Source organism: Pinus tabuliformis, chromosome X (genome assembly GCF_031772625.1).
Source record: "Pinus tabuliformis cultivar Carrire ecotype Pingquan chromosome X, CPIR1, whole genome shotgun sequence".
Lineage (NCBI taxonomy): Eukaryota > Viridiplantae > Streptophyta > Pinopsida > Pinales > Pinaceae > Pinus > Pinus tabuliformis.
In genome coordinates, this window is record NC_142308.1 from 134,407,970 (window position 1) to 134,552,148 (window position 144,179).

Here is a 144,179-nt window from a genome sequence, read left to right on the forward strand (position 1 = left end):
ATCCTTGAATCTGGAGCATATTACCATGTAACCCCATGCAAAGATAATTTTTTCATATAATCCTGATGATTATGGTAGAGTGGATTTGGGGAATAATCATTTTTGCAGTATTGTTGAAGTGCGAGATGTCCAAATCAAGATGAAAGATGGACAAGATATATTTTTGAAACAAGTGAGGCATGTACCATAAATGTACATGAGTTTAATCTATATGGGATAACTAGATGATGAAGGCTATTCCAGAAGATTTGGAAAATGAGGCTATAAAATTAGCAAAGGAGCATTAGTCATGGCCAAAGGACCCAAGACAGGAACATTATACACATTGAAGACACTGATAGGAAAATTAGATTTGGCTATTGTCACAAAAGAAGGAAATTCAACAGATCTGTGGCATAAGCCTTTGGGTAACATGAGCGAGATAGGATTAAAAATCCTTGTTGGTAAAAATTTATTGCGAGATTTGAAATCCTACAATCTTGATCTTTGTGAGCATTGTATATATGGTAGACAAAGAAGGGTTTCATTCCTTAGAGGTGGCCATGACAGAAAGAAAAATGTGTTAGAATTGATACACTCAGACATGTTTGGGCCTGTTAACATCAAATCATTAGGAGGAGCATCATATTCTGTAACATTTATAGATGATGCATCGAGGAAGGTTTGGGATTATCCTATGAAAAGTAAAAGTTAAGTGTTTGGAATATTTCAAAAATTCCATGTTGTTGCTGAAAGAGAGACTAACAATTTGATGACGTGTTTAAGAATAGTTAATGGTGGAGAATATTGCTCAAATGCATTTAAGGAATATTGTAACAGGTTTGGCATAAAGCATGAGAAGACTGTCTCTGATACTCCTCAACAGAATGGTGTCACATAAAGGATGAATCGCACCATAATGAAAAGGTGCGAAGTATGTTGTCCAATTCTGGTTTGGAGAAGAATTTTTGGACTGAAGCAGTTAGGACCACTTGCTACCTCATAAATAGATCTCCAACTATAGCCTTGGATGGCAGTATCACTGAATAAGTTTGGACTCGTATGAATTTGAATCATTCTCATTGGAAGATCTTTCGATGTGAAGCATTTGTACATATTCCCAAAGAAAATAGAACTAAGCTAGATGATAAATCTATGAAATGCATTTTTTTGGGATATGCGGATGAAGATTTTAATTATCGTCTATGAGGTCTAGTCAAACATAAAATTATTAGAAGCAGGGACGTTATATTTAATGAGTCAAAAATGTTCTAGAGGACTGTAGGTAAATTGGAGGCCAAGAAGGTTATTGACAGGTTTGAAGAGCAGCAGGAAAACATACCTCTAATACAAGAAAATAAACAACAAATTCAAGAACATGAAGAACAACAAGTGGAAAATGATGAACAACAAGAAGGAACCTTGCAGGAACCTTTACAACATATTCAATCTGATAATGCACCACCAAAATTGGTTCGCAGATATTCTAAGCCTCATAAGCCTTCAGAGAGGTATCCTCCTTCAAACTATATTTTGTTGACTGATGAAGGTGAGCCTAATTGTTTTCAAGAAGCCTGTAAAGCTGAGCACAGTGAAGAATGGAAGAAAGAAATGGAAGAAGAAATGAACTCTTTGCTGGAAAATAAAACTTGGGAGTTGGTAAACCTCCCAAAAGGTATAGAGGCTGTACAAAACAAATGGGCTTACATGATTAAGCATGAAGACGACGAAAAGAAGTAGAGGTAAAGCAAGGCTACTGGTGAAAGGTTTTCCCCAAAAGGAATGTATTGACTTCATTGAAATTTTCTCACCTATTGCTAAAATGTCATCCATTAGAGTCATTCTTGGTCTAGTTTTGCCCAAAAGGAAGGTATTGACTTCATTGAAATTTTCTCACCTATTGCTAAAATGTCATCCATTAGAGTCATTCTTGGTCTAGTTGCTACTTTAGACTTAGAATGTGAACAGTTAGATGTAAAAACTGCATTCCTTCATGTGAATTGGAAGAAGAAATTTATATGGAGCAGTGAGAAGACTTCATAGAAAAAGGAAAATAAGACCTTGTTTGTAGGTTGAACAAGAGTCTCTATGGGTTGAAAGAGACACCTCGACAATGGTATAAGAAATTTGATTCATTCATGTTGGAACATGGTTTTAAGAGGTTGGAAGCTCACCATTATGTCTATATCAAGAGATATCATTAAGGAAAGTATATCATATTATTATTATATGTGGATGACATGTTGATTGTTGGGCATGATAAGAATAATATCAATAAGTTGAAGAAAGATTTGGGTAGCAAATTTGCAATGAAGGATTTGAGACCAGCACAACATATATTAGGCACATATTATGCGTGACAGGAAAAAAAAGGTTGTGGTGTCACAAGAAGGTGCTTGACATGTTTAATATGAAGGATTCCAAGCGAGTTGGTACACCCCTTGAAGCCGAGTTCAAGCTGAGTCTTGAATTATGTCCTAGTGATGATAAGAAGAAAGAAGAAATGAGCAAAATTCCTTATGCTTCAGCAGTTGCGACCTTGAGTATGCCATGGTATGCACACGAAAAGACATTGCATATTCAGTGGGAGTAGTGAGCAGGTTGATTGCCAATCGACCGGAAACATTTGCAAGTAGTAAAATGGATTTTGAGGTATATCAAGGGTAGTCATTATTGTTTATGTTTTGGTCATAATAAAATTGTGGTTGAAGGATTTATAGATGCATATATGGTTGTATATATGGACACCAGAAAGTACGCTACAGGTTATTTGTATACATTTGTAGGTGTAGCACTATTTTGGGTGTCAAGACTACAAAGAATAGTAGCTCTCTCTACAACAAAGCAGAGTACATAGCTGTAACAAAAGCTTGTAAAGAGGTACAAGTATGTGTTATATTGTGATAATGAGAATCTATTGATAAACAATTTATATTGTTGTTTAGAGAGATGGACCTCAAGTTGTTTAATGGAAGAATGTCGTATGATAATAAACTAACATAATCCGCAAGAAAATTGAGGTCTCAAATTCTATGAGCTCGGGGATGGTGCATCCTCATTTCGACTGCGCTTTTCGAGATATTTGTAACAAAGAAGAAAATAAAAAATCTTATGAAAGGAGGAAAGGCTATTGTAATCTCGCTCCTCGTAGAGATTATAAACTTTAATTTTCTTGCAAATAATCGAGTAACCAGAAACAAAGTCATACTGCTAATTAAAAAAAGGGAGCAAGGATAGAATACCAAAAGAACTCATTATTTGTAATTGAAAACATTGTAATTTATTAAAAGAAAATTCACTTGAGCATTCACCGACGTAGAAGTCTATATGTCTCAAAAATGTTGTGCAAAAGGTTTAATTTGCAGTAGTCTCTGATACAAGGAAAAATATACATAACAGCCACCCTCGAGAGGGGCTAGCGATTGGATGGACAAGATTACTAAAGAGAAACTCTTAAACAATGCAGTGCGACCATGAAAAAGTCGCAAGTGTACTCTGCTAAAATGGCCAAGAGCAAAAACTCAGGAACCGAAATTAGAGTTATTACTGTTGGGTATTTTTGAATGGGAAAATACCAAAACCAAACAAATAAATACAACAGAGTCGATGCTCTGTTTCCTTTGTTCCAGGAGCTTTGCACAGGGAAACTATTAAAAACAAAATGACTCATAACAGTCCATTACACAGCATAAAACATTTTCTATTGCTTAAAAACAAAAATTGTTACCACTTTCATCCTCTACGCAGAGAGGGATTCACTCGAGAGACTCTGTCTCTCTCTCACTTCTGGTCTTCCACTGCTGTGGATATTACAAAACCAATCTCATGCTATCTCTTTCTTTTGCGATGAGCAAGCAATACAATACATCCCTATTTTCAAATTCTTTTCGCACTGCGGTGCGTTCTATTCATTCCAATGATATCTCGCACTGCTGTGCGTTTAAAACAAACAAAACAAAAAAAAACTAACCCACACCACTGTGCGCTGCCGCTGTCACAATATACAACAAAAAAAAACTACATAACCATTACCACACACGGGCTTACATAGCCATATATAAAAACATATAAAAAAAATGTGGCCCATAACCATATCAAATGGCCTCACCAAATTCTACGTAAAAACATATATAAAAAATAGCATATGGGACGTATGCCCATTACCACATTAAAAGCCGCCACCTAATTCTACGTAGAAGCATTAAAACCATGTCGTTTCCTCCACGGCGGTCAAACTGAAATCCTCACACGCCACGCAAACCATTGATTTGCCGCAGGCCGTATGCAGCTTCGGAGATCAACGGCAGGGGTAGATGGAGTAGATCGGACGGCTGACAAGAATATCGAAAGCCAGTTTGCAGCCGAACTTTAGCCTCTGATAAATTATGTTGGCTTACGTCAGGCGAGTGACACGCGTCTGCACCAAGTTTTATCGGAGTTGCTCGCCGGAAGATTCCATCGTCGGAAAGTTGGTGCGATAAATTTCAGGCGGGTTCGCAGAACGGTTTTGGTTTGCCGTCGTTCGTGCTTGCTGAGTCGGCTGCCCACGTCCGCTTGCAGCCTGCAATTGGAATTAACATTCCAACACTCCCCTTTAATTTCAACTGTTGGGCATTCAAACTTACTGAAACACTTCCTCACATGGAGGGATTCACCAACTGTTGTTACAAAGACATCTTCCTCACATAGAGGGATTCATCAATCTTCCTTGCATAGAGGGATTCACCAACTGCTTCTGATGCAGTTCCACAAACAATCAAAGTTGTCTTCCTCTTAACAGAGGGATTAATCTAAAATTGTGCTTAAGAGCACCTTCCTCATGACAGAGGGATTCACCATAACAATGTGCTGAAGAGCACCTTCCTCTTGACAGAGGGATTCACCTGTGACTATGCTGAAAAGCATCATCCTCTTGATAGAGGGATTTACCATGTGTATGCGAAAAAGCATCTTCCTCTTGATAGAGGGATTTACCATGTGTATGCTAAAAAGCATATTCCTCTTGACAGAGGGATTTACCATGACACTGTGCTGAAAAGCACCTTCCTCTTTAATAGAGGGTTTCACCAAATGACTGTGCTGAAAAGCACCATCCTCATTAACAGAGGGATTACAAACAGACACTGCTTTACATGCAGTTTCAAAAACAAACAATCATTGCACTGTTCTTTTATGCTGCTGCATATTCTCTGCTGCACTGTTGTGCCATCTTCTTTGCTGCGTCTACCCCACACTGCTGTGTCTACACTTGTTGTTCTGTTGCTGCACTTCACTTACATTTCTTTGCAAACTCTGCATTGTTGTGCATTCTTCAAAGACATAATACTCTATCTTTTCTGTAACAATTACTCTGTCCCACCTTACAAATTTACACTGCTATGTGTAAACATTTCTTACATTCACTGTTGTTGTATATGTTGCATTTCAATTCAATGAACAACACATTCACTATACTTACATTTATTGCTGTAAAGAAAAAAAAAATTCTTTTACATCTGCTGCTGTCCATTACCTTTCATTTTTTCAACAAAAAACTTCATGCTCCTGCATTTTCTTATTTGCATTGCTGTGTGCTTCTCCTTCTTGCCATGATGCTGCTGTCCATAACTTCTTGCTGCTGCATTTTTCATATTCACTGCTGTCCATACCCATAACCATAGACTGTCATCCCTGGGTTTTTATTTGTTGCTGCGTTGCCTCTGCAATTTGCACTGTGGCTGCCTTTTGTTTCATCATACTGCTGTGTGCCCATACACTAACTCTTTACTCTCCATTACTTGCACATAGAGAGAAATCATCCTCATGCTGTTTTGCGCTGCATTCTCCACACAACAAAAAAAAATAAACACGGGCTACTGCCTTTCCTTTTTACACCCTTGCTTCACACAATCTTAGTCTCCATTCATTTTTTTTACACAATGCACTGCTGTGCAGTTCCTTTCATTTTTCTGCTGCCACACATTATCATTCATCCCATGTGCATTAAAAATATACGTTGCCCCTGTTTTTCTTTAGGCATTTCTGTGCATGTTGCATTGCATACAAAAAAAAATTACATTTTTCACTGCTGTGTGAAAAATTTCATTGCATTCTCAGCCACTGGGCATTTACGCTCTGCTGCGTTTTGCCTTCTTCTCATTTTCTTCTCACTGCTTTGCATTTTCATTCCCAATACAAAACATTTCCATCTGCTGTGTATTATACTCACTTTGCTGTGAGTATATTCTCTCATATTTCATAAAAGGAAACTACCTTCCATTGCTATGCATTTCAATGCATGTGCTCCATAACAAAAAAAATTCAAAACTGCTGTTTTATGTTCTATCTTCCCACTGCTGTGAGAGTCTCGATGCTTTGCACACTTCTTATTGCACTGCTGCACTTCACATTTGAGCGTTGCCCCTTTTTCTTCTGTGCTTTTATGGCAGATTTAACTTCATATTTTTCCCTTATAAAAGGTCTTCATCAAAGAGTGACTGTTAAGACAGTTCAACAACAAAAAAAAAATTACAAGCTCCCCTTTAATGTGTGCTTGTCTTCTTTTGGCAGACTCTTCTCAAAACAAATTTAGATCCACTGGGGAGTTCAAGGGGTTTTCAGATTGCCTTTCCTTCGTTCTCCATACTTGTGTAACTTTCTTCTTTTGCATGGGTCTAGCTTGTGTAAGAGCCCATGTTAAGCTACAATCACGTGTCATATGCCCAATGTTATGACACTTGAAACATTCAACATCGTTCATGAATAAGAATTCATGATTTCTTTTTGTAAAATTATTTCTTGGAGGTTGTCTCACACCATAACATCTATCTCCATGAAATGCTCTACAGTCTTTTGCCATATGACCAAAGTTTGAGCAAGCATAACAATAACCATAAAATGAACTTTGGTACCTGGGAGATGGAGGTTTCCTTGATTTACTTCTGAAGCCTTGCTGCCTTGAGATTCTTTGTTGATAACCATCGCCTCTTGCCTCTTTGACATCAGCTACATTTCTTCTTGGAGCTGGTTTTGTGCTTGGAGTATGATTTCTTCTATTGTACCCATGATCTTTATCCTTGCCTTTGCTGGAACTAGGAGCATCACAATTTCTTTCTGGCTTCTTCACATCTCCTTTGCTTAAAGCATCTTCATCCTTATTTGAGGGTTCACCTACATACCCAAGTCCTGATTTATCAGATGGAGATCTATGATAGCTGAGCATGTCATCCAAAGCTTGAGAGCTCTTCATGATCTTGTGCATCCCTTCAACTTTTTTCTTGAGGAGAACAATCTCTTCTTCCAATCTTTCACACTCATTATTCTTCTTTGTATGTTGTTCCTCAGTTTCTTCTTTGCTACGAGTAGCTTCAGCTGCTACTATTTTAAGAGAGATGATTTCTGACTTCATTTTGGAGATTTCTGCTTGACTGCTCTCCATTTTCTTCTCAGCTTCTTGTGCCTGATTCCTGGCTTCTTGCAGTTCAAACTTAAGGGAGGAGACCTCTACCTTGTACTATCCAATCTCTTCTACAAGTTTGTTCACTCTCTTGTGTCTTTGTTCAGGTTGACTTGACAAGACATCTGCCTGCTTCTTTGCTTCATTCAGCTGATTTGTCATGGATATGACTTCTTCATGATGTTTCCTCTTGCATTGATCAAGCTCCTTCTTAAGCTTGACGAGCTCTTCATCCCTTTCTTTTACTTGAAGCTTGATGAGGTCAACCTTCTCACATTCAGCTTCTATGATGGGTTCAGGATTTTCTTCTTCACTGATGGTCATGGTCAGTGCTCCCTTTGCATGAAGATCATGCAGTCTGTCCCATATCTCCTTTGCTAATGAATATTTTCCTAATTTCTTCTTTATAGAATCAGACAGTCCATCCAAGATAGTCTTTGTTGCTTGTGCATCATACTCCATGGATTCTTTATCCTTCTTGCTATCATCAATCACTCATTCCCAAATTTCACTCCCTTGAAACTCTAAGAAAACCCTCTTTTTTATTTCCCATATATCAAGGTTCCCATCGAACCTTGGAACCTCAAATACAATGCTTTCAAATAGATTTCCTTCTAGTTCAGTAGAGGAGGGAGACACATTTTTAGCAGGCTTGGAGGCTTTCTTCTTTGACCTTGCCATTCTTATCTAGGCTTTAAATACTTGACTGTTTTTTTTAAATCACTCACTGTTTCTTCAATAATAACTCAAAAACTTGAGAAATACCTGAATCCCTTTGGCTGAAACTTCACAGTGCTGGAGAGGTTTGACTGCTGCAACAACACCTTCCTTCAGCGTCTTTGAGCCTTCAAAGAGCTTGGACTAGCTCTCATACCACTGTCGGGTATTTTTGAATGGGAAAATACCAAAACCAAACAAATAAATACAACAGAGCCAATGCCCTGTTTCCTTTGTTCCAGGACCTTTGCACATCGAAACTATTAAAAACAAAATGACTCATAACACTCCATTACACAACATAAAACATTTTCTATTGCTTAAAAACAAAAACTGTTACAACTTTCATCCTCTACGCAGAGAGGGATTCACTGGAGAGACTCTGTCTCTCTCTCACTTCTGGTCTTCCACTGCTGTGGGTATTACAAAACCAATCTCATGCTATCTCTTGCTTTTGCGATGAGCAAGCAATACAATACATCCCTATTTTCAAATTCTTTTCGCACTGCGGTGCGTTCTATTCATTCCAATGATATCTCGCACTGCTGTGCGTTCATTACAAATCCATGAGCTCTCGCACTGTTGTGCGTTTAAAACAAACAAAACAAAAAAAAACTAACCCACACCGGGGCTTACATAGCCATATATAAAAACATATAAAAAAAATGTGGCCCATAACCATATCAAATGGCGTCACCACCAAATTCTACGTAAAAAAATATATAAAAAATAGCATATGGGAAGTATGCCCATTACCACATTTAAAGCCGCCACCTAATTCTACGTAGAAGCATTAAAACCATGTCGTTTCCTCCACGGCGGTCAAAGTGAAATCCTCACACGCCACGCAAACCATTGATTTGCCGCAGGCCGTATGCAGCTTCGGAGATCCACCTGGATGGCTGACAAGAATATCGGAAGCCAGTTTGCAGCCGAACTTTAGCCTCTGATAAATTACGTTGGCTTACGTCACGTGCGTCTGCACCAAGTTTTATCGGAGGTGGGAAGATTCCATCGTCGGAAAGTTGGTGCGATAAATTTCAGGGGGTTCTTGATGTTGTTCGTGCTGAGTCGGCTGCCCACCTCTGCCTGCACCGTGCAGTTGGAATTAACATTCCAACAATTACAGCCAAAAAATTTACCATGGACTTCAGAGAGTAACCTGAAAAAAATAAAATTACACAGCATTTTCTCTTAAAAAGAAGGATAACCGATTAACACATTTCCTTGCTAGAAACCCTAGCAGTTAAATTAAAGAATGAGACCCTACTGTTCAGGGAAGCTAATCTTCACCTGTGCACCCAGAGAGGAGAAGCTATTCCACAAATGCATTTACATTTTACAAAGAAAATATTATACATTTCATAAGGAAATGAATAACCAGAAAAACGATATAAAAAATAAAAAAATGTCGTGCCCAATCATTAGGTGACAAAGTTGCTCCAGAAGGATGAGATCTTACTAAGCGAATTCCTACCGGCAAAATTACAACTCAACGCTTAGTGAAAAGAAAAAAATATTATATCATAGCAAGCCTATTTAGTTACAAAAATACGAAAAACCTAACTGAAACAAATATATAACTTGGAGAGTGTTTGTATTTGCATCGTTTCTACAAAAGGACAGTATATTTTCAGTGCGGCATTGAGGAGCGCATAGAATTTATAAAAGCACATTCGTGTAGTAGAAGACAAAGACCAGGAGGCCAAAAAATGAAGAGCTGTTTCTTAATTAAAGAGAAAAAAACATGCAACCATGAACAAACACAGGCCATGCTCTTAACTAGAATTGCGTGACCTTGACATTTGTCTCCCTTGCATTAGGTTTTGCACATAAGCCATAGGAGATTGTGGCCGTTGCACATAGCGTCATGGAGTTACTGGTTTCCCAACAGTAACTCCATGAGGAGAAGAGTGCGGGGAATTCATAAAAAGCACCGTCATGTATTAGAAGACACAGAGTTGGAGGCAGAAAAATGAAGAGATATTTTTTAATTAAGGATACATAATTAGCAGGATGCATGGGTTTCCCAACAATCACACCATGACGCACATAGTGCAGGGCAGGTTGGGAGGATAATAACAACGGAAAGAATTAGCAACACTGCTTTTAGAATTGCTGCTTGGAATTGAGAGAGAGAAGACTAATTAGGGGTTCTAATAACAACGGAAAGAATTAGCAACACTGGTTTTAGAATTGCTGCTTCGAATTGGGAGAGAAGGCTTGGGGGTTCCAATATTAATAACCCGATTCTCCTTCAAAACATCCCTAGGCAGAATATCGATCAAAAAATTGAATACATCAATTCCGGTAATTGCCGTAGCTATATCATTTTTCTGCACGGTTGCTTCAGTGTGATGCGAGGCCCGAAGAGTAGGTTCATTGATGAACATCTAACACGTCTTGGCAAACAAAACCAAAGCCTTTGCAGATATCACCCTCACATGCTAGTCTGACCTCATTATTTTTTGATTATATATATATTATTGTTATTTTATTTATATTTTAGAAATAGCATAAAATTTAAAACTGATTACAAAATATATATCTTTGTATATTATTAAAATCAAAGATACATTTGATTAATCATTTAAGTATGAATTATTTATAATTATTCATATGCTATATAATAAAAAAAATACCACATTAAGATGTGGACTAAAATTGATTATTTATCAACTTTCAATCATAACATTACTCAATAGTTATGTTTATAACATTATCTCTTAAGTATTGATTTCAAAAGATCAAAAACAAAAAAAATAAACTAGGTGCTAAACACGGTCGCAAATTGAAAAAACACTTATGCTACCAAACGTTGTAGTTGTGAGGTAAAGCTATCAGGGATGTGCGTGTCCAATGATACAAGGAAAAACAATGTTCTACCATCACTTATATCATGATCCTCTTCTGTTTTTGACTCTTGTTGAACTTTTGTTTCCACCTTGATCATCTAATGAAATTAACTAACACCGCCTAATTTTGATGAAGCTTTCAAATTTATGCCTCAAAATTTGATAGAAAAAGATTAGCATACTTGATCAATGAGTGAAAGGTATATTTTTGTTAAGTCAATGATAAATAATTTCTATAATCAACACCATCAATAAGGTTTGTTTCTCTTGATTAAATTTCAATAGCATAACTTGATACAATTCAATGAAAATGTTGCAATCCCATTAGTATTGAAATCCTAAAAATAATTAAGTTTTCTGAATTTTGAATGGGATATGATATTCGACTTTCCTATATGAAGATTGATGAGGTTGGAGCTATTGGATTTTAAGTACAATTACACGATCTAAGGGTGAAAAATGCTAGACTAGCTACATGCAAAACAAAAAATAAGACAAAATAAAATTGCTAAAAAATGAACTAATAAACGAGGAGATCATCCGAAATACTCATAAAATATAATGATGTGTTATTTTTGAATTTGAGTACAATATATAGACTATCTAGGAATTAAATTTGGGGTTCCATGTTCTTTCACTTAATATAACACAAAAAACACTTTCCCTAGGTAGAAAGTGAGTTATGAGTAGCAAGGGTTAGATGTCTAGAGGAAAAATTGTGTCTCAATCAGATGTCTAAATTTGGTCCCTAATGAATCTCAAGGTTGACAAATAGATATAACAATGCTCCACTTCGCATTTCCCAAAAGGTTTTTCATATGACTTTATCCACAAGTTCCTTATGCTTATTATGTTCAAAATTTTAAAATTGTGATAAATACAAGCATAACATATAAAGCAAATAGGCTGTAAATGTAGATATGTAGTAACAAGTTTACCTCATGGTATATCTCACATTAGAAATATTAAATAACATAAAAATAAACTAAATTATATATATTTTTTAAATTACTATTATTAAATATTAAAATAAAATTATGATTTAAACATATGTACATTTAAAAAAACATGTAGCCACCACTTTACCATAGAGATTATTAACATATAAATAGGCTTTGTTACAATACAATCGTGGCTTATTAATACCAAATTTATAAAAAAACTTAAATAATGCTCATATGACATTTTTTGATTGATTAGTTTAATTAAAACAATATAAATTGGTGTACACAGTCAACTAGTACTCATTTTTCTTCTTGGTCTCAATTTTTACAGGTGTGTTGAAGTCTAACAATTACTAGTGATCTTTGACCACCTCCATTTTAGGATGGAATGAAGCTGAGGTCAAGAAACTGTAAACACTGTGTTTTTCTTCGTATTGATAGGAATTTAACTTGATATCCACGACTCAAGTGGGACTATGTCCGTGATCGTAGACCTAGACTTTAAGGTATGAACTAAAACTTCTCCAGTTACGGGGCATGAAGGGTCCTTTTATATCGCATATGATGGGGGAAACGGGAACGTCCATGAGATATTGAGAGGGGAAGTTTCATTCGGCTGTGGAAAATCGACTAGACTGGTAGCTGCAGGAATGTGGGGTTCTTCCTCGCCTCATTATGGGTTCCTCTCCTAATATTATTTCCCCCTCCCTTTTATCTTCTCACTTCCCCCTCATGGTACTTGTCCACATAAGTTCTTTCCCTTTCCTTTAGAGTATAAAGAAGCACTTGCTCTTTCTTATTATGCAATTCATTCTATATGCATTATGAATTCAGGAAATGGACACACAAATTGACTAATAATGAAATATTGATTCATTTCGATGAAAATTACCATCAATTCAATAGGTAAATATGCATATATCTCTATATACTTAGAATTCTCGTTTATTTGGATGTTCGTAACCCATAGTGAAAAGCTGACTAACCGGACCCAAGGCTGAGGTAGCATTCTCCAAGTATGGAATAAGGAGATTAGAGTACACAATCTGATGTTCAAATGTGTTCATCGAGACCTGATAAGTTGAATCTATAGATTTTATTTTGACTGTAGGGAATTCCTCATCTGATCCTGTAATTGACGTAGCTTTACTGCAAAATTTTTCATTACAAGGAAATCCCACAACCTCTAATGAAACATTTGTAGTATCATCAAAGTTAGCCTTCATTTTATATCTTCCTATTGAAATATCTTCAAATTTTCATGGCAGCTGTAAAACAAATTTCACAGCTTCCTGCCACTCCTCTAACACTGCATGTTTTCACTAGATATAACTTCCATGAAAATAAAACCCTACATAGTATTATTGATGTCTCTAATGGAGAAAACCCTAGTATTATTGATGTCTCTAATGGAGAAAACCCTTGTGCTAGGTCAAAGAAATATATACTTGAATATTTTCAACTCGGAGCAAATATTTGAGAATTGAAATCAGAGAATTCATGTCTTTATTGTTGTCTTTAACTCATTTTGTGCTTCCTTTTGTTAGACGAGACCAAACCTCAAAACTGACCATCATTTGCACGACTAGAACTAGTGAATGTGGCCTCTAAAACAAGATTTGAAAAACCAGAATGATTGGCTCTGGTTGGAGAGTTACAACCATCGACAAAATTACATATGGAAGGGTAATGGGTACCCATGACACCACATTTCCCACTCGCTTGTTGTCAATGGCAGGTAAACATCCGTTGCAAGCCTTATATTGTTTGAACTTTTCATCCTACTGCTACGCTTCCTGAGCCAATCGAAGACTCAGAGAAGCCGCCGCAGTTAGAGCTACTGGAAACTCGACTGAACTACTCATGATCTATGATCCTAACATACAATCCCATAGTCTCCCTAAACAATCATTTTTAAAAATTAAAAGAATTCAAATTAAACTGGAATTTGATGATGACCGAGATTATGGGAGATGATGGCTTGGATGTGAAAATCCATAACTAATTAATACCAATATTCATAACTAATTAATACCAATATTCAATCCTATGGTACAAAATATTTCAATAGTCTAACACCAAAATCAATGGTGCACTAAAGACACATGTGGCATGGGAGGAGCTGCTTCCAAAGGGGTGTCAATGGTGCACTAAAGACACATGTGGCATGGGAGGAGCTGCTTCCAAAGGGGAATGCCTTACCGGGTAAATATAAAAACATATAGCTCATAATTTGTTTTAAATTCAAAATTTATAATATTTAATGTATTTTCCTATTTTTCTTTTTAACATCTATTTATAATCAATAATATAAATAAATTTTAATAAAAACACATAATAATAAAGCATAATAATATGGAAGCATATAGTCATATATGATTTATTTTTATTTATTAAGTTTTACTTAATATTTAATGTTTTTCTTATAATATTTATTTATCACTATGTTTAATATGTAATTAACAAGTTAAACATTATTTTCATTTCTTAATTATATTTATAATATATATTTCTCAATTCTCAAGGGTAAGCAATGTTCTCATAAACATTAGTCCTCAAGGGAGCCTAAGTGCAATCTCAAAATTCCCTAAGTTACTAAGTATGAGCCAATATGATCTGAAATTAAAAATTGAAGGTTTTATGTAAAGTTTTGCAATCTAGTTTATGTCTTATGGGAAATGAATCATGATTGAAAAAGCTTACAAACGAAGTTCATTTTTGGAGATTTTAATAGTAAAAAATGGACAATAGACACCATCAAAACACAAAAAAATTGATGACAATGTTCACCCTTCGTGGGCTACGTCTCCAAGTTCAGCTTCCAATGGTGGTCCTTTAAATTACATGCTCGAAGGTGGAATTACATTGATAAAGAAATGTCAAATTTCAAAAATAACACTGCCATTGTGTCGAGAACGCCAAAAAAACCCTTGTGTAGGCTCCTTCTCAGCTGAAAAATGACCAAGTTAAGCCTCCTTCTCCATTTCCTATTAGTTATTCTACAAATTCATTGGCCTATGAGAATTGGAAACAAATCGCTCTTTGGCATGAACCAAATCATCTCCAACCAATAAAAACATGTCATTTTACACTGTATAACAAAGTCACATTTCCTGTCCTTATTGGCTCCATATTTCAAATTCATCTTGTTGACATCAACACCATGGCAATGTACGAACTTCCATGTGGAATCTGTACACTACCGAGTCAACCCATTCAAGTTGAATTTTTTACTGTTTGCCAAAAACTTTAGAACATGTTAACCTCCTTATACGATATTGAGGTGGTTCAAGCATCATTGAAATCATAATGAAAAATGTACAAATTCCTATAGATTTTGGCAAAATTTGAGCACTTTTATTTTTGAGCATATTTTTGATCCCTTGGATCATTCTTCCCCATTCGAAGCTTTTGGACCACCAATTTTTTTTTTTTAACTCAACAAGTGAGGGTATAACTCCCTCAATTCCTTATCTCTATCCACCTTTCTTTGCTAGGATTGGTGCCTTTGAGCCCCAAACATATATACTCCACATTGCCTCTACGTAAAGTCCTTATCCTCTTGTCAAGAATTGAGTTTTCCTACAACTCATTTAAATATTCAAGAGAAAAATATTTTTTAGATGGAATCTGAAAATTCTCTTAGTGATCATCATTTATTGGAGGCTCATACATTTTTAAGCTTTCCACATCCACACCAGAATAAATTTTCATGTAAGCTGGAAAATCTAATTGGAAAGCATTCTTACCAATTTTCTCCAAGGTTTTGAAAGGACTCTATCTAATTGGCTTTAGCTTTTTACCTTCACCTTGTAGTCTTTCCTTACTCATGTACAAAAAAACATGATCTCCCACAAGGAAATCATGATCAATCCGATACTTATCATGTCTTGATTTGTACTTGGATTTGCTTTTCTCTAGCTGTTCTTATACCATTTGATGCACTAGTTGAATTTGTTCAATGAAATGTTTGGCTTTGTCCACATCACTATGTCCATCAACTACAATATCTTTACCAAAGATGAAATCCAAAGGAGACTTTGGAAAGTAACCCAAACAAGCTTCAAATGGAGATACTTGTGTAGATGAATGCTTGGCATGATTGTAGGCATGATGGATGTAATGCAAATTCTCATCCAAAATTTTAGAATGTTTACCACAATATCCTCCAAGGAGATGCACTACTTTTATTTTCACTACCTTTGTCTCGTTCTGAGTTTGTGGATGAAATGTAGTGCTCTTCCATAAGCTTGACGAAAGATTCATGACAAATCAAGAATATCAATAAAAAATATTAGAAATGGGTAAGTGAACTGATTCATTTTGAAAGAACATAAAAAATATTAGAAATGGGTAACCAGAAGTGAGGCGATTCATTTTGAAAGAACATCTTTGTAGTCTGTTTAGTTGAAACCCTTTTATTACATGGCATCAACCCACACATTTTGCTGAAACGATCTACAACAAAATATAGATAATCATGAAATATCCTAGACATTAGTAGTCCCCCAATAAAATCCATAGAAATAATTTCCGAAGGATGATAATAAATTGGAAGTGGAGTATATAGACCTAACTTCCTATTATTTGTCGTGTAGTAGCACACATGGAACATCCTTTCACATATCTTGAAACAATTTCATTCATGCAAGGCTAATAACAATACCTCTGAGTTTGAGAATTTGTTTTCCCTATACTAAAGCGACCAACAATAAGAGAAGGGTGGGCTTCCCTTGTGAAATTGACTCTTTCACCATGTGGAACACATAACTTGTCATGATGATACAACAACTTGTTATGAACAAGACAATCCAACTCTTCAACATGATTTCCTTGACTCAAAGTTTCATAAACATCTTTAAAATCTTCATCTTGACCATACTATTCAATATAACTTTCATGTATGATTGATTTATACTTAAGAATAATAATTGCATTAACAATACACCTTGATAACATATGTGCAACTTTGTTGTATATACCTTTTCTATATTTGATTACCAAATGAACTTGTTGTAGGAATCCCCTCCAACTGAAATGTCTAGTTTGTTGTAGGGTGGTTTGCAATTGTAAACATTGCAAAGGTTGATGGTGAGTTTGAAAAATAGCTTCTTTACCCATTTCCATTTCTTCACACTTTGTACAAAAGCATACAACTCGTTATCATAAGTTGGATAGTTAGTTACTCCATTGGTAAATGTTTCAAAATGATAACATATTGGCTTACCATGTTGCACCGAAAATTACTCATGCACTAAGAGACCTTATGAGTGGTTGATTTAGCGACCTTTGCAAGGGTAAACGAGTAGAAAGGTAAGTGTTCTAGGACCAATTTTATTAAATTCATTCTTCCCTCTATAGAGAGCCATCTCTAGCATCCATTATTAACTTTACTTTCAACCCTCTTTATCAACTAGCTCCAATCCTTGACATGTAATTGTTTGGCTTGAGAAAGAAGCCCAAATAAGGGAAACCATGATCAATTGGAGTTAGTCTAAAAGGGAACCACACTTCAATAAAATTAAATACATGTTCATAAATATTGTTATAGTAGAGGGAAAATTTATGCTCATTGATTAGCATACTTTAGGTAGAAAAGAAAGTAAAAAATATGTCGCTATAGGTGTTCTATTCTGACCGTGATCCAACTTCACTAATGAGTATATCATCAACAAAGAGAAGATGGGTCTGTTGTATAAGGTTTGATATTTTTACACCGGGATGCAATTATCATTCTTCTCATGTCTTTTATAACTAGTAAGAATGACAATAGAGACAGAGGGAAGCCCTCCCTTAAGCCCCTCGAGCGGTTTCCATTAATAAGCAGAAAAGAGTTTGCAGATGTGATACACACCATGACTATGAATTCACTAACACAAAATCGAAATTAAGGTGCCCACAAAAAAACATAACTATGGTGTCCTTTACAATCCATGACTAACACGATAAGTCTGCCTGATCCAAGGAATCGATGAATCGATTAGGGTTTTCATTATTTGTACCCATTCTATGATAAACAAATCCTTGCTTATTGTTTCTCTTATCATCATGTGGAATTTTTTGATTAAACAAATTGTTCGGGCCTATCCCTGGTAACGGATACACTGGTAGATTTTCTGTCATCAGTGATACAGGAATTTGATATGATCCCAGATATAACTACTCTCTTGCCAAATTGGATACTCACAAACATCTGACATAAATTGCTCTTCTCGATTATCATGGTGAAACATGTTGGGAGGCAACCCTGCAAAGGAGGATGACGACAGATTTGCAGTAGATTTGAAATTTTGGAATTCGACATTACTGGTGCACTAACGACGCAATTGGTCAGGCCGTGCCCATCTTGTTTAATTTCATAAGCAACTACCATTTGATTGTTTCCATGGCTTCCATTTGCCATCTCCTCTACAGAATAATTACCACTCACCTCTCCAAATATGAGTTGAGTTGTAATTTACTACTCATATAATAAATACATCTCGCTTTTTTCTGGGAAGAGAAAAAAAATTACCACTCACCTCCATCAAAAAATTGAGCAATAAATCTTTTAAATTTAATACTAGTAACGTTGAATACTCTTCAATCACATGAGATTTTGGGTCATTTCAATATATATATATATTTTGAAAAAAAAAAAAAGAATGTTGTATCCTCTGTTGGTGAAAAAAAAAAAAGAATGTTGTATCCTCTGTTGGTGACACAGGTGACCTGAACTAGTTTTTTTCCCTTCTACAAATAAGGCAATGTTTTTAAATGTTTTGAAAATAAAATTTGGAAAACACCAAAATGAAAATAGAGACTTTGTAAAAAGAAATTATAAAATAATTAAAACGGGGCTATTGTGAGAATAGTGCCCATCTATTTCTTATATAGTTACTTCTTTTAAATTATATTATTTGTTTTGCCCATCTATATATATACTTAAAGTAAGAAGTAAAAAATTGTTCTAAATTTTATTTAAAGTAAGAAGTATTTTTTTTTTAATATAATGAAATGTGTTTTCATTTTTTATTTTTATGTTCTTGATAATTGGGAATATGTGGATAGTTTTTTTCTAGTATAGTAAAGAACCGAGGTGTTTGATAGTTTTTTTCTAGTATAGTAAAGAACCGAGGTGTTTGAGGTGTTTTTAGTGAGACTTTTCTGAAAAATTTTCTGGTCTAATTTCTCTAAATTCCGTGAGGAATTTACTGACATCAAAAGCTTGATGGGTAACCCCATGCATACTTGAAGTTCCCTAGGAGTTTTTGAGGGTGTCAAATCCATACATAAAGTAAAAAAACTAGTGTAAATAACAAAAATCAAGATTTCACCTTAAATTTTTCTTTCTAATTCCCACATTGGAAAGTCCAAAAAGTCGCACTAAAGACAACTTCGTAAAAAACAATAAAGATGTTTGTATAGTTGTTGGATGACTTGATGACTCTGCCTAGAGGTGTTCTCCGACCCAATATGGCAACAACGTGTAATGTCAACATAAACATTTTTGCTTGGTTAGAAATAAAATGAAAATCCAAAAAACAAAAAGAGGTAAAATGTCTAACTCTAAAATTTTAAAGTTAAGTTAAACTATTAAATTAATGTGGTTTACAAACCCATTATGTTGCATGCTCCATGGTATTTTCCTATGATGAAACCTATTTAAGGGTGTGAGCAAATTCATCCAAAAGAGTACCACTTCAGATCCATCTTAACCTTGAACTTGATCCCTCTCAATGCTTGATAGATCCATATATAAGAGGAATCTAAGCTAGCCCTTATTGCACTAAAAGGTCCTATATTGTAATTAATGTTTCCTTGATAATTAAAAAGAGGTCAATTGGAGAGGTCATGTCACTAAAGAAATTTGGTCCCTATGAGTGCTTGATACATTTAGGATTAACATGGATAGAAGTATTTAAAACCAAATAATGAATAGTTGATATGGTTAAATAATAAAATATGACTATTTCTCCACACATATATATATTTTTAATGATTATTTTATTTTTAGGGTAAATATAATAGACAAACTTCTAAAAAATATATTTTATGACATTAATTCGTAGTAAATTAATTATCTTTATGAAAACAAATTCAAAAGGTAGTTTTTAGGTTATGGTAACGATAATGAAAATAATAAAAAATGGATCCTCCATTATTTTCATGGAATTATGATGTAAAGTGGGTTTCGACCGGGGTAATGTATAATATAATATTATATTTTTCGAAAAATTACATTTTGACCAACTATTCTGTAATAGAAAAAGATAATAAATAAAACAAGGGTGGTTGTTTAGCAAAAAGTCCCTACCAAACAAGATGTGTATGTTCCCTTTGCATGAAAATCAATAGTGAGCAACAATAATAGAAAAGGTGGATAGCACAATGGTTTCCTCTTGGATGTATCCTAGCCTTGTCGAAAACATAGTCTAATGGATTTTGCGCTTGTTCTTCTCTAGTTGGTTAGATCAACCAAAAAGGTTAAAGCAAACTAAAACACACAACAAAATATTGCATGCTTGTAGCACATGGTTTGCACATTATTTAACATAGGAAAGGGATATCAGTGATCTCATCAAGCTAGTAATTAACTAAGCAACCCAAAATGAAATCCCATACAACCTTTATAGGGTTGTAACCACATTTACAAAGCATAGAGTGTGTTCAAAACACCATTTCATGACAAAATAAGGTATTATGATACCAATCTATTTCACAATGAATAAGAGTTCATTTCGTGACAAATATTCAACATAAGGGTAATAGGTTGATATAAATTTTGGACAATCAATATAAACAATAAATGTATATTTGATAGATTATGATTGGTATATAATAAATGTATATGAGATAAATTATGATTGATATAATGAAATGTGATGGTATACTTATAGTAGCGACTAGTCACAATGGTTGATGTCATAACATGGACATATTCTTGGAGAAGGATAAGAGAAAAAAAACTTCCACATATGCATATGAAAATACTACCATAAATGTGTATTCCTGAAAAATAAACTAGTTACGCAAAGCTTCTAATCTTGGAATATCGAAAGACATCACCTTGGTTATATCAAGTTTGATTATTAATTTCCAACGATTCCATGAGGAAGAAAGGTTTTCTAGCTTCTTCTACAAGCTTGTATCATCTCATTAACATTGAACTTGTAGTTATTTCTCTATTTCTTAAGACTAAGGAAGGTAAGAAAGTATTTACTCCTAGAAAGGTATATCAACATATATAACATGTTGTGTTATCTCCATCTTGGTGGGATGGATTGGTCGATATTACTTCCAGTGTCGTAGGCTTGGCTTATTGCTTCTATTTAATGGCTTAAAAAGGTGAGAGGCTTATGGATCATGGTGATTGTTCAAAGGCTTCTATTGAAAGTTTAAAGTTTTGGCTATAGGGGCCTCTCCTTAGTGCTTCTCTTATCAAGTAAAATGGAAATGCTTATAGGTATATAAATAGGTATACAAAGAACCTTCAATTTAAAACAAACTAAAAGTTATTTGGCTTTATTATAGGTAAAAAAAATGAACGATTTGATGTTGCCATACAAGTGAGGCATTTTTTCTTTAGTATTTTAAATGAAAATTTCCTTGACCATTATATGGAGAAAAAATCTATAAAAAAAACTTGATTTACTAATTTCCAATAAGTCAAGGTGAGAGACTATATTATAGATTTGTGAGCCTATTAGATGTTGTGATCATTGCTAGTAGTAGAATTGGTACGGGGTTCTGAGGCATCAACAATCCAATGGTGAGGTCAATGTCTACAAAGAACAAAGGGAAACATAAAAACCATTAAAAATTGTAAAACGACACTTTTTTCTTAGAGTTCCTAAGAGAAAATTGACTATTGCACAAGGTGTTTTACAAAATTTCTAAGCTAAGGAGCTCCTCCATGAGGAAATATGCATAGATTCCCCTCTGAAGGGGCCTTTATGTCACATAATGCACTACAATGTATCTCCTAGACCATTTGAGTTGGTTATTTTTGCAATGGAAATCTAAGACAAGGATCTATCCATCACAATAAATTGTCACGAGTTTTAGTGAAGGCTTCCTAGCTATTAGGAAGAGAGGCAATCATGTTATTTTGCATTGTAGAAGGTTTACTTTTATTGGACCAAAGAAGGAATGTGAAGGAGGAGTGGTATTTGAAGGTATAATTTGCTGATCATGGAGTGACTTGAAAATTTTCTAGCATGAAGTCAACATCCAAGAGAAAGGAATCATACCTTTGTTTCAGATTAGGACACAAACATGTCATAGCTCAAGATTCAAGCCAAGTTACTTAGGAAGAAAAATACCATCCCCACCACAAACCCTGATTCTCTTACACCCAACACTAACAATGGAATAAGATTTCTCTTACCCCGTGCACTAATAGTGAAGTAAGATTTCTCTTACCCCATGCACTAATAGTGGAGGAAGTGGAGTAAGAAATGAAAGTGTTAGAAATGACAATAAATCTATAGAGTTTGATCTGTTGAAAATATTAGTATTCTACAAACTTCACCTTTTTTCAAAGGGATCTACCAAAAAATAGTAAAATAGAAAAACCATCATGGGTTGGTAATTTCGAGCCAATGATATAAAAGCTTGGTTTATGCTAGAAGAGAAATGCATATATGTGAATCCTCACAAGTCCATTCTCCATCACAAAGTCTATTCGAAAGAGATGGGAAATCACAAAAATGACAAGAGGTATGGCATCATATATTGTCTCAAATGTTCTTATCAGGTGACGAATGTACATTAAACAAATGTGTAGACATGAAGAAACTAGATAACAATAATGAACGAATGAGGAGTAATGTAGAACTGTAACTTTGACGAGAGTAGAGCAAGGAAGGAAAGATTAAGCATATGTTTTGTTTAATAGAGAAGAAGACATTAGGGTGTTAGGAGAATGAATCAAGCATTTCTCTGACGTATGACAATCTCGTGGATCTTGGAGGTAATCGTCTACCTATGACAAATAACACATGATGCCATAGTGTTACAAGCATATAATATAGTCCCACAACTATCAAGGATGCTAGTATAAGTAACATCATTGTAGCCATGCTATACAATAGATGCTAGCCAATTTAGTTGCAAAGTCCTTCGTTCAACAACCTCTCAATATTATTATTTTTGTTTCAAATGTAGAGGGCAATAGAGATTAAGAAATATTGTCAGAGTGGACCATCTCCATTATTAAAATAACTTTAGAGACTAGAAAACGTACAGTAAAACAAGCCACTAAAAATAATAATGAATGAATAATAATAACAGTTGACAAAGCATCAAAACAAGAGTTGGAAATCAAATTGAGATGCTAAGTTTTATACAAACAATGTTTCTTCTTCCTCCTTGTTCCACAACTCTTTGTGTGTAGAAGGAGGGTTGCCTTTTGGGTTCTTATGAGTTCACATAGTTAAATGATGGTGTACAATGTCTTTCATGGATTGAAGAAGGAGATCACGACCATAGTTTTATGATTGAATGAGTTGTTAGAGTTGCGTCCTTCACTTCATGGATATTGACTACAGAAGGATCATTTGTACCTTTTGCAATGTAGAGGATAAGTTATTACTATCCCTAAGAGCTTGTGATAAGGAGAAATATTGAATAAGAACATGATAAATGTTTTCTTAAGTATGGGAGATGACCATATTTTATGTCACATGGATACCCCTGAATGTAAGAACAATTGTTTGAGAAGACCTTTGGTGACAAGTTTTTCTCTCCATCTTACTTGCTGAAGCCTATATGCCCAATCAACTAACATATCTTGAACTCGAGTGTGCATACATAGTAATCCTAAACTAATTTTCTTTACTTTGATATACAAGCAACAAAAGGATCGCTATGTTAGGCCAATTGTAGTGTGCACTCTGAAATGCAGATTTTAAACCAAATACAAAGTGAATGACCAAAAACAATATACTATGTTGTTTTGAATGAATGTGTGGTCACAACAATTACTGTGTTTTTCTTTCCCACATTTGGTCTCATTGAAGTTTTTGTGCTATGCCATCACACAAAAAATCAATGTAGTTTATGTGTTATGCCATCACAGAACAAATCAACAAAGGGAAGTGTGAAATGTAGTTCAAGGAATATAATACCCATTAATTAAACTCAAGAATTACAATAGTGATAGACTATGGGGCACTTGATTGGAAATTCACCAAATCCACCAATGAATTAGTCAAATTGGAAAGGAAAAAGGGTAAGCTTGGAGAAGGCATTGTCAATGCCCATTCTTCTACCTATTCACTGAGCGCTACACGGTCAGTCCAATGACATAGGCCTAAAGCATATTGTTGTAGGTGAGATTACCAAGAATGCCTTCTCTTTTAATAACTCAGATCAACCAAAAATATCAAGGAAAATTAAAACACACAGTAAAATATTGTATGATTGTAGCATGTAGTCTGCACATTATTTATTAGAGGAAAGGAATATCGGTGATCTCATCAAGCTAGTAATTACCCAAGGAACCCAAAAGGAAACCACATACGCTCTTAATAGTGTTATAACCATGTTTACAAAGCACAAAGTGTTTCAAAATATAGTTTCCTCACAGAATATGGTATTATGATGCCAATTTGTTTTGCAATGAATAAGAGCTCATTTCTTGAAAAATACCATACAATCTTCATGGTGTTGTAACCATGTTTACAAAGCACACAGTGTGTTCAAAACATAGTTCCTGACATAATAAGGTATTGTGATGCCAATATATTTTGCAATGAATATGAGTTCATTTTCTCACAAATATTCAACGTAAGGACAATATATTGATATAAATTTTAGACAAATAATGTAAACAATAAATGTATATGAGATAGATTATGAATGATATAATGCAATGTGATGGTGTACTTATACATATTGACTAGTCACAATTGTTGATAAGTCATGGCATGAAAAATTTCATGGAGAAGGATAAGAAAAAAAAACTCCCAAATATGCATATGAAAAGACTACTAGAAATGCATATTCCCAAAATATAAACTAGTTAAGCAAAGCCTCAAATTTTGGAATATTGAAAGCCAAACCTTGGTTATATCAGGTAAGCTCAGGTACATCATACTCCCACTCACAAATTAGTAGCTTCGTTGGACCATCATTTGGTTGCAACGAATGAATCAAATCCGGTAATGTCACAAAGAAGCTCTCCAAATTCTTTGAACATTTCCTACAAGATAATATGCAATCTTGAGACTTTTTCAAGAAGGATTTATTATTGTTGTATGAACAATCCATATATGTGTGAATAATACTTACAACCTGCAGGAGTTTGGTAAGTACACTTATGAGACATTGTTCTTTAAATGACTAAGATAAGTCTTTTCCTACAAATAAGTGAGGCATTTATCTCAGCTAGGTAAACCTACTCTTTATACTCGTGGTAGATATCTCAACATCAACATTGACATTTATCTAATAAGCAAGGGTACCAGTTTCAAAGCCTAAGTAGCTCAACAATGTGATGAAATGAACTCTGAAACATCAATGCTTGCAAGATGTAGCATCAATATAACAATAAAGGTTGCATGGTTGATGACTTAATTGTTTGACAAAGCAAAACAAAATATTAACAGGTGCTTGGACCTAGCAAATTATATACCATAAGAATTTATCTAGATTGTCAAAGTTCTTGGAAATAATGTTTTCCACAAAAAAAACCCCAACAAAATCTATTTGAAAAAGATATAAAATCAAGTTTATCATGCACCTCTAGTATTGTGTAACCAAGTGTGGAGCGATAAAAAGGTGTCTTTTAAACTCCTAATTACCTCACATTAATTGTCAACCCAGGGACGACTTTTTATTTCAAGAGTCTACTCAGTCTGAGGCGGCTATTTACCCAAGAGTAATGTTTAGTAGTACAGCGTTCAGAGAACACAAGAGTAGACGGATGCTAAACTATGACTAAATTACTTCAAAAGGACAAAATCACACAAGACAGCTTATTAGTCAAGGGTGCGGAAGCGATAACCCATCCCTCTAGAAACTGATGGAAAAGAAATTAGAGCATGGACCAAAGTTCTGGGAGCTAGGCAGCGATTGCTGAAGCTCACGACAGCCTTAGACCTTCTCTCACACCAAAACAGCAAATGGAAGTAAATGGAACAGCAGAAAGTAAATGGAACAACAATCCAATAAACTAAATCATTCATTCAAACAACCATCAATTGGGGATACAGTAGCAATAACTCATTCCTCTGGATATTGATGCAATTGAAATCAAACACACAACATTAAATAACCAATTGGAAAGTGCAAGAATTAAATCAATCGTATTACTACAATTCAATGAAAATGAAACAATTATGCTAATTAAAAGAATGCTGAAAGGCAAGCTTAAATAATTGCAGAAAGTAAATACATAACAACGCTAAGTATTAGAACTGAATAGCCAAACTTATATAACTGTAATGAATAGAAAATTGTTAAATTACTGGAGTGATCAGCGCAGCTTTGAAGATGAAATGAACAGCGCAACAACATGCCGACAAAAAGCAGTGAGCTCTGTTAAGAAGGAAATAAACAACAACGCAATTTAAGTACAGTATATAAAACATATCAGTTCATTCAGTCTGGAAATACCAATCAGTAAAATTACATGATTACGATAAGTAGAAATAAAATCAAACCATCACACAATAAAGATCATGAAATAATGGTACAAGAACGGCAAGTGAATCCACTGGGGTTGGGCCTGTAACCACCAGCGATCACTGCTGGTAGTGCTTCAGAAGTTGCGAAGGAATAATAACTCTGCTTATATATTGATCATCAAATTGAACAACATTATATTGAGTGGTGCCTTCTCAACAGTGAGAGTCTGCAAATAAAATTACAGTTCAACATAATACTCGTTCCATCTCTCCCCCTATCCTATCACTCTTGTATCTCTAATTCTACATCCTCAATTCCATCATTCGAATCCCAAAAGTCCTTCTGAAGTCATCCTGAAGCCATCCCTCTCTCTGATCATTGCTTTCATTTAAATAGAGAAAGATCAGAGAGCAGTTACAACATAGATAAGTACAGCATGATTTCTTTTACAAAATTGGGTTGATTCTAACCAGATGATCAACAAGAAAATATATTTCCTTTCATCTCTCAACAAAAGCAAGACGAATTTGGGTTTGCAGCTAAAGTTTGGAGGACGGCCGCAACTGCAAATCTGAGAAAATCGTGCTCAAAGAATCCTACGTTTCTCTCTGTACAAGCCGAATTTGGGCAAACCGTTCTTTAATAAAGTTAATTGGGCCCGTTCTGGACAAAACCCATGTTCCGGATTTCTCAAATTCGTCTTCATTTGCTCAGAATCTTAACCGCAAAACTGTCACTCCTTAAACCAGCGAATTTCTGAGTTGGCAGATTTAAAAATCAAATCTTCAATCTGGAAGTTACCTTGGAGGCTAAAAATGGTGAATAATGTTATAACCAACTTATGAGAACTATCATTGGTAAAATAATGCATAATCATCAATTTATTAGAAATAAAGGAGAATAAATAATGTAAGAGCATAAATCATCATAAAATGGATTTATATAATAAATTATAATAAATGACATGATGAAGAATAGTAGAAATGGGTGGAATAAACGTTCACAAGTGACAATAATAATGGCATATTAACGACCCAACATACCCCCACACTCAATATGTTGCATGTCCTGATACAACGAAAACTGAATATATTGCATGTCCTCATGCAACCCAAAGACAAAAACCATGTGTTAACCAAGCAATAAAAATTTGAGAATAAATGAATGCTTCCTTAATTAATGAATATTCAATTTTAGCAATCTCGATGAAGGCATAACAATTTTTACATTGACATTCAACTATTTGTATGAGGTTGCAGCAAAATATGACATAGATAACAACAAACTTCATTAACTATTTTCCCAAAAACTACAAACCAGATTTTGTTGAAATGTTGCAAGTAGATTTGTAATATATGAAGGCTTCTATGATCCAAAAATCAGATCGTTTTGATGCATGGATCATGAGATATAAACAAAATGGCTGTAGGTGAGAGTGCATGATTTCCGAAATTTTATGAACCAATATTTCTTGAAATTGTGTGGATTTGTATTAATGATACGTATGTGTTTTCCAAAAATTACAAGGATTGAGTTCATAGATTAAAAAAAAAAATGTGGAAATCAATTTCTGCTCTGTGTAAAAATGAAATTGTATGCCTTAAATAAGGAAGAAAGTAGAAAACATCCATCATGCATAGCAATTCCTCCCCCTCTCTGAAAAATTAGCATGTCCTCATGCGATGCTAGAAAACAAATAGAGGTGGTTGCTACCAGCTGTTGAATTCTATGCTTGGTGTAAAACAACATGAAATAAGGGAGGTGTTGAGAGTGAATAAGAATAGCAATGGATGATAAAGAATATGAATGACGTGGTTATAAGAAAGAAATGAAGGAACACTCCCCCATACTCGGACATGATATGCTGCTGAAAAATGGGAAGTGGTAAAAACTATGAAATGAAGGATGGTAAATAATGCTGAAAATGGATGTTCAGTAAATTCTCCTAAATTCGTAATAAACCAGAAAATTATGCTATTTTACCTCCAAAAGAAAAATGTGGAATGACATATATGTATTGACAGTTGTTGAAGCTGATGTAGGCAAAGTTGGTGCTGAAAGTGATGCAAAAGGTGGAATCCAGGTAAGCACATAATGTCTGGAGAGTTGTTCATGTTCGCAAGTTACTCGAGCCGCGTCTTCTAGTTGCAATAGTATGGTCATGCTGTGAATAGAATTTCCCCTGCATACTGGTTGTTCTCCTGTAAAAAAATCATTATTTTGCATACAATGTGCTTGAATCCATAGTGTTAGCTTTGAATAGCAACATATAAGATGCATGCAAAATTGCAATTAGAAAAACTTATGTATACATGCAATACTAATGTGTTGTCAAATCAACAAGGTATGGCAAAGTGCAGTAATCATATCGGATGCAATCCCATAATGCATACATTCCCCCCTCCAATTGGAAAATGGGTTCCATAACCATAAAGCATATGAGAGTGGTGGCGCGGACGACAAGGCAATGGAATGAACAATATATCAGTGAAGCAGAATACACTTATCAATGATAGCACGGTGAAAATTATGGTTATTTTGAGAGCAAAGTGTGTAAAGATAGTTATGAACAAGAGATAGGACGCTTTGGAGTGATGATAGTTTATGCAAAACGAAAAAGGACAACAATATGCTAAAAAGATACTTTGCTGACGGTATTCTAGCTAAAAATGATGTGATTGATCATAAAACAATTTCTCATGCATAAAGGTTCAAAACAGGGAAAAAGTTAAGGAAATAACTTCTCTGATAAACAGAAAACAATAAGAAAAGGGTATTATAATAATAATTGACGATAAGATATAACTTCAATACCATAAGCAGAGCTGCTGCTGCCAGCAGGCGTCCATAGCCTCGGCAGGGTTGCTTTTTAACCCATATGAGCCAGAATCCTCAATTTATAACTAGAGAGTTTCAGTGTTGTTCTACAGAAGAGATCAATGTGCTAGCATGGTAACCAGATAACCACACTTCCATTCACTAGGATGTAGCAAAAGTGATTAGGCCGGCTCGTGATGAGACCTCCTGTTCCAAGGATAATTTGGCTATCCAATGGATCATAACCCTAGTGTGGTGGCCATAATGGAAATGTCACTTTGTTACAGCCTTATGAACATTGTAGGCTGGCTCGTAATGAGACCCCCTATCCTCCATCTGGGAACAAAATTTTGTTATATTTACACATTTTTATGATAAAAAGAGGGAGGCTCAGTACTCCTTAAGAGCAGGGATGGTGGAAGAAGTTGAAGATGTCAATAGAAAAAAATATACCCATAATCTCATTTGTTACAGACAGAGAAGATTATAAGCTGGAAGGGTGGAACCAGCATGGTATTAGGATGATCAATCAGTATCATGTACAGCAGAAAACAATGTAGTAAAGTAATATATAAATAATTGTGTCCCTTTTTTGAAAAGAATCTAACATCAAGGAGCTGTCCTGTTAAAGATCATAACGTAAATGATAATAACTCGCTTCAAAAGAATCCATAATTCTTGTCCTCATAAAAATAGTGTACTTCATGCCATGAAAGAGAATCAGGAGAATGTGGTTGAGCTGAACTATGAATAATCCCACAAGAGAAAGGAAAGGGTTGCCCTCAAAAATACTTTCAAAGTGTTGCTTTTTTGAAGGAACAGCAAAAACACTCAAAAGGAAAGTGGTGTTCTGTGTAGGGAACAACAAAGAAAATGCACAAAAAAAAGCAAAAATACACAAAAAAAACGCGAAAATGCAAATGTCGTTCCTTTGAAAGAGAAGAATCCATGCAAGCAAATAGTTGGGATGCCGTTTTCCTATGATCATGAGTGCTTGTAAAAAAAAATGGCCAAATTGTTGTTCTTTTTGAAAAAGGAACAGCAAAAACACCAAGTGTTGTTCCTTTTGAAAAAGGAACAGCAAAAACTCGAACTGTTGTTCCTTTTGAAAAAGGAACAGCAAAAACACGCACTGCTGTTCCTTTTGAAAAAGGAACAGCAAAAACTCGAACTGATGTTCCTTTTAAAACGGAACAGCAAAAAAACGCACTGTTGTTCCTTTTGAAAAAGGAACAGCAAAAACTCGAACTGCTGTTCCTTTTAAAAAGGAACAGTAAAAAACACGCACTGCTGTTCCTTTTGAAAAAGGAATAGCAAAAACTCAAACTGCTGTTCCTTTTGAAAAATGAACAGCAAAAACACGCACTGTTGTTCCTTTTGAAAAAGGAACACGAAAAACTCGAACTGCTGTTCCTTTTAAAAAGGAACAGCAAAAACACGCACTGTTGTTCCTTTTGAAAAAGGAACAATAAAAACTCAAACTGCTGTTCCTTTTGAAAAAGGAACAGCAAAAACTCGAACTGTTGTTCCTTTTAAAAAGGAACAACAAAAACACGCACTGCTGTTCCTTTTGAAAAAGGAGCAGCAAAAACTCAAACTGATGTTACTTTTGAAAGAGGAACAACAAAAACACGCACTGATGTTCCTTTTAAAAAAGGAACAACAAAAACTCAAATTGTTGTTCCTTTTGAAAAAGGAACAACAAAAACACGAATTGCTATTCTTTTTGAAAAAGGAACAACAAAAACACACCAAATGCTATTCCTTTTGAAAAAGGAACAGCAAAAACACACCCAACGTGAAAGTGCAGAAGTGTTGTTTCATTTCAAAAAGGAACAGCAACTGTTCCATTTCGAAAAGGAACAACAATTGTTCCATTTCGAAAAGGAACAACAAAATGAACTGTGAAAAAGGAACAACAAATGAATGGCTGAACCAAACAGTGCTATTCCTTTCGAAAATAGATAGCAAAATGAAAATGATATCCCTTTGAAAAAGGAACAGCAGGAACGACAAAAATGCACACAAATGTTGTCCCTTCAGAAAAGGAACAGCAAAATACACAACCAAAAAATGCAAACACGCAAAGAATGAGTTAGTTGTTCACTGTATTGAAGCTGAGGATGGGTCACAGTTTGAATGAAGCAACACCTGAAACACAAAATATAAAAGAAATTAGAAAAGAAACAACATTTTATTTAAAAACAATATGTAAATTAAGTTACAACAGCTATGATATTATGTAAAAAAATGATATTTTTTAAAAAATGTTTTGGCAGCAAAGAGATGACATGAATCTTCAAATGGAAATCAATTCTTTGTTTCTTCTATTATGAATCCGTTGGGTAATAAGTTGGATGAAATTCCTTTGTTTCATTAAAAAATTTCTTTCAAGAATCACTCGTCCATAAATTGACCTTCTTTATTTTCCCAAGACCTGCAAAAAACGAGTATCTACCTGCAATAAAACATTAAATCATGAAGAAAGAGAGGTGTACAGGCTCCCCTAATCCAAGAATTATGTAAAAAACTAACAAGTAGTTACTCTGTAGAACAAATCCACAGAGATAATAACAAAGTAAAATTTATTTGTTACCTGCGGGAGAGCAGTGGCCAATCATACTAACCTGCAGTGTTTTAATCACAACTTCTTTGTTTTTTGTCGAAATTGAGTGATTCCAAAGCCAAATGAGAGCTAATTCAAAGTTTTATCTCCATTATAAACAGGTTTTAGAAATTCAATGATATGATATGTCAATTTTAGTTAGAACAACCTGCATAATAGAGTCATTGTTGATTACCCGACTTAGACCAACAGTTGATATTTCAAGCATAACTTTTTCGTTTGATGTCGGATTCGAATGATTCAAATTGGAAATGAAAGTAGATTCATTTATTTATCTCCAATAGAAACATTTTTTGAAGACAAGAAGAATTGATAGGTCAAATACTGTAAGAAACAGCCAGAAAGACATAGTTTTAAGAGTGCTGATTTACAATAGACAGTCAGCGTTTTGATCATAACGTCCCCATACTATATCGAAAATGAGTGATTCCAATTGAATTGTAAACTAGATTCATAGGTGAATCTACCATAGAAACAGGTTTTAAAAATTCATTCATTTAGGCCTCCAAAAACTGACTGTCCCAACTATGTTCCTGAGCTGCCCGCTAGACATCTGGTTAATGTTTTGACTCTAACTTTTTCGTTTCAAATCCAAATTGAATGGTTCAAATTGGATTAGAAATTAGACATCAAGGGCTACATGGGGTAGAAACAGGTTTTAAAAATATTCACTTTTGGTCTCTCAAAACATGATTGTCCCGACTGTTTTTCCAGAAAGTTCATCAAGCCCGCAAGCCAAAAAAATGAAATTCAAGCATTTTTTTAAATTGGTGATAAAAATGAAAATGAGTGTTTCTAGAACTTATTATTTCCATTATGATTCATCTACATGCAAAAATTATTAAAAAAAATTATCACCGATGTTGATTTGGATAGCTGTTGCAACAAAAACAACTAGTTTTACAAAAGAACAAAATGCACTTATTTATGTCCTTATTTTATTTTATTTTATTTTTTCGCTAACTTACTTTGATTGAAGGATGAATATGACTACGTATATGAGTACTTCCAGTGAAGCCATTTTCGAATTACGGCTTCATGTATACACATACCCAAATTTGAAAAATGCATATTAATGAAAATTAGGGTATGAGAAGCCAACTTCCCTTGAAAAAATGATATCAAAAATTGTTGAAGCATAGAGTGATGTTGCAAACAAATGATGGAGTGAAACCAATCTTCAATGTATGCGTTACTTTCTTGATTTCTCATATCCATCAGATCATGAAGTTCTTGAGCTTTTAAAATAGCTTGTTGATACATACTATAAGAAAGCTCATTTTCTTCCATAGCTTTTACAATTTTTGAATTTGAAACATTCTGAATCTCATTGTAAGTTTTCTCTAATGGTGCATGTGAGATAGAATGGGTGGGAAGGGTGGGTAAATTTGCCAGTTCAACATTGTAAGCATGTTGTACTGGTTTATTGTGGTGAGGGTGTGGAATTAGTTGAGGAGGAAAATGTGTAAGGAATGGAGCATTGTGATGATGTGGTTGATTGGGTTGAGTGAGTGGATTTGGTATGCAAGTAGGATGTTGTGGAAGAGCTGGTGAAAAATATGGAGAATATGTTTGTGCTACAAGATGAGGAAGAGTAGTCATGCCATCATAAGATGAACCATGCCCAACTTGTAAACAAGTTCGGTGGTTATACTGAAATTGACATGGCTGCCCTAACACATTAGTATTGCATAATGGATTATGCAAGTAAGAGAATGGAGAAAAAATGTTTTGAACCATACCTATAGGCCTTGTTGCAGCTTTCCCATCTCTTTGATATGGCACTTCCATCCTAGATAAGGAAGAGTGAGTATCTATGAGATGCTCCTTTCGGTCATGAGGGCAAAACACTTCATCAAATTCTTGATTTTTCTGAACCTGCAAAACGTCCAATTTTTCATTTGGAGAGCTAATAAAATCAACTTTAAAATGTTCAAGTAAAACATTGATTTCAGCTCTTATGTCTCCTATTCTTGTAGCAGATTTGGAAAAGAAAGAACAAACATCTCTAGAATTCTTACGAGCCTTGGAGATTCCTCTTGAATACCTTATGCACAACTCACAAACATCATCATATGATAACTGAAAAACATCACCTTTTCCTATCAGATTTAAGAGTTCTAAAAATATATCTTTGATTCCTTTAAGAAGGCGTGTTTTTAAGATCTCTTTTTCCAAATGCTTATATTTTGATTTTTGAAGGTTGTATTGAAATCGATCTACATAATTCTCCAAGCTTTCATCTTCCCCTTGTATCATACTAAAAATATCTTCATTGGATTTGCAATAGTCTTGGTACTTCTTCAAGAATATGTTCTTCATGTCCTCCCATGTTTGAATGCAATTCCCACCTAGGCTCCTGAACCATCGGAGAGTTGCTCCTTTTAGAGTAAGAGGAAACACTTTCAATCTTTGATCATTAGTACAATAATCATATCCTCTACAAAGTATTTCGAACTCAAATAAAAATGTATCTGGATCTTCATTTGCTAAACCATGAAAATTTGGTAAAGATGGGGGAATTATGTGCATTTGTGTCACTCCTAGATCTTTGATAGGAAATTCAAAAGTAGAAACGTGAGCCATTTCTTACCATAATAGAAGATGTTCTTCATGTGTTTCTTCGAGGCTCCTTCTTCAAATGTTCATGTCAATTAGTTAGTGAAATGGGTGGTGCTTACATCACCACTTGCATGAGATCATGTGATTCATTTTTTTAAAAATTTCTATCTTTTTCCTAATCATTCACACAAAAATTCAAACATCTATTTCTACCCTAGGTTCTTTAACAGTCCTGCTGGAAAGCGGACGGGGGAGCAGGGCTTTTACATGCTCCGTACGCAGGTTCTTACCTTCCGTTTTTAAGATCCAACTCTTCCCTAGCAGGCACTCATCAGATTCACACTACTCTTTAGAAATGGCTACACTCTCCCCCGCAACGGCGCCAAAATGTGGAGCGATAAAAAGGTGTCTTTTAAACTCCTAATTACCTCACATTAATTGTCAAACCAGGGACGACTTTTTATTTCAAGAGTGTACTCAGTCTGAGGTGGCTATTTACTCAAGAGTAATGTTTAGTAGTACAGCGTTCAGAGAACACAAGAGTAGACGGATGCTAAACTATGACTAAATTACTTCAAAAGGACAAAATCACACAAGACAACTTATCAGTCAAGGGTGCGGAAGCGATAACCCATCCCTCTAGAAACTGATGGAAAAGAAATTAGAGCATGGACCAAAGTTCTGGGAGCTAGGCAGCGATTGTTGAGGCTCACGACAGCCTTAGACCTTCTCTCACACCAAAACAACAAATGGAAGTAAATGGAACAGCAGAAAGTAAATGGAACAGCAATCCAATAAGCTAAATCATTCATTCAAACAACCATCAATTGGGGATACATTAGCAATAACTCATTTCTCTGGATATTGATGCAATTGAAATCAAACACACAACATTAAATAACCAATTGGAAAGTGCAAAGAATCAAATCAATCGTATTACTACAATTCAATGAAAATGAAACAATTGTGCTAATTAAAAGAATGTTGAAAGGCAAGCTTAAATAATTGCAGAAAGTAAATAAATAACAATGCTAAGTATTAGAACTGAATAGCCAAACTTATATAACTGTAATGAACAGAAAATTGTTAAATTACTGGAGTGATCAGCGCAGCTTTGAAGATGAAATGAACAGCGCAACAACATGCTGACAAAAAGCAGTGAGCTCTGTTAAGAAGGAAATAAACAACAATGCAATTTAAGTACAGTATATAAAACATATCAGTTCATTCAGTGTGGAAATACCAATCAGTAAAATTACATGATTACGATAAGTAGAAATAAAATCAAACCATCACACAATAAAGATCATGAAATAATGGTACAAGAACGGCAAGTGAATCCACTGGGGTTGGGCCTGTAACCACCAGCGATCATTGCCGGTAGTGCTTCAGAAGATGCGAAGGAATAATAACTCTGCTTATATATTGATCATCAAATTGAACAGCATTATATTGAGTGCTGCCTTCTCAGCAGTGAGAGTTTGCAAATAAAATTACAGTTCAACATAATACTCGCTCCATCTCTCCCCCTATCCTATCACTCTTGTATCTATAATTCTACATCCTCAATTCCATCATTCGAATCCCAAAAGTCCTTCTGAAGTCATCGTGAAGCCATCCCTCTCTCTGATCTTTGTTTTCATTTAAATAGAGAAAGATTAGAGAGCAGTTACAACATAGATAAGTACAACATGATTTCTTTTACAAAATTGGGTTGATTCTAACCAGATGATCAACAAGAAAATATATTTCCTTTCATCTCTCAACAAAAGCAAGACGAATTTGGGTTTGCAGCTAAAGTTTGGAGGACGGCCGCAACTGCAAATCTGAGAAAATCGTGCTCAAAGAATCCTACGTTTCTCTCTATACAAGCCGAATTTGGGCAAACCGTTTTTAACAAAGTTAATTGGGCCCGTTCTGGACAAAACCCATGTTCCGGATTTCTCAAATTCGTCTTCATTTGCTCAGAATCTCAACCGCAAAACTGTCACTCCTTAAACCAACGAATTCCTGAGTTGGCAGATTTAAAAATCAAATCTTCAATCTGGAAGTTACCTTGGAGGCTAAAAATGGTGAATAATGTTATAACCAACTTATTAAAACTATCATTGGTAAAATAATGCATAATCATCAATTTATTAGAAATAAAGGAGAATAAATAATGTAAGAGCATAAATCATCATAAAATGGATTTATATAATAAATTATAATAAATGACATGATGAAGAATGGTAGAAATGGGTGGAATAAACGTTCACAAGTGACAATAATAATGGCATATTAACGACCCAACACCAAGAGGTAGGATCACTACGACTACTCATTATATTAAAATATAATTATGATGTTTATAAATTTAATCACTTAAAAAGACATGATATACAATACTACTACAAGTGTATCATATAGAAGATTGAAAATTAATGGGCATTTAAACACGAAAACGATATCCATTACTTTTTGTGTCTCATGTGTAGTGACTGTACCATGTGTTGGTCATTCATAAAAATGACAACTACATCCTAGGCTTCTCGAAACAATGTGTTGGTCATTAACAGAAATGACAACTGCATCCCAAGCTTCTTGAAACAACCAGATAGGCACTTGCAGGTAACAAAGAACCATATGTTGGCAACAATGGCAATATGTGGGCATTCATTTTGAGAGATATTTCTTTTTTAATTCTTATTAATTGGTGCGTTCTTGAACAATGATGGAGAGTGGGTTCTCCCATGGTTAGGGTGTTCTGGATCATTATATGTATTAGACTCAGTCCCAAATCTCACCGAGAAGTTTACCAAGTTTTATAAGTACCTCGCAATTCTCACCTTCCAAATTGAAATCTTGACCCGACATCCTCACTCATTTAAGAGCAAAAATTTATTGATCCAAAACTAGCAATACAGGTAGCACCCTGCTTCACCATCAAATGCAAAGGCGAGTGTAGCACCATCTTATTTACGAAGCTAAGTTACATGTGCAACTGATCCATCATTTGCAATAGAAATAGATGCATCAAGGCATATATTAAACAATTATAAAACCAATTTCTCGTTCTCCATCGCTTCGAGGTCTCGACACTTAGCTTGCTTTAGGATGACTAGCATATGACAAAGAGATTCCCAATCCTTGTTTTGAAGCACATCATGCATTGAAAGCTTGATGGAAGCTGAATTGTGAGCAAATAACATCTAGGTTGAATCTAATATGGCCATTCCCTAGGGCTAGCAAGCTTGATGGGAGTTGAATTGTAAATAATATCTTAAAAGTATCACATGTGTGTAAGAGGTTGAGCGAGCCATTGGAGGAATAAGGGATCCTGCAACAAGGTAGGAACTTGATAGCTCTTCTCTTCTTGCCAACTGAACCCAAGAAAGAATGGTAGTGACATAGGTATGAGTAACACACAGAGTTATGGGATGTCAACAACATTAAGAGGAGCATTGAGATAAGATGAGCATCGAACAATGAAGGGGAATCTGCCGAGTAAGTCAACTAACCTATATTTGTTCTCTTCTATCTTTACAGCCTTTGATGAGCCAATGAGTGTGTTTTGGAAGCTCACGAAACCCTTGCTATCAAAGGGCCATAATAGCTTTCTTCGAGATGGGAAGAGAATCATAAAGATACTAGAGCTATTCAGGCAAATAAATTAAAATTATTGGTGGCCTACTTACCATCTTGAAGGTGAGGGAATCTGCAACACCGAGAGGGCTTCAAGGCTCCATTGCAGCACGCTTGAGGAATAAGTGTCACTTTGAGAAATAAAGGCATCTACAACACCAAGAGCCGTCCAAGGGGCCATTGCAACTCGCTTGAGGGGTACTTGTGTACAACCATGAGGAATAGGTGTGTGCCATTGCTATCCTATACTCTTGACATCTCACAACCTAAGAACAAGATGTATGTGACACCTAATGAAGGTGCTCTTGAGAGTTAAAGAGCCAAAATCAAGGAAAAGGAAGCTTATTATGCATTATAGACTATTATCATTCAATTTTCAAAGATTAATTGTACATTATAGACTATTAGCATTAAATGTTTAAGAATTAATTCTAAGATTAATTAATTTGAGTATAACATGCTATCAATTTTCTCAAATTTAAATATTGCTATGAAGCCAAATAAGGTTTCTACTTTTTACATTGAACAAGAGAACAAAACTAAAACAAAACTTTGGTTAAAATAAAGAAGTTTTCATTAATATTTGTGTGCAGCTAATAGTCGAACTAAAAATGATTACTACAGTCCCTAGCGTGAAGGGGAGAAGCAAATAAATTAAAAATTTCAAAATAATAAAATGTATCTAAAATAATAATAGCCGAGACACTTTTGATTTTTTAATTTTTTTTTTTAAGTCTATCTTCTATTTTAACATTTTTCAAATTCTGTTTTGAAAGAAGGCTTGGACCTAACTCCAACTCTTCCAATTTGATTTCCACGCACAATATTTCAAATATTCAAAATATTTCAAATATTCAAATTTTATTTTTTTCTGAAACAAGAAAACACTACTCCACGCCTCTCTCCAACACAGTACAATCTTCCTTTTAGTGTGATTCAAGTGATTGTGTGATTCAACGGTACTCTTATTGTTACTGTTATGATGGACGCGGGTCAATATTATTTTGGAGAGCAGATGGCAAATGGAAGCCATGGTTCCAACTGGAAGGCAGTGGCTTATGCAGCAAACAAAAAGGGCACTGCAGACTGTGGAGGTTTGCCATTACACCAAAACCCTCACGTGTTGGTAGACGTAACAAACAGTAACTAGGATCCCCAGGGTGGAAATTACGGATTTTATAGAGGTGCGGTGATTCTTCCAACACCCCCCTCAAATGCAACTCGGGGGAATCGAACCTGGGTCCAACCTCTAATACCATGTGGAGGTTTGCCGTTACACCAAAACCCTTAGGTGTTTGTAAATGTAACAAATAGTAACTAGGATCCCCAGGGTGGAAATTACGGATTCTATAGAGGTGTTGTGATTCTTCCAACACAGACCAGCTGCATCATCAGTGCGCCAGTTCCGGTCGAATTCCAAAATTTCATGTCGGAAACAAAACACTTGTATGGGGCCATATAGAACTCCTGCATCACTCTCAAATGAAAATCCTACCTCATTCTCTTTTGCAGGGTTGCCTCCCAACATGTTTGACCCAAAGGTCATACACCCATCTCACCATGGTAATAGAGAAGATTCGAACAGCCGGCCGACGGAGCAATTTAGGTCAGCAGCAGCAGGTGGTGCAAAAGAGTATTCAATTTTACAAAAGAGTAATTATATGGAAAAATTTTATACATTTCATAAGCAAATGAATAACAAGGAAAAAAATTCCTCCATCCCTGACGTCAGCAGATCTGGGAGCACACCCGTTTCCAGGTATGGCCTTGTTGAAGCCCCGAAAATCGGGTCGACAACAAGGGGGATACCCACCTGGTCCGGACCTTGGTTGGCAGCTCCTTATCCGTTTGGTATAGCGGGTCCGACTGGGGATAATGGGACCAGTTTCCCAATCTAAGGGGTGTGTGTGTGTGTAGAGTTGGATGATGTTGATCTAGGAGTACATTAATCTAATTTAATTCAAACTTCTAAACTAACTCTATGCTAATGTAATCGAATAAAAAACAAAACATATAATCTACGCTAACCCGGGGTGTATTTCTTCTATTATTCAATCTAAAGATATTTCGAACAATAACTGGTAATAAAGATCATTCAGCTATCATAAGAATAGAAATCAGTTAAGATAAACCATTCTGCATAAGAAGTTAAGCAAAACAGTTGTGAACAACATATCACATAATAAGTTATTCATATATCAAGCACAAATAAATGACTCCACCGTACAGAAGTGCCAAATGGTAACCCACACATTCATGCATTAACATATAAACAACTGAAAACTGCATATCACTTTAAGAATATGAACAGAAACTGGTCAAGAGATAAAAGTACCATTTATCTCTACTTGTTCTAACATAACGATTTATCTCTACTTGTTCTAACATCTACTAAGAGTACAAAAGTGCAACATCAGTAGCAGACATTAAATGCAAGCATTGATAAATCTCAATCCATCCATTCACCAAAACCCCCTCCGAGGGTGCAAAAGTGCATGTTCTGAGGGCAAGTTTTTTGACAAACTTCCCGACCCTTCTCCAAATGCCTGAGAAGGGTTTAAATACTGCTAACTAATTAATCTTAATTACATAAATTTAGGACACGGTTTCAAATGACCGCCCTTCTACTAAAGCAAATTATTTCTAAAAATTGAATCTAATTTCTAACCGTTTTTGTATTTGCTCCTTAGTGTTGTAAGCAATGCAACATTCACTTGGGAAGAGTCGGTTGGTTGTCTTCTCCTTTCGTTTGAGTTACGAAAATAGAAACAACAAGAGCTAGCACCACTTTCTGACAAACTAGAAGATATTTTCCTCTGACTCGGTGTATTCACTATGTGTATACTTGGTAATAACCAAAATTTCTCTCAAACTGATTGTGCTGTTGCTATTTCGCTTTTCGGCCTTGTGAATGACTAAATAATGTAGGGATTTTTCTCTCTGAACAATTTTCTGTATTGAAAACTGTTTCCGTTCTTTGTTCCAAGATTTTCTGGTGCATTTTCCCTCTAGCGTTTTCCTTTTTTGCTTTACCCAGTCTAAGCTTCAGGATCTTTTGTGAACATGCTGCTTTTGTGCGCCTTTGACTCTGAGTCTTTGATAGCCTATTTCCATCAGTATCTGTTGAGTGATACTCTGGAATCTGCGGTCTTGCTGCATGGGGCATCCGTTTGCGAAGGCATTTCTTCTATTTTCTTCGAGTGTTGACGCTTTCCCCTTTTCCTTAGATGTTTCCTGCACATTGATTTATATTAGTTGTTGTCTTACAGTTTACGCAAAGGAAAAGAGTAATGACGAAAAGATTGACATGAAAGCTTTAAGCTCTAATGAATGCATAATCATGACACTCATAACGAACTGACTCTTCAAAAACCACAACACAATCCTTCTCGGATATTTTGGCGTACAATCATTAATTTTTTTTTTTGAGGCGCGCATCCAATTTTGGTCTGCAGACAGTTTTCCTTGAACACCATGTTGTGGAAATTTTGTGATGAGTGATTTCTGCGACTTGCATCCCAGTGTCAAGGATTGCGTCGTTAAGACGTATCATCGCAGGAATTGATGATCGCATATATCACATATTGCAATACCGCAGATCGCAAATCGCAAATTGCAATATCGCAGATCGCACTTAATCATCCAATCATTTTGTGCTGCTTATGCGATGTTGTGATATGCGACGTCGCATATCGGTCGTCGTCGATTCCTTAAGTTTTTTATTTAAGAGCGCTTCACAATATAAGCGATGCGATGAATTTCGCGTCGCTTCTTCGCAGCTTATTATGCGCATAGGAAAACGTCTCACTCTCTTCTTGCGATGTGATACAGCTTTAGGGAGTTAAAATACAAAATTTTGATAAAAAAAATTTGGATTTTTTGTTAAGGGTCCCCATTTGCTTGGTGTTATTGCTAATACCAATCAAAGAGGGGGGGTGTTGGTGACCACAACAATGGCGATTCACTGTGAAGAACTAGTTATCTCTGTTTTTCTATTGAATTTCAACTTCCGAAGCAAAAAAATTTTCATATGCCTAAATTTTGTTATGGACAGATAGAGTATATTACTCCTTATCCTATCACTAATACTTCATCTCAACCTTTTCATATGCCAATCATTTGTTTCCTCAGGCTTAGTTCTTGTATTCACACCAGACATTACTTGGTCTTTTAAAGATAAAATAAGGTCTTCTCTGCGTACTGGCTTTTTAAAGTGTGCTCATTTGTCGTAGGTAGAGCCTCTGCTTCTCGCAAGCGTCCATAGCCCCGACAGGGTTACGTGTTACCCAGCAATGATCCTTTATCCTGCTTGAGGTTATTTACAACATTTCAGAGGAAAACCCTTTTTTGACACATTTTCCTTTTTTATTCTCTAAAGAACAATGTCTTGGTTTGGTGGCCAAATTACGACACAGTCATTCACTTGATTTACACTTTTGCTGAACAAGTTGGCTCGTGATGAGACCCCTTGTCTTTTGATTGCAGCAAACTTGAGTCGTTGCCCTGTTTTGGTAGATAGTATTGGCAAAGTCAGCAAGTTATAATATCTGTGATCATGATAAGACGGCTCGTGATGCGACCTCTTATTCTTTGGGATATAGTGTTTTTAGGATTATTCCTCTGAATGCTGCGATTTCCTTTAGCAGGGAGGAAGTCATTGTTTTTCCTTAAGAAATCTCTGGATGACAATAATAGAGTTTGAAAATAGCAGCTTTACAGAGAATATTTATTTTATTATTGATGCCTTTCATTGTGCTGATATAAAACAATTTTTTACCAAAGGTTGCTTTCATCAAATTTTTGAAGTTGAAACTAGCATCATGTCTAGGCTAAAGTTAACTCTACCTGTCAATAATAAAAATCAGATTTTTCGAAAAATTTGCTACTTGTACAAGCGAAAAGCTCAAAATCTAATAGAGAATTGGTGTCTTTTTCATGAACCCTTTTAGTGACCATCTACAACTAGTTTTATTTATAAGAAAGAGAAAAACAAATAAAAAACAAAACTATCCTACAAAAATAGAAGAGTGATCTTCTATGGAAAATATTTTTTAAGAATCTGTCCATTAACACGCAAAGAATCTCTTCTACCTGCTAAATCCTGCAACACAAACGTCGATGGGCATATGACTTCTACAATCTGAAAAGGACCAAGCCATAGTTTCTGGAATTTCGTATGTTTGCCCTTTTCTTCGTGAGCCTTATCCCATTTCAAAACTAAATCTCCCATCTGAAAAAAAAAATTGGTCACTATGCTTGAGTCAAAAGAGGATTTTATCAGCGCTTGGTGATGAGCATGGGTTTCCTTAGCTTGTTCTCGTCGTTATTCTAATTTAATTATTTCCATTTGTCTTACTTGTATGGAGGAAGTGGATACCTCATCGATGTGTTGCACTAAAGACAAAGAGGGAATGATTAAGTGAGTTGGAAGAACCACTTCTTTCCCATAAACTAAATTAAAGGGAGAAGTGTCGATTGAAGCTTTCTTCGTTATTCTATCTGCCCATAAAGCATTTACCAACGCTTTGTGCCAATTCTTTTTGTTTTGGTCGACTGTTCTTTTAATAATCCTAATCAGGTTTTTGTTTGTTGATTCATCCAATCCATTACCCTGCGGATAGTAGTTGGCAGAATATTTTAGTTTGAACTCTCTTTTAAGTGCAAACTCAGTCATTGTATTTCCAGAAAAATATGAAGCATTATCAAACATTAAGGTCGTTGGCAATCCAAACCTAGTGATTATAAATTGATCTATGAATTCAATAATGTTTTAAGAATTAGCTATCTTGAGAGGAACTGCTTCTACCCATTTAGTAAAATAATCTGTTGCCGTGAGGATGTACCTATGCTGCTTACAAGAGTGAGGAAAGATCTCACCTATTATGTCCAAGCCCCACTGGCTGAATGGTTGCTCAATGTTTACCGGCTGTAGTGGCATGGATGGTTTCTTTTGTTTCCCTGCAGTAGTCTGGCAGACTTGGCATTTCCTCACGTAACTGTGTGAGTCTTTGAACAGCGTGGGCCAATAATATCCTACACGTAAGATTTTATGTGCAGTAGCATCTCCAGCATAGTTTCCGCCTGCTGGTCCATCGTGGAGTTCCTGCAAAACCTTTTCGGCTTCAGTTTTCTCAAGACACCTAAGAAGCACAGAATCATAATTCCTTTTAAACAGAACATCATTTATGAGCTGGTATTGTTTAGCTTTCAACCTCAGAGCTCTTTTCTTGGTGTGATCCAGGTGTGATGGAGCATACCCATTCTTAAGATAATAAATGGTGTCAACGTATAATGATTCTAAATCGTTTAGGCTTACCTCATATGTATGTACCTCTTGAGATGAATTCTCAGGAATTTGCGATGCTCCAGCCAACATTTTGCAGAAGCCTTGACCTCTTACAATGTTTGCTGGTTTGATCTCAAGATCGTATTCTTGTAAAGCGGTGATCCAATTTGCTCTTTTTTCACACACATCCTTCTATATCAGAAGGTTCCTTATCGCTGGAAACAGTACTATGACCTTAGTATGGGCTTTAAGTAAGAAATGTCTGAAATATTTGATCACTTTGAAAACAGCATATGCCTGTTTCTCCACGTCTGAATAGTTGAGTTTAGCACCTTGTAAATTCGAGCTAAAAAATGCGATTGGAGGTTCCGCTTTCTCTTGATTTGTTTGAGTTAGAATCGCGACATAAGATTTATCTGAGGCAAACGTGTATAAGATAAAAGATTCTGAAAAATTCGGGGTTGCTAAAGATGGAGCGTTAATGATGGCTTGTTTCATCAAGTCGAATGCTTCATGCTCATCTTGACCCCATTTAAAATTTAAATTCTTTTTTATCATATTTTGCAAAGGAGAAACAATACGTGAGAAATCTGGGACAAATCTCTTCACAAAATTGATTTGACCAAGGAAAGATTGCATGGCATTTTTGTTATGAGGCATAGATATTTCAGAAATTTCTTTGATTCTATCAGGTTCAATATGAATACCAGATTTTGACACTAGGAATCCTAGAAGTTTTCCTTCACTTAATGCAAAAAAAGATTTCTTCGGGTTAAGTGAAATCCCATACCTTAAACATCGTTGAAAGATTTTTTTCAAGTCTTTGAGATGGTCGCTTCGCTTCTTGGAGTACATTGTTATATCATCCAGGTAAATCACTACAGATTTATTTACTAAACCTTTGAATACGATGTCCATGGCTCTCTGAAATGTAGCGCCGGCATTGATCAAACCAAATGGCATCTTCCAATATGCGTATGTGCCCCATTTAGTTCGGAATGTGGTTTTTAATTGATCATCGGGATGTACCAGCACTTGATTGTATCCTGAAAATCCATCCAAAAAAGACATTAATTATGAGCCTGCTACTGCCTGTAATATCTGCTCCATAGGTGGGAGGGGAAAATTGTCTTTTTGACAGGCTTTGTTGAGATTCCAGAAATCAATACAAATTCGAATATCTCTGTTTTTCTTTCTAACGGCTACCATATTGGAGACCCATTTGGAATGTCTGACGGGGAAGATTATTCTGGCTCTCAACAACTTATTCAGCTCAGTTTTTATCTGATTTTCTAAATTGGGGTGGATTTTTCTGAGTTTGTGTTGGACAGGTTTTTCATTGTCAATCATAGGGATAGTGTGTTGAATGATAGAAGTGTCGTATGTTTTCAGCTCATCGTAGTTCCAGGAAAAAACATGTCTGTATTGTCTCAAAAGACGGATATATGCTAATTTCTCTTCATGGGCTAGGCCGTGGCCTAGATTGACGTTTTGTCATTTCTCATCGGTTCCTAGGTTTACTAAATCGTAGTTTAGAGTCGAACTGTAAAGTTTAAAATTGGTAGACCTTTTAAACCGACTTTTCAAATCATATAAGTCTTCTAACTTAACCACTGACTTAGGTATAGCATTATCAGTGCTATGTTGTTGTATTTGGTGATCATGATGGTCTTCGTCAATTATTTGATTTGAGTAGGATCTTTCAGAAGTGAGGAAATTTACAATGTCTCGATTGTCATTGAATCCTCTCCAGTTTTTAATGTTGTCAAGGATGGACGGTCTAAAAATTAAGTCTATTGAGAATCTATCTGGACTAAAATCTTCGGAGGGAATAAGTCTAGAGGCTACGTTAGCTAATAGGTTTGCGCTCACATTTTGGAGTCTTGGGATTGACGAAATATTGAATGCTATGAAATGTGCAGTCGGATCTTGTACTAAAGATTGATAGTGCTTCAAATGACCTGAGAGGCAATGTATGGTGTTACGTACCTATTTGACGACAATCTCAGAGTCTCCGAAGACTTGAAGGTACTTAACGTTCAACCCGATTGCTTTGTATAGGCCTTGCACCAAGGCCTCGTATTCCGCTGTATTGTTTGTGCAATCAAATTCGAGTCTGCACGTAAGCATGGTCTTATTTCCGTCTGGGCTAATCAGAACGCATCCTGCTCCTCCTCCCTCTTTAGATTTAGAACCATCAAAATATAATTTCCAAGACAAAGATGTATTTACAGGGTTATCTAAAAAATTAACACACTTCGAATTATCAGTTTGGGAAAAATTTTCGACTTGGGACAAAACTGAATTTTCTAAGTAAGGTGAGGTATGAGCATTAAAATTTCTGAGGAAAGAATCTACCGAGTAATTTCCTATGATACTGCTATTGTATGTTATTGCTTCATTTTCTCCCTCCAATTCCGTCACTATGTACTTCTGGTGTAACTCTCGTTCAACCTTTATTTGATTCGGTTTACCATTGTAGGGTAACCACATGTGCGACCAGTCAGTTGAGAAATATCCATGGAATTTTTCGGACCAATCCCTGCTAAGAATTAAGCCATAGAATTTAGGGATATCAGCTACTAGAATGTCAATAACCTGACATACCTTCGGGTTAGATGACAATCTTATGGTCGCTTGATTAAGTTCACCAATCACTTCGACTTGGGATCGATCAAGCTGAACTATGCGTACTGTGTATTTTTGCGGTTGAACATTCAACTTGGCACATATTGATCTGGGTAAAATATTTGTTGAAGCACTAGAATCTCCCAAACAATTGTGCACGTTTTTGTTGAAAATTTCATAAGTAAGAAGAAAAGGGGGAGTGTGAGACCTTGATCTCCCTCCAATCAAGGCGATGTCATTAGGGTCAATCTTATTGATCGTGTTGGTTGGAGGTCTTCCCGTGTTGTGGGAAGCTACAGCTGTAGGCAAAGATGTAGTAGGCACGACATGTAATTCTTTCATCATTATTTTCTGTTGATGTTTCAATTTGCTCAATGCATAAAGAGTGATATTAGCCCTAGTCTTTTTCATGTCATCAATAATATTATACTCCATTTCATCCGACACAATTAGTGTTCTTGATGGAGGTGTTTGATCTGGTTGGACTAGGCTTGATTGAGTCGCTTTAGCAGTTTTTTTCTTTGTTGCGACTTTATCTTTTGTTGCAGGGCTTGCGCCTTTCTGCTTAGGGGTAGTTTGGGGAGGATGAGTTGATTTTTGCTTCCTGTGCTAACCGGAAATGCTTCTTGATCTTCTTCTTGTGGGATGATGAAATCCCACATTCCTTGTAGTTCCACAACTTCTTCGTCATCAGTATGCGCTTCAGTGGTATTCTCTTCTTCCTCTTCTTCCTCAGATTCGACGTTTGAGATAGCATTGGGCAGTTTCACCTCTATTGAAGGATTTCTTTTAAAAGCTCTGTAGGGCTTTCTCGAAGAAGTTTCTCCTATTGTTTTTTTATGTCAATCATCTCATTGGACATGGTTTTTAACACTTTTTGTAATCCTTCCAAATCGAAAGGATCTTTCGATTGTTTCTTCTTGGGGTCTTCCTTGTAGGAGACTTTCTTAGATTTGTGTTCTTCTATTGCAGATCTTTTTTCCACGGCTACTATGCGTTTCTCTACTGCTATCGCCTGTGTCAACTTTTCAACAAAGGTTGTCTTATTTGCCCTATCCACGAAGATTTCCAAGTTCGATGGTAAGGCCGTAATATACCATTCACATCTCACTTCTTCGCTGGGCTGGGAAGCAGTAGGAATTTTGTTGAGGATTTTATTGAACTGTAAATTAAAATCTTTGATGGGCTCTCTAGCCTCGGCTTTAAGATTGGATAGGTCATGTATTAACGTCGGCGTTGATCTTTCATCACCAAATTTGGTAAGGAATTGACTTTGAAAAATGCCCCAACTTGTGATAGACCCGGAAGGTAATGAGAAGTACCACGACCCGGCTGTTCCTTGCATTGTGTAGGGAAAAAGCCGGACAACAGCATCCTCGTTGGTAACTCCGTTGAGATTAACAGAAAGTGTGAAATTATTGATATGCTCTTCAGCTAGCATGCCTGCTTCTGGATGGAATTTGGGTAGCCACTTATCAGGATGGGCCGGTATCGGGCTTAGGGGCGGAGGCATTAAAACTGCCCCAGGATTGTTCCATGGAGACTGGGCCATCTTTGAGCTGCTAGTAATTGAAAGTGCAGAGGATGATCCCTGATGCTGGGAAGATAAAGATATTATGATCTTTGGTGCTTGAAGAGGAAGGGTTGTGGAAGATGGAGGAGTGGTTTGGAATGAAGACGTGGGTGGCTGACTTCGCGGTGAGGGAGTTGAGATGGACGACGTAGATGAAAGAGTCTCACTGTCAGACGGTGGTGGTGTTTTCCTCGCTCTTTTCCTAGTGGGAAGAGGGAATTCAGTTGGTTGGATGCCAAATTTTTCACTCTTTGGTCTGGTCAGAGGATGAGTAGGATTGTACTGCGAAGTCACACTACTTTGAGATTTATCAGACCTTTCAGTAAAAATAGAAAATCCCTGAAGTTTGCGAATCAGAGTTTGAACTTCAGGGGGTTCAATGATAGATTGGTTTGAAATATTAGGGTATGTAGCAGCGGTTGATACTCGAGCGACTTCTGACTCTGGATTTAATCGTACTAGGGAAGTCGGGGGAGTTGGTGAGGGCGATTTACTCTCAGAATGGTACTTAGATTTTGATTTAGATGCCATTCATAGTTGAGGCCCTCCTTCTAGCGCCAAATATGTTAAAGCCTCGAAAATTAGGTCGACAACAAGGGGGATACCCACCCGGTCCGACCCTTGGTTGGCAGCTCCTTATCCGTTTGGTATAGCGGGTCAGACTGGGGATAATGGGATCAATTTCCCAATCTAAGGGGGGTGTGTGTGTAGAGTTGGATGATTTCGATCTAGGAGTACTTTAATCTAATTTAATTCAAACTTCTAAACTAACTCTATGCTAATGTAATCTAATAAAAAACAACACATCTAATCTACGCTAACCCGGGGTGTATTTCTTCTATTATGCGATCTAAAGAAATTTCGAACAATAACTGGTAATAAAGATCATTCAGTTATCATAAGAATAGAAATGAGTTAAGATAAACCATTCTGCATAAGAAGTTAAGCAAAACAGTTGTGAACAACATATCACATAATAAGTTATTCATATATCAAGCACAAATAAATGACTCCACCATACAGAAGTGCCAAATGGTAACCCACACATTCATGCATTAACATATAAACAACTGAAAACTGCATATCACTTTAAGAATATGAACAAAAACTCGTCAAGAGATAAAAGTACCATTTATGAATGGTTCCACTCATAAGCTTCAAGCAATAACGATTTATCTCTACTTGTTCTAACATCTACTAAGAGTACAAAAGTGCAACATCAGTAGCAGATATTAAATGCAAACATTGATAAATCTTGATCCATCCATTCACCAAAAACCCCCTCCGAGGGTGCAAAAGTGCATGTTCTGAGGGCAAGTTTTTTGACAAATTTCCGAACCCTTCTCCAAATGCTTGAGAAGGGTTTAAATAGTGCTAACTAATTAATCTTAATTACATAAATTTAGGACACGGTTTCAAATGACCGCCCTTCTACTAAAGAAAATTATTTCTAAAAATTGAATCTAATTTCTAACCGTTTCTGTATTTGCTTCTTAGTGCTGTAAGCAATGCAACATTCGCGTGGGAAGAGTTGGCTGGTTGTCTTCTCCTTTCGTTTGAGTTACGAAAATAAAAACAACAAGAGCTGGCACCGCTTTCTCACAAACTAGAAGATATTTTCTTTTGACTCGGTGTATTCACTGTGTGTATACTTAGTAATAACCCAAATTTCTCTCAAACTGATTGTGTTGTTGCTATTTCGCTTTCCGGCCTTGCGAATGACTGAGTAAGTCAGGGATTTTGCTCTCTGAACAATTTTCTGTATTGAAAACTGCTTCTGTTCTTTGTTCCAAGTTTTTCTGGTGCGTTTTCCCTCTTTAGTGTTTTTCTTTTTTGCTTTACCCAGTCTAAGCTTCAGGATATTTTGTGAACAGGCTCCTTTTGTGCTCCTTTGACTCTGAGTCTTGGATAGTCTATTTCCATCAGTATCTCTTGAGTGATACTCTGGAATCCGCGGTCCTGCTGTATGCGGCATCCGTTTGCGAAGGAATTTCTTCTTTGTTCTCCGAGTATTGACGCTTTCCCCTTTTCCTTAGATGATTAGTGCACATTGATTTATATTAGTTGTTGTCTTACACTTTACGCAAAGGAAAAGAGTAACGACAAAAAGATTGACATGAAAGATTTAAGCTCTAATGAATGCATAATCATGACACTCATAATGAACTGACTCTAGGAAAAAACAACACAATCCTTCTCGGATATTTTGCCGTATAATCATTAATTTTTTTTTTTTAAGGCGCGCGTCCAATTTTGGTGTGCAGACAACTTTCCTTGAACACTGTGTCGAGGAAATTTTGCGATGAGTGATTTCTGCGACTTGCATCGCAGTGTCAAGGATTGCGTCGTTAAGACTTATCATCGCAGGAATTGATGATTGCATATATCGCAGATCGCAAATCGCAAATCGCAATATCGCAGATCGCACTTAATCATCCAATCATTGTGTGCTCCTTATGTGATGTTGCGATATGCGACATCGCATATCGGGCGTGAGCGATTCCTTAAGTTTTTATTTAAGAACGCTTCACAATATAAGCGATGCGATGAATTTCGCGTCGCTTCTTCGCAACTTATTATGCGCATAGGTAAATGACTCACTCTCTTCTCGCGATGCCATAAAGCTTTAGGGAGTTAAAATACAAAAATTTTGAAAGAATGTTTTTTGGATTTTTTGTTAAGGGTCCCCATTTGCTTAGTGTTATTGCTAATACCAATCAAAGAAGAGCGGTGTTGATGACCACAACAGGCCCCATGAAGCTATTTAATCCAAAAACACCACTGCATCATTAGGATAATGCAAACAATCAGAAAGGATTTGATTATCAAAGATAATGAAAACACTAATTCTTTCGAGGTACAGATGGATCGTGTACCCTAATTTTTTAAGATACAAATGGATGCGTTGGCGCATTCGACATTAGTTATGGATAACAATTATACAGCCATCAAAGTATCTTTGTAAGTGTGTAAGATTTCAAGATGCGTAAATGCTGTTATAAAAAATAATATTTAAAAGTTATGGGTAACTATTTTATTTATATAAATTTGAAATGAAAATATTATGTCATGGCAATTTTTCTATCCCAGTTATGTCCTGGGAATTTTTCTACTAACTGCAAGAAGCATAGCCATTGATTTCATAGAGCTGCGGAAACACTGTATTATTCACTCGTTTGTCCCTGTTACAACATTCTCTGGCATGCTGTCATGCCATATCAAAAACCTGATAATATAGTTTTCTTGTCTGATTGTAGCCTGGAGAAGCTACAATCAGTCTTCTTTTTGGCAGAAGGATGAAAGTGGGTCAGAATCTATTGAAAAGCAATTTACATTGCAGAATCTGCCAGCATATAAGTTTCCAGGGAATCTGGCAGAATCGAACGATGCCGTATCATGATAAGATAACATAATCAACCTGAAGGATGTGGTGATAACATAATCAAATTCTATGAGCTCCGGGATGGGGCATCCTCATTTCGATTGCGCTTTCGGAGACATTCGTAACGAATATGCACAGCCTTGTAATTTCTTAAATAATAATTACTTTATTATACTTTGTAATAGTTAGTTCTGGTCAATTGTTAAATTTTAAGTTGTGCAGAAGTGACGGGTTAGTGCTCCTTATCGGCCAGAAGCCAACAGGGCAGCACAGTTCCTCAGCTGGACAAGAATGACTTATTGAATTGTTCGACCGGAAACCAAACAGGGTTCGCTTTTTTGTGGTAAGGGTAGGGTTATTTTATTTTGTGGTAAAGGTAGGGTTCTTTTATTATAGAGACAAAATGAAAAACATAATTTATTTCCAGTTCATGCTTATGAGATAATATTTAATATCGTGTTAAACACAACTACTAGAACAAAAACGAAAAGAAAAATCTTATGGAAGGAGGAATGACTATTATAATCTCCCTCCACGTAGAGATTATTAACTTTATTTTTTCTTGCGAATAATCCAATAAACAGAAAGAAAGTCATACTGCTAATTAATAAAAAAAGAAAAGGAAAGAGAAAAAATGAATACCATAAGAACCCATTATTTGTAACTGAAAACATTGTACTTTATTAAATGAAAATTCACTTGAGCATTCACCGAAACTGTAAAGCTTATATGTCTCAGAAATGTAGTGCAAATAGTTTGAATTGCAGTCTCTGAGACATGGAAGAATATACATAACAGCCACCCTTGAGAGGGCCTAGCGATGGGATGGACAAGATTACTAAAGAGCAACGCTTAAACAATGCAGCGCTACCATGAAAAAGCAGCAAGTGTACTCTGTTAAAATTGCCAAGAACAAAAACTCACGAAATGAAATTAGGGCTATTACAGCCAAAAAGATCTATGCTGGAAAAGGGGAGAGTGGGCTTCGGAGGGTAACCTGAAAAAATTAAAATAAAACTAGAGTATTTTCTGTTAAAAAGAAGGATAACCGATTACCACATTTCCTTGCTAGAAACCCCAGCAGCGAAATTAAAGAATGAGACCTACTGTCCAAGGAAGCTAATCTTTACCTGTGAACCGACTTCACGTGTAGCCTCCATGCCTGTACCGCTCTGTTCACCAGACCTACAGGAATATGCAGTGACTTAGAATGTTTCCATTACTTAAAGGAGTAGTTTAATTAAAGGAGTAGTTTATGGGAGTGGAGGAATAGTTAGGATCCTCAAAAGTGCAAGAAAGGCAAAAAAAAATTGAAAAAATCTTATAGTGGCACGGTTTGAATATATATTTTTTTTTTGGTGAAAATGGATTCAGCACCATTAAAAATTAAAAATTTATAAGCCACTTAAAATTCTAAAATTATAAAGAAACTTATAGATGCACCATTTGAATCATATTTTTTATATTGGAAATGGATTGAGAACCATAAAAAACTTCTATGGCACCTAAAATTTTAAAGTTTGACAACTTTTACTTGGATTTACAAAAATTTCAAAATATGACCAAAATTTTTGTAACTTTCAAAGCAAAAAACATAATAGTAGTAATATTATGTATTTGGGGTTAAGCAATGCATTATATAATATATCAATTTTTTTGGGGAATTTTTCTTTTGGCATTCTTCATCTATGGCCATTTCCATGACAGGTAGTCACTTACTATGACCATTTCCATAAGAGGTAGTCCTAACTCACTAGTTAGCACTCATTGCATGAGACCATTTCCATGATAGGTAGTCATAACTTACTAGTTAGCATTCATTGCATCAGGTGATGGTCACAGGGTAAAGAAGTGGGATTGAAACTAGTGAAATGAATCACATAATGTCAATCATCACTTCCGGGGCTTGCACTTGGTAACTAAGACTTCGAAGGAGGTAAGCCATCCCATATCGCCTTTGGCTCAAGTGTGCTCAACTGTGGAGTTTTTCCAACACTCAAGCCCACCTAGCTTGATACCCCATTTGCAAAACCTTAGCAAGTATTGTGCCTCAAGAATCATTCAATTAGAGTTCCCATCACTCTTTTAGAATTAAGTATTCGGGGTTTCCATAGTGCATTATATTAGATATCTTTTTTTTTGGGACTCAACTGCATTAAGTAAGTCATTCATCTATCACCATTTCCATGAGAGGTATTCGTAAGTGACTAATTTCTCATGATTTTAGAATACTCCACTTAGCACTTATTACATCCACTCATGCTCATAGGGGTGAAGGAATGGGATTGAAACTAGTGAAATGAATCACATAACGCCAATCATCACTTCTCGGACTTGCACTCAATAACCAGGATTTCTGAGGAGGACACCCATCCGAGATTGCCTCTCACTCAAGCATGCTTAACTGTGGAGTTTTCCCCACAGTCAAGCCCACTTAGCTTGCTACCCAATTTTTAAAACCTTAGCAAATATTGTGCCTCATGAACCATTCAATTAGAGTTCCCATCACTCTTTTTGAATTAAGTATTTAGGGTTTTTGCAGTGCATTATATTAGATGTCATTTTTTTGTGATTTAACTGCGTTAAATAAGTCATTCATCTACGACCATTTCAATGAGAGGTAGTTGTAACTCACTAATTTCTTATGATTTTTGAATAGTCCACTTAGCACTCATTGCATTCGGTGTGACTTAATCTATGAATATTTTCATGAGCGTTAGTTGTAATTGACTAATTTCTTATGATTTTTTAATAGTCCACTTAGCACTCGTTGCATCGGTTGATGCTCACAGGGGTGAAGAAGTGGGATTGAAACTAGTAAAATGAATCACATAATGTCAATCATCACTTCGCGGGCTTGCACCCAATAACGAGGACTTCCCAGGAGGTCACCCATCCGAGATCGTCTCTGGCTCAAGTGCACTTAACTATGGAGTTTTCCCCACAATCAAGCCCACTTAGCTTGCTACCCCATTTGCAAAACCTTACCAAGTATTGTTCCTCATGAACCATTCAATTAGAGTTCCCATCACTCTTTTTGAATTAAGTATTCGGGGTTTCCATAGTGCATTATATTAGATATCATTTTTTTTTTGCATTCAAGTGCGTTAAATAAGTCGTTCATCTATGACCATTTGCATGAGAGGTAGTCATAACTCACTAATTTCTCATGATTTTTGAATAGTCCACTTAGCACTCATTGCATTGGGTGATGCTCATACGGGTGAAGAAGTGGGAGTGAAAGTAGTGAAATGAATCACATAATGTCAATCATCATTTCTGGGGCTTGCACCAGATAACCACGACTTCGAGGGAGGTCACCCAACCTAGATCACCTCTCGCTCAAGTGTGCTTAACTGTGCGGCTTTCGCCACAGTCAAGCCCACTTAGCTTGCTACCCCATTTGCAAAACCTTAGCAAGTATTGTGCCTCATGAACCATTCAATTAGAGTTCCCATCACTCTTTTTTAATTAAGTATTCGGGGTTTCCGCAGTGCATTAGATTAGATATCTTTTTTTATGGGATTAAACTCCGTTAAATAAGTCATTCATCTAGTGCATTATATTAGATATCATTTTTTTTGCGATTCAACTCCTTTAAATAAGTCATTCATCTATGACCATTCTCATGAGTGTTAGTCGTAACTCACTAATTTCTCATGATTTTTTAAGAGTCCGCTTAGCACTCATTACATCGGGTGATGCTCACACGGGTGAAGAATCGAGATTGAAAATGAATCACATAACCTCAATCATCACTTTCGGGCCTTGTACTCGGTAACCAGGACTTCCGAGGAGGTCACCCATCCCAAATCGCCTCTAGTTCAAGAACGCTTAACTATGGAGTTTTCCCGAGAATCAAGCCCACTTACCTTGCTACCCCATTTTCAAAACCTTAGCAAGTATTGTGCCTCATGAACCATTCAGTTAGAGTTCCCATCACTCTTATAGAATTAAGTATTCACGGTTTCGGTAGTGCAATATATTAGATATCATTTTTTTGGGATTCAAATGCGTTAAATAATTCATTCATCTATGACAATTTCCATGAGAGGTAGTAACTCACTAATTTCCCATGATTTTTGAATAGTCCACTTAGCACTCATTGCATGAGGTGATGCTCAAAGGGGTGAAGAAGTGGGAGTAAAAATGAATCACATAACATCAATCATCACTTCGGAGGCTTGCACCCGGTAACCAGGACTTCACGCGAGGTCACCCATCCTAGATTACCACTTGCTCAAAGTCACTTAATATTTTATAAATAAATTAGGTTTTAAATTTTAGCAAAAATTAAAATATAATATGATTGGTTATTAAAAAGTTATGATCAATTTTTTTTTTTAAAGACCTACAAGTGAGTTTAAACTAATTAAATATTGAGATATAAATAAAGGTGTAAGGTTGATGAGGGACAACTCAATACATGTTGCAAAGTGAAAGTGACACATTACATCCGAATTACTTGATACTTTGTGACTTGGGAATATGTTTTGATAATTACATTACACGGCAATAGATTTGGTAGTTTGTGTACAATCAATATTTGATTGACAAGTAAATTGGGACATGGGTAGGTGTTACCGATAAATCATCCAAAACGTCGAACCACTTCCACCACAACTGCCGGATTCCAAAGTCGAAACCGAACCAAACCAACTAGGAAAATAATGAGATTCCTTGTATTTGAATTCTGAATAAATAAATTATAAGTTTAATTGAAAAGACCGTGAAAGTTAATGTATTGGTCACCATTCCTTATTTTATTTAGATTATATAAAAGGTATAAAGTGTAAGTAAACTTAAATTTATCTCGAATATTACTAATTTCTTAATTTAATTAGGGTTTTATTTTTTAAGTTAATTAATTTTAATTTAATAATTATTGAATAAATGATATATATAATCATTTAATTTAATAAGTGTTATAATTTAATTTACTTTAATGTTCAATATAAATTTTTTTATGAATTGAAATGTTAGATTAATACATAAGTATTTTAATTAAAATATTAATTTAATAATAACTAATTTACCATCATAATGCTATTTAATACATAATTCCTATATTAATATGTAATTATTACAGAACATTAATATAAAGTTAATAAATTTACTAAAATATGGAAATAACATTAATGTTTAATTTAACATTAATGACACATTAATAATATATTAATTTAGACATTTATAAAGTTTTAATTATAAATTTATTTATCTATTGATATGTTTTAAGTGTAGTTCATTATTATTAGCACGGTTAATTATAGTCAAAAAGTGTATTATAGTCAAGTATAGGCAACATCACTACTATGGTGAACCATACTTATCTCGCGATCATGGTTTATCTATAAGTGACCTATAGTGGATCATAGTGGAAAGTCATGGTTGACCATGGAAGCTTTTAGTGGATGGCTAGGGTTAACATAGTCAAATTATGGTTAATCATTGTCAACCATAATTGACCCTATAATTGAAATATTAATTGACACATTAATATATTAATCAAAACATTAATATATAAGTATTTTAATTAAAATACTAATTTGTTAACAATTAATTTATCAATATTATAGCCTTCTAAATTAAACATTATACTACTTAATACATAATTATATAATAATATATTATGAATATTTTATATATGAGTATTAATATTACTATATTTCTTAATTTAATTAGGGTTTTAAATTTAATTGTCGTCAACCATGGTTAGCCATATTTTATAAAATCAATCATGGCTAACCATGGATCATTGTTGCATTGTGACAAATATTGTGTCGAGATGAAAATCAATCATGGTCAACCATGGTCGAACGTCACATTGTGACAAGGATTATCTCAATATGTAAATCGACCATGGTCAGCCATGTTTAGTTTAGGCTTTATAATAGTTATCTTAGGGTTCATATATGATGAGCCCCCAAATTGGGTAACCTATTGGGCTCATTTTGCCTAATTATCCTTGTTCAATCCTCCATTTTTCATAGATTATGCATGTTTTCCTAGTATGTTTATGTTATTGGAACGAATAATGGTGGTCACTCTACCTAGGAGGCTAATACGTGGTTATTTCAGGATTTTTGGACAAATTTTGGAGCAAAACCAACCAATCATGAGTCAGCTGACAACCAAGATTAAGGTGAGGATTTGTAGGGAGGTTGTCTCTTGCATTAAATGGATTTCCTCAAAATCTCCACCCTCAACACCGAGCTCCACAGGCCACCAAAATGAGTTTTAAAGGCACCCAAGTAGATTTTGGAGGAGTGATTGTTCACTAGCAGTTGGGACAGCCGTGTCCCTTGAATCTAGGAGCGATGCTAGCCTCCTCATATTGTACAAATAGGAAGGCCTCAGCCTTCATAGTTTACTTGTGGAACTATTGTTATTTTTGCACTATAGTGCTGTCATTTTTCTCAGCCCTTTTTCTTGTAGCTACTACTGTATGACTTTCTCGTGATGGTTATTTTTGAATAATGACAAGCAGCTTTACTTGGTATCAGATTTGAGTCTTTTATAGGAGCCTGCAGCTCTTGGGGTTGGGCCCAATCTGAGTGCTAAGGCCTCCTCTATGTATTGTTAGTTGTTCTTTATGCATTTGCAAAAACATTTCTGTTAAGTAGGTTAAAGTTTTCTCATTAACTAGGTCACTGTAAATGGTTAGATAGACTTTTGAATGCTCAGATTTTGTTGATAGGTTGTTAATAGGAAAAGGTTTCAAGAAAATGGCCATCAAACATCTCTGGTTTCACCTCTCCTTCAGTAGGATCTCGAGCTGGGATCAGGATAACTTTGCTGCCCACAAAAACACTGATTTTTCTTTGCAATGCAATCGCTAGTGTTTGGTTTCCATGTGTAGAAGTTGGTTACAAGTTCAGACTTTCGTTTGCTTAGTTTCATGATCTAAAATACACGGTGTCATTGCAGGTCACACTTCTGATTCATTCTCTTTGCTGGCAGCTAGCAGATTAGGTCATCGTAATTAGGCTTTTTTAATTCCAGTCTTCCATTGATCGGTTGGAAGAAACGCCTTGCAAAGCACCTGTACCACTCCTTCATCTGTTCATTCCCCATCAGCACCATCCACTCCACCCTCAACTTAGAATCCTTGCCTCATGTTCGCCATTTGCTCCCATAACCCTAGTTTTTTGTGTAACATTTCTTTAGTCTTCTTTGAGCCAAATACAGCCATCCACACCTGTCCACAACTCCATCCATTGAGTCGTAGACCATCTCCAACCCTCACCCTACCTCCACACTCACTCCTTCACCTTTCCCTCTCCATTCATCCACCAAAAACCTCATTACTGAACATCCTGTAGAAAATTCGAGACATCGTGTAGAACCCGTGCAGACTTCCTGTAGAGGCTCACGCATGAGGTTTCTTGATAGCCAAACTCAGTGAACATCTAGGGAAGGGTGTTAGGGACCCCTTAGGCCCTCTCTGAAGCTTCTTGACCTCCTCCAAAAATTTCCTCTTGCCCATCCACCTCTGCACAGCCCAAAAACAATCAAATCACATGTATAAAAACTCTGGTAACTTATTGAAAAATACAAAAAGATGTTTCTTTTAGAAGTTACTATAGAAGTAGCTTAGATACATGTATTTACCTTCCTAGAAGTCAATGGCATTTCTTTCAGTAGCTTTCATCCTCTTCCTTGCATCAGTAGGGTTAGCTGGTAGAATTATGGTTTGCTAGGGTTTGTGTTTCCTTTCAGCTTTTCAATGTCTTTCTGCAAGTAGTTCAACCTTCTTCAAATTGGCTTTTGTCCATCAGTTAAAAGATTCTTCTTAGAGCTCATAGAAGTTGGCATGAGCCCCTAGCGGACTTCTGCCAGTTGACTAAGTGACAGCTGCGGCAAGAGCTAGTACTTGTGCATACAACAACGTCCCTTCCATGTTTGTTACGAACTACTGGGTTGATAAAAGTAAAGAAGGGAGTCCTAGGAATTGTAGCATTATTGCTGCAATACTGGGCTCACCACTCTTTTTGGTGCCATTGCCGGGGAAGCGTTAAAGTATTTGTGATTGATGTTTTTCTTCTATTTTCCTACTCTCGCCTTCTGCTAAATAGTTTATTTAATTTTCGTTCTGCAATTTCGTTTCTGCAAAAGTAAATTATACATTTCCTGCTTTCGTAGATTAATCTTTCAACTCTGCAATTGTAAAATAGATTTCAATTTTTCAAATGTAGTCTAGTATTTCCTTCTCACAATTTGACTTCAGCAAAATAGATTAGTCTTTCCCTGCTTTGATTTCAATTCCGCATTTTCATTTCTGCAAGATAGATTTTAGATAGTTGCAATTCCATATGTTTCAGTTTTGCACGTACAAGCAGAGAGAAAAAAAAACAAAACAACCAAAAGTCCTTTCATGCCTCGTAGGAACAGAGATAATACCGGAAAATTCCTAACCAACACCCCCACCACTTCATTGAGTCACCCTTCTCTCTTCTTTGGTGGCAATGATCCAGAGGAACCTATAAGTGAACCTCTTGAGAGATATGAAGATCCTATAATAGAAGAAGAGCAAGAAAGCATTCCTATTGAGATTATGGCTGACAACAGAAATGGTAGAGACGACAATGAGAGAATAGAAGGTACCTTTCCCATCAGAGAGACTAACAAGGACATGAAAATGAAGAACATAAGTCCCTCAGCCTTACCTCATTTCCATGGATTGACCACTGAAGACCCTGATACCTTCCTGTTTGAGTTTGCTGTCCTTTGTCGAACTTATGACTATACCGAAGATGAGCAAAAGTTGAAACTCTTTCCCTCTACCCTCAAGGATGCAGCATTACGCTGGTTCATGGGGTTACCTGGAAACAGTATCACTACTTGGGCTTAGATGCAGCAAGCCTTTAACAACAAATACCAGGATTACTGTAGGTCAAAGGAAACCAAGGGGGAAATCTTTCAGATGACCATGGGAAATGATGAGTCTCTAGAGGACTATGAGGAAAGGTTCCAACTTAGCTATAAACGGGCCAGGTGCACACTTTACCCTGAATCTCTAAAGTTGGTTCTGCTATGAGGAGTCCCTGAAGACCTTCTAGATACGCTTCACATGCTAGCTGGAGGAGATATTTACCAACTACCTTATGAGGACATAAAGACTGTGTTTAGAAACAACTCTAGGGCAACCTGGAAAAGAGGTAGGGGGAATCCACTTTCAGCTAGTACTACCTTCTCCAAGCATGAGTTTACTAATCAGATGGAAGACCTCAAAAGTGAGATGAGACAGACCATTGCCATGTAGCTTGATACTTTTCGAATACAACAAAATCAGGAGGAAGCTGAGAGGGCTTTGGCCATTTTTTGTCCCCGATGTACGAGGAAGCACCCTAAGAATGGGTGTCCATTGCACTCAGTGGAGGTATGTTTCGTTTGTGAGGAGAACCACCCCACAAACCAATGCCCAACCTTGCCCGGATTCAAAGCCATGTACCAAGGGACTGAGGCACCCACTGAACCTCTCTACTTCCTCAACCAAGGGAGACCGCATGGAACCAGACCTTACCAGTAGGGGATATTATAGCCCCAACCAATCTGCTCACATGCCTTCTTGGGGTCCCCCTGCTCATCCTTCCTCATCTGCACCTCCTTCGTGGTCTTATCCACCTCAATACCATTCTCAACCCACCACTGATTCGTTTCACTCACATGGCCAGCCACAGCCTCAGTGGAATGCACCTCAGCCGAGGTGGAGGCCCCAATACAACTCTCCTCCCGGCATTCTGCCTCCACCACCAGCTCAACCACAACCATTTCCTCCTGCTCCTCCAAGACAACCCCATATGCCTACCCAACCGAACCCGAAACCCAACAACCGACAGGCCCAACAGGTATACACTGGGGAAACAACATGTCCTACCTATGCTGTGGAGATCCAAGAGATCAACTTGCGATCCAGAAAGATCCTTCCAGATCGCCAAACTCCTCCACCAGAGGACGAGGAAGAGAAACGGGAAATTGAACCCAAAGCCATTCCACCCTTTCCTGAGCGACTAACAGTAACCACACAACCAAACCCAGATGAGATTGAACTTCTAGGGGAACTAAAATAGTTGTCTGTGAGAATACACCTTCTTCAGGCCATCAAAGATGTATCGATATACAACAAATTGATTAAGGAGAAGTGTTTCAGGCACCCAGGTAGGAGAAAGAGAGATGCCTCGACTATCAATGTCATAGGACAACTGTCTGATCTAATGTTGGGGAAAGTAATCTGTCCAATGTATTTGGACCGTGGGAGTCCTATAGTTGATGTCCACATCAATGGCACCATTATAACCCATACCTTGATTGATCTAGGGTCTGTCATTAATGTGATGACCAGGGACACCATGCTTAAACTCAAGCTTCAGGGTTCCTTAAGGAAGACTTCGACAATCCTGCAGTTGGAAAATCGCTCCACTGTGACTCCCGAAGGGATTGTGGAGGATGTCTTGGTCTCGGTTGACTCTTGGGAGTATCCTGCGGACTTCTTAGTCCTTCAACCAAAGGCAAAGCTTACTGGATACCCCCTCATTTTGGGAAGGCCTTGGTTAGCCACTGCGGACACTTACATCAGTTTCCCAACTGGAAACATGACCATCAAAAATGGTCCTATATCCAAGCAGCTAGTCCTATACCCTCCTGCTCAGCCTCTGCTAGAACATGACTTACCGCTGTGGCTGGAAGAAGGAGATGAGGATGAGGTATACTCTGCACCCTTATGCACCATAGAAACCATTAGGGGAGGTCCTCAAACCGAGGATGATTTGATTGAGACCTTGATTAAGAATCCACCTCCCAGTGCATTGTCCTTAGAGGAATTGGTGGAGGATGCCCAAGCCAACAACTTAGTGGACCTCTGTATGACTGATCCAAACTCTTCTAGAGTTAAGAATGTGGATTTTGGCCCCAAGAGAACTTTGAAGATCAACTCCTCCCTATCTCCTTCCCAGGAGAAGGAGTTGTGTAGGTTACTGAACAATCATTTAGATGCTTTCACATGGAGCTATAAGGAGATGAAAGGTGTCCATCCGTCGGTTTGTACCCATCACATCTACATTAAAGAAGATTGTAAACCAGTCAGGCAAACTCAAAGGAGAATGAATCCAACCCTTAAGGACATTGTCAAAGAAGAATTGCAAAAATTGTTGGATGGAGGATTCATCTATCCTATCTCCGATAGTGACTGGGTTTCCCCCTAGTGCTTGTGCCCAAGAAGAATGGGAAGTGGAGAATCTGTGTAGATTACCTAGAACTTAACAAAGCCACTAAGAAATACCATTTCCCTTTTCCTTTCATAGATCAGGTGTTGGATAGATTGTCAGGGAAGAAGTTCTTCCCTTTCCTAGATGGGTTCAGTGGGTATAACCAGATCCAAATCAGCCCGGAAGACCAAGATAAAACCACCTTCACCTAATCTTGGGGTACCTTTGCCTATCGATTCCTGCCTTTGCGCTATGAAACGCTCCTGCCACTTTCCAGAGGGCAGTATTGAGCATCTTTTCTGAGTTGGTCCATGACTTGGTAGAAATCTACATGGATGACTTCACTCCTTATGGGTCCAACTTCGAAGAAGCATTGACCAATCTGGGAAAGTTATAACCAAGTGCATTGAGATGAACCTATCCCTCAATCCTGAAAAATGTGAATTTCTGATGACTGAAGGGACCGTGATAGGACATACCATTTCCCGCCAAGGATTACAGGTGGATCCTAATAAAATTGTTATCATCGAAAAGGTCCGACCTCCTCAAAAGGTAAGAGATGTTTGGAGTTTCCTAGTCTTAGTAGGATATTATCGAAGATTCATTAAAGACTTCATCAAGCTAGCCTCGCCTTTGTTTGGACTCTTAGGGAAATATGTTGAATTTAAATGGACTGACAACTGTCAAGGGGCACTAGATGAGTTGAAAGAAAAGTTGGTGTCTACCCCAATCTTGAGAGGTCTAAACTAGGCCCTACCTTTCCACATCCACACTGATGCCTCAAACAAAGCCATAGGGGCAGCCTTAGGACAAATTGAGGAGAAACTCCCATATGCCATATACTTCGTTAGCAAAAACCTATCCAAGGTAGAAATGAACTATACTGTAACCGAGAAAGAATTCTTGGTCGTAGTCCATTCCCTAAACAAGTTCAGACACTACATCACCGGTTATCAAACATTTGTGCACATTGATCATGATGCAATTAGATATTTAATGAATAAGCCTGATGTTAATTCTCGTATTATTAGATGGTTAATTTTTTTACAACAATTTGATTTGACGATTGTTGACAAGCCAGGTAGGGAAATGTTGTTGCTGACATCTTGTCTAGATTGGATTTGCCTGCAGGTGAAGAAGGAACAGTGGATGACCAGATGCTAGATGAACATCTATTTGCTATCTCAGTACTCTCTCCATGGTTTGCTGATATAGCAAACTAATTGCTCTCAGCACAGTTCCCTCCGCATCTGTCCTCAAAGGAGAAGAGCAGAATTGTAAGGAAGAGTGCCCCGTTCACCTGGATCGGGGGCAACCTGTTTAAACTTGGCCCAGATCACATCTTGAGGCATTGTGTTAAGGAGGAGGAATTCTTTGACATCCTCCTAACCTGTCATGATGGACCTTGTGGAGGCCACTTTGTAGCCAAAAGGACTGCCTTCAAAATTCTACAGGCAGGCTACTATTGGCCTACTCTTCATCAGGATGTCAGAAGGTACATGACCAGTGTGACCGATGTCAGAGGATGGGGAAACTGACTCCAAGAGATGAAATGCCTCTCCAACCTGAAGTGACCTTCGAGCCATTTGAGAAGTGGGGCATGGCTTTTGTGGGTACTATCAACCCTCCTTCAAAGCAACGGTCTTACATCATTGTGTGGACCGACTATCTAACCAAGTGGGCAGAAACGAAGGCAATCAAAGTAGCAACAGAAGAAAAGGTGGCTGAGTTCCTGAGGGAAAATATGTTCTACAAGTTTGGCTACCCAAGAGAGTTAGTCACAGATTAAGGAAGCTAGTTCACCTCCAACCTGATTGAAGATTTGCTTTCTCATCACAAGATCAAGCACAAGACTTCCACCCCCTATCATCCTCAAGCAAATGGGCAGGTGGAAGTCACTAATTGAGCATTGGAAGGGATTTTGACTGAGGTTGTGAGCAGCAGCAGAAAGGATTGGGCAGATCACCCGGTTGAGGCCACCTGGGCCTACAACACCAATTGGAAGTCCACAACCGGTTTCACACCTTATGAGCTAGTCTACGGGAAGAAAGCTTTGCTGTCCATAGGGTTCGAATACAATACATTGAGGGTGGCAGCTCAGCTGGACCTAGATCTCAGCCATGCTCAACATGAGAGGTTATTGCAGCTAAATGGATTAGATGAACAAAGAATGCATGCCCTCCTCCACTCAGAAGTAGTTCAACTCCAGAGGAAGATATGGCATGACCGGCACCTTAATTTAAAGCAATTCCAGCCAGGAGATTAGGCACTGCTGTATGAATCAAGATACAAGGATTTCAAAGGGAAGCTAAGGAAAAGATGGTTAGGACAATAGACAGTGGAGAAATGTAACGAAAATGGTTTAGTCCTTATCAGGACCATTGATGAAGAGGCAATCCCAATGCTTGTCAATGGACGTCGACTGAAAATCTACAAGAAACTCCTCTTGAGGAAGGAATTCATTGAAACTGTGGAAAAATCAGTGTTGGTAATAGAGCAGGGTTCTGCCTCTATTCTGGCCACACCTTGATCATAAAAAAAAAAGGGAATAAAAAGATCCCTGAACGAAAACTTCTCTGAGGCGGCCAGGGTAGGCAGTGAAGGTGAAAACCTCATGAAGGCACACGTGTTGTCTCTCAAAAAATAAATAAATAAAGAAATAAAGAAATGGAATAAAAAAGATCCTTGGGTGAAAACCTCTTTGAGGCACCCAGGGCAGATAGTGGGGGTGAAAACCTCATAGAGGCACCCCTGTTGTCTCTCAAAAAAAAAAAACAAAAAAAAAACAAGGAGAAAAAGAAGAGAAAAAAGAAAAAACAGGTGTGATCTTTGAAATTATTGCAGGTTGCAGGGATATAATGCAGATAAAGAGGGTCGTGCAAACCAAGGACAGGGGTCCATCCCGAGCTACCAGGCATCCTCACCGACACTCACTCCATGGCCACACACTTTTTCCAGGATTTGGACACATTCGGGTCAAGATTCAACCTCCTACAGGAAGTTTCAGGGCTTTCTATAGGAAGTTCTGCATTTCTACAGGAAACATCATGTAGAACCTTTGGACGAGCCAAAATCAATTCTGGAGGAGGATTTAAGACTTGAAGTTTGTTTGTGAGGCCTGCAGCCACCCCTTTGTCCCATCCATCGCCTGCTTCCTCTCTTTCCACTGCCATTACCACCATTTGGTCATGTACCCCTGCACAGTCATGTAAAAAAGTCATGTTTTCCTCAGATTGCAGTTTTCTTCCAAGGGACAACTAAAATACAAGAAGGCCCGCACACTATACCTGTCAAAAGCTCCAAGAGGACCCTTCATCCGCGAATGTAGCCGTGGTCGTTTCAGCATGCAGCCGAGGAGGAGAAGCAGCTACAAGATGTCCTACAGGAATCCTGTAGCAGCTGATCTGCCTGGAATACACACTATGGAGTCAGGAGCAGTTGAAATCAACACAGGAGGCATGCAACAAGCTCCGTGCAAATCTGAGCACCTCCTCAATAGTTGAGAGTAGACGGGGCCATGCATGCAACGTTCACCACCATAGGACCGGTTCCTGAAAGCCTTGCATCTGGCATCAGCAAATGAACGATGGAATTACCACACCTATGCATGAAGCAGCAGAGAGAAAAACCATTGCTTCACGTCCAAAAACCTGTGAAACACGTCCGCAGTCACCCCAGGTAAGTTCTTAACCTTATTTCATCAAACTAACATGAACTATACTATGAAACTTGCATGTATGTGAATGTGCGGATTGAACAAATGCAATGGTCAGTCAACTGGCCACCCAAAGCGAGTAGAACTGTCTTGTGGGATCCGAACGAGCATGGTTACGCTCGATTCCACCAGGAAGATGTGGAGCCGACACGTGGGAAGTCTCCAGTTGGGGAAATCAGTAGATTTACAGTGAAATCTTTGGACTGACAAGGATGAGGGAAGGTAATGGTGGAGATAGATATTGGTGGTCAGAAACATGTTGAGGAATGATGGCTGTGATGTTGTCTAATGGCTCGACCTCAACACCTCACCCCCCGCGCCATGAATTGCACTATATTTCAAAATCATTTGGCCAAAGCATGCCCCTCAACCACTATCATTTACGCCACAACCAGTTTTTCAGCAACATGAGCATCCTCCTCCTCTGCAGTTCATTAGCCCGAGTTTCTCGGCTTAGTTCAAACTCTTCCCACGTCCCAGACTTGCTCCACAGTGCCGTGACGTCCTCCAGAAGCAGCAGAAGCTCTCTACATGAAAGAGCTCTACAGGAAGCAAAGTGAAAGTTACTGGAGCAGAGAAACCTGTGTCTGTGCATCGGAATTGGAAATCTCGAAGAGAGGTAGGCCCAAACATGCCATCCCCATGCTTAATTTTCGAAAGGTGGTGAATTAGCTTGTTTAAAGTGGGAAAATTGAAACTAGTCTGCCTGTGGGTCAAGAATGGTGGTTTGCTTATGCGATACACTGAATTTTTATCAAATGGTGCTGCATCATATTCTCCTCCATGCTTCCTGTTAACAAACTCTCCCCGTTAGAATGATAAACAACTGAAAGGCTCACCTGTGCACACATAAATTTTTTTTGTGACTGTTATATGATTGGTATTAAAATTTTCTCGGCACTCTGTCTGTGAGAGCTTCATTCCTCTCGACAAGTCGAGTTTTGGGTGGCAGCAATATTTTAACCAAAGCATTGGTGAAAGGGGAGATACAAACAGTGGAGAAACCCTGTCCTGAGAACCAAGGAGGAAAACCATATCCAAATTTCCATTCTAACCAGAGCTCAAGCCGAAAACAGGGTATTTTGACCATGCCAGGAGGGTTTATCCAAAAGGAACCCTCAGATTCGAAGAAGTTGAGAGAAACTCCTTAGGTGGTAGACCTGTTTACCCGTGCAAAGTGGATGACCTTCTGTGATAAAATTTAGGGTCACGATGATGAAATAACAGAGGAGTTCCTAAGGTCCTTGCAGCCCAAATCAAAAACATTAGCAACTGTCAATTTCAGGGGATTGACATTGAGACTCACCCAACAACTCATTATCCAAGTCATTGATTTCCCATTTGGGATGCCTTGGGATAAAGAGGAAAGGAAATTGGGCCAAAAAGCCAAAAAGGAATTCCTCCTACTAGAAGAACAATTTTCAGAGGATAAAAATGGGGTCCGGAGAGCTAGCTTACAACCATTTTGGAGTGATGTCGGCCTTCAAATTATGAAATATATTACCTGCGAGGGGCGATTTAGTATTGTGTATGGTTATCACTTTTGCTTGTTAACTGAGCTCAGGCATACGATGTATCTGCCCTCAGAACAAAAATTTAGCATCCCATACTTCCTCCTGCAGTCATTAAATGAGTGTGGCACAAAGTTGAAGGTGCGGACACCAGACCAGCTGGCTCATCATGGGCTTATCAAGCTCCTCGTAGAAGATGCCCTACATACTTACACCATCCCTATCTCCTTGGAGATTTTCCGCAATTTGACCAAGAATGATGATATCTAGACTCTTGCAGAAGAACTCCCTTCATCCAGCAGTGAGGAGAAGGAGCATATTGAGGCAGAGAAGAAAACTAAGGGTAAGGAAGCTACAGGTAAGAAAACCCAGGACATGCCATCACAGGAAAAGCCACAAGAAAAACAAAAGGAAAAGCAAGAAAAAGGACAAGTTGTTGAGGCCAAAGATGGGAGTAAAGTAAAAACACCAACGCCAAGGGAGAAATGGTTGCAAACTTGGGTAGAGAAGACTGAAAGGGTGCAAAAAACACCCAAGGAAACCACAACATAAGTCAAAGAGAAGGAACCCTTAGCAAAGCAAGCCAAATCAAGGAAAACTAGTTCTACAGGAAGCCAGCAGACTATTTCTATAGGAAGTCAGAAAACTGCTTCTACAGGAAGCTAGAAAATGGCCACTACAGGACTTTCTACAGGAAATCTATGGAAAGGGAAGTAGAAGGAGAAATAGGCCAAGATTTTAGCTAGGGAGGTAGCAGCTATACTGGCCACCCTAAGCACGTCCCCCAAGCAGAAGGGAAAGCGAAAGAGGGAGCCTCCCCTATACTTTAAGGCAAGAAGAAGTGTAAGAATTAAAACCGGTAGACCCCAACCTCCATCCAAAGAACCAATCACCATTGTAGACACCCACACCACACCAAAGGAGAGGTCGCCCTCCAAGGCAGCCATTACTTATGAGTGGGGAAGCCCAAAGACATCCACCTGGAGGGAGAGGATGAAAATGCTAGACACAAAAACCTCTCTACAGGATGCTGAAACCATTCTACAAGAAACATTGGATAGACTGAAGGAGACTGATGAAATGGAAGGTGGGGCAACCAAATAACCATAGAAGGAAGAAGAGGTAGAGCACATTATTGAACCTAGCCCCCAACCCAGCTTGGGCTCCTATTATAACTTCTTGGAGGCCGGAAAGATCATTCCTCAGAAATTCACAGTGCCACTTTTCCTTGCACTAGAGGACGAGAGGGTGAGGACCCACACTTGGATGCAAATCGCTATGTCCAAGGGAGTAGCAGATATAGGTCCTCTGGAGGAGCAGCTCAAAGAGGCCAGAAGAGAATTGGCTATGGTACAACATGTGGAAAGCATCTAGTGGGTCAGGCTACAGGAAGAAAATGAGCAGCTCAAACAACAGCTACAGCCATAGGGGCAGAGGAAGGAAGATAGGCCTCACATCTTGGGGGAACAAGAGCAACAGGAGGTCCCACAACAACCACAGATATCCCTTATGAACAACAAAGAAACGAAGTAACACAGACTAAAATTGAGGCACTGAACCAACAATTATAGGAAAAAGAATTACAGATACATTCTCCAAAATAGTAGCTACAAGAAAAGGAGGCCCAACTGGCCTGCATGGCCAGCTAAGCAATGAAAGCTCTGCAGTGCAGGTAGCCTGCCAAATCCTATGCCCTTTACCTCAAGGACCAATGGTTACAGTTTCAAATCAATACCTTGGCTCAAAGGGGCATCACACCTTTCCAAAATTATCATGAGTTTGCAGCTTTATGTGGAGGAAGTTCATCTAAGGATAGGGCCAAATTGGCAAAGTTATACTTGCAGAACTTTGCCCTTCCAGACATGAATGCATGGAATCCCAACACGGTGATAGGAGATGTCTAGCTTATGGCCATGGCCTCTTGGATGAGCCATGAGGAGAAGAGAGTAGCAGAGGTCCACAGTATCATAAGCAGAGAGCTCAATGAGCCTCTCATGATCAGAGCAGAGCTAGATGATCCATCAACAGTGATAAGCATCCACCAGCACTTGGCCAACAGTCCTTAGGATCTACCGGAATACATTGAGCAACAGGCTCAAGCCATTGCCCATTTTGAAGACATGGAGAGACTATTGGGAGAAAACTGTATGCATGCCTGCACAAGGCGGTGGAACACACTGCCTCATAGCCTGAAGATAAGGGAATACCACTCTCCCACTAGGATGAGGGAGGCCTTGGCAAAGGTGCCTCTCTACAAACAGTTGATCTAGATCTTGCAGGCCACTTGGATTGGCTTGAAATTCAGTCCTCCTTTACTTCTGGGATTTCTAGAAGGAGTGAAGGAAAAGGAGGAAAGTAGACAATGGGAGGAAGTGGAGAGGAAGGCAGGATTCCACGACTGGGAATAGGATATCACATCAGAGGCTTGGGATGTGTGGGAGGCGATCAAATCCATAAAGGCTGATGAGCTGGACTAGTTGCTCAGAGGATGAGCAACCGATTCAGCACGGGGGTGATGATGAGCCCCCAAATTGGGTAACCTATTGGGCTCATTTTTCCTAATTATCCTTGTTCAATCCTCCATTTTTCATAGATTATGCATGTTTTCCTAGTATGTTTATGTTATTTGAACGAATAAGGGTGGTCATTCTACCTAGGAGGCCAATACGTGGTTATTTCAAGATTTTTTGACATTTTTTGGAGCAAAACTAAGTAATCATGGGTCAGCTGACAGCCAAGCTTGAGGTGAAGATTTGTAGGGAGGTTGTCTCTTGCATTAAATGGCCTTCCTCGAAATCTCCACCCTCAACACCGAGCTCCACATGGCACCAAAACGAGTTTTAAAGGCAACCAAGTAGATTTTGGAGGAGTGACTGTTCACTAGCAGTTGGGACAGCTGAGTCCCTTGAATCTAGGAGGGCTGCTAGCCCCCTCGTATTGTACAAATGGGAAGGCCTCAGTCTTTGTAGTTTACTTTTGGAACTATTGTTATTTTTGCACTATAGTGCTGTCATTTTGCTCAGCCTGTTTTATTGTAGCTACTGTTGTACGACTTTCTCATGATGGTTATTTTTTAATAATGATAAGCAGCTTTACTTGGTATCAAATCTGAGTCCTTTATAGGAGCCTGCAGCTCTTGGGGTTGGGCCCAACCCGAGTGCTAAGGCCTCCTCTATGTATTGTTAGTTTTTCTTTATGCATTCGCAAAAACATCTATGTTAAGTAGGTTAAAGTTTGCTGATTAACTAGGTCACTGTAAATGGTTAGATAGACTTTTGAATGCTCAGATTTTGTTGATAGGTTTTTAATAGGAAAAGGTTTCAAGAAAAGGGCCATCAAACATCTCTGGTTTCACCTCTACTTCAGTAGGATCTGGAGCTAGGATCACGAGAACTTTGCTTCCCACAAAAACACTGATTTTGCTTTGCCATGCAATCACTAGTGTTTGGTTTCCATGTGTAGAATTTGGTTACAAGTTCAGACTTTCATTTGCTTAGTTGCATGAGATAAAATACATGGTTTCATTGCAGGTCACACTTCTGATTTATTCTCTTTGCTGGCAGCGAGCAGATTAGGTCATCATAACTAGGTTTTTGAAATTCAAAGTATTCGTTTGATCGGTTGGAAGAAATGCCTTGCAGAGCATCTGTACCACTCCTTCATCTCTTCATTCTCCATCAGCAGCATCCACTCCACCCTCTGCTTAGAATCCTTGCCTCTTGTTCCCCATTTTCTCCCATAACCCTAGTTTTGTGTGTAACATTGCTTTAGGCTTATTTGAACCAAATAAAGCCATCCACACATGTCCGAAGCTCCATCCACTGAGTCCTAGAGCATCTCCAACCCTCACCCTACCTCCACACTCAGTCCTTCACCTTTCCCTCTCCATTCATCCACCAAAAACCTCATTACTGAACATCATGTAGAAAATTCCAGACATCCTATAGAACCCCTGCAGACTTCCTGTAGAGGCTCACTAGTGAGGTTTCTTGATAGCCAAACTCGGTGAAACTATAGGGCAGGGTGTTAGGGATCCCTTAGGCCCTCTCTAAACCTTCTTGACCTCCTCCAAACATTTCCTCTTGCCCATCCACCTTTGCACAACCCAAAAACAATCAAATCATATGTATAAAAACTCTGGTAACTTATTCAAAAATACAAAAAGATGTTTCTTTCTGAAGTTACTATAGAAGTAGCTTAGATACATGTATTTACCTTCCTAGAAGTCAATGGAATTTCTTTCAGTAGCTTGCATCCTCTTCCTTGCATCAGTAGGGTTAGCTGGTAGAATTAGGGTTTGCTAGGGTTTTTGTTTCCTTTTAGCTTTTCACTGTCTTTTTGCAAGTAGGTCAACCTTATTCAAAGTAGCTTTCACCAATTGGTTAAAAGCTTCTTCTCAGAGCTCATAAAAGTTGGCTTGAGCCTCTAGCAGACTTGTGCCAGCTGAACAAGTGACAGTTGCGACAAGAGCTAGTACTTGTGCATACAGCACCGTCGCTTCCATGTTTATTACAAACTACCGGGTTGATAAAAGTAAAGAAGGGAGTCCCAGGAGTTGTAGCATTATTGTTGCAATACTGGAGCTCACCAATATACCTTGGGTTTATAATACTAATAATAATCACGAGAGATTAATATAATATTAAACACGATGGATTAATATTATAAAACCTAAGTTGTGACCTTAAAATTTGATAATAATAATAATTATTATTCCCTTGGGTTTATAATATCAAGCTTTAGGAAGTAACATGTTAGTAAAATATTCGCACCTAAGGAGGTGTATTAAGATGGAATATGGTGCGCTGTAGCTCCCTCTACTCTTACGCTAGCTGTAATACTGATTACGGTTAGATGCAGTCACCGTAACCCCCGAGGCTATCTCTGCAACCTGTTGTCCTCGTCTACATGTTATGAAACCAGCTTAAGAAAAGATAGAAAAGATAGATCAACGCCTTAGAATTCAGCCTCTTCGAGGGGGCAACCTCCTTTACATTACATAAATGAACAATTCTTTGATGATTCAAATGACAAAACCTCCTTTCTATATATAGGAGTCTAAGAAGTCACAATATAATCCAGCCGACCTAACAATAATAATATAAAGCCACAAAAATAACAATAGAGGGATTCTATGGGGCACAGAAATAACAATATGGGGGTAATAGGGACACAACAATATAAATAAGGGGTATAACTATAATAGAAATGGGGTAATCACTAGTATTATAGGGACCCAACATGCCCCTCTCCTTCAAAAAAGTGTTGTCCTCAATTGAGTAATTTTGGATACTTCTGCATAAAATTCTCATCCTCCCATGTGGAATGTTCAGCGGATAAGTTCTTCCACTTGATAAGATACTCTGAAATTCATCGATTCCGTAGCTGTCGAGTTCTTGTTTCTGTGGTTGCTTCCGGTTCCAATATAATTTCTCCTTCCTCGTCAAGTTCTGGAAATATTGTTTGAATTGGGAGTTTTTCGCCTATAACCTTATTTAAACATGAAACGTGGAAAACTGGGTGCAATCGAGAGGCTGCAGGAAGCTCCAATTTGTATGCCATAGTACCAATCTTTTGCAACACCTTGTACAGAGCATAATGCTTTGGTGATAGTTTATTATCATTCTTAGCTTGCTTTAGGGACATTTGCTTATATGGTTGTAGCCGTAGGAATAACCAATCACCTACATCAAAACTTCTTTCACTGCGATGTTGATCTGCCTATTGTTTCATTCTATTTTGTGCCAACACGAGGTTATCCTTTAAGAGTTGGAGGACTTGTTGTTGATGTTCGATGTGATGTTCCACGACCTGGACCTTAGAATTTTCTCTTAAATATGATGTGATGGATGGTGGTTGATACCCATAAAGTGCAATAAATGGGGTCATTTTTGTTGTTGTATGGAAGGAAGTGTTATACCACCATTCAGCCAGAGGCAACCATTTGACCCATTGTGTTTGTTTATCAGATACAAAGCAACGAAGATTTCCTTCCAAACATTTGTTTACTATCTCAGTTTTCCCATCAGATTGAGGATGATAAGATGAGCTATGAGGTAACTCAGTACCAAGACAAGAAAATAATTCTATCCAAAAATTTCCAGTGAAAATGGGATCTCTGTCACTTACAATAATCTTTGGGTTTCCATGTAGCTTTTGAACTGTTTCCATAAATGCAGTAGAAACTGTACTGGCTTTAAATGGGTGTGATAATGTACAAAAGTGTGCATACTTGGTAATTCTATCAACTACCACCATGATGACACTCTTTCCCTCAGACTTGCGTAAACCTATGATAAAATCCATTGAAACCTCCTCCCAACGTTGTCTTGGAATGGATAAAGGTTGTAATAGACTCGGTGTCTTAATTGTTTCAACTTTATTTTGTTGGCAAACCAAACATTCTACCACAAACTTTTGAATATCTATTTTAATGCCATCCCAAAAAATTTCTTTCTTAACCCTGTGGTAAGTTTTTAAAAATCCTGAGTGCCCTCCTAAGGGAGAAGTGTGCAATTCCATAAGAATCTTTTGTTTTAGCTGGGAATCCTTACAGATGTATAAGCGATCTTTGTACCATAACGAATCATTTTGCCAGCTAAATGTATCAAAAGTACTGGAATCTTGTTGTAGCTTTCGAATAAGTGCCCACACTTCTTCGTCATTCTTCCATTCCTCCCTTTCTTCGTCTATCCAATCTGGTTGGATAATAGAAATGGCACACAACAATGCTTCCACATCCTCATCGTTTCTTGAGAGTGCATCTGCCACCACATTTTGCTTCCCTTTTTTGTAGATGATTTCAAAGTCATAACCCAACATCTTTGTGACCCACTTTTGTTGCTCTTCAGAGGATAATCTTTGTTCTAAAAAGTATTTAAGGATATCATGATCTGTTTTTACCTTGGAGTGTCTTCCCATTAGGTAGGGTCGCCATTTCTTAAGTGCATGGAGTATTGCCAACATTTCCTTCTCATAAATAGCTTTGCTTAAAAACTTTCCCTTGATTGGACGACTTTTGAAAGCAATGGGTCTTTCATCTTGCATTAGAACAGCAACAATTCCCTTTCCTGAAGCATCACATTCCACAATAAAGGTTTTTGTGAAGTCCGGTGTAGCTAAGACGGGTGCTTGGCACATTGCCTCTTTAAGATGTTCAAGGGCCTTTGTTGCTTCTGGAGTCCATGAAAATGAATCTTTCTTCAATAATGTTGTTAGAGGTGTTGTTATTCTCCATAATTCTTAACAAACTTGTGATAATACCCTGTCAACCCAAGAAATCCTCGCAGATGCTTTATGGATGTGGAGATTTTCCATTCCTTAATGGCTTTAATTTTGCTAGGGTCTACCTTAACTCCTTCATGAGATACAATATGACCCAAATATTCCACCTCCTGGACTCCAAAGAAACATTTGGATCTTTTTGCATATAATTGTTTCTCCTCCAATAGTTGTAGCACCTTATCAACATGTTCAACATCATCCTTCCAAGACTTGCTGTAGATTAGTATATCATCAAAAAATACTAACACAAATTTTCTAAGGAATGGTTTGAAAATTGAATTCATCAAACCTTGAAATGTTGAAGGTGCATCGGTAAGGCCAAAAGGCATGACCAAAAATTAATAATGACCCTCATGAGATCTAAATGCTGTTTTCAGAATGTCTTCAATCTTCATTCTGATTTGATGATATCCTGAATGAAGATCCAACTTGGTGAAGTAAATTGATCCATGCAATTCATCCAGTAATTCATCAATGACAGGAATGGGGAACTTATCTTTAATAGTGAGCTTGTTGAGCTCCCTATAATCCAAACACATGCGCCATGATCCATCCTTCTTGTGTACCAATACTACTGGAGCTAAGAAAGAACTTTGACTCGGTTGAATTATACCAGCCTCTAGCATTTCTACAACCATACGTTCAATTTCACTTTTTTGGACATAGGGATATCTGTACAGCCTAATGTTTGGAGGAACACATCGTGGAATCAGATGAATAGCATGATCATGATCACGCATAGGTGGGAGACCTTTGGGAGTCTCAAATACCTTGGAATGATTGTCCAGGAATTTTTGGAGATCTGGAGAAATAGATGATTCCAATGTGGAAACATATAGCGAGCATAATTGTGCAATTACACCTCTTTGCTCCTTTTTTAGAAGCTTGGTCATGCCATTAGAGCTGATTATCTTTCCTGGTTTCCCCGCAATACCCCTTAATTCAACTTCCTTTCCTTCCGTAGAAAATTTGATGAAAATTTCTTGAAAATTAAAAGCTATTGTACCCAAGGGTTGTAGCCATTGAACTCCTAGTACAACATCGACACCTCCCATTGGAATGGAAAGAATTGAGCTAGTCAATACATATTCTCCCATGGATAGCTTGATATTATGGCACTCTCAAGAGCAATTTATTGTTCCTCCATTTGCAATCATCACTTGACACTCTGGTGCTGGATATAGGAAGCAATTCAATTCTTTTGCTACCCTACAATGAATAAAATTGTGGGTGCTTCCTGAATCAATCAACACTATTACCTTTTTCTTCTTGATTTGTCCTTCTATCTTGATGGTTTGAGGAGTGGTAATTCCCGCCAATGCATTACAAGATATGGTCTGATTTATTTGTTCTTCATCTAGGCTTTGTTCCTGGAATATATCCTCTTATTTTGACCTTTCTTGCTCCTTTTCTTCTTCCTCTTCACAATCTATGTAGAATAATTTCTTCTCAGCACACTTATGACCTTTTGTGTATTTGCTATCACAATTGTAACAAATCCCTTTTGCTCTTTTTTCTTCCAATTGTTGTGGTGTCAACCTTGTAGGTTGTGGAATACTAGGGGCAGCAACACTTCCGTCTTTATAGTTGTGAGTGTTGGGCTTCCTAGTTGCCATAATTTTGTTTTCTATTTTTCTTGCTAACCTGAATGCCTTCTCTAATGAATCAAGTTCCCAAAGGCGAACATCATGTTGGATATTATCCTTTAAAGACCCTATGAACACATCAATCCTATGCTCCTTTGGAATATCTTTTACCCTTATGTTCAATTTTTGGAACTCCTCAATTTGCTCCATTATTGAACCCTTTTGTTTGAGACTTATCAATTGGCTAAAAAATGTGTTGCTTTTTGTATCCTCATAATGTGCTATAAATTCTTCCGTAAAAATTGCCCAAGTGATAAATTGTTTACGAGAACAAAGCCATTGATACCATACAAACTGATTTGGTTCCAAATATACAGTTGCCATACGTACCTTTTGTGCGTTTTGCACATTATTGAGATGGAAGAATTGCTCCATCTGTAATATCCATGTGGCGGGATCCCTGCCATCAAACTTCCTCATATCAATTTTTGGAATATGGTGATTCTTCGATCCAAAATTAGTGTCTATGGAATCATGATTAAAATTTCTTTTGTTCTCATCATGAGTTTCCTTTACTACCTTTTCACCATTAGTACGTATTTCTTGTAGAAAATTTGTTAGATCTGTCTTCAAATCTGCCACGCATGTCTTCAAATTTGTGTCCAAATCTATCTTCAAATTGTCCATCTTAGCTTCCACGCCATTTATCTTAGCTTCCACGCCATTTATCTTAGCATCTGTTAACTTTTGTGAGCGTGACATTTGTTGCACTTGTTCTTGTAATTTTGATATATCATGTAACATTTCTTCCTCTTCTTCATGAGTCATGCTAGAGCTTTCAGGTTCCTTACTAGGTGTTTTCATTTTCTTTCCTCGAGGCATTAGTTACCGATAATAATGCTCTACTATGCCCTTTGAATTCCTTCAAAATAAATTTTCGAACCAAGCTTAAGCAAAAATTTAAAAAAATCTACACACCTTTTTTCACTTTGTAGGAGCTCGATATTGCCTCTGATGTATCTCTGTATTTTCAAATCATCTAGTTCTGAATTTGTGATCTGTAGTATCTCTCCGTGTCCTCTTTCCAATGCCACCAATCTGATCCAAATTGGATTCTCCAAGAAAGAGTTATGCGAAATCTCCCAAGATGACATGATTATGGACCTTTCCAGAAGAGCGAAGTTGTATGAAGTGCCACGTGTACCATTTTCGATATTTGGTTCTGAAAAAGATATATAAGAAACAAAAGTCTGTCCTCTTTCTATACGTTCTGACGAAATTTCAATCTGATTCCCAGAGAGAACGTTATGGCAATTTTCTCCAGGTCACCTGTTTTGAATGTAATTCAGGAGTCTGCAAAAAGGCCAACTTCCTCAGATCATATCTCCGAAAATATCGCGCAAAAAGTTCTGAAATTAGGACCCAAGGTTCAGCGCGATTTCTTCTCAAACGGGTATTTTTTTTTACTTCTGAAATGTCACAGAAAAAATGTTATAGCGAAAATTCCACGATGACCTGTTTGGAGCAGCGAAACCCTATAATCCAAAGCTCTCATACCAAATGTTATGAAACCAGCTCAAGAAAATATAGAAAAGATAGATCAACGCCTTAGAATTCAGCCTCGTCGAGGGGGAAACCTCCTTTACATTACATAAATGAACAATTCTTTGATGATTCAAATGACAAAACCTCCTTTCTATCTATAGGAGTCTAAGGAGTCACAATATAATCCAGCCGACCTAACAATAATAATATAAAGCCACAAAAATAACAATAGAGGGATTCTATGGGGCACATAAATAACAATATAGGGGTAATAGGGGCACAACAATATAAATAAGGGGTATAACTATAATAGTAGTGGGGTAATCACTAGCATTATAGGGGCCCAACACTGCACCTGCTTCCAACTATGATGGTAACGATCTACCATTCCTAGGTTCAGCATGGAGGTAATGCAACTCGATGCCATGGATTATTTGCTGGATCCTTACCTGGAATAGGCTATCTTCGGTAAGCTTAACCCAAGATCAGTTCTCATTTCCTTTGTGTCATCCAGCTTGAATCTAGTGCCAGTTGTCTACCTTCTCGTGCTTATGGTCTCCACCCTTCGCATCGAGACCCTCTCCATTGACTCAAACGCCGCGGACTCCTCGCCACTGTCTTCTGTAACCCTAGACCTTTTAGGTACAGGCTCGTCCCCTCCTTTCGACCCTACGCCCCCTACAGATCATTATTTTCTGAAAAATCCTTCATCTCGTTTGGGAACTGACCCTGATGCGGCCACAGAGACATAAAAGACCCATGTTACTCCTGGCTGTTGCAAGGCGATGCAAGTCTCAGCTCCTCCTTTTGGCTGTTTCTATACTCCGGTAATCTGAGCTAGCTCGATGGAGCCACACCCAGAAGCAAATAGTCCCTCGAATCCGTTACACGATCACCCTACTGGGTTGCTTATATGGAAGAGGAAAGTAAGGTGCGTCAAGGCGTCTGGCAAGTATTGCACCATAAAATTTTGGGAAGGACTCACCATGCGTGAAGTGGCTGACAAAATAGGGAAAGTCCTCATGGGCAGGGTTCATGGAAGAACCTACACGGCAGAGAGATTGGGGTTGTGGGTTAAAGAGATCTGGGGATGTGTTACACTAAAAAATGTCACCATGACTATTTACAGTTAGTATGGCTCTATCAACAGTCATGCTATCCTCCTGGGCAAGTCTTATGCCTCTCCTCTCCATGTCAAACTCCAAAAAGAGAGAAAGTCTTTATAAATGTATTTATCTTTGGGTACGCAGGTTCTCTCAACCTTACCTGCAGGTACGCACCCAATGTTCACAAAAGCTGCGTCCTTGTACGCTCTGTATGTAAAGGGGTAGGTGCGTCCCCCTGTAAAGGTCAAAATGCGCAAGTTTCATCTTTAAAAAGTTACTTGTGTTCATTTCTAGAGCATTCTAGAAGGTTGTTCGACGTGTATTGAGCGCCTCCAGATGGTTCATGTACCCCTATCAAAGAGGAACTTATCCCATCAATAAGGGAGCTATCCCATCCAAAGAGGGGATTATCCCATTGATGGTGGACCTGAATAACTTCCTCTAGACCAGTATAAATATAGGCATTGGGCCAGAAGGAGGGGAGGTTGGAAGCTAAACATTTCTAAGTGTAGATGCTGCAGGAATTAGGACTCCCATTTAGAAGCTTGTGAGGAGAGATTGCCATCTTTGCTTGTTCTATTTGGAAGTGGGTGAGCTTTGTGAAAGTAAAGGAGAACTCTTGATGGACCCTGGGAGGGACTTGCACAACACCAAGGCTCAGGTTGTAATTGTTCCTTTTGTTTCCTATTAATGCAAATGAGTCCATTCTTCTCAATAACTTGTTATTTATGAGTTGTTTCATGTACTCCTTGGTCTATGTGTTAAATATGTTTTATTCTATGAGATTATCAAGTGCTATTTAATCGTTTGATTGTTAGTGGATGCAGGTTTCAAAGTGAAGGAGGAGCTCATCCGGATCAGCGGGGCTGGACTGCTACAACAGCGTTGGACTACTGGTAGGATCTAAACACTTGATTTCTTATATAGTAAATGCATGTTTAGAGAAGGATTGCTCTTGTTTGTCTTGTTTGTCACTAGAGAGTCTCAGGCTACTAGGGAGGTTGGTTGTGTCCGCACAATCGACTCTTTCCGCCTGACAAATTGGCGACCATACTGGGGACTCCATTGATGTGAAAGTCTTTTCCTTTGTATGCAACTTTGCTCTGAGAAAAGTCATTTCTTTTCTTGTTTTTGGCTCTATGAATTTGCATTTGGGTGGGTTAGCTTAGGGTTAGATTCAATTTAGTTTTTCTTGGTTTTTTCAGTAGGACGCACCCTCTGAGTATTGCACAGTGCGTCCTTGTACGCACTGTTGCTGTGTGCACAGAGCGGGCCCGCACCTGGCTTAACTGGTTGCCTGCGTCCCCTGCTAAAAATTAAGAAATTTCCATTTTTTGCATTTTTTCTCTTAGATTTTGCTTTTTCTTAGTTTTTACTGCCCAGATCCATTAGTCTCTTGTCAAAGATCTTCACCTGAACTTGTTTCGATAGCATTGAGTGTTTTAGTGGATCTCATAGAAGTTTAAGCCCTAGGGTTTGATTTTTGAGTAGGTCTTGTAGTGACTTTGGCGGTAGAAGTTGTAAAGCCTTAGATCTCTCTGGTTTTGTCAGCATTCTTAGAAGTCAGACCTGTCATAAAGTCTACCTGTGAGAGCAACTTACCTTTGAGTTGTCTCTTTGGCAAATTTCGAAGTGCTTGTTGATTAAGTATTGAATTCCATTTTACAAAAAGAACAAAAAGATTTTAGTTTTGTTTTGACTGGTCTTTTGATTCTGCATTAGCTGGTCCTTGACTTGATTTTGGTCAAGTAAAACAACCTAGAATCATCTTTGTAGGCTTTTGCCTCGTTAGGTTTGCTTAGAGTAAATTTCTTTTTGATTTGCTTGTGAGTCAAGTTTTCATAGATTTTATAGTTTTTGAGATTGATTTTCGTTAAGATAGATTTATATGCTTTATTAAATAAGAGAAAATACAAAAACATCTCCTTTGAAAAGTTTTGTTTCAAGTAGCTTTGAAGTGTTTTGAAAGAAAATGAGTTTTTTGTGCACGTAAGGAGTGGTCATGTTTGTATGCTTGAAAAGATAAAGAGAATTGTTTCTTTGATTGTCTTTACTAAGAAAGTTATTTTCTATAAAATTTGCATCTCTCAACTCTCTTAGTTAGGAATTTCATTGAAAGAGAAAAGTAGCGTAAATCATCTTAGGTGCATCTTTGTAGTGGTTTGAGTCGAGTCTACACACCATTGGTTTCACTTCCGCTACCTTTTTTCTTTAAGAAAAAACATAAAATTAACGCTTAAAGTAAAATCAACGTAGTAACTTTTATTTACTAGGGCTCTGAAACACCAATTTAGATCAGGCTAGTGTCTTGGAGTAGGAGAGTAATTAACTCTCCAAGACAACAAAACCAAACAAGTAGCTTATCTTGTGATAGAATAAATCCAATTGTCTCATTTGTACTCTGGGAAAGCTCCTTTTAAAGGAGAAGCACGAGCTCGTGTCCGAACCAGTGAGGGAATCAATCCCCCCTCGTTTGGAACGACGCCAGACACGCACGTATTACAAACGGTAAACCTCGGATTAACCATTATCGAGGAGCCAGGGGTCACTTGTCGGTAAAACTTGGATTATTGTCAAGCAACCGGAAAGGGGATTGAGCTAGATAGTCTGCCCTTGCGTGCTGTCGGAGTGTAGACTGTTCCCCCAGGTGCATTTGTTGTGGTTGGTAACCTTAGTGACCATTATCTTTAGGATTCTACCGAGGTGACAGTGGAGGGAAGATCCCACTGTACCTGGAGCAGACGTCGGCTAGACTCACTTGGATTTTCCGGGGGGTTCACTTCACTCGAGACGGTTAAAGTGGAGGAACTTGTGCCGGTCTATTCATTAAGCAGGTTGCCGGGGTAACTGTTCCACCTGCCACTTCTGTACTGAATCCGGCGATGTTGGGTTTCATCACCAACTAGCGTTTTCGGTCTGGAAGGCTACTGTTTGTGCTTGGTTTGACGCCCTAGATTCTTTAGGCGTGTGATTCAAATTTGTTTGGTTCTTTAGAGACTTTAGGTGGTTTGATTTGAGATTTTACTTTGTTTTCGTGTGTAGTAGTTAAAAGTTTTTAACTGTGGCGGAATTACCGATACAGTCCCGTAGACTTCGAGGCCAGTCTCCTGAAGTTGTTTCTGTGGCCGAATTGTTGAGAAGATCCCATAGACTTAGGGGTGAACCTCCTCGAGACGACCCCAGTAATCTAGAAGGTTTGAAGGTCCTCGTAACTCCTCCTAGTGGCAGTAGAGTAGGTTCACCTGAAGAAGGAGAATCTTCCTTGGTAGTCCATTCAGATTACCAAGGCCTAGAGACAGGTTATAATCCCGAAGCTGTTACAGTTTCTGAGCTTGTTAGTAGTTTTTCGTCTGTTAGTGATACAGGCGAAGAACCTGAAATATCTGAACCTATTACTCCGACTTCTAGTGTTCCAGATTCACCAAGAGGAGAACGAGTTATCACCGAAAATCTTCCTATTGGTCTGATTGCTATCGAAGAACTTGCTCCAGAGGAATAAATAGGCATCTCTAACCTTGAAGATCAACTTACTATTGATCTCAGGGAGTGTGAATCTATCTTTTACAGTCCTCCTAGAAGTACTACTTGGTACTTTTTGTTAACCAATTATTTAGACAACTCAGGGGTAGGTTTTTCTACACCTCGTACTCCCTTTCGACCTGGAGGTATTTATACTCCTGTAAATATGTCTGGTCAGTCGTCTGTGTTTACTCAAACTCCTGAATCTTTCTTACACGGCGGTCCTTCTATTCCCACCGGGTATCAATCACTTTCTGGTACCTTTGCGGGGGCATCTCCTCAACCCATTGATCATGGGTTATTAGCTGGAAAAAATGGTAATATACCATTGGGTGTAGGAGACATTTACATGATGTCAGGTTCAGTTCCCGTTTCCGAACCTCAAGGTGTCCAATTACCACCTGGGGGGCAGCCTCAGTTAACGCCTGGGGGCAACCTCAAGGTACACAAATCGTTTCTGGGGGGCAACCTCAAGGTCAGTATGTACCTATGGTGCAATACATGCCTCAAGGTCAACCCCAGCCTCAATATGTACCCCAGGGTCAACCTCAGTATCAATATTTACCCCAAGGATGGCAACCTCAAGGGTATCAACCCCAAGGGTATCAACCTCAAGGGTATCAACCTCAAGGTCAAGGTCAACCCCAGTATCCGTATTTACCTCAAGGTTATCAACCTCAAGGTCAATACTCAAGTCAAGGTTATCAACCACCTCAAGGTCAGTCATATGTTCAAGGTATGGGAACTGCACCTTTCAATTATCAATCCTATCCTCAATCCGGTTATGGATCTCAGTATCCTCAATCTGTTACGGGTCAATACCCCGGAATGTTAGTGTGGGATCCATCACAAGGTCAACAGGTGTTGCAGCCAAGTATACAGTTGGTACCTCAATCTGGAAAACCCGTAGTTTCTGGTCCACCCAAGCAACCGCAACCTGTCCAGTCAAATGTTCAAACTTCTGTAACTTCGGTAGTTACTCAGCCACCAATTGCACCTAGTACTCCATCTCAAACGGCTGCTGCAACTACCGCTACATCTGTCACACTTACTTCTGGAGTATCGACAGCTCCGGTTTCTACAGTCTCTGCAACCACTCCTCAGACATCTTTACCGTTGTCTGGATCTACGATTCAAACCACGGTCCAGATGCCTACAGGTCAGCCTGGTATAAGTACGGTTGTTACTACTCAACCTCAATTTGTTCATCAACCGTACCAGGGACAGTACCAACATGGGCAAGCTGCCCAACAGCCGGTTTACCAGTATCAACCTTATCCTGGGTACACTTATCAACAACCTCAACAACCCCAATACAGTCCGGTTAATCCTCGTTTTCCAGGAGGATATAATATCCCTAATGCGAGTCTTGTTCCTAGTTATCCTAGATATCCTCCTCCTGGGACTGGTCTTGTGACCCAGAGTTTTAGAGATCGTAACCGGCAGTTACCGTTTATCGCAACTTTGGATTTACCAGACTTGGGGCGCCTAACGAACGATTCAATTCAATATCTTCCGTTCTGGCCGCCAATGCCAAATAAGTTGCCCAGTGATATACCCAAGTTCGAAGGTAAGTCTGGAGAGGATCCGTCCAATCATGTGATGACTTACCACCTCTGGTGCACTTCAAATTCTATCTCGAATGATTCGATCCGCTTACGTCTTTTCCAGCGTACACTCATTAGTCTCGCGGCCAAGTGGTACATTGAGTTACCACGGGCCTCTTTTTACAATTTCAGCCAGTTAGCTACCTCGTTCTTAACTCACTTTCAGTTGCTGGTCAGATACGATAACGACACAAAGTTATTAACTTCACTAAAACAATCGACATCCACGTATATTTCTGATCACATTCATGAGTGGAGACGTCGAAGAAGGCTAGTGAAAGTTTTTATTCCGGACCAAATCTTAGCTGAATGGTTTGTTCAATCATTATTACCTAAGATTACTGAAGATGTAGCTAAGGCCGGAGTAGTTACTAAGGAGAAAGTCGTTGCTCAGGCGCAGTATCTTGACTTAGTTTACACTCAGTCGGGTACGTTACACGAGAAGATTCCAGATCTTCCAAAGTCGAATCAAATCGTTGCTGCTCCTTCGGGATCTCATGCCGCTGATGGTATGATTGGTATCTTGAATACAAAGAGCAAGAAGAAGTCTTCCATGGCTTCAACTACTCCTATAATCACTTTGCCCGATTCCCTGACAGGAGCGTCTTCTCCTGAACTTTCCGCCGATATTCACGTTGTAGAGTCATCTACGGTCAAATCAAAAAACGGTGGCAAGAAGAAAGGAAAGAAGAAGGGTAAAGCAGACAAGGCTCCAAAGGAGAAAACGGAAAAGTCAGAAACCAATGACGAAAAACGCAAACCTCGATATCCTTGTCTTATTTGTGAAGAAGATCATTTTACGAGAGATTGCCCTCATCGGGCCGAGGTTGTGAAAATAGTCAAAGGTTCTCCCACTCCTGCTGTGTTAAAAGATCCATTTCCAAAGCAGGAAAGTAAGATGATAGGTTCTTCCTCGACTACCAGTGAAGAACCCATTTTGATGATGTCTCATGTGAGGATTGCGACTCGATCACAAGATTATGGTAGTAAGAATCCTGTTTATGGTAAGGAAGCAGAAGCTTCTCATTCTATTCCATCAACCTCAGCTCCTGGTTCCGATCCACTACAGATCGAGAAACCTAACCCGGATCTAGTAATCAAACTGCCCGCCAAGGGTGTACTTCGAAGGTCTGCTTTCAATCCACATGCGAGAGCAGCCCAGAATTACAACATTGTTGAGGACTTAGCTGTTTCACCCTCAGCAATGTCGGCTTTAGAAGTGCTGCAATCATGCCCAGCACAACGAAAATTACTTTTGTCGGCTATCGGAGCTGTTGATGTTCAGGACCCGAACCTGATAATCTTCGATCTAGAAAATAGTACACCACGTCTACCCCATCAAATGGCTTTCCAAATTCCAGTGATAGTCAAAAACAGGCCTATTCATGGGACTGTGATTGATGAGGGAGATTCTACGTGTATTATGTCGATTCAATGTTGGAGATCGCTTGGTTCTCCTTCGTTGAACCAATCCCCGACCATCCTTAAGGCCTTTGATGGCCGTGGGTTCCGTCCATTTGGTATTCTACAGGAATTGCCTATAGGGGTAGAAGGTAAAACCGTTAGTCTGGATGTGGAGGTGGTTGATGCCCCTCTAGACTACAACCTTCTTTTGGGTCGAAGTTGGTCATATGCTATGACAACGGTCGTCTCATCGGTCTTCAGAGTAATAAAATTTCCATATAACGGTAAGATCGTGACCATTGATTAGTTGTCATGCTTTTCATCCGACCCAACCTCTTCAGAGAGTATCCAGCATGTCGGTAAGACGACAATCCCTTATAGGGACGTTGGCGTAGGTTTAGTTAAAGATTCTGGTTTACTGGGAACTTTTCCTTTCCCTCCAATCAACGCAGACCCTTCATTTGCATCAATTCATATGATTACATCAGAAAACATTATTTATGATGATCCTTGGGTTGTCCCATCTGAATCTGAAATAGACTCATTCGGTGATGCTATGCCTTTGAGTCCATATGAAATTGCTTATGAAGCTGTCATGTCTTTTACCGACTCGCGTTCAACCGAGCTCGACCAAATGAATGTGGTCAGTGAAGAATCACTTTTCACATCAACCTTAGAATGGATAGCGTTTCCCGAAGTCGTGTCATCTGACGAGCAACTTCGCGAAATCCTAAGTGTAGACGATCTACCATGGGAAGATCTTCATCACAGATCTTCGTTTTTACCTAAGGATGATGCTTTTGAAAATGATTTTTCATCTATCTTTACCGCTGAATATGTCAAAGACGCTCAGAATCCAATGAAACATTCTGATTCAGAGTTGAATTTAGGGAATATTTCTCGCACTATTCCCATTGATATTTCAGTGAAGCCCGGAATTGAGGAAAACATTCATATAGGTGCCTCATGTACAGAAGATGAAATCCAAACTTACAAGGCCCTATTCCAAGAATTCCGCGATGTGTTTGCCTGGTCTTACGAGGAAATGCCGGGAATCGACCCTGCCATTGTTGTTCATGAAATAAAGAGCTACCCGGATGCTAAACCCGTCCGACAATGGTTGCGTCAGATTCACCCTCGGAAAGTGGCTGCGATTAAAGCAGAAGTTGAGAAGCTGTTGAAAGCAGGTTTCATTTATCCAATCTCGTTAACGGATTGGGTATCGAATATTGTTCCGGTCAACAAGAAACAAGGAACAATAAGAATCTGTATCGACTATAGGGATATAAATCGAGCTTGTCCAAAAGACAACTATCCTACGCCTTATATCGATCAAATTATTGATGATTGTGCCGGAAGTGAAATGTTTTCCTTCATGGATGGTTTTTCGGGCTATAATCAAATCAATATTCTACCTGCCGACCAACCAAAAATGGCATTCATTTGTCCATGGGGGACATTTGCTTATTGCAAATTACCTTTTGGACTTAAGAATGTCGGGGCCACTTTTCAACGGGCGATGTCTTATGCATTTCATGACATCAAGCACATTGTGCAACCGTACCTCGATGATTTGCCTGCTCATTCTTTACATCGAGCTGATCACCTTGTCCACTTACGAGCAATATTTATGAGGTGTAGGCATTATCGAATTCGGTTGAATCCCCACAAGTGTGTGTTCTGTATAGAGACGGGTCGATTGCTGGGATTTTTTGTTTCAAAATCCGGCATTCGCGTCGATCCCTCGAAGGTCGAAGCTATCATCAAATTGCCTCCTCCTTCGAGTTTGCGCCAACTCCAAAGTTTGCAAGGGAAAGCGAACTTTTTACGCCAATTCATTCCAAACTACGCCGAGGTCACTAAAGGTTTTACACGGTTGTTGAAACAGAATGCTCAATTCTTTTGGGACGAGATTGCCCAACAATCTTTTGATGCACTTAAACACGCGTTGACCCATGCACCGTTGTTGCATCCTCCCAACTACAACCAGGACTACTTCTTATACCTCGCAGCTTCGCATTCCACTATTGGAATGGTGTTAGTTCAAGAAGATGAATTCAGCACGGAACATGTGATATATTATCTTAGTAGGACATTAAACCCCACTGAGCTAAAATATTCGCATGTGGAGAAATTGGCCCTGGCAGCTGTTCAAGTTGTCCAGTGTTTTCGTCACTACATTCTTCTCCGTAAAACTACAGTTATTTCGGATTGCAACGCTATGATTTATATCTTGACAAAACAACTGCTAGGGGGCAAGTACTCTAAATGGATCGTTATCCTGCAAGAGTTCGACTTGGAGTTTGAGAAGTCCAAGTCTAAGAAATCCTTAGTTTTTGCGGAATTGATGTGTGATTTCCCGCGTGCTGACACAGAAACTGTGGCAGAGGAGTCCATTGCGGACGAATCTTTATTTCTTATCAGTACTTTAGATCCGTGGTACGGGGATATAATCATCTATCTCCAAACCCAAACCTTTCGGCCTGAAGCTTCAAAGTCGGAACGTCAAAAAATTTGGTTTCAATCCAGATTATTGGAGATAGACTTTATCGCCGGGGGCAGACTTAGTTTTTCGACGTTGCTTAACTCACGAAGAGGCTGAGAGGGTTTTGAATGATTGTCACTCTGGAGCATGTGGCGGTCATATGTCTGGGTATGCCACGGCTCAGAAGGTGTTGCGCGATGGCTATTTCTGGCCATCTATGTTTAAAGATTGTACCATTGCAGTCCGGAAGTGCCACAACTGTCAAGTCTTTGATCGCAAGATGCGCGCACCACCTGCTCCTCTCCACCCTATAATTGCCATTGGTCCATTCGCCAAATGGGGTATCGATTTTATTACTTGTAACCCTCACTCGGCCGGGGGGCATGCGTATATCATCCTCGCGGTTGATTATTTTACTAAATGGGCCGAGGCGATGCCTACATTCGACGCAAGTGGCAAAACAGCTGCAGCTTTCGTATTCAATCATATTATAACTAGGTTTGGTGTCCCACAAGCAATCATCACTGACCATGGGAGCCATTTTCGAAACATCATGATGACTGAGCTTACAAGCCAGCTTGGTTTGCGGCACGATAGCTCTACTCCTTATTATCCGCAAGCCAACGGTTTGGTTGAGTCCATCAACAAAGTTATGGTTATCATGATCCGACGAACCATTGGTATTCATCGGTCGAATTGGCATAACATGTTATTTTCAGCGCTATGGGCATACCGAACCTCGGTGAAAACTTCAACAGGGTTCACTCCTTTCCAGCTAGTTTATGGCTTGGAAGCTGTTTTACCCATTGAATGCGAAATCCCATCACTTCAAATGGCTGTCGAATTACTTCCAGCTACTTCCGAAGAGGAGAAGCGTTTATTATACTTAGCTAAATTAGATGAGACTCGACGTGATGCTGCATTGGCAATTGAGACTCACGCGAAGCGAATGAAAGCTCAGTATGATAGAAATGTGACCCCTCGAAGTTTTTCGGAGGGAGACCTAGTGATATTATATGATCAAGCTAACGATAAGCTAGGTGCTGGAAAATTCGTTCCTATGTGGCATGGACCCTACATTGTAAAGCGAAAGCTAGGAAAAGGGGCTTATGAGCTGGTAGATTTTGATGGGGACTCTTTGGGTAAACCCAGAAATGGACTTTACCTAAAGAGGTATTATGCTTAAATGGTGGGTATGGAGAATTTTTAGTTAGGTTAGGTTTTCTTTCTAGCTAGTATGTTTGTTAGTTTAGTTAGTGTGCTTAGCTTAGAGAGTGTGTTTTTCGTCGTTATTCTGGCTTATCTTGGTTTTACTCTTGATATTGTAGATGTCGACGCCTCTCCAAACATACATTGGATTTGCTGATGGTGCTTGTCGTAGTACACGGAATATCTCTTCCGCAGCTTGGGTTATCTATTCGCCCTCTGACGAGTTAGTTTCTATGCATGGGGTAAGCCTCGGTCAAACAACGAAACAACATTGCAGAATACAGTGCAGTGGTTGAATTATTATCCGAATCTATTTCATTTGGAATTCGACGTTTGATAGTGAGGTTAGATTCTGAACTTGTTGTATTACAGCTTAATAGAGTATATGCCATTAGAAATCCTGTGTTATTAAGGTTGTTTTTGAGAGTGCGTCTCTTGGAACGTGAATTTGATTACATTGAATATCAGCATATTCCAAGGTCTTTAAATACATTAGCAGATGCAATTGCTTCTCGAATGTTGGACAGACATTTATAATAATCATGCAAGTAAATTTAAAAACATTTCATCACATATGTTAAACAAGATAAGCCGGTAATAGTGATATATATACAGATAGGAGTGTGTCAAAAAATATACATCGTCCTCGATCATAGGTTGAAAAACACCTTATGATCGGCAAAAATGATAAGTACAAAAAGCAAAAAATGTCATATGTGTCTACAAAAGTGACTAGCCAATCACTGGTGGTGCTCCCTATACGACACCACTTCACGGGCTACCTTACACAAAAACCTCCTAAACGGTCCAGGGACTGCGACTACATAGCGCTGAAGTCTGATAGGAATATCATCTATAGTAGTCTCAGGTATATCCACCGTCAGACGCTCTAGATCCTGCTCCAACTCAGCCAGTGACTCTGCAGCCGCGTCCTGTGGAGCCGGTACCGATGCAACTAGATGTCTCCTCTCAAAAGGTCGGAGGTTGGCTGGGCGTTGTGGACCAACATCTGCATTTTGAAAATTTTTACTGCCAGTTTTGAGACGATATATATAAAAAACAAAAAAATATATAATTTGAAAACTTGTGAAAAATAAAGTACCTCTGTCGTCCCATTGTTCTCCCTGTGGAAGAACCATGTCCAGATCACCTCAAAAATCTACTCCGGCGTACGGAAAGTCCTAGATCGAAAAAACCTGGTCCTCTAACCAGTGAAAATAACCATCAGGGATTCAAACAACCGCCGCGCCCTCGTCAGGATGCCGGGCCATCACCGTAACCCATCGTATCAGCTTTGGCTCCCGAGGACCCAAGATATCAACAGTGAGTTGCTGAGGGATCCGCATCGAAACTCTCTCTAAGGCAAAGCTCACAACTAGAGGCCCATATCCAAAGGTCTTCAGTTGTCCGTTCTTTGCCCTAGTCAGTTGGCCCTTCATAATGGCCGACACAGCATCAGACCAGTTGAAAATGGTGCCTTGGAAACAGTCAATCGCCATCCGCATTTGGTACCCGGTGGAAATATGTAAAGCGGCTGCACCGCAAATTCTGGTAACCATGAAAGATATAACCTTGAGTTCACGCCGAGAGATGTGTTTGATTTCTACGCCTTTCGCATGGTGTTGATTGGGTATGCACCAATCTGCCCGGAGACTAGCAAGAGATTGGCCACCCGGCCTAGTCCCAGCTAGATTGAGTTGCTCGCCCCTATTTGGCAAGCCAGTGAGAAAGTATATGTCAGAGGGCTCTATCTCGAGCTGGTGCCCTCCGATGTAAAAGCATTGCTCATGAATGTTCCATCCCTCAACTAGCCACTCCAAGAATCTCACATGAGCCCTCATGCCAAGTATGGCCCAGTATTTATATAGTACGCATGCTTTTAAGGCATCAATGGAAGGTTGGTGATTAATTGTGGCTAAATCAACGTCCTCGTGCTCTCTTTCTCTCCAATCCAACATGGTGAGTGCCCTACACACCAAGAAACAAAGATTAGAATTAGTTTGGGAAAATTCAAATGGTTATTTTTGGAGTTTGGGGTTTCAAATTCCGCCCTTCACGGGGGACGCACCCCGCGTTTTAGGACACAGAGCGTCGGGACGTAGCTGGCCTGAAGGTGGGCTGCGTACCCCGACCTTTTTCCTGTGTGGGAAAAAGTCGGGGGACGCAAGTCACCCTTAGGGCACCTGCGTACCCCGCAGAGCGGATTTTAAAACCCAAAACCCCACAAAAACCAAAACTAAAACCTAAAACAAAATTTTAATCGGATGAAATTGAAGAGGAGGATGTTGTGAAATACCTGGAAGAGTTGGTGTTCGATTCTAATGGTCGGATTCTCTGCAGCGACCACGGGAAGTTTCTTGCCAAAAGCCCTTTTTTCAACCTCAACAGTAAAATGGTAAAAATGACATGGTAAAAAGTCTTTTTATAGGTTTTTTGGATGAATGAATGCTAGGTTTGTTCATTTTTCACCATGGAAGGATATTTTTCAATGCATTTTTGCCTATCTTAAACAGGTATGAGTAATGTGTCGTTTTTGTGCAGGACAAAGGGATTTAGAGGGAAAATTGTCATTTTTCACGTACCAAAATATCAGAGTCATCTTTTAAGCCCTTTTTTGACCCCTAAAATATGAAAAGATTGTCGAGCGTTTCTTTTACACTCATTAAAACAGAATTAAAAGACAGTCCCCTTATAGCTCTTTTCTGACCGTAAAATCAGGAAAAGATTGCCGGGTTTTTGTCGTTTCAAACTCGATACTGGAAATAAAACGACGTGTCCTTGATCACTTTTTACTTTTCAGGTCAATTATGAAAGTACTCCTTGGTCGCAAGATCAAGCGGTTCCCCCAGGTATTATTTTATACTTTTTCGGGCTTGAGGGACACAAATCTACGAAAAAGTTCAACTTGGAGTCTTCTTAAGTTTTTCAGACTCTCTAAAATTGAAAAACGCCAAGTTTCTCCTATACTGGACTCGTTAAAACTTCACAGTAAAGGACATGTTCAATTACAAACAGGAACGAACCACTCCTTCCTAGGGTTCGAATCAAAACTAGGTTGGACTCATCCGAAGGATGAGCTTATAATCAAGCATATGTTATCCTCCTCAAGCTTGTTAAAAATAAAGAGGTACGTGCCAGAAATGGTGGGGGAAAAGAGAGAAGAATGAGCCTATTTGTTATCCTTTGCCTCAGAAGAAACTTTATTACCACTCTTGGACACGACACTTTTTATTCACCTGGGTTGGGAAATCCTTTACCTCACAGTTGATCAAACCACTTTGAAAGACTTCAGCCGGGTTCCGGGGATTAACTTTGAGTCGTTTATCACCAAGCCATCTGTCGTGTCGTTATGTGTTCAAGAGGTCTGCAAGCAAAACTTTCATCTGCAAAATACTTGTCATCCATTTGACCATCCCTGAGTCAGTCCTTACAACAACATTTCTTCAACTTGAATAAATGATTTCGTGTTGTGGGCTTGCCTACAACGGGTCACTTTCTATCGACATCAGCACATTATCTAGAGAGATGACTTAGAAATCGTCAGTACCTTGAAGTCTGCATGCATCAATGGCAGGTTTCTCGCCTTTGACGTCAGTTTACATCATTGACTTTCGATCGAAGGATTCCGTGAAATGTTCGACATCAACTCAATCATTCACATCTCATGGATTGTACTGGGTACTTTGAGAACCATTGGCATTACTGGTGGTCTCTCTCACACTTGTTAACAGTTTACATCATCGACTGGTAATCAAGTGGTTTCTACCATGTTCGACATCAACTCATTTATTCGCATGGCTAGAATCGTACCAATTCGAGAAGCGGAAATGAAGACCCTGGATCTAGTTTCCACCATCCAGGATGCGAGGAGTTTTGTATTCATTATCTAAGTAGACTAATCATAAACAGATGGCTGTGCCCATAATGTGTCTACAAAAGTCTATGATTATGATGTACTGCAAGATCATTCCTGTATTAGAGTAGTTAGTCTGTTAGTTAATGTTTTGATCTGAGTATGGGAATGCCTACCTCAGTGATGATATAATCTTATACATGTATTATGTGTTGAAAATTGCAGGTTCTGACCAGGCTCTCCACGAGATAATCCTTGAAATGATAAAGCACTTCACCCTTCCTAGATAATACAAAACCCTAATCTATTACAGGCTTCGCACTTTAGGGGGCAATCTGTTACACTAAAAAATGTCACCATGACTATTTACAGTTAGTATGGCTCTATCAACAGTCATGCTATCCTCCTAAGCAAGTCTTATGCCTCTGCTCTCCATGTCAAACTCCAAAAAGAGAGAAAGTCTTTATAAATGTATTTATCTCTGGGTACGCAGGTTCTCTCAACCTTACTTGCGGGTACGCACCCAATGTTCACAAAAGCTGCGTCCTTGTACGCTCTGTATGTAAAGGGGCAGGTGTGTCCCCCTGTAAAGGTCAAAATGCGCAAGTTTCATCTTTAAAAAGTTACTTGTGGTCATTTCTAGAGCATTCTAGAAGGTTGTTGACGTGTATTGAGCGCCTCCAGATGGTTCATGTACCCCTATCAAAGAGGAACTTATCCCATCAATAAGGGAGCTATCCCATCCAAAGAGGGGATTATCCCATTGATGGTGGACCTGAATAACTTCCTCTAGACCACTATAAATACAGGCATTGGGCCAGAAGGAGGGGAGGTTGGAAGCTAAACGTTTCTAAGGGTAGATGCTGCAGGAATTAGGACTCCCATTTAGAAGCTTGTGAGGAGAGATTGCCATCTTTGCTTGTTCTATTTGGAAGTGGGTGAGCTTTGTGAAAGTAAAGGAGAACTCTTGATGGACCCTGGGAGGGACTTGCACAACACCAAGGCTCAGGTTGTAATTGTTCCTTTTGTTTCCTATTAATGCAAATGAGTCCATTCTTCTCAATAACTTGTTATTTATGAGTTGTTTCATGTACTCCTTGGTCTATGTGTTAAATATGTTTTATTCTATGAGATTATCAAGTGCTATTTAATCGTTTGATTGTTAGTGGATGCAGGTTTCAAAGTGAAGGAGGAGCTCATCCGAATCAGCGGGGTTGGACTGCTACAACAGCGTTGGACTACAGGTAGGATCTAAACATTTGATTTCTTATATAGTAAATGCATGTTTAGAGAAGGATTGCTCTTGTTTGTCTTGTTTGTCACTAGAGAGTCTTAGGCTCCTAAGGAGGTTGGTTGTCTCCGCACAATCGACTCTTTCTGCCTGACAGGATGGATTTTCATACATCTTCTGGATGTTAAGATACTCTCTCGTGGATGGTTTGTGCTTCATTTTTCCCTTGAAGAATACACGAACTTGGCACTCACACGATATTGGCATATTGAAATGGATCTAGTGCTGCTCAAAAGATGGAGCCCTCTCTTCAATTCGAAAAGAGAGTAGATAGAGGTTGGACCTTTATGGGTTCGACTAATAGGTTTACCACTCCAGTAGTGGTCTGAAGAAGTGTTCGTGCGAATCGAGAATACCCTCGGCACCTTCCTGGATTATGATAAATCCATAGTATAGTCCTAAAATCGCACCCTAGCTTCCATTTTGGTGCATCTGGACACTCGAGAGGGTCTGGAGGAAAAAATTACTCTGTAATGGCATAACTTCACTAGGGTTCAAATCCTTGATTACGATGGGGTGCCATTTAGATGCTGACGCTGCAACAAGGTTGGGCATCTGTATAAGGAATGTCCTCTAATATTGAAACCCCTAGAAGCAACTATGGAAAGGGAGGAAGGCATTGGAAGGGCTACCGCTGACATCCCTAGGAAGGGACCATCTGCAGTACCCCCCCCCCCCCATCTCAGAAGGAAACCCCAACTTAGCCAGTCTAGCAATCTATGGGAAATTCCTCGAGTCCCCCATCTCCACCTATGACTTGAGCTAGGGCAGTAACTGAAGCGGCTCGTACTTCTGGTACTCCTCTCTCCTCTGCCCCTATTCTATCTTCTACTTATGCATTTTCTACACATCATCAGCATAATGCATATGTACAGGATCGACCCACCTCTCCCTCATATATTCCTTGCCTCCTTCTCTCCCACCACCTGATTTACTCCACCACCTCCCCTTCCCTAATTCCAGAGGCCACCTCCTCCCCATCACCACCTCCCCTGGTTCCCCCTCATCCTTATATCCTATGATCTCACCCTCCCTCTATGGTTTCTCATTCAACTCACTCTGGTCTTGGCCGGTCCCTCCCCTTGATGTCTATTAAACCACTTCGTGGGCACAAATCTTACCTTTTCCATGCTATACTTTGGGCAAGTGCTGAGGTAGTTTCAGGAAGTAAATCTTCATTAGATTGAGTTCTTAGAGCGAAGAATACCCATGACATGCTTCCCCTTTGAAATTCCTATCATTCCATTCTAAGGGTATGGCTAGCTTGCCCAAAAAGCTAGCCCTTCACAAGCTATTTGTCTCTGAGCCTGTAGACATTATCCTCTTCCAAGAAACACTTGATCAAGCTCAACAGATCATCTGAATTCTACAGAATCTAAGCCCATGATGGGAATTCCTTGCACTAGATGTTGTCGGGTGTTTAGGTGGATTGGCTATGGGGTATAATCCTATAACCATAAATCTAAATTTAGCTTGGGGAGGAAAGGGGTTCATTGGTATTGACTTTTTCTTCTGTTGAGCTGGGAATGAATCTCGATGCTATGAATGTTTATGGGCCTTGTCAGGGATGGGAGGTTATCTGGAGTCATCTCCTAAACCTTTCTCTTACCTCATCTAACAATCTCATCATCGATGGGGAACTAAATTTTTATATTGGATACAGTGAGTCATATGGATCATCGGCTCAGATTGACCCACTCTCTGATACCCTGGAATCCCTTCTTGATCAAGCTCATCTCTCAGATATTCATATGAATAGACCGCTGCCAACATGGAGGAACAAAAGAGTTGGTGTGGCAGCCCTAGCTAGAAGACTGGACGATTCATCCTGAAATCCCTGATGATACACAGATTATCTCATTATAGGTAGTGGGTCAGAACCGAAGGCATCTCTGACCACTCACCCATCTACTAAGAAATATCTGGTCCTCCTATTAAGCCTATAACCCCATTCAAATTCAATTCCTTTCAGCTTCTGAACCCCTCCTACACAAATATGGTTTTAGACTTCTGGCTACAAAGCCATCCCACTCGAGGACTTACTTAGGCTAAGGCATTATATCACAACCTTCTGAAACTCAAGAAACTCACTGTCAAGTGGGAAGAGAAAAAACCCCAAATGGATTCCCATACCCGAACCTCTGTTGAATCACCATTGGTGCATCTTATGGATGACCATAACAGGGGTTTCATAAGCACAGAAGCCAAGTCAAAATTTATTGAGCTCGAAAATCAAAGAGCAAGAATTCTGAAGGAAAGAGAGGAAATCTGTAGACTCAAGAGTAGAGCGCTCTGGCTCAAAGCAAGGGATGAGAACACAAGATAATTTTATAACTTTTCCAAGGGGAGAAAAGCCTCCAACACCATTTGGAAAATTCTCACATTTGATGGAGGTATTGCAAAAACTTTCAATCAATTATCTCAGTTAGGTATCTCACATTTCAAACATCTCTATAAGGAGCCCTCTGCCTCAAACCTTGCTGATATCATTCAAGTAGCAGGGCACTTCCCAAGCTTTGTAGATCTAGATGCGGCAGCGGAGCTAACTTCTCCCATTACTAGAGATGAACTTGAGGGGACATTAAAATGGTTTAAGAAAGATAAAAGCCCAGGCCAAGATGGCTAGTCCACTCAATTCTACTTAGCCTTTTTTGACCTCATTGGGAATCACCTTCTCAATATAGTTGAAGAGTGAAGGACCTCTGGTCGGATGTACGAGGCTATCAATGCCACGTTCATTGCTTTTATACCAAAATATGACTCTCCTACATCCTTTAATGAATTTAGACCTATCTCCCTTTGCAATATTCTATACAAAATCATTGCAAATATCATTGCAAAATAACCCCTCCCTATACTCTCCCATCACATTTCTCCAGAGCAATTTTCCTTTCTCGAAAGTAGATAGATCCATGAGGCCATAAGCACTGCCTAGGAATCCATTCACTGTATCAAAACAAGAAATCTGAAAATAATTATACTCAAGATTGATCTTGCTAAGGCTTTTGATCATGTCATATGGTTCTTCATTAAGATGATCTTGATCCATTTAGGATCCTCTTTTGCTTTCAAAGATTGGATTATCTGCTGCATAAAATCGACATCCTTCAGTGGACTAATTAATGGTTCTACATCCCACTTCCTTCATGCCGAACGCGGACTCTAGTAAGGATTCTCTCTGTCTCCCCTTTTGTTCCTTATAGTGATGGAGGGTCTCAGTAGGCTCATTGGCACTACAAAAAGCGAAGGCAGACTCAAAGGATTGAAAATGAACAAACTTTTCTATCTTACACATCTCCTTTTCGTTGATAATGTGATGATCTTCCTCGACGGCAGCATCAGGGATTCTACCTCCTTCTATGGCATAATAATACTCTTTGAAAAATCCACTGGTATGGTTGCAAATTAGACCAAATCTACTATTACTCTATCTCACACCACCCCTCAAGAGGATAGAGCAGATCTCCATTTCTTCCATTATCAATTGCATAACCTCTTGGATGGCTTGAAATACTTGGGTTTCAGGATCAAACCCCACAGTTACTAGATTGGTAACTGTATCTGGTTAGTGATTAAAATTAAGAAGAGATTGAAAAGTTGGAATCATAGATTTTTATCAAGAGCTAGGCGCCTTGTCCTTATAAAATCAGTACTAGAAGCCACCCCCATATATTGGATGTACCTCGCCTAGATTCCTCAAGGAATACTCAAACGCATCCAAGATATATGTTGCAGATATCTATGGAATGGACAAAAGGAAGGAAAAATTTTTGCTTGGTTGAGTTGGAAGAAAATTTCTATGTCAAAAAAATTGGAGGGGGGGTGGGGGTTAAAGTACCTGTCTGATTTTGCTCAAGCTCATGCAACCAATATGTGTTGGTCCCTTCTCACTTCACAGAATCTATGGATGACTGTGTCATACCACAAATACATTTTGTTGCGAAATTATTGGACTGGGTTCGCCTAACAGAATAGCCTTGTTCAGGCATTTCTTTAGTATGGAAAGAAATCCTACAAACGATGCCTTTCATTAGATCCAGCTTGGCATGGCACATAAAAAATGGTGCATCTGTACACATTGGTGTTGACCCATGGATAGGAGGGGGAGGCAGGTATCAGTTGCCACCTGATGTCATTCAATACCTTCATCTTATAAATACCACGGTGGTGTTGTGGTCACCAACAACCCCCCTCTTTGTTTGATATTAGAAATAACATCAAGCAAAAGGGGGACCCTTAACAAGAAATCCCAAAAATATTTTTATCGAAATTTTTGTATTTAACTCCCTCAAATCTATATCGCACCACAAAGAGAGAGTGAAGTGTTTTCCTATGCGCAGAAATAAGCTGCAAAGAAGCGATGCGAAATTCATGGCATCGCATATTTTGAAAGCGCCCTTAATAGAAAACAAAAAGGAATCGTCGATGGCCGATATGCGACGTGTCGCATATCGCAACGTCGCATAAGCAGCGCACAATGATCAAATGAAAAATGCCATATTGCGATCTGCGATATTACGACTTGCGATCTTGCGATTTGCGATCTGCGATGAATGAGACTATTAATTGCTGCGATGTGAATTGCAGAAACCACTCATCGCAAATTTTCTTCGGCATGATCTGTAAACCCAAAATTGAGCGCACACCTTAAGGGAAATTAATGATTGCACGCCTGAGTATCCAAGGATGATCGTGTCGCGCTTTTTCGAAGAGTCAAGTCATTATGAGTGTCATGATTATGCATTCATTAGAACTTAAAGCTTTCATGTCAATCTTTTCGTCATTTCTCTTTTCCTTTGCGTGAACTGCAAGGCAGCAACTAATATAAATCTATATGCAGGAAACATCTAAGGAAAAGGGGAAAGCGCCAATACTAGAAGAACAGAGAGGAGATGCCTTCGCAGATGGATGGCGCATGCAGCAGGGCCACGGATTCTAGAGTATCACTCAACAGACACTGATGAAAATAGACTATCCAAGACTCAGAGTCAAAGGTGCACAAAAGCAGCATGTTTGCAAAATATCCTGAAGCTCAAACTGGGTAAAGCAAAAAGAAAAAAGCTAAAGAGGGAGGACGCTCCAGAAAAGCCTGGAACAAAGAATGGAAGATTGTTCAGGCAATGAAATCCCTAACTCATTGAGTCATTCGCACGGCCGGAAACTGAAATAGCAACAGTACAATCGGTTTGAAAGAAATCTGGGTTATACTAAGTATACACACAGCAAATACACCCAGCCAGAGGAAGATTTTCAAAAAAATCTTCTAGTTTGTCAGAAAGAGGTGCCAGCTTTTGTTATTTCTACTTTTATCGCTCGAGAAAAAGAAAAAGACAACCAACCGACTCTTTCCAGGCGAACCTTGCATTGCTTACAGCACTAAGGAACAGATACAGAAACGGTTAGAAATTAGATTCAATTTTTAGAAATAACTTTGTTTTAGTAAAAGGGCGGTCATTTGAAGCCGTTTCCTAAATTTGTGTAATTAAGATTAGTTAGTTAGTAGTATTTAACCCTTCTCATGGCATTTGGAGAAGGGTCGGGAAATTTGTCAAAAAACTTGTCCTCAGAACATGCACTTTTGCACCCTCGGAGGGGGTTTTTGATGAATGGATGGATCGAGATTTATTTATGTTTGCATTTTAATGTCTGCTACTGATGTTGCACTTCTGTACTCTTAGTAGATGTTAGAAGTAAGTAGAGATAAATCGTTATTGCTTGAAGTTTGTGAGTGAAATCAGTCATAAATTGTACTTTTATCTCTTGATTAATTTCTGCTCATATTCTTAGAGTGATATACAGCTGAGTTGTTTTTATGTTAATGTATGAATGTGTGGGTTACCATTTGGCACTTTTGTACAGTGGAGTCATTTGTTTGTGCTTGACATATGAATAAACTATTATGCGATATGCTGTTCACAACTGCTTTGCCTAACTTCTTATGCAGAATGGTTTATCTTAATTGATTTATATTCTTATGATAGCTGAATGATCTTTATTACCAATTATTGTATGAAATCTTTTTAGATCGCATAATGAAAGAATTCTACCCCGGGTTAGTATAGATTAGATGTGTTGTTTTTGTTAGATTACAGTAGTATAGAGTCAGTTTAGAGTTTAGAATTAAATTAGCTTAAAAATTACCTCTAAATTAGCATCATCAAAATCTACACACACACACACATCCTTTAGATTGGGAAGCTGGTCCCATTATCCCCAGTCGGACCCGCTACACCAAATGGGCAAGGAGCCGCCAACCAGGTTCCGGACCGGGTGGGTATCCCCCTTGTTGTCGACCCGATTTCGGGGCCCTCAACATATTTGGTGCTAGAAGGAGGGCACGAACTATGAATGGCAACTAAGTCAAAATCTAAATGCCATTCTGAGAGTAAATCACCCTTATCAACTCCCCCGAATTCTCCAGTAGGTTTCAAGCCAGAGTTAGAAGTCGCTCGAGTATCCACCGCTGCTACCTACCCTAATATATCAGACCAACTTATCATTGAACCCCTGAAAATTCAAACATTGATTCGTAAACTCCAGGGATTCTCTATTTTTTCTCAGAAGTCTGATAAATCTCACAGCAGCGTGACTTCGCAGTACAATCCTGCTCATCCCCTGACCAGATTGAAGAGTGAGAAATTTGGTATTCAACCAAGTCAACTCCCTCTCCCTACTAGGAAAAGAGCAAGAAAAACACCGCCAGAGTCTGACCGTGAGACTCTTTCATCTACTTCGTCCATTTCAACACCCTCACCGCGAAGTCAACCACCCACATCCTCATCCCAAATCACTCATCCATCTTCCACAACACTTCCTCTTCAATCATCAAAGATCATAATACCTTCATCTTCTCAGCATCAGGGACCGTCTTTTGCACTCTCATTAACTAGCGGCTCAACGATGGCCCAGTCTCCATGGAACAATCCTGGGGCAGTTTTAATACCTCCACCCCTGAGCCCAATACTGACCCATCCTGAGAAATGGCTGCCTAAGTTCAATCCAGAAACAGGCATGCTAGCTGAAGAGCATATCAATAATTTCATGCTTTCTGTGAATCTCAACGGAGTTACCAACGAGGATGTTGGTGTCTGGATTTTTCCTTATACAATGCAAGGAACATCCGGGTCATGGTACTTTTCGTTACCTTCCGGGTCCATCACAAGTTGGGACACTTTTCAAAGTCAATTCCTCACCAAGTTTGGCGATGACAGATCAACATCGACATTGATCAATGACCTATCTAATCTTAAAGCTGAGGCTAGAGAAACCATTAAAGATTTCAATTTACGGTTCAATAAGATCCTCAACAAAATTCCCGTTGCTTCTCAACCTAGCGAGGAAGTAAGATGTGAATGGTACATCACGGCCTTACCATCAAACTTGGCTATCTTCGTAGATAGGGCAAACAAGACGACCTTAGTTGAAAACTTAACTGAGGCGTTAGCAGTAGAAAAACGCGTAGTTGCCCTAGAAAAGAGATCTGCAATAGAAGAACGCAAATCTAAGAAAATATCTTTCAAAGAAGACACCAAGAAGAAGCAAACGAAAGATCCTTTTGATATGGAAGGATTACAAAAGGTGTTAAAGGCCATGTCCAATGACTTGATTGACATAAGAAAACAAGTAGCAGAAACTTCTTCAAAAAATCCCTACAGATCTTTTAAAATAAATCCTCCCATGGAGATGAAACCACCCAATGCTGTCTCAAACGTCGAATCTGAAGAAGAAGAAGAAGAAGAGAATACCACTGAAGGGCAGACCGATGATGAAGAAGTTGTGGAACTACAAGGAATGTGGGATTTCATCCTCCCAGAAGAAGAGGATCAAGAAGCATTTCCAGTTAGCACACGAAGCAAAAATCAACTTGATCCTCCCCAAACTACCCTAAACAGAAGGGCGCAAGCCCTACAACAAAAGATAAAGTCGCATCAAAGAAAACAACTGCTAGAGTGACCCAATTTAGCCTAGTCCAATCAGATCAAGCACCTCCATCAAGAACACTTATAGTGTCGGATGAAATGGAGTATAACATTATCGATGACATGAAAAAGACTAGGGCTAATATTAGTCTTTACGAATTGAGCAAATTGAAACATCAACAGAAAATAATGATGAAAGGATTACATGCCGTGCCTACTACATCTTTACCTACAGCTGTAGCTTCCCACAACATGGGAAGACCTCCAACCAACATGATCAATACGATTGATCCGAATGACATTGCCTTGATTGGAGGAAGGTCAAGGTCCCATACTCCTTTTCTTCTCACTTATGAAATTTTCAATAAAAACGTGCACAATTGCTTGGTTGATTCTGGTGCTTCAACGAATATTCTACCCAGATCAATATGTGCTAAATTGAATGTTCAACCACAAAATTCCGCAGTGCGCATATTTCAACTTGATCGATCTCAAGTCGAAGTGATTGGTGAACTTAACCAGGGGACCATAAGATTGTCGTCTAACCCAAAAATATGCTAGGTTATCGACATTCTAGTAGCTGATATCCCTGAATTTAATGGTTTAATTCTTAGTAGGGATTGGTCCGAAAAACTCCACGGATATTTCTCAACCGACTGGTCGCACATGTGGTTACCCTACAACGGTAAACAGAATCAAATAAAGGTTGAACAAGAGTTGCACCAAAAGTACATAGTGATAGAATTGGAAGGAGAGAACGAAGCAATAGCATACAACAACAGTATCATAAGAAATTACTTGGTAGATTGTTTCCTCAGCAATTTCAATGCTCACACCTCACCTTACTTAGAAAATTCAGTTTTGTCCCAACTGGAAAATTTTTCCCAAACTGATGATTCAAAGTGTTTTAATTTTTTAGATAACTCTGTAAATACATCTTTATTTTGGAAATTATATTTTGATGGCTCTAAATCTAACGAGGGAGCAAGAGCAGGATGCGTTCTGATTAGCCCGGACGGAAACAAGATCATGCTACCATGCAGACTTGAGTTTGATTTCACAAACAATACAGCGGAGTACGAAGCCTTGGTGCAAGGCCTATACAAAGCAATCGGGTTGAATGATAAGTATCTGCAAGTCTTTGGAGATTCTGAAATTGTCGTCAAGAAGGTATGTAACACAATACATTGCCTGTCAAGTCATTTAAAGCACTATCAATCTTTAGTTCAATATCTGACTTCACATTTCATAGCATTCAATATTTCGTCTATCCCAAGACTCTAAAATGCGAGTGCAGACCTGTTAGCTAACATAGCCTCTAGACTTATTCCCTCCGAAGATTTCAGTCCAAATAGGTTTTCAATAGAATTAATCTTTAGACCATCCATGCCTGACAACATCACCAACTGGAGAGTATTCAACGACGATCCAGACATTGTAAATTTCCTCACTTCTGAAGGCTCCTACTCAAATCAAATAATTGACGAAGACCATCATGATCACCAAATTCAGCAAAATAGCACCGATAATGCTATACCTAAATCGGTGGTTAAGTTAGAAGATTTATATGATTTGAAAAGTCGGTTTAAAAGGTCTGCCAATTCTAAACTCTATAGTTCAACTCTGAACTATGAATTAGTGAACCTAGGAACCTATCAGAAGCCGCAAAACGTTAATCTAGGCCATGGCTTAGCCCCTGAAGAAAAATCATCATATATCCGTCTTCTGAGACAATACAAAAACGTTTTTGCATGGATTTACGATGAGATAAAGACATACAACACTTTTATCCTTCAACACACTATCCCTATGATTGATAATGAAAAACCTGTCCAGCAGAAGCTCAGAAAAATCCATCCCAACTTAGAAAATCAGATAAAGATTGAGTTGAATAAATTGTTGAGAGCCAGAATAATTTTCCCCGTCAGACACTCCAAATGAGTATCTAATATGGTGCCAGTTAGAAATAAAAACGGAGATATCAAGATCTGTATTGATTTCTGGAATCTCAACAAAGCCTATCAGAAAGATAATTTTCCCCTCCCACCTATGGAGAAAATATTATAGGCGGTAGCGGGCTCATAATTAATGTCTTTCCTGGATGGATTTTCAGGATACAATCAAGTGCTGGTACATCCCGATGATCAGTTGAAAACCACATTCCGAACCAAATGGGGCACATACGCATATCGGAAGATGCCATTTCGTCTAATCAATGCTGGAGCTACCTTCCAGAGAGCCATGGACATCACATTTAAACATTTAGTAAATAAATCGATAGTGATTTACCTAGATTATATAACAGTGTACTCCAAGAAGCGAAGCGACCATCTCAAAGATTTGAAAAAAATCTTTCAAAGATGCTTAAGGTATGGGATTTCACTTAACCCAAAGAAATCTTTTTTCGCATTAAGTGAAGGGAAATTGCTTGGATTCATAGTGTCGAAATCTGGTATTCACATTGAACCTGACAGAATCAAAGAAATTTCCGAAATATTCATGCCCCATAACAGAAAGGCCATGCAATCTTTCCTTGGACAAATCAATTTTGTAAAAAGGTTTGTCCCGGATTTTTCACGTATTTTTTCTGCTTTACAAAATATGATAAAAAAGAATTCAAATTTTAAATTGGGTCAAGATGAGCACGAAGCATTCAACTTGATCAAACAAGCTATCATCAACGCTCCATCTTTAGCTACCCCAAACTTTTCAGAATCTTTTATCTTATACACTTTTGCCTCAGAGAAATCTTATGCCGTGATTTTAACTCAAACAAATCAAGAAAAGGTGGAAGCTCCAATCGGATTCTTTAGCTCAAACTTACAAGGTGCTAAACTCAATTATTCAGACGTGGAGAAATAGGCATATGTTGTTTTCAAAGCAATCAAATATTTCAGACCTTTCTTACTTAAGGCCCACACCAAAGTCGTAGTACCGTTTCCAGCGGTAAGAAACCTGTTAGTACAGAAGGATGTGGGCGAAAAGAGAGCAAATTGGATTACCACTTTACAAGAATACGATCTTGAGATCAAGCCAGCAAACATCGTAAGAGGTCAAGGCTTCTGCAAGATGTTAGCTGGAGCATCGCAAATTCCTGAGAACTCATCTGAAGAGATACATACATATGAGGTAAGCCTAAACGACGCAGAATCATTATATGTGGACACCATTTATTATCTTAAGAACGGGTATGCTCCATCACATCTAGATCACACCAAGAAAAGAGCTCTGAGATTGAAAGCTAAAAAATACCAGCTCATAAATGACGTTCTGTTTAAAAGGAATTATGATTCTGTACTTCTGAGGTGTCTTGAGAAAACTGAAGCCGAAAAGGTTTTGTAGGAACTCCACGATAGAGCAGCAGGTGGACACTATGCTGGAGAAGCTACTGCGCATAAGATATTACGTGCAGGATATTATTGGCCCACGCTCTTCAAAGACTCATACAATTACGTAAGGAAATGCCAAATCTGCCAGACTGCTGCAGGGAAACAAAGGAAATCGTCCATGCCAATACAGTCAGTTAACATCGAGCAACCATTCAGCCAATGGGGCTTGGACATAATAGGTGAGATCGTTCCTCACTCTTCTAAGCAGCATAGGTATATCCTCACGGCAACAGATTATTTTGCTAAATGGGTAGAAGCAGTTCCTCTCAAGACAGTTAATTCTGAAAACATTATTGAGTTCATAGATCAATTTATCATCACTAGGTTTGGATTGCCAACGGCCTTAATGTTTGATAATGCATCATACTTTTCTGGAAATGCAATGACTGAGCTTGCACTTAAAAGAGGATTCAAACTGAAATATTCTGCCAATTACTATCCGCAAGGTAATGGGTTGGCTGAGTCAACAAAAAAAACCTAATCAGGATTATTAAAATAACAGTGGACCAAAACTAAAAGAATTGGCACAAAGCGCTGGTAAATTCTTTATGGGCAGATAGAATTACGAAGAAAGCTTCAATCGACACTTCTCCCTTTAATTTAGTTTATGGGAAAGAAGTGGTTCTTCCAACTCACTTAGTCATTCCCTCTTGGTCTTTAGTACAACACATCGATGAAGTATCTACTTCCTCCTTAAAATTGAGACGAACGGAGATAATCAAACTAGAAGAACGATGAGAACAAGCTAAGAAAACCCATGATCATCAACAAGCGCTAATAAAATCCTCTTTTGACTCAAACATCATAAGCAGAAAGAACTTTCAGATGGGAGGTTTAGTTTTGAAATGGGATAAGGCTCATGAAGAAAAGGGCAACATACGAAATTTCAGAAGCTGTGGCTTGGTCCTTTTCAGATTGTAGAAGTCATAGGCCCATCGAAGTTTGTGTTGCAGGATTTTGCAGGTAGAAGAGATTCTTTGCCTGTGAATGGACAGATTCTTAAAATGTATTTTCCATAGAAGATCATTCTTCTATTTTTGTAGGATAGTTTTAGTTTCTTTTACTTTGTTTTTCTCTTTCTTATAAATAAAACCGGTTGTAAATGATCGTTGAAAAGGATTCATGAAAGAGCACACCAACTCTCTATCAGATTTTTATTTCACTTGTACAAATAGCAAAACTTTTCGAAAAAACTGATTTTTATTATTGACAAATAGAGTTAACTTTAACCTGAATATGATATTAGTTTCAACCTCTCAAAAAACTTTGATGAAAACAACCTTTGGTAAAAAATTGTTTTATGTCAGCATAATGAAAGGTATCATCAATAATAAAATAAATATTCTGTAAAGTTGTTGTTTTCAAACTCTATTATTGTCGTCCAAAGCTTTCTTAAGGAAAAACAATGACTTCCTCCCTGCTAAAGGAAACCACAGCATTCAGAGAAACAATCCGAGAAAACACTATATCTCAAAGAATAAGAGGTCTCATCACGAGCCGGATTATCATGATCACAGATATTATAACTTGCTGACTTTGCCAATACTGTCTATCAAAACAGGGCAACGACTCAAAGATTGTTGCAATCAAAAGACAAGGGGTCTCATCACAAGCCAGCTTGTTCAGCAAAAGTGTAAATCAAGTGAATGACTGTGTCATAATTTGGCCACCAAACCAAGACATTGTTCTTTAGAGAATAAAAAAGGAAAAAGTGTCAAAAAGGATTTTTCTCTGAAATGTTGTAAATAACCTCAAGCAAGAAAAAGGATCATTGCTGGATAGCATGGTAACCCTGTCGAGGCTATGGACGCTTGCGGGCAGCAGAGGCTCTACCTACGACAAATGAGCATATTTTAAATCGAGTACGCAGAGAAGACATTATTTTATCTTTAAAAAGGACCGAGTAATGTCTGGTATGAATGCAAGAACTAAGCCTAAGGAAGCAGACAATTGGAATAAAAGAAAGATTGAGACAAAGTATCATTGACAGGATAAGGGGTAATCTACTCTATCTGTCCATAACAAAATTTAGACATATGAAAATTTTTCTGTTTCGGAAGTGGAAATGTCAATAGAAAAGCAAAGATAACTGGTTCTTCATAGTGAATCGCCATTGTTGTGGTCACCAAAAACCCCCCTCTTTGTTTGATATTAGCAATAACATCAAGCAAAGGGGGACCCTTAACAAGAAATCCCAAAAATATTTTTATCGAAATTTTTGTATCTAACTCCCTAAAAGCTATATCGCATCGCAAAGAGAGAGTGAAGATTTTTCCTATGCGCATAAATAAGCTGCAAAGAAGCGATGCGAAATTCATCGCATTGCATATTTTGAAAGCGCCCTTAATTGAAAACAAAAAGGAATCGCCGATGGCCGATATGCGACGTCGCATATCGCAACGTCGCATAAGCAACGCACAGTGATGAAATGAAAAATGCGATATTGCGATCTGCGATCTGTGATATTACGACCTGCGATCTTGCGATTTTCGATCTGCGATGAATGAGACTATTAATTGCTGTGATGCGAATCGCAGAAACCACTCATCGCAAAGTTTCTTCGGCATGATCTGTAAACCCAAAATTGAGCGCACACCTTAAGCGAAATTAATGATTGCATGCCTGAGTATCCAAGGATGATCGTGTTGCATTTTTCGAAGAGTCAAGTCATTATGAGTGTCATGATTATGCATTCATTAGAACTTAAAGCTTTCATGTCAATATTTTCATCATTTCTCTTTTCCTTTGCGTAAACTACAAGGCAACAACTAATATAAATCTATATGCAGGAAACATCTAAGGAAAATGGGAAAGCGCCAATACTAGAAGAACAGAGAGGAGATGCCTTCGCAGATGGATGCCGCATGCAGCAGGGCCGCAGATTCTAGAGTATAACTCAACAGACACTGATGAAAATAGACTATCCAAGACTCAGAGTCAAAGGCGCACAAAAGGAGCATGTTTCCAAAATATCCTGAAGCTCAGACTGGGTAAAGCAAAAAGAAAAACGCTAAAGAGGGAGGACGCTCCAGACAAGCCTGGAACAAAGAACAGAAGATTGTTCAGGCAATGAAATCCCTAACTCATTGAGTCATTCGCACGGCCGGAAACCGAAATAGCAACAGCACAATTAGTTTGAAAGAAATATGGGTTATACTAAGTATACACACAGTAAATACACCCAGCCAGATGAAGATTTTCAAAAAAATCTTCTAGTTTGTCAGAAAGAGGTGCCAACTTTTGTTATTTCTACTTTTATCGCTCGAGAAAAAGAAAAAGACAACCAGCTAACTCTTTCCAGGCGAACCTTGCATTGCTTACAACACTAAGGAGCAGATACAGAAACGGTTAGAAATTAGATTCAATTTTTAGAAATAAATTTGTTTTAGTAAAAGGGCAGTCATTTGAAGCCGTTTCCTAAATTTGTGTAATGAAGATTAGTTAGTTAGTAGTATTTAACCCTTCTCATGGCATTTGGAGAAGGGTCCGGAAATTTGTCAAAAAAATTGTCCTTAGAACATGCACTTTTGCACCCTCGGAGGGGCTTTTGATGAATGGATGGATCGAGATTTATTTATGTTTTCATTTTAATGTCTGCTACTGATGTTGCACTTCTGTACTCTTAGTAGATGTTAGAAGTAAGTAGAGATAAATCGTTATTGCTTGAAGTTTGTGAGTGAAATCAGTCATAAATGGTACTTTTATCTCTTGATTAATTTCTGATCATATTCTTAGAGTGATATACAGTTGAGTAGTTTGTATGTTAATGTATGAATGTGTGGGTTACCATTTGGCACTTTTGTACGGTGGAGTCATTTGTTTGTGCTTGACATATCAATAAACTATTATGCGATATGCTGTTCACAACTGTTTTGCCTAATTTCTTATGCAGAATGGTTTATCTTAATTGATTTATATTCTTATGATAGCTGAATGATCTTTATTACCAGTTATTGTATGAAATCTTTTTAGATCGCATAATGAAAGAATTCTACCCCGGGTTAGTATAGATTAGATGTGTTGTTTTTGTTAGATTACAGTAGTATAGAGTCAGTTTAGAGTTTAGAATTAAATTAGCTTAAAAATTACCTCTAAATTAGCATCATCAAAATCTACACACACACAGACACACATCCTTTAGATTGGGAAGCTGGTCCAATTATCCCCAGTCGGACCCCACTACACCAAACGGGCAAGGAGCCGCCAACCAGGTTCCGGACCAGGTGGGTATCCCCCTTGTTGTTGACCCGATTTCGGGGCCCTCAATAGATGGTTACACATATTACTGGTCGTGAGCACAACACCTGAAATGTATAACCCTATACAATGGCATCAGTCTTGGGAATCATATCTATCGACATTGTCTGAAGCTCATGTGAATTTAAATAATGACCCAAATGAACTAGTATGGATACTAGCTGAGCATGGGAAATACACCCCAAATTTGGGCTACACCCACCTCCTCTCGGATCGCAAACTTGCAAATACAAAATAATGGTGGCAATGTATCTGGAAAATGGAAAATCTTCCCCAGGCGTGCCTCTTCATGTCGAGTGCTTTATGCAACAAAACTCCCACAAGAGAAGCCCTTTTGCACAGATCTATTCATGGTTCAATCTGGTGCGTTCTATGCAAGCAAGACTCTGAAACCAATGAGCATCTGTTTCTTCTCCGTCTGACTATTGTCTAATTTTGGAAAACAACAACACAACATCTCTCTATGTAGAATGGATGGAAAGGCCCTACTATTCTGCAAGCATGGAATAGTTGGACTGCAGCACACCAAGGTGCTAAGGAACAATGCTTTCCTCTTATCCTGTGTTGGACTATATGGCTTACCTAGAATCATATAATTTTCAAGAATGAAACTGTCCGATGGCCTCTTATCATTGCGAAGGCGGTGGCATCCTATCATGACATTCCAGAAGAGGCAAATTACCACATTTGTAGAACCTTGACCCCTGGTTGGATTGATAAAACTAAGCCATGGGTTTCCTCGATGGAGCAACCCAACCTGATGGTTGCGGAGGGTGTTTCATTCTATACATCTCCGATCAACACTTCTATAAGGTCCAATTATGACTAGAGGAGGGAACAAACAATTTTTCCAAGCTGATCACCCTTAGACATCTCCTCCACTTTGCACTAGCTCGTGATTTCTCTACCATTTAGATCTATGGGGACTCAAAAATTATTATCAACTGGTTCAACAATAAAAATCATTGTCATGCTATTTCACTTCAAAATATTTTGGATGAAGTCTACAATTTCAAAGCAATGTTTAACACAGCCTCTTGTCATCATATATATAGGGAATATAATGAAGATGTTCACAGTGTTCCCAGGGAGGGCACACTACTACCTCGAGGCTTGTGGATAATGTCTGAACAAACGAGAGCAGAATTCTACCAATACCACCACAGGCCATATATAGACCAGGATTATCACAGGGTGGAAAGGCCCTAAATATATATATTTTTAGTTGTTTTATCACAGTTTTATCCAAAACATGTATATATTTATTTTTTCTCATATATAGACAAACAGTCTGAATATGTACAAGGATCTCTAAACAATTCTACAAGAAATGACTTTGCCATTTATATTTTTTGACACAGCTGGTTTTGAAATGGTCATGGGTCAATAGTACTAACATATGTCTCGGGCATCTACTACATGTAATTTTTCCACATAATGAAAGATTACGATTTTTCCATTGGAAAAAATAATATCAATCTTTAGGGTTTATTCATCTAAAGGTTCATATTACTAGGGTTGATTACTCCCTCGTTTTTATAATCCCTTTAGTTTATTATTCCTTAAGGTTTATAATATTAATCCATTGGGTTTACTAATCTAAGGGTTCATTTTCCTATGGTGTAACATTATTCATAAGGTTTATAATATAAATCCTTGGGTCTAATATAAATCCCTTGGGTTTATAGTCATGGTCTATCATGGTCACCATGGTCCAATGTTACATTGTGACAAAGACTTTTTCAATATGAAAATCAACCATGGTCTAGCATCACAATGTGACAAAGATTGGCTCGATATGAAGATAAACCATGATAAAGCACGGTCCAATGCCTCTTTGTCATAAATATTGTCTCAATATGAAAATGAACTATGGTCAACCATGGTCAACCATGCCTATTTTAGGGTTTATAATATTTATCTTAGGGTTTATATACCTTGTGTTTATAATATTAATCCCTTGGGTTTATATTTTTCCATTGGGTTTATTAATATAAGGGTTATTGATAGGCTAAAATATTATTCATAGGGCTTATAATCTTAATCCTAGGCCTTAATATAAATTTGTTATATTTACAATCATGGTCATCCATGGTCAATGATGGTCCAATGTCACAATGTGCCAAAGGTTGTCTTAATATGAAAATAAACCATGGTCTAACGTAGTATTTTGAAAACGATTGTCTTAGTATGAAAATCAATGATAGTAAACCATGCTTATTTTAGGGTTTATAATGCTTATCTTAGGGTTTTTATACCTTGGGTTGATAATATTTATCCGTTGGGTTTAATATTATTCCCTTGGGTTTATTAATCTAAGGGTTCATATTTTTAGGGTATAATATTACTCATAGGGTTTACAATATTAATCTTTGGGTTTAACATAAATACATTGGGTTTATAATCATTGTTAACCATGGTCCAATGTCACATTCTGAAAAATATTTTCTCAATATGAAAATAAACCAATGTTGCGTTGTGATAAGGATTGTCTCAATATGAAAATCAAACATGGTGAACCATATTCCAACATCACTTTGTGATGAAGGTTGTCTCCACCATGGCCATCCATGGTCAACCACGGTCAATAAATATGGTCACATTGTGAGAAATACTATCTCTTGGGTTAACATCACATTTTCACATCCATGGTCATCCATGGTCAACCATGGCCCAATGTTGTATTGTGGCAAGGATTGTCTCAATATGAAAATCAAGCATGTTCCAACGTCGCATTTTGACAAAGGTTATCTCAACCATGGTCAACCATGGTCAATAACCATGGTCACATTGTGACGAGGATTGTCTCTTAGTCCAACATTACATTGTCACAACCATGGCCATCCATTGTCAACCATGATCCAACATTGCATTGTCACAAAAGATTGTATCAATATGGAGATCAACCATTGCTAACCATGGTCCAATGTCTCATTGGGGCAAAGGTCATTTCAACATGAAAATAAATCATGGTCAACCATAGTCTAGTATTGCATTGTGACAGAAATTGTGTCAATATGAAAATCAATAGTGGTCAAACATGTATATTTTAGGGTTTATAATGTTTATCTTAGGGTTTATATACCTTGGGTTGATAATATTTATCCCTTGGGTTTATTATTCCCTCTAATTTATAATATTTATCTAATGGTTTATATTATGTTAATAAATGTATATTAATCATACTCGTATTGGCATATATCGACAACATTTACTAATGTCGTTATACATGTATTTCATATACAACTATTGGCGTATATCAACCACATTAGTAAATGAGGTTGTCGTTTATAACATTTATCTTAGGGTTTTTATACCTTGGGTTTATAATATTAATCCATTTGGTTTATGATTATAATCCCTCAGATTTATGATTCGCATAAATATTTATTAATACAATATTTTCTTAATACATTACTAATATATTAGTATTTAATATTAGAGTATATAATATTAACCCCCTCCGTTTAGTATTATTCCCTTGGGGATATAAGATTAATCCTTTGGGTTTATTATTCTCTTGGGTTTATAATATTTAATAATAATTTTATTAAGATAATAATCTTTAGTAATATGTTTATTGACATAAATATTGCCTCAATAAAAATCAACCGCGGTAAGAGAGTACAAATTACATTATATAAAGAATAATCTTTGAAAATCAATCATAGTCTATATATATATATAATTTTCTATAAATAATATTAAAAATTAATTATTTTTCATTTATAAATTGATTTATTATTAATTTTTGATAGTTCATTTTTTATCATTCAGCTACATAAAACGTGGCTAGCTTTATCATTTATTAAAAAAAAATTATTTAAATTTAATAGTTCATTTATTATAATTCTGCTACATTTGGAGTGGGGATTGGGTTCACTAAACCTCTCCACTATATCAATTTCATTTTTGTTGTATCTGTTATATTGGAATAGTGCACCCGAGCAGTGGCTCGACCCCAAACCTTCACGTTCGAAGTGGCACGTTAACACAACGCAATGCAATTTTTTGTTTATGATAAAGTAAAAATAGATCACATTAATCTAAATATTTGTTCCTTTTAAAACTTGATATCTCTAAAACTATTATAATTTTATATGAATATATTTCTTTCACGAAACATTATGTAGTCACACATATGCACGTGTTATATCTATTTCATAAAAAATTATGCACATGCATGGGCATGCTCCAACTTACCTCTTTTCACACATGATGTGCGTGTCAAGTTCCTTGGCTATAAAATAGTTAGTTTACAACAACATTTATTCCTTAAATAATGCAATTGTAATGGAATACTAGATCTGTCCTTTAAAAATAATTATTCACAGACGACATTATTACCATAATTACCATGGGTTGTTATTAGGATTTCAGTTTTTTTATTTAATTAATTTTAATTTAATAAATCTTAGTAAATTAATTTAACTTAATGTTATATAATATTTGGATGAATTGAAATATTAATTGATACATAAATATATTAATCAAAAAATTTATATATAAGTATTTTGATTGAAATATTAATTTATTGAAAATTAACTGTAATATTTTTGGTAATCTCTCATGAAAATGTATGGAGTTAGAAAATTTTTACACAATTTACCTACCGGTAACTATCAAAATTACTATTCTAGATTTATCATTAATCATTAGATATAATCTTCACCATTACAAAGAGTAACTTTTACTCGAGCATAATTTAGCCTAAAAGTGTCCATGAATTTTTTCACATAATTTCCATGTCACAATATGTAAACCAATCAAAATCCATTAAATTTAAAAAGAGGTATATGCAAATCTTTTGGAGGGAGAAGAAGAAAAAATATTTTTTAATTATATTTTTGGCTTATCGCCTTATAGGTTTATTTAATTTTTAGGTGTATGCTAAATTAAATTATGCATCCAACGAGTACCCATCATGCATACCTTTGAGAATACCAACATTGATAAAATTTGAAGATACATTAATAAAATGTGTTCAACTCCTTTTGTAATTTATCTTGATTTTTTTTTTATCAATGTGGGTCTTCTTAAAAGTATGAATGATGGGTACTCGTTGGATGTGAAATTTAACTCCTCATAAAATGAGTGTATATACTTGAAATTTGAGTAAATTTATAAGGAGATAAAAGAGAAATACAATTAAAAAGTAGTTTTCTTTATTTCCCTCCAAAACTCATAATTATTATTTTATTATTTTTTCTTAGGAGACCAGTTTTAGGCTAAAATATCCTCTAATATGATAGAGGAATAGTAATTTATATAACCATTAATAAAAAATGTTGTCACATATTGACACACACTTTCCAATGTAACCTTGCATCATTTTCATGATTCCTTTAATTAGATTAGTTAATCACGCACTTGATATTATAAATATATTCTCATGCGAGGAATCCACAACGTAAAAGTAGAAAAACAGACAACCATATCATTAGACACTGATAAACCCTAGAAACACCGTAGGGTGAAAACCAACAAATATTTAATTTTATTATCAAACATTGGTCAGGGTGTTCACCTCTCACTCAATGGCTTATAAGAGAGTCCATCCCTTAACCATTGTCATAAAATATTACAGGGAAATTTCATTTAAATACAAAATATCTAGCTAAAAGTTATTACAACCATCACAGTATTATTTACCCACAAATATTCAATCTTTATATCTCTATGGCCTGATTATTCCTTCAGTGGACCATCCTACATCTCACACGCATCGACGTGGACTATTAATTATTTACCTTCCACCATGTTAACATAATCTATCATTTGCAAAGGTCACCATCACTTCCTCCCATTGTTTCTGCTAGCATATGTTGATATCATGATTAAATAAATTATTAATCAACCAATTCATAAATCTATACTAATGATGCTTCACTATCTATTCATGTACATTCATGAAATGAAAGAAAAATACCGCGACATGCTTCCTTTAACAACAATTCATAAGCACTAGTTATAAGCACGTAATCATCAAAGCATGTTTATAAAATAAATACCACATTAACTATTATTTCCTTTACAGAAGTACACATTCTTTTCCAAAGAATGGCCACTCTAACCATCCATTTTCATTTAAAGTAGACTAACATCTTAGCTTTGATTTTTGTGCATGTAATCAAATAAAACATACCCAAACAAATCCCCTCAAATTTTCTTTGTGCATGTAACTAAGTAATTTTTCCAATACAACTCATATTATTATTATTATTATTATGAATACAAATGCATGTCCCCTTCTAAGGGAAAGCTAACATGATAGATTCTATTCTTGTGCATGCAATTTGCATTCTCATTCCAACAACATTTCAACAATTTTCAATCAAAAGAGAACGATTTACAATAACTATAGTACATGAAAATATACGCCCTATTCCAAGATAGAGTTAACACATTAGAAGTAATCTCCTACATGCAACAACTTGTTCATTAATATGATATATATTCTTCTTACATAAACACACATCTCTGTTTTGCACAAGAAGCTAACTACATCTTGCATGCTAATGCATAATATTTTCAACAAAATAACAAACACATTCTTTCATCCAATATAAAGTTTTCCAGAATCATATTAACATAATAGCCCATATTCCCTTCATGAAAATTGTTATCACCAAAAAATTGATCATCTACCCTAATTTATTAGATGGATCGAAGTACACCACGTAAAGCCAATTTTACCATAGTAAAATTGCTTTCACTGTGAGAAATTAATTAATAAACCACCTTTGTTAAGTAATTTATAGTTAAACCCATGAAGAATAATTAAGTAAATCATTATTTATTTGATTTTCTGCTAGGAATAATTAGTTAAACCATTGTTCAATTGTTATTCCTTGTCATATTTAACCCAATCATGAAAAATAAATAGATAAATCATTAAAAATCTTATTTTTCTCTACGAATAATTAATTAATCACTAATTAATTATTATTCTTTGTCAAATTTTACCAAATCCCCTAGGAAGAAATAATTAAATACATCATTATTTATTTATTATTCCTTAACCAATTCTTTGAGATCATAAATAAATCATTTATTTATTTATTATTTCTGAATAAAAGTTTAAATATTTTTTCCCTCCTAACCAAATATAATAACATATTACAAGTGGTTATTCCAAGAATGGGGTTAATAATATTTTATTATTGCTCATTATTCGAGGATAACTCAATATTTTGTTATAAATATAAGGGTTTTCTATTCATTATTCACTTTTGATTATTTTTATTATTGCACTCACTGTTGTAACTCTCATTATTTTCATTGCCTTACACAATTTTTGTTGGGTTTACAAATTATAGAGGAGAGAGACTCTACACAAGCTGAAGACATTTGAGGATAGCCAAGAACCCATCCCATAGATGGGGACTATTAACATCTATTTGTTCCCTTCATAGGTGTTAAATTAAAAACTATTCTTTGCATATCTTGTTTCCATCGGATGACTCGAGTTATTACTATTTTTTTGTTGTTTAACCATGATCGTGACATAGATCAGAATTTTGACAGGTTTTGCTTCTATCAGTTGTTGCAGATCTATAATGTTTAGTAGCCATTTATATCTTTGAGGTTGTTTGTCATCCACAATCTTAAGTTGGTTCTTTTCATACATCTTGAGAAGAAAACACTACAACAAAATAGGTGTCTCCACTAGGGATTTTCTCATTGTTGCCAATGACAAACTTGGCAACTCCACTTGTTTTATAGTTTAGATCCAGAAACCTAGGTAGCGTTCAGTTTTCAGCTTATGGTTTTTTGTTTTCTTGTTTTTGTTTTTTTTTGTCTTTTGGTTTTTGTTTTTGTTTTTGCTTTTTTGTTTTTTTTTTGTTTTTTTGTTTTTTGTTTTTTTTTGTTTTTTTATTTTTTTTTGTTTTTCTTTGTTTTTAGTTTTTTTTTTGTTTTTTGTTTTCTATTTTTCCTAGCTTTTTAACCCGAAATTTGTTTAATTTTTTACTTCTGCAAGCTTTTTGGTCTTTTCTGTAGGTCACAGGAACTCGCTGCGACAAAGACAACAACTTTTTTTGAGATTTTCTAATCGGGATCCACAGAGTAGAAATCACATGTTTTATCCCAAAATGTGTGATCTAGAGGCTAGAGCACACCTTTCATCCCAAAAAGTGCAATCTCACTTGAAAACAGGTTAGTACATGCGATTTTAGGGTTTCTAGGTTTTTGTTAGATTTGTTTATGTGTTTTGCAGAGAGCTGTCTGTTGGGTTGTTTGACCTCTGTATCATCCTGCTTAGGCCTTGATTGACTCTAATTTACTCATCGAAATGGAATATAGTCAAGGAGATCAGAACTAAAACATGGCACACCAGTGGTGATCTCCCGCAATTTACTCAAGGCCTCATGATACATGTGCCCCATCGTATGGTGACAAATCTCACAAAAATCTTAATTGCTAGATTTGTTTTCGGTCCTGTCTTAGGTGCTACTACTCAATGCCATCAGGGGATGGAATGAGAACTTGTACACCTTGGCATGTCACACACCAATATCTCTAGTTCAAGAAGCTTGAGTTCCCCTATAATATATAAGCACCCGCCCTCTCCTCAAAAACACATCATACCCTTTTTCCTCAAGTGCTAAGATGGATATCAGGTTATTCTTCATTCCAGTCACATATAAAACATATGTCACTTTCAAGGGAGGTTTTCATCACCAAGTACTATCTCCATATCAGTATCACCGTATAAATTCTCTACGAAGTACTCTCTCACTCATATCATGTGGTGGGAAGTGCCATTGTCAACCTACCAAATGCTAGAAGATGCTCTGTCAGTAGCAGGGAATGCACACTGCCTCTGAACCTATATGGTAGGCGATTGTGTATTAGTGGCCTCACAAGCTATGAACCCAAACTCTAGATCAAAGCTCTCTGAGAAGATATCTATCTCTGTAGAAGCTACGATGGGTTTGTCTTTCCCTTTCTTGTTCCTCTTCTACGAACACACAACAACATAGTGTGCCAACTTTTGACAATTCCAACATTTGATTTTGGAATAGTCCTTCTCCCTGTTATGTTGCTTGCCTTTACCTTTGCCTTTGCCTCCACTGTTGGAGGCTTGATTCTTTGCTTTTCCCTTCTTGCCTCTTGCTAACAATGCAACATTGTCATCCTCCTCCACCTGTTTGGCTACCCCAATATGGTTCTTTCTGATCTCATTGTGAATGCAATCATCCCACAACCTCTCCCAATCAGGAAGGTTTTCCCATGCAACAATGCCATCCAAAAAATTCTCCCAACTATTCAGAAGACCATTCAAAGACATCCTCACCAACCCAGTGGGTGTAATGACCTCACCTATGGCTTCCAACTCATCTCTCAATGAAATGACCTTTGGGAGGTATGTTATAGCACTGTCAGTCTTAGCCATTTTAATGGCCCCTAGTTTCTCCTTTAGGACCATTTTTATTTTTTCATTTCAGATTCGGTAAAGACTAGTCAAGGTTGTCAACATCTCATGCGCATAAGTCTTTCCTCTGACATAAGGAATGGCATGGTCTTTGACTCCTTCCAGAATCAGTCATTTTCCCTTGGAATTCATTTTGTCAAACTCTGCCAACTGCGCAGTGTCAGCATGTACTACTAGTGGGTTCTGTGTGGTATTTACCATAATGCCCCAGACTTCTGCTTCCTCAAAGATGCTCTAGATTCTCTCCTTCCATGCACTGTAGTCGCTATTCTCATCCAACCTCTCTTCCACTCTCAAACCCAAAGACATGTTTCATTGTCCTACCAAATTGAAATTTTCAAATCTGTGGTAAAGGTTTATGTTTTCTATGTAAAAATCATCTTGTTGTAATTTTCACTTTGATGTCCCAAATTGCAATTTTAAGTCAACGAAGCTCTAATACCATGAAGAAATTTCAACCCCCACTCGAGTTATAAATTTTCCTTATCACTCCATGCATTTAGTTTTAAATCCAAGCATGATAAAAATTCTAAAATCTGGAAATGAAAATATTTTTCTGAAAACAGAAATTTAGATATTTCACAACTGTTGAAATTGCATAAATAAAACACAACAAAGTAGTGAGATCCACACACAGAAAATAGCACATTAATTTTTAGTCAATATGACCCGAGAAAAACCCCCTACAACTCTTAGGGAAAACTAGTTTGAGAGCTAATTTTTATTTCTGAAAATACTTTTACAGAGAAACTGAAATACATAGTAAACATTCCAACAACCACAAATTACAACTTATCTCGATTTATGTGCTTGTACTCCACCTCAAAAATCAGGCCAATCAGAAAATAACCAAAACAAATTTCCAGCAATAAAATAACATTAAATGTTGTATGGCTAGCCTCGAAAAACATGCCTAGAACTTGTTGTACGGACTGTATGGGTTTTAGCAGTACGGATTCCTAAAATTTGTGCCCAAATCTACCTCGAAATTTGTGTCCTTTCTATTTTCCCTCTTCCTTGATATATTTTCCTTTCTCTTGTTGTATTGTTTTTCCTTGGGGTGTGTGTGAGTAAATGCTACTAACCAGATTTGCTGAAATTTCTTCTTGCTGCTCTCCTTTAGTTCCTCACTACTTAGAACTTTTCTCCTTGCTCCCTCTTCCCTTTCTCTCAAATGCTCATGAAAGAATAAATGATATTTTTCTCTTCTCTTCTCCTTTTAATCTATAAATTACCTTTTGGGTTACCCTAAGATCTAATGGTTGAGATTCATTTAGATATATGGATGAGAATAAATGTGCATTTAATTCTCACTTTCTATTTTTAACTCTGCCACTTAAATAAAGACCCACTTAGCCTTTTATTTCCATAGTTATTTTTTCACTTTCTAATTCTCCATTGACTTTAATAAAGTCACCTTTAAATTAGAATGTAACTTTACCACTTATAAAGACACTTCTAAATTAGAATGTAACTTTACCACATATAAAATCACTTTCAAATTAAATTAACTTTATCACTTATAAAGTCACTTTAGGAGAAAAGTACAAATAAATTTGCACACTTTTCCCTTTCCAAGTTTAGTCTTCCAACAAGTCTCAAATTATTCTTCAAGGTGTTGATATATGATCGTGGAGATCTTCAAGTGATGCTAGCCCATAGATCTTCGTGTTAATTATATTCTTCTCCAAATATGTCACAAGTTTGTCTTGAGGTGATGTCAAGGAAACTATTCAAAAAACTTCAAAAGAATATTGTTCAAAGCTACCAAAAGGCTCTCAAGAATTCCAAGGCTTCTCCAAGCTTGATGAAAATGATGTGTCACAACTTAAAATTTTCTTAGGTGCTACAACTAGTCATAGGACTAAGTTACTGAGACTAGCAGTTACAGGAATAAGATTATAGTTTAACAATTCTTCCAAACAATGTTTGTCTGAAGTGTGCTTCCTTAAATATTGAGACTGTTGTTATGAGTCGTACACTTGTGACTATTTTGATCCTACTATAGAAGATTAACCATAGAACATTCTTATTCTACAGGTCTGATGTTAGGCAGATTTAATCTTCTTTTCAAACCAAGCCCTCCAAAAAAGTTGAGCACTAATCCGTGTAATTTTGAGCCTGCCAATTAGTGATCCAAGAATCGATAACCAGTCTGAGTTTATGTATTTTTCATAGGTGTAGAAGAAGCTATCTGAGGTGTCTAAAATCCGAGCTAAATTATCACCGAAAAACCTCTATAAAAAATTCTCCTGTCTCTTCCTTCTTTTGTTCACGACTTGTGAATAGTTCATATAGTTTTTGTGTTCTTCACCAAGGATAATCAAAATTAAGCGTCTGAGTTTTTATTTATACAAATTTTCTCACTCTTCAAGAGAAATGTCCATTGTATTTTAAAGGTGAGATGACAAGGAGTATTTGGAAGGAGGAAGCCAACATGTGAAGAGAAATATATTTAAATACGTAAACATGGTGTCCCCCCTTTTTTATGATTTGTAGTCTCATAGTATCCTTTACTGGCATCACGAAAACTTGAAGAGCACATGTCAAATATTGGTCTACCATGTGATGCATCGCACATGCATTACCTACATCTGCCTTATGAAATATGGATCATATATATAAAAAACTATGCAAAAGACCTTTTCTGACATGTGAGTAATGTCTTACACCATGCTGCCTGCATTATACATTATGTCTTCCATGTAGGAACATGTATGCCATGTGAGTAATGTATTACACCATGCTACTTTATTATACATTATGTCTGCCATGTAGGAACATGTATGCCATGTGAGTGATGTGTCACCGTGCTTCCTACGTTATACATTATGTATGCCATATAGGAACTTTTATGCCATGTTTGTACACAATGCTGCCTACATTATACATTAAATGTTCCATGTATGATTATAGGGAACCTGTATGCCATGTTTTTCTACCATTAAACAAAGTCTATATGTGTTTGTTTGCCATTAAAGAACGTCATTTGTTAATAAAGAAGTTTTTATATTGTTTCAAAACATATTCCTTGCCAAGGATTATGTTTGTTTTAATGATGTTGGGATTTATAAAAAAAAGTATACATTAGTATTTAGGGTCATAATTTCATCATGATATGCTTCGTCCATCTCATCCTAATATGTCATAGTGTAATCTTGTACTAGTGTAGTAATATGCATAAGCAGGTTCATCATTAGGAAAGTTCCAAGATAGTAATATAGTCTTCCAATCATCAAATGATATCTTCCATGTCATTATCTAATATTCCAACTTTCATTAAGTGTGTTCACCCAAGAGTATGACATCATCAAAAGTATGGCTTCATGAAGTATAATACTTCACATCACGAGGTTGTCTATTGGCACTTAGGATCTAGATCATCAATCAAGGCACATTATTGGCACTTGGTAACATCATAGTTAATTCAAGTACTTCTTAGGGATTCCATCATTATTTTTTTACTTCTTCATGACTTGACATCTTCATTGATGTTATCCTATTCAACTAACCACCAAGAGTCATGGCATCATTGTCTAGAGCCAGGCATCTCAATAATATTGAAATCTCAGTCAATGCCATATAGACATCAATTACAACCTTGATTAACAACTATTTTTTGGGATACACTTAGAGAGAAAAGTTTTGGAGAATTCCATTATATTATTGTTGGATTTATTTCATTGAGTTTTTCTCATGGTCAAAACCCTAATTCACCCTTATCTCCTTTCATTTTTTTTTTGGAGGTTATCCACTTTCTAGTTTTTGTTTTTACTACTTAATTTCTATTAAAAATATAGATCACTATTTAGAGTGGGTGGGTTGAATAAATAGTGAAGGAACTTATATATTTTCTCCAATTAATTAAAACTTTAAATATTCACAAAATCAAACACATAAGGAGAGATGATAGCAATAACCATAAGCATGAAATTGATCCACACTTATGCATGAACACAAAAAATACATATATACACATAAACACATAGATGCAGTAGAAATAAAACTTAATTTCATTAACATCAAATAACTGAAATATGCTTAGATACAAAAATTGAAATCAACTAGCTTAGGCCATGGTAGCTTATCTCTGAGGAGAGATGTGGCAGCCACATGCCTATGAACTTTGTTACAATGAGGATCAAAGGACTTTTTATTGTTGAGCAAGAACAAAAAACCATAAAAAAATAAAACCCTAACCTCATGACAAGGAATGCTAAGAGTTTGTGGGCCTAATTTGGGTTAGCTGGGAAACCAACTTTCAAACGTCGTAACTTGGTCATTTTATCTCGATTTTGTGAGTACGATATCTCATTAGAAAAATCGATATGATTACAATAATATTTTCTACAGGGCCCTACCTACATATATGGTATTGCTACAAACATAAAAAAAACTCCCTTTATGGGGTCAAAACTATTCCGGAAGTTTGCGACCAAAAGAATTGCTTAAAAACAGTAAATGATGCTATAAAAAAGGAAAATGATGAAATATACTAGAGATCTAGTTTGAATAGGTGGGTGGCCATATATCCACCTAGATCAGTACTCTCCCCTTAAGAAAAAATGGTATTCATTGCATGGAAAGACTCCACGATGTGAGGAAATTTTTGTTAACCTCGTTTTCTCATGAACCACCCTCCTAGGTGAAGGAATTGGTCTGATTTAACACTTCGATATAACTGAATCCTTTGTTGGTGAGTGCTCTTGATATACATGTCCATGATCTGATAAGTTGTTCCTTCTTCCATGTAGTATGGTTTTAAATTTAGAGGTGTGACTTTTTCTGCAATGTCAGATGTATCCAACAATGGTGGAAAGTATGGCCGAACGTGGACCACATACAATACTATGTGTAGGAAAAGGAATGATGGTATGTTGAGCTTGAAGGAATTTTCTGCAACAACCTTGGTGATGGTGTATGGCCCATATCACAGCAGGAAAATATTTTGGTGGGGTCAAATGAGGCATTCCTTCTGCAGTTGTAGCCAAACATTGTCTCCAACCTAGATCTTGTGTGGCACTCAATGTTGATCATGTCATTGCTTGTACATAGGATTTCTATGTCCAATATGTCACAGAACTACCGGAAAATTTAGTTAATGTGCTCAATGAAGTTATTTTTCCTATCGGCCTCGAACTGGAGATGACCTGAGTCTGCTGAGAAGCTACAAATTGTATGGCCTCATCAATGGGACATAGTGGCTCAAATCCCAATCCCACATGAAAGGGGTTGCAAGTAGTTGATCTATGGAGAGATCTATTATAGCTGTGTTGGAAATAAGGGAGGATTTCATCCCATGTAGCTGGATTCTTTTGGTTGTACTTGCGGAGAATATGTATGATCATTCTATTGATGACCTCTATTTGGCCATCAGTTGCGGGGTGGAAATTCATCAAGTTACTGAGCTTTGTATCCAACATTGACAAGGGACTTGACATAATGCACCTAGGAACCTGCTCTCCTGATCTAAGATAATGGACGGTGGGATCCCAAAGTGTACCCATACTTGTTCAAATAATATCTTAGGAGTGTTTTATGATATAATATTCTTCTAAGTCGGTGAAATGGCCATCTTAGAGAATTTCGCAACGACCAAGAAAATGTAGTCATTTTAGTGATTAGTAGAAGGAAGCATGACATGTAATCCATGGAGATGGATTCCCATGGTCGACAAGGAGTAGGAAGAGGAATATATAGGCCTTCATTTTTTATGAACGTCTTCACAATGACACAGGAAGTGCAGAATTTGATGTATTTCCCTACATGCTGTTGAAGGTTTGGCCAAAACAAAATTTCAACACTTTCACTATTTTCCCTACCCCAAAATGTCGAGTTACCTCACTATAGTGCGCCTCCCAAATCATCTTCACATGCTCGCTTGAAGGAACAAAAATGTGTCCTGGTTGGCATAATAGTGCATCCTCGAGGGGCAAATTTTGAACTTTCTTGCCTTCTAGAAGTGTCTCGTATAAGTTACAGAATCTTGGATCACTCTTGTAAAGATGTTGCTTCCCCACAGTCTCATGCCCACAATATTCGAGCACAATGGTCAATGTCATCCCTAGAGGTTGGCTGACGAAGTCTGCAACATTTTTGGTGATTTTCTTCTTGTAGTTAACCTTAATATGGAACTTTTGCATATATGTTGACCATTTATGATTGTGATCATTCTCCAGCTTGCCTTATGTTTGTACGAATTGCAAGGGTTGATGGTGTTTGTGGATAACTATTTACTTCACAATAATGTAATGCTTCCATTGTTGGTAGCCCTGCAAAATGGAATACACATCTTTTTCATGGGTGGGATACTCTTGCAATGTGTCTGAAAGTGACTCACTGTGATATGAAACTGGATGACCCTCCTGAGTAACATTTGCACTAATAGCATAGTAAAAGGTGTCCATCTTGATATGAAATGTTTGTTACAGGTTTGGTAATGTGAGAATTCGTCCATAAAAGACGCGATGCTTCAACTCAAAAACTTCCCTATAGTGGTATTAAGACCAAAATTAATTTTCTTTCACTCCCCCCTTCGTGACTTGATTGAAAGGCTATGTGATATGAGAGAATCCCAATACGAACGTGGAGCATAAGTTTGAAATAACCAGAACGTTACAAAGCCATGTTAGAGTGGTTGGTGCTAGAGAATCTCGAACGACGTATATCTTGGCTTGATCAACATGCTCACCCCGCTCAACAATAATGTACCTAAGATATTCCTGGGTGACACCAAAATTTCATTTCACAAAATTGGCACACAACTTGTGTTGCCACAGGGTTTGGAGGACCTTTAAAATATGGTGGATGTGCTCTTCCCAAATATGGAGGAATACTATAATTTCGTCGAAATAAACCACAATGAATGAGTTGCTGAAGCGTCACAATATGTCTTCCATCAACCTCATTAAGGTTGCAGGGACATTCATCAACCCGAAAGGTAAGATCATCCATTCGAAAAGACCCTCCCTGGATTTGAAGGGAGTCTTCCTTAGATTGGAGGGTTCCATTTGTACTTAGTGATAATTGGAATCCAAATTAATATTTTTGAAATATTTTGCCTCCTTCAGCTAGTCTGGAAGGTCATAAATCCATGGGATTGGATACCTATTATGGTCAGTGATATTTTTCAACGCCTGATAGTCAATATAGTGTCTCTAGATCTCATATTTCTTCCGTACCAACATGATCCAATTCCCACAGGGTAATGAACTTGGCCTGATGTGCCTTTTCTACAACAATGCCTAAGTCTACCTCTTGATTTCATCGTTCTCAAGAAAAGACCATCGATATATTGCTCAATTGGGTAGCGGCACACCCAGGGTCATATCAATGGAGTGCTTGACCCAATAGTGTAGAGGTACCCCTGTGGGTGACATGAAGATGTGCTTGTACTCCTCCACAACCTTGTCCATTTGTTGTTGTCGTGCAAAGGAGCCAAGTATAGATGTAGTGGCCACAATTTCTTCCTTTCCTTAGGGTTGATCATAAGAAAAATAATTTTCTTAGTTTGAGAAATGATCTCACTGCATTACTTCACAGTAGTCAAATACAGGATAGTAGGCGATGCTACCTCGGGTATCCTATATAACTTATTTCCCATAGAAATAATAATTTCACTTGGCCTAAACTCATACACAACATGTTTCTTCCACAAGTATGGTTGGCTTAATAATACATCACAAACTTCGAGGGGATAAGCATCACAAAATACCTCATTTGTGATGGGCTTTATGTTATAGGGAAGGTGAAATTATTGGTTGATGTGGAGGTCTTTCCCTTAGTGAATCCACCCAATGATATATTTCTACAAGTGTGGTGTGGTTGGTAAACCGAACCGCTTCACGAAAAAAACTTAAATGAAGTTCTTTTGGCTCCTATTGCCAATAATTAACTGCATAGGAGAACCCTTCACCCACGGTTTTGAGTGGAAGAGGCACTCTCCCTCCTCTGGATCTATGAGCTTATCCTTCTAGATCATGGTGGTGGAGGTGGTGCAACTGGGTTTTTCATTGACAATTTTCTTCTCGTTGTCATTTCCCTTGTTGATTTTGGACTCTGAGTTGGAACATGCATCTAATTTAGAAGCCTTCAACTCAGCCACCAATCACTGCTTCGTTTGAAACTCACTAGTGTTGTCTGTGGGGATCTTATGAAACTCACACCATTTCCCTTTGTTCATCATCATTTTTATGGTGCTTTTATTTTCTTATGGCTTCCGAGGGTTGTCTTGGGTCACACCACCTTAGGTTTATCATTTTCTATGTGGTTTAGTGGAAAATTTATGTGGCTTCAGATTCACAGACCCAAGGTCTCGCTTATTCTCTTTAAATTTCTTCTAGATCTTGAAAGTGTGTCGATAGGTAGTGCCAAGTGAGGAGATGTCGAAGAAATCCATCTCGTCATGGATTTACCTATGTAGACAGTTGTGGTACCTCAGTATCAAATTCCATTAAAGTTCCTTTATACCTAGCTTCGTGCAAAGGGCATGGAAAATATTTGTGAACTCTAGAACATCTTGGTCCCTTCATTGCTTCAACGTGGTCCAATTTATGTATTTATCTTCATAGCTCTTCATAGGTTATTATTGTTCCTGGATGGCCTCTTGGAAAATATTCCAAGTGGGTGGAGCTGACAATAGTGAGGACTCCCTATCATCCTTTTTTTCACATTAGGTTTTCCATGAGTCATTGATATGTCAGGTGCATTTGAGGAGTGTAAAAGTAATATTTCCCCTATTGGAAAAGTCATGACGTAGAAAATATACTTCAAGTATATCTAACCATCTATCTACAACATCTAGATCTATTTGGCCTTCAAATACGGGAATGTAAAAGTTAATTTGTACCTTAAAGGGAGTGGTGCCTCCAAAGTGGCTGCTAGATGAATATGCATTACTTGTGGGTAGTCATCGAAGGATTTGGGAAAATTTATCCAACATCACATTCCTTTGTTTCTTTAGGGCTTCTTGGAGAAATATTTTGAAAAGATCTTCTAACCCCTCATATTTCTCTTATCCGTCCATGGGATTTCATCAGGGTTTGTTAGGCTGGTATTCCAAACATGAACCACTGTGATACAACTAAGCTAGACGTACGTAAGCAAGAGAAAAAATATAGATATACACATAAACACAGAGATGCAACAAAAATAGAATTTCATTTTGTTAACATCAAAGAACTGAAATATGCTTACAAATATAAATGGAAATAATCTCTCTCAAGCGATGGTAGCTTATATCTGATAAGATATGGGGGACCTAGATGCCTCTAAACTATGTTACAATGAGGCTCAAGGGCCCTTTTGTTATTAAAAAACAAGGGGAAACCCTCAACAACTAAAATGCTAACCCAGGAGATGGAACACAAAGAGTTCGTGGCACCTATTGGAGTTAGTTAGGGATTCAACTTCTCATGGTCATAACCTGGTCATATTCTCTCTGTTTGGCACATACGATATCTTGTTGGAAATATCTCTTAGAGTAATATAATATTTTTTGAAAGCCTCTACTAACTAGATGTCTAGGTGGAATAGGTAGGTGGCCACAAATATCCACGTGGATCAGAAACCATAAAAGCATTCAACACATGAGACACAAAGATTGATGTTGTAAAACCCCCTTCGAGACAAAAAACCACCCTGGTGGTTGTTATTCTGCTTCTAGGTCTCTTATTAATCGAATAAAATCATTTACTTCAATTTAGCTATCCTCCACTAGCAAGGAGAGTGACCTATATTCTAAGTATTATTGGCATGCACCAACTAGGATGTATCTACTCACACAACTCTACAAGCCACCACTTGTTGAAAGAAAGCACTCCCAACAAGGCTCACTCAACTACCACTAGAATATATGTCGTCATAAGTGGAGATACAACTCCAAAAGTACTATTTTGATGACTACCACCAGCAAGGAGCCAACACTCCTATAAAACTCTCAAAGCCACACTTTCATTCATTTTCGTAATTGACTCCAACGAGAACTTCACAACATAAAAACAACATATTAGTCTCCAAAAATAGAATCAATAAACATAAATGTTGCATAAATAATATGTTAAATACATCAACGATAACCCTCTCTCTAGTAAATAACTATTCTCACAAGAAAATGAGACACACATACAATAAACAAGAGATTACACAAACTGTTATCAATGAAAAAAAATATGCAAGCAAGCTTTACTTCATCTCCTTGCTCTTTACACAAAATGTTGGCAGAAATGTGACTCTATGATTAGGTGATCAAATTTAGCCCAAAAATGAAAGTGCTCATAAAGACTTGAAACCAGTGTCAATTTGAACTACTCGTCGTTTTGAACCTAACTACTTTCATTTAAGCTCAATCCGACATCGTATGCTCAATTTATCACATTCTGATCATTTGGCCCAATAGCTAAAACAATGAGCACGGTTGTTGACACGAAAACTGGTTGGGTTTCCACACAACTAACATCATATAAGGTGACTATGTACATACAAACCAATTGGGTGTTGGTAAGTGTCAACTCTGGCTCCTGTGGCTGCTTGTGTTTTGATTGGGTATATATATATATATATATATATATATATTAAACTGTATTTAAAAATAAACACCCACTAATTCACTTAGTCATGTATATTAAAAATTCAAGTAAACATAATACTTTCTTCTCTTCTTCTTTTCATATACACAGCTCATTTTAGTAATTTACAAAATGATTATGTGTGTGTGTGTAATTGATTTAATAATTCTTTAAAATATTGATCATTGTTTATCACAAACATTTATCTTATTAATAATTTAATAGTTTTTTTTAATAAGCATGGGAGGACTACATCTTCAACATGCCCATTATATCACCTTGATCGTGGCAAGGAATTGAATCGATAACTTCACATCAAAGAGTGCGTTAATAGAGCACCAATCACCATCTATCCAATACCCCATGGAAAATAATTTTGTTAGGTTGTGTTATATTCTTTCCATGTTTAGCCTCCATAGTTAACCAAAGGGTTAGCGGGACCACGGAGTGCCCCCTTCATTGCACTGAATGTGAATCACAAGGGTCACAAGGGGTTAGAGGAGGGTAGTTATCCTCGTTCTATGGGGTCCAGGGAAACAACCCAAGGAAATTTTTTTTGGACGCTATATTAGGTTGGGCAGACCTATCTACAGTTTTGTGCATGGTTTTCACACATAGTTTTGGACGCAATGGTTTTCAGTCCATGGTATTGTATTCCTTAGCATCTATACATATGTATTGTAGCATTGAAAGGAACATAATTAAAAATCAATTTGGTAGTCCCAGTTTTGGGATCCAGGGGAAAATATCTATGTATATGTGTTTTATGTGTTATGCTCTTGCATTGTTTATTTTATGTTCTTAGAATTCGTATGCAGGTAATTTATGTATGGGGTTAAAACCTACATTTGGTATCAGAGTTGTTTTGGCTTCAAGGGGACGCCTTTTTTGCTAAAGAGTTTCAATTGGACCTATGGCAGACCCTGATCAGTGGGAGATCTGCGGGATCGATTGTGGTGGTGAAAGAAGATGGAAAACAGTGGAAAGATAGAGATCAAAAAATTTAATTGTCAGAGTTTTGAGTTATGGAAACTCAAGATGGAGGATCTGTTGGTAGATAAAGATTAGTGGATCATGGTAGACCCAAGTACTAAACCAACAATAGTGTTCCAAAGGAGAAAAGAAGGAAGTTGGATAGTAAATACAAAAAGTCCATCCTTTTTGGGTATAAATATGGCTTAAAGGGTTATAAGCCTTGGAACCCGGTAACAAGGAAGGCCATGTACAATTGAGATGTGGTGTTCAGAGAGGTGAAAGATGTTATTAAATATGAATTCCAATGAAAGGAACCTGAGAAGATAGAGTTTGAGCTTAAGGAGGAAGAATGAAACTCTATAGCAGAAGAAGAATCAGAAGGTGAAGAGCCATAGTTGTGAGAAGATTAGTTCGAGAAAGAAGGCAGCCAGAAAGGTATAGTCCATCTCCTTTCTATTCAAATTTTTCTTTATATACTACTGATGACGATCCTATAACTATGATGGAAGCAATAGATTCAGAGGATGGAAAATTTTGGAAAGAGGCCATGGTTGATGAAATGGCATCTTTGCACACAAATGAGGCTTGGGATCTTATGGAGTTGTTGGCTGGAAGGAAACGCGTTGGAAGAAAATGGGTGTTCAAGAAGAAGACAAATGCAAAAGCAAAGGTGGAGAAATACAAAGTTCTGTTAGTAGAAAAAGGTTATTCCCAGGTGCCTGTAAATTATTTTGGTGATATTTTTTCTCCTATTGCCACAGTAGCTTCTATTAGATTACCTTTATCTGTTTCTACTACATTTTATTTTGAGGTAGAACAGATGGATGTGAAGAGATCATTTCTTCATGGGGATCTGGAGGAGGAGATCTACATGAAGCAACCTGAAGGCTTTGGGGCAAAGGGTAAGAAAGAACTTGTATGCAAGTTGAAAAAGTCTTTGTATGGGTTAAAACGGTCACCAAATATGTCGTATCATAAATTTGATACATTTATATGGGGACTTGGCTTCGCTAGAAGAAAATTATATCGGTTTGTGTATTTTAAATTAATTGGTGTGTGTATTTATATGGTCTTGTATGTGTATGATCTGTTGTTGGTTGGAAATGACAGAGAAATTATCCAATATTTGAAGACCCAGTTGTCCTTCAAATTCAACATGAAAGATCTTGGTGCTGCAAACTATATTTTTGACATGGACATTAAAAGAGATCGGGCAAAGAAAAAGCTCTCGTTAAACCAAAGGAACTATTTCAAGATAATACTGCAAAGGTTTAATATGTATGATAGTAAACCGGTGAGGGTTCTTATTCCTGTAGGTGTAAATTTATCTACCAAATAGTGTCCCAAGGCACAAGAAGAGGAAGAGGATATGTCCTGTGTTCCATATGCAAGTATAGTCGGTAGCCTAATGTATGCAATTGTCTCTACTAGACCAGAAATTGCACATGCAGTGGAAGTATTGAGCAAGTTTATGTCAAAACCAGAGGAGGAATCAAAAAACTGAAATATGCTTACAAATATAAATGGAAATAATCTCTCTCAAGCGATGGTAGCTTATATCTGATAAGATATGGGGGACCTAGATGCCCCTAAACTATGTTACAATGAGGCTCAAGGGCCCTTTTGTTATTGAACGACAAGGGGAAACCCTCAACAACTAAAACGCTAACCCAGGAGATGGAACACAAAGAGTTCGTGGCACCTATTGGAGTTAGTTAGGGAGTCAACTTCTCATGGTCATAACCTGGTCATATTCTCTCTGTTTGGCACACATGATATCTTGTTGGAAATATCTCTTAGAGTACTATAATATTTTTTGAAAGCCTCTACTAACTAGATGTCTAGGTGGAATAGGTAGGCGGCCACAAATATCCACGTGGATCAGAAACCATAAAAGCATTCAACACATGAGACACAAAGATTGATGTTGTAAAACCCCCTTCGAGACAAAAAACCACCCTCGTGGTTGTTATTCTTCTTCTAGGTCTCTTATTAATCGAATAAAATCATTTACTTAAATTTAGCTATCATCCACTAGCAAGGAGAGTGACCTATATTCTAAGTATTATTGGCATGCACCAACTAGGATGTCTCTACTCACACAACTCTACAAGCCACCACTTGTTGAAAGAAAGCACTCCCAACAAGGCTCACTCAACTACCACTAGAATATATGTCGTCATAAGTGGAGATACAACTAAAAAAGTACTATTTTGATGACTACCACTAGCAAGGAGCCAACACTCCTATAAAACTCTCAAAGCCACACTTTCATTCATTTTCGTAATTGACTCCAACGAGAACTTCACAACACAAAAACAACATATTAGTCTCCAAAAATAGAATCAATAAACATAAATGTTGCATGAATAATATGTTAAATACATCAATGATAACCCTCTCTCTAGTAAATAACTATTCTCACAGGAAAATGAGACACACATACAATAAACAAGAGATTACACAAAACTGTTATCAATGAAAAAAAATATGCAAGCAAGCTTTACTTCATCTCCTTGCTCTTTACACAAAATGTTGGCAGAAATGTGACTCTATGATTAGGTGATCAAATTTAGCCCAAAAATGAAAGTGCTCATAAAGACTTGAAACCAATGTAAATTTGAACTACTCATCGTTTTGAACCTAACTACTTTCATTTAAGCTCAATCCGACATCGTATGCTCAATTTATCACATTCTAATCATTTGGCCCAATAGCTAAAACAATGAGCATGGTTGTTGACACGAAAACTGGTTGGGTTTCCACACAACTAACATCATCTAAGGTGACTATGTACATACAAACCAATTGGGTGTTGGTAAGTGTCAACTCTGGCTCATGTGGTTGCTTGTGTTTTGATTGGGTATATATATATATATATATATATATATATATATATATATATATATATATATATATATATATATATATATATATATATATATATCAACGATAACCCTCTCTCTAGTAAATAACTATTCTCACAGGAAAATGAGACACACATACAATAAACAAGAGATTACACAAACTGTTATCAATGAAAAAAATATGCAAGCAAGCTTTACTTCATCTCCTTTCTCTTTACACAAAATGTTGGCAGAAATGTGACTCTATGATTAGGTGATCAAATTTAGCCCAAAAATGAAAGTGCTCATAAAGACTTGAAACCAGTGTAAATTTGAACTACTCGTCGTTTTGAACCTAACTACTTTCATTTAAGCTCAATTCGACATCGTATGCTCAATTTATCACATTCTGATCATTTGGCCCAATAGCTAAAACAATGAGCACGGTTGTTGACACGAAAACTGGTTGGGTTTCCACACAACTAACATCATCTAAGGTGACTATGTACATCCAAACCAATTGGGTGTTGGTAAGTGTCAACTCTGGCTCATGTGGCTGCTTGTGTTTTGATTGGGTATATATACATATATATATATATATATATATATATATATATATATATATATATATATATATATATATATGTATATATTAAACTGTATTTAAAAATAAACACCCACTAATTCACTTAGTCATGTATATTAAAAATTCAAGTAAACATAATACTTTATTCTTTTCTTCTTTTCATATACACAACTCATTTTAGTAATTTACAAAATGATTATGTGTGTGTGTTTAATTGATTTAATAATTCATTAAAATATTGATCATTGTTTATCACAAACATTTATCTTATTAATAATTTAATAGTTTTTTTTTAATAAGCATGGGAGGACTACATCTTCAACATGCCCATTATATCACCTTGACCGTGGCAAGGAATTGAATCGATGACTTCACATCAAAGAGTGCATTAATAGAGTACCAATCACCATCTATCCAACACCCCATGGAAAATAATTTTGGTAGGTTGTGTTATATTCTTTCCATGTTTAGCCTCCATAATTAACCAAGGTTTAGCGGGACCATGGAGCGCCCCCTTCATTGCACTAAATGCGAATCACAAGGGTCACAAGGGGTTAGAGGAGGGTAGTTATCCTCGTTCTATGGGGTCCAGGGCGGCAGCCCAAGGAAATTTGTTTTGTACCCTATATTAGGTTGGGCAGACCTATCTACAATTTTGTGCATGGTTTTCGCACATAGTTTTGGACGCAATGGTTTTCAGTCCATGGTATTGTATTCTTTAGCATCTATACATATGTATTGTAGAATTGAAAGGAACATAATTAAAAATCAATTTGGTAGTCCCATTTTTGGAATTCAGGGGAAAATATCTATGTATATGTGTTTTATGTGTTATGCTCTTGCATTGTTTATTTTATGTTCTTAGAATTCGTATGCAGGTAATTTCTGTATGGGGTTAAAACCTACATTTGGTATCAGAGTTGTTTTGGCTTCAAGGGGACGCCTTTTTTGCTAAAGAGTTTCAATTGGACCTATGGCAGACCCTGATCAGTGGGAGATCTGCGGGATCGATTGTGGTGGTGAAAGAAGATGGCAAATAGTGGAAAGACAGAGATCGAAAAATTTAATTGTCAGAGTTTTGAGTTATGGAAACTCAAGATGGAGGATCTGTTGGTGGATAAAGATTAGTGGATCATGGTAGACCCAAGTGCTAAACCAACAATAGTGTTCCAAAGGAGAAAACAAAGAAGTTGGATAGTAAATCCGAAAAGTCCATCCTTTTTGGGTATAAAGATGGTTTAAAGGGTTATAAGCCTTGGAACCCAGTAATAAGGAAGGCCATGTACAACTGAGATGTGGTGTTCAGAGAGGTGAAAGATGTTATTAAATATGAATTCCAACGAAAGGAACCTGAGAAGATAGAGTTTGAGCTTAAGGAGGAAGAATGAAACTCTATAGCAAAAGAAGAATCAGAAGATGAAGAGCCACAATTGTGAGAAGGTTAGTTCGAGAAAGAAGGCATCCAGAAGGGTATAGTCCATCTCCTTTCTGTTCAAATTTTTCTTTATATACTACTGATGACGATCCTATAACTATGATGGAAGCAATAGATTCAGAGGATGAAAAATTTTGGAAAGAGGCCATGGTTGATGAAATGGCATCTTTGCACACAAATGAGGCTTGGGATCTTATGGAGTTGTTGGCTGGAAGGAAACGCATTGGAAGAAAATGGGTGTTCAAGAGGAAGACAAATGCAAAAGCAAAGTTGGAGAAATACAAAGCTCTGTTAGTAGAAAAAGGTTATTCCCAGGTGCCTGTAAATTATTTTGGTGATAGTTTTTCTCCTATTGCCACGGTAGCTTCTATTAGATTACCTTTATCTGTTGCTACTACTTTTGATTTTGAGGTAGAACAGATGGATGTGAAGAGATCATTTATTCATGGGGATCTGGAGGACAAGATCTACATGAAGCAACCTGAAGGGTTTGTGGCAAAGGGTAAGAAAGAACTTGTATGCAAGTTGAAAAAGTCTTTGTCCGGGTTAAAAAGGTCACCAAAGATGTCGTATCATAAATTTGATACATTTATATGGGGACTTGGCTTCGCTAGAAGAAAATTATATCGGTGTGTGTATTTTAAATTAATTGGTGACCGTGTTATTTATCTGGTCTTGTATGTGTATGATCTGTTGTTGGTTGGAAATGACAAAGAAATTATCCAATATTTGAAGACCCAATTGTCCTTCAAATTGAACATGAAAGATCTTGGTGCTTCAAACTATATTTTTGACATGGACATTAAAAGAGATCGGGCAAAGCGGAAGCTCTGGTTAAACCAAAGGAACTATGTCAAGATAATATTGCAAAGGTTTAATATGTAGGATAGTAAACCGGTGAGGGTTCTTATTCCTGCAGGTGTAAATTTATCTACCAAATAGTGTCCCAAGGCACAAGAAGAGGAAGAGGATATGTCCTGTGTTCCATATGCAAGTATAGTCGATAGCCTAATGTATGCAATTGTCTCTACTAGACCAGAAATTGCACATGCAGTGGAAGTATTGAGCAATTTTATGTCAAAACCAGAGGAGGAGCACTGGACAACTGTGAAGTGGGTTTTGAGGTATTTGCGTGGCACTATTGATTATGGTTTGTGCTACCAAGGTGTAGGTTTTAACCCTGTACATAAATTACCTGCATACGAATTCTTAAACAAAGAAAATAAACAATGCAAGAGCATAACCCATAAAACACATATGCACAGAGATTTTTCCCTAGATCCCAAAACCGGGACTACCAGCTTGATTTTTCATTATGTTCCTTTCAATGTTACAATACATATTTATACATGCCGAAGCATCCAATACCATGGACCGAAAACCATCGCGTCCAATACCATGGATCAAAAACCATCGCGTCAAAAAAACATGTGCGAAAATCATGCACAAAACCATAGGTCGGTCTACCCAACCTAACATATGGTCCAAAACCAAAATTTTCCGGGGCGCTGCCCCGGACCCCATAAACTGGGGTTACGGGTGCCCTTCAAACCCCCTATTAACTACGTGGAAAGAATATAACACAGCCCAACAATCTCCCACTTGTTGTTTTCTTTCCATAGGGGGCCACAGGAGAGCTTAGTCATTTTTTCAGCCCTGAGATTTCCATTGCTTCTCCACACCAAGAGAACTTCTCAGAGCTCACAGATTTTTTCAATGCATCTGCAGTATTCTTCAAAGTTCCACCTTTACTAGCAACACCTTTCTGTCTTCTATCATATCCCTCACAAAGTGATACTGAACATCAATGTGCTTTGTCTTTGAATGATAAGCAGGGTTCTTTGCCAAGAAAATTTCTCTTTCGCTGTCACAGTCTATTCTTATAGCTCCCTGTACTAACCCCATACTTGAACACAATCTCTGCAACCAAACTGCTTCCTTGCTAGCATGAGTGGCTGCCATGTATTCTGCCTTTGTAGTTGATAGTGCCACTACAGATTGTTTCTTACTCATCCAACTGACTGCACCTCCAAATAGGTTAAACACATACCAACCCAGATCTCCAGCCCAGTCTGCATCAACAAAGCCATGAATATCCAACACTCTGTCCAATCCTGGTCTTCCTTGGTAGCACAAACCATAATCACTAGTGCCACGCAAATACCTGAAAACCTGCTTCACTGCTGTTCAGTGCTCCTTCCCAGGTTTTGACATAAACCTGCTCAATACTTCCACTACATGTGCAATGTGTGGTCTAGTACAAACCCTTGCATACATCAGGCTACCCACTGCACTTTCATATGGAACACGGGACATGTCCTCTTCCTCTTCTTGTGTCTTGGGACACTGTTCAGCAGATAACCTCACACCTACAGGAATAGGAACCTTAACCAGTTTACTATCCTGCATATTAAACCTCTGGAGTATTGTCTCGACATACTTCCTCTGGTTTAACCAGAGCTTCCTCTTTGACCTATCTCTTTTAATTTCCATGCCCAAAATATAGTTTGCAGCACCAAGATCTTTCATGTCGAATTTGGAGGAAAATTGGGTCTTCAAATCCTAGATAATTTCTTTGTCATTTCCAACCAACAACATATCATCCACATACAAGACCAGATAAATAATACGGTCACCAATTAATTTAAAATACACACAATGATCTGCTTTGCTTCTGGTGAAGCCAAGTCCCCGTATAAATGTATCAAATTTCTGATACCACATCCTTTGTGACTATTTTAACCCATACGGAGACTTCTTTAACTTGCATACCAATCCTTTCTTACCCTTCACCGCAAAGCCTTCAGGTTGCGTCATGTAGATTTTCTCTTCCAAATCCCCATGAAGAAATGTTGTCTTCACATCCATCTGTTCTACCTCAAAATCAAAAGCAGGAGCAACAGATAAAAGTAATCTAATAGAAGTTACCTTGGCAACATGAGAAAAAATATCACCAAAATCAATTCCCGGCACCTCGGAATAACTTTTTTCTACCAACCGAGCTTTGTATTTCTCCACCTTTCCTTCTGCATTTGTATTCTTCTTGAACACCCATTTGCTGCCAATGGGTTTCCTTCTAGCCGGCAACTCCACCAGATCCCAAGCCTCATTTTTGTGCAAAGATTCCATTTCATCGACCATGGCCTCTTTCCAGAGTTTTCCATCCTCTGAATCCACTGCTTCCTTCACAGTTCTGGGATCATTATCAGTAACAGACAAAGCAAAATTTGAACTGAAAATAGATGGACTATACCTTTCTGGCTGCCTTCTTTCTCGAACTGATCTTCTCATAGCCTGAGTTTGTGGCTCTTCATCTTCTAATTCCTTCTTTGCTGCAGAGTCTGATTCCTCCTCCTTTGGCTCAAACTCTATCTTCTCAAGTTCCTTTGGTTGGACTTCATGTTGAATAACATCTTTTACCTCTCTGAACAACACATCTCGGCTGTACACAACCTTCCGTGTGACTGGGTTCCAAAGCTTATAACCCTTTAAACCATCCTTATACCCAATAAAGATGCACTTTTCAGATTTACTATCCAACTTGGTTCATTTCTCCTTTGGAACATGTACATATGCATCACATCCAAATACCCTTAGATGTGAAAGAGAGGGTTCCTTACAATTCCATACTTCTTGTGGAGTATTATCCTCCAACGCTGATGAAGGTGATCTGTTGATCACGTAACATGCAGTATCCACCGCCTCTGCCCAGAATTCCTATCATAACCCAGCACCACTGAGCATGCTTCTTGCCCTTTCCATCAACGTCTTGTTCATTCTTTCTGCGACTCCATTTTGCTGAGGCGTATATGGAGTAGTATTCTGCCATGCTATACCACACTTCTTACAAAATTCTTCAAATTCCTTGCTGCAAAATTCTCCACCATTATCTGTCCTCAACACCTTTATCTTCTTCTCTGTCTGATTTTCCACTAGAGCCTTAAATTCTTTAAAGCTGTCAAAGACTTCAGATTTCTTCTTGAGAAAATATATCCATGTATTCCTTGAGAAGTCATCTATGAATGATACATAGTACACAGACTTACCCAGTGATGGAACCTTCACAGGTCCAAACACATCACTGTGCACAAGCTCTAATATGTGTTTCGTCCTCTTACCACCAGAGGGGAAACTCACCCGATTCTGCTTCCCATATACACAATTTTCACAGAAATCAAAATCCAAAGAGCTATTATTCATACCTTCTATCATACCTTTACCATGAAGTATTCGAAGGCCCTTCTCTCCAATATGTCCAAGCCTTTGATGCCGCAACATGGTCTTCTCTCCGGATACCACTAGATTCTCCACTCCATTTTCAAGAACCATAGAACTACTGCACCCATCAACAACAGTGCTACCTTGCAGCTTGTACAGAGTTCCAATCTGAACTCCCCGCATTAATATCAGTGCTCCTCGAACCATCTTGCAGGTATCTTTCTCGAACACTGTCTTTACACCTGCATCATCCAACTTGCTTACAGAAATCAGATTTCTGGCCAATGCAGGAATATGTAGAACACCCAGAAGTGTTCTAACCCTTCCACATTGCAACTTCAACTTTACTGTTCCCCGACCAATGATTCTAGCCTTCCTATCATCTCCTAAGAAGACATCACCACCATCGTATTTATCATACTCGCAGAACCACTCTCTATGGGGAGTGAAGTGAAAGGATGCACCTGAGTCAATCAACCATGCCTCATGATCTACATGTGTACTTGAAGAAGCCAAGTACACATCCCCACCTTCATCTGAGGTGGTTTTCGCCTCTGCAGAAGGAGCATCATCAGATCCCTTTCCTTTATCAGGAGCTTTAGATTTACAATCCCTTCTGAAGTGCCCTTCCTTTGTGCATTTCCAACACACCACCTTTGTAGGTTTTCCTGGAGATTTAGATCTCCCTCTAGATTTACATCTCCCACTCGATGACTTATTTTTTTTCTGTTCTGGGACTGTCCTCATACAGACAAGGCATCACCATTCTGGTTGTCCATATTTTTCTGTCTCATCTCCTCCGTCAGCAAGGCTGCGACTATCTCATCAAACTGCAAAGCAGTTGCATTGCTACCTATTGCAATAACCAGACTATCCCACGAATCTGGTAGAAAACACAACAGACTGATGCACTTATCTTCATCTGAAATTTTAATATCAACAGATAATAACTGACTTACCACAGTATTAAATGCATTCAGATTCTCTGTCACCGAGTCTCCATCTTTCATCCTTAGGTTATACAGCTTTTTCCGCAGGAACAGTTTATTCACCAGAGACTTAGATTGGTACAAAGTCCCTAACTTGACCCACAAAGCCTTTGCCGTAGCTTCCCTGATACATTCAGCAATACTAAATCCAAGATAGACAATCGTATTGTGCTCTTTGCCTTCCGATCCAACTTCTTCCATTCTTCATCGGTCACTCCTGACGGTTTAGTACCTGGATCTACCGCAATCCACTGATCTTTATCCACCAACAGATCCTCCATCTTGAGTTTCCACAACTCAAAATTCTGACCATTGAACTTCTCAATCTCTATCTTTCCACTGCTCACCATCTTCTTTCACCACCAGAATCGATCTCGCAGATCTCCCACCGTGTTGTGGGGAAAGTATCCAACTCAGAATGACCCTAACCCACTCTAAGGGTGACAGTTCCTTAGCAACAGCTGAAAGCAAAGCTATCTAAAGTTTCTTCTTTATGACATGCAAGAGATAAAAGGGAAAGATCCACTTATCGATGTCTTGCGCAAATGGTCGATCCAATCTCCTTTGTTTGCCGCTTGCTCCCAGCTCCAAGTCTTTTCACGGGCCCAGCTACACGAGATCCTGCAAATAAGACAAGAAAAGGAAACTACAAGAAGCATGCATTCATAATCGATTCAAGGATTAGCATAAATCAAAGATGCAAGTAAGACAATACACCATTGAAACACATGCGAATAGAAGAACCTCAAATGCTTTATTAATATATGGAAGTAAGGTTCAGGCGGTGATACAACCATGAAAGGTCCAATCCATCATCACCTTCCCGACGGAGAGAAATCTCTTCTTCACCTCCCTCAAGCAATCACCCAATGCTCACAACTGTAAACCAACAGCAATTCTTTGCACTAAATTCCGCCCTCCAGATCCCATGGGATGAGATCCTTATATAGAGTTTTGGAGTGAAGATAAGTCAGCTTGATGTGTGACTTGTTGTCCTCTTCAACTCCAGTTGTTCTTCAGTTCTTCACTCAGAGTTTCTGTCTTGCACTTGGAGTTTTAGAAGCTCTTAACTCACCATTAGGCGAATCTTTTGATCAAGTGCCTTTTTGGAAGCTTCCTGGGCACTGGCACACTGAGAAAAAGATTCCTCCACATGTCAAAGTACGCCCAGTGCAGGTAGCCTTTGTTGCACTTGCAATGCAGCGCAGGTACACCATAGAGCTCTTGACATTCAGCGCATATGCTTAGTGGAGTAGCTGCTTTGATCCAAAATTGACCTGTTTTTGAGTGTTTTTCAGTGGAGAACTGATTTGCAGTGCTGTGGTTTGCTGACCTTGTTCCTCTAAGGGTAAGAACAACATGTTTAGGGACTTTGGATCCCTTAGATTATTGACATTTCATGCTCTATGCTGTAAGGCACAAAAATGTCTATAACAGTTGCCCCCTAAAGTATGAGGTCGTTTATCGGGTGAAATGCTTTATTAGGAGGATCCGAAGTTCATTCAATCGTCGGGAGGTGACTTGTAACAAAATAGAATACAATACATTATCTTTTCATAGTTTCTTTTCATGATCTAGCTGATACGGGCATTTCCCATGCTCAGCTTGATAAATAAATTTGCTGTACATAAACAGACGATCGTCTGATAATAGACGGATAATTCTTTGCTTTTAATTATCATCCTTTTAGTAGGATGCTCATCTGCTGCACATGTCTATGTTTTTATCTCCTGAATATATATCGCAGCCCGGATGGATGAAACTAGATCCGGGGTCTTCAAACTTGTCCGATCTTCACTTTAGTACAAGTCGATCCATGTGAGAATTTCCTGAAGTCGAACATGGAAAGACATCGCTTGATTACCAGTCAATAATGTAAACTGTTAACAAGCGCGAGAGGAATCACCGATAATGATGATGACCCTCAAGGTACTGCAGCACAATTCACGTGGTGTGAATATAGGAACTGACGTCGAACACCACGCAAAGTCTCCTGGTCGAAGGTCATTAATGTATACCTATCGCCGGGAGTGAGAAACTTGCCATTGAGGCATGCAAGCTTCAAAGTACTGAGGGGGTGTTCCTAGACCAGCTTCTTGGATAATGAGCTGATGTCGACAAGAAGTGATCCGTCAAAGGAGGGCCTTAATGAATCCCACATTAGTGACACGGAACGGAGCTAGTGATGATGGTGAAAACGATCT